General features: G+C 46.2%; 3 protein-coding genes across 4 annotated transcripts; 2 read left to right on the top strand and 1 right to left on the bottom strand.

Moving 5' to 3' along the window:
* Window positions 1-9,108: 9,108 nt before the first annotated feature.
* LOC144140836 (iripin-1-like) lies at window positions 9,109-18,023 on the top strand. The gene is made up of 3 exons (XM_077672344.1): window positions 9,109-9,302; window positions 12,964-13,862; window positions 17,639-18,023. The coding sequence occupies exons 2-3, from the start codon at window positions 12,976-12,978 to the stop codon at window positions 17,946-17,948; spliced, it is 1,197 nt and encodes a 398-aa protein (XP_077528470.1). The 5' UTR covers window positions 9,109-9,302; window positions 12,964-12,975; the 3' UTR covers window positions 17,949-18,023.
* Window positions 18,024-39,102: 21,079 nt separating this feature from the next.
* On the top strand, window positions 39,103-52,009 carry LOC144140835 (iripin-2-like). Of its 2 annotated transcripts, XM_077672342.1 has the most exons (4): window positions 39,125-39,261; window positions 39,827-39,923; window positions 45,849-46,747; window positions 51,623-52,009. In XM_077672342.1, the coding sequence occupies exons 2-4, from the start codon at window positions 39,858-39,860 to the stop codon at window positions 51,927-51,929; spliced, it is 1,272 nt and encodes a 423-aa protein (XP_077528468.1). In that variant the 5' UTR covers window positions 39,125-39,261; window positions 39,827-39,857; the 3' UTR covers window positions 51,930-52,009. The 2 variants fall into 2 exon arrangements, with proteins under 2 accessions (XP_077528469.1, XP_077528468.1); XM_077672343.1 differs by lacking the exon at window positions 39,827-39,923 and having other exon boundaries at window positions 39,103-39,261.
* A 27,783-nt stretch (window positions 52,010-79,792) lies between these two features.
* LOC144140838 (iripin-1-like) lies at window positions 79,793-88,658 on the bottom strand. The gene is made up of 3 exons (XM_077672345.1): window positions 88,500-88,658; window positions 84,943-85,838; window positions 79,793-82,261 (listed from the first exon to the last, which is right to left on the bottom strand). The coding sequence occupies exons 2-3, from the start codon at window positions 85,824-85,826 to the stop codon at window positions 81,952-81,954; spliced, it is 1,194 nt and encodes a 397-aa protein (XP_077528471.1). The 5' UTR covers window positions 85,827-85,838; window positions 88,500-88,658; the 3' UTR covers window positions 79,793-81,951.
* Between the last annotated feature and the right edge of the window lie 55,521 nt (window positions 88,659-144,179).

The following is a 144,179-nucleotide window of genomic DNA, read 5'->3' on the forward strand; positions in this document are numbered from 1 at the left end:
TTACTGTATATCCAGTTATATAACGCGATTATCAACAATGAACTCCGGGAAGCGGTTTCTTGGCTGTTTAATTCAAAAAACGATCATCTGTCATAAGAGCCTACGCATTGGGCAAAGCATTCGCTGTAGTGACTCGTTCAGTGTTTATTTATTTATTTATTTATTGGTACCCTCATGGTAATACATTACAGAGGGGAGTGGGTTTAAGGGGGACAAAAGCATGAAAACGGGCAGGTATTTAAAAAAATTACCAAGCTGGCTCGAGCAATGTAGAAGAAAATACTTAACATATTTCTACAGACACACAATCAGAGAATAGCGGCCCATCGGATTTTCTCCGCGAGCGTAAATCAGTTAAACTGAGCTAAACAACGAATACAATGCAAACATTCACGTTTCGGCCATCCATCTAAGTGCCTACCGCCCAGTTGCCGCACCTGAGTGTCTGTTTGCCATACACTTTCCCCACGGATTCGACATGGACTATTAAAAGAGCCTCAAGACCAACTTCAGGGCTGTTTTTCTGAGCGAGATGCTCGGCAACAGGGACCTTCTGGGCGTGATGAGAGACACAGAGGCCCCCTGTCGTGCGTCGTTTAGCAGGCTGTGTTCAAGGTTGAGGAATAAAGAATACACGCAGCCGCTACCAGCAATGTTACGAGAAATAAAAACATGGGCATCAAACTCCCGGCAGCTAAATTGACCACCCTCTCCACTTCTTCATTCGAAATCAAATTACGGACGAAATGTCTTTCACCCGACAAGCCAAGAAGTTCTGATTCGAATCACTGTTTTTGTCGTGAATGGTTAACAAATGGTTCACATAGAATATTTATCTTCAATAAAAGGGTGAATTTGTAAAATAATACCGATAAACAGAAGCAAGACATCTGTCCATTTTATTAAGCTGCAATGTAATAAAGAGCACAGGGAGATTTGTGCTAATAAAAGATGAAACCTATTGCCTGGATGGCGTGTACTTGCAGTTCCAGAACACCGATACCATTAGAGAATAAATAAGCATAAGCAGCGCACACGACCAGGAAAGGATAAATACGTATAAAAAATTATTCTGGCTGTAATATATTTCTTGACGCAATTTGTACTATGACCTTTGAGGGAATTGTTGCTGTCCCTAAATCAAAGTAGGTCGAATCCGATGTGGCCGTAATGGTAAGCCTAGATGTCCAACCTACGATAGTTGGTCTTCAGAATAGTAAACCGCCAGTCAGTTCCAGGGCTTAAATCGCCGCGCTGGCTCAGTAGCTATCCGGCATTGTGCTGCTGGGTGGAAATACGAGGGTTTGATAACGCGCTCGGTGTCTTCTTTCTGCGTGGAGGGAAAACAGGAAACTCTCGCGGTGTCGCGATTCAAGTCGCACATTAAAAAGCCCAAAATGGGTAAATTTATTCCGCAGCGCTTTACAACTGCGTTCCTCATAGCTTCGGTGAGGTGAACCCCATAATTTGTTTTAAATTCAACGCTTGGTCTACCACGTGTTTAAGCTTGCGACAAGTATCCACTACCGGCACACGTTTGAATTTAACATAGAAAATAATTGATTGATTTATTGTAGGGTTTAACGCACCGACGCAACGCAGGCGAGGAGGCGCGCCGTAGTAGAGGGCTCCGGGTTCATTTTTTCCCCTGGGGATCTTTAACGTGCGCAAAAGTCTCGTACACACGGGGGTTTTTGCATTTCATGGGAATAACATAAGAAATAACCTTGCCGATAATATGAAACTGCGCAGGGTAAATTTCTTCGCTATGTTTGAGAGATAGACGTGTTCCTGCAGTACGAGTTTAGTAAAAAAAAGCACAATGTGAAAAAGGCCAACAAATGTAACAAATAATCGTCAGTTCTTTAAGAGGGGCAAAAAGATGCAGTGAGCGTACAAAGAACACGCTTGATATTAAACTACGGGTTTATTCAACGCCAACCCCTTTCCCCCTAGAAACCAATAATAAATTAGCCACCGGGTTATAAACCTTCCCTGCTATAATTTTTGCCCCGCCTCGCCGCCCAGCACTCCTATGGCACAGGATGTTTTATTCGGCTTTTGCTTATTGTTACCCCGCCGGCTGTGAAGTCGCAGTGTCTAACAAACGATTGATAGCTGCCTTTTCTGTTGACCTGGGATGATTGTGTACTTCGGCCGCGTTTGTGCGTCAGTGGCAGTTTGCGGAGCTGTCTTAATATGCCCGCAAAGCATGGATCTGTGTCTTTTTTCCAGTGTGCAGAGCGGCCACACTGTCTCTATTATTATTCATGCTTATTTTTCTGCTTCTAAGTTGTCTTACACCCGCCCCCTATGAGCGTGCTTCCTGAGATCTGGGAAGTTGCGAAAGGGTGTTTAGTTTATCTACACATTGCTTTTTCTGAAAAAATACCGTTGGGCTTGTCCCTTTTCCCTTACTTGTTGGGTTTAAACCTACAAACGCCTCAGTGGAACAGCTTGTGTCCAACCTGGTTTTATTTTTTTAATGGGAAAACTGAATAGCTGGAGGAATAACCGCTGTTTGGCATCCAAAGCACCTCTACGAAAGGCGTCAACGTGCCTTCATAAAGGCGCTTGAGTTAACCTTGGGCAACGAAATGACGGATATTTGAAATTCGATATATTATATGCCGACTGATACAGCACTATATGCAAACGAACACTTTAAGTTAGGGTTCTAGTTTAATTGCGAGGAAACTCTGTAACATGTCAATGCGAAGGAAGAAAAACTGTCAGTTTAGTACTTCACTTGCCTAGTTATGACGATATCGAGAGATATATGGCGGACGAGGAGATGTAAGAATGTTGTTTTTATCCGATTTCTCGTGCTAATGGGCGCAGTTTTGTTGTTAGCCACTTTCGTTCTACAAAAGCTCTCTTGAATGCCGACCTAACACTAAAGCAGCTCACCGCACACTTCACATCAACACCTAGCACGCGATGCAGCAGTTGCGCAAGAAATAGTGGCTAGTCGCTCAGACTAAAACAAAAGCTTTCGGAGCATCAAAAACAAGACATTTATTCTACCTGAAAGGGCTCCCACGTGAGGGCTTCAAGGACGCGGATAGACATCGAAATAAAACTTTAACTTTTAATTACAACAATAATTATTTCACAAAATTGCAAGCTGCCAGCTGGAAAACTGTTTCAGTTAATTTAAATAAAATGGTAGCATGCAATACCTTACTTTTTATTTTGTTCTTGTGAAGTATCCAGGTATAATTTACGGACCAACCTCCACATGCAAAATAAAAGACGGGCCGGCACGCTCATATTGTTTTATTTCCCCAGGAGTTGGCAATACCTAGAATTGGCTTGAAAACTTGCACTCAACTTAAGAGCGCTATGGTAACGTGGCACTCTCCGCTTATCACGTTAGGAAACGTGGCATCTCGCGCCTGGAGAGGAGCTAATCGGTGTGGACAATCATGTGAAGGCCAAAAAAACGCAACAGAATTCAGAGCTAATACTGAGGCCACAACTTTAAGGTAGGATTCGGCAATCAATGCACAAAAATACAGTTACGTATTTACGTTCATAAGTTCAAAATAGGAAGCAGTTTATTCCTGAATCAAGGGTAAGAAATGTGTGGGAATTTAAAGCTTGTAGTCAAAAGCGGCGGCTACTTGAACATAGCCAACACCCTACCCCGGGCTTTCTATTCTCCTGATTCAAAACTTAAAGCCCAGCAAAGCATGCTGGTCTATGCAACACACCTAACCAAAACTTCGGAAGGTATATATACAGTGAGAAAAGGAAAGGAATCTGTTAGGAGGGGCTTTAGGGGACCCAAGGAATGCTTTAAGAGGCCCCTTTAGAGACAGGAGCGTTTTAGTTTCCGCTGGGCTAGAATTCCTCTGTGGAATTACCGTGTGTAGAGTGCCTGCATTGTGGTTTAATGGCTATAATGGTACATTGTATAAGTGCGTTCAATAACAAGCACCGAATGAAGTGCCGTCCTAACTTGCGTGTTAAGCTTTTCCCTAAAACATTTTGTGCCACTCCCCAAAGTGAATAAGGAAGAACAGCGGTGCTTGCCGCATTTTAAGGAATGGACGACACCGAGCGTGTTTGCATGTAATTTGCATTACAGCACACTTCGTACTTGTTATCTTTGCGAAATCGCGATGGACTGGACATTTATTGCAACGAGGAAGCATGGGGCGGTTCTTTTCGCATCCGTAACAACCCTTGCAATGACTTTAGATGGCAATTTCGGATTAGATTTTTTGCGGTAAAATACGTAATTATGAAACATTGATCCCACTCGGCATACCGGTGTTAGAGTCGGCTTAACGTTTACTTGCAACAAAATTTCGTTTGGGACACTTCTGAATAAAGAGGAGTGAAAACAATTTTCTGTAAGAAATCATCGTAATCGATCTGAACCGGAGCGTGCATTCATTATGGAAGCGCCTGAACAAACCTTCCCCTCATTCACATACCCCAGCCCGTGCACGCACAAAAGAACGGCTGGTGATGGGAGCGTGATTGCACAAAAAAAAATTACACCATCATCCCGTGGGGAACCATGTGGAGAATGCGAAGCATCATGGGGGTTCCGTGTAGGTTCCATTGTGTTGCCGTTATGTTGTTTCATTTATCGGAGCACGAATCGGAACGCAGTGTGAACCCTCATGTAGAGACAGAGAAATGTAGAGAAATGTCGAGACAGCGAAGAGACTGACACCCGCGTTACCTAATGGAACATTTCCTGGTTCTCGCCTTTCTTTATTGCGTGCTCACGCTCCTACCCCGCTGCCCGCCCTCTTCGTCCTCTTCTCGGGTTGAGCTGCAAGGCGCATGGCACAGCTTTCCCGCAGGAAATTGAACATCCTCCTCTAAAGTTTTCAGTTCGTCGTTTCCGTTGACGCTCAGCTTCGCGTGCCTTCGTTGTATCAGTAGCTTCTTGGCGTATTTTGAATGAGTCAAGGAGATAAGCCGCGTTCGTAGCACATGCTCCCGTCTAGCTTCGTAGTGCTTTTTTTTCGTGGGAAGACCGCCACGTACCTCCCGTTGCGGCCAGAGAATCGTGGGATCGAAACCGGGCGCTGCCTAAATATTTCTTTTAAAGGCGATAGTCTTTCTTTGGCTAGCTAAACTCAGAAATTTTGGTCTGTCTGTATGTCTTTCTGTATGTCTTCTGTCTGTCTGTCTGTCTGTCTGTCTGTCTGTCTGTCTGTCTGTGACTCGATTCAGCCACCCGGTCAAAGTGAAACAATGCCTGCGCAATCGTCTTATATCATCATCATCATCACCAGCCTATCTACGCCCACTGCAGGGCAAAGGCCTCTCCCATTATTCTCCAATTGCCTCGGTCCTGTGCCAACTGTGACCAATTTATCCCCGCAAACTTCTTTATCTCATCTGCCCATCTAGCTTTCTGCCGCCCCCTGCAACGCTTGCCTTCTCTAGGGATCCACTCTGTTACCCTTAATGACCAGCGGTTATCTTGCCTTCGCATTACATGTCCTGCCCACGTCCATTTCTTCTTCTTAATTTCTACTAATATGTCTTTAACACCAGTTTGCTCCCTGAACTACTCCGCTCTCTTCCTGTCCCTTAATGTTACACCTATCATTTTCCGCTCCATTGCCCGCTGAGTTGTTCTCAATTTAAGTTGAACCCTCTTAGTGAGCCTCCAAGTTTCTGCCCCGTAGGTGAGTACCGGTAAGATGCAGCTGTCATACACTTTCTTCTTCAGCGACAATGGTAGGCTGCTATTCATTATCTGAGAATGTCTGCCATATGCACCCCACCCCATTCTGATCCTTCTAATTATCTCTGCCTCATGGTTTGGATCTGGGGTCACAACTTGGCCTAAGTAGATATATTCGCTTACCACTTCCACTGCCTCGCCACCTATGTCAAACCGCTGTGCTGTCCCGAGGTTATTGATCATTACTTTCGTTTTCTGCATATTAATTTTCAGTCCCATGGTTCTACTATGTTCGCCCAGTGCGGAAAGCATGCTTTGCAATTCGTCCCCCGAGTTAGTTAGCAAGGCAACGTCATCAGCAAATCTGAGGTTACTGAGGTATTCTCCATTAACCCTTACACCCACCTGTTCCCAATCCAACGTTCTGAATACTTCTTGTAAACATGCTGTGAATAGCATTGGAGAGATTGTGTCTCCTTGTCTGACACCCTTTCTTATAGGTATTTTACTGCTCTCCCTATGGAGGATGATCGTAGCTGTAGACCCATTGTAGATATCCTCTAGTATTGTTACATAATGCTCATCTACCCCCTGGTTCCGTAATGCCTGAATGACTGCTAGGGTTTCGACCGAGTCAAATGCTTTCTCATAATCTATGAAGGCTATATATAGGGGTTCAGTATACTCAGCGCACTTCTCTATCACCTGATTGATCGTGTGAATATGGTCCATTGTTGAATAACCTTTACGGAACCCTGCTTGTTCTTTAGGCTGACTGAAATCTAAGGTTGCAGAAATTCGGTTAGCGATTACCTTGGTAAATACCTTGTAGACGACTGACAGTAAGCTGATCGGCCGGTAATTTTTCAAGTCCTTCATGTCGCCTTTCTTATGAATTAGGATGATGTTCGCGTTCTTCCGAGATTCCGGTACCATTGCGGTCATTAGGCATTGCGTATACAGCTTTGCCAGTTTTTCAAGGACAATTTCTCCGCCATCCTTCAAGAGGTCTGCTGTTATCTGATCCTCACCAGGTGCTTTGCCCCCTTTCATTTCTTTCAAAGCCTTCCTTACTTCTTCGGTCGTTACTGATGGGATGTTTATCTCCTGTGAACTACTGTCGCGTTCGGCATTATCTTGTATGTCCTGGCTACTGTACAGATCCCTATAGAACTCCTCGGCCACTGTGACTATTTTATCCCTATTTGTGATGACATTGCCTTGCTTATCCTTAAGTGCATACATCTGATTTTTCCCCACGCCAAGACGTCTCTTCACTGCTTTCAGGCTACCTCCGTTCTTTACAGCGTATTCGATCCTCTCCATATTATACTTCCGTATGTCAGCTGTCTTACGCTTATTGATTAGCTTGGAGAGCTCCGCTAGTTCTATTCTGTCAGCTGCGGTGGAGATTCTCATGGTTTGCCGTTTCCTGATTAGATCTTTCGTCTCCTGTGAAAGTTTACCAGTATCCTGTCTAGCTATAGTGCCCCTGACTTCTACTGCACACTCCGTAATAATGCGTGTAAGGTTGTCGCTGGCTTCCTGCGTCGTAAACTCGGCTTCCTCGTTAAGAGCGGAATATCGGTTCTGCAGCGCGATCCTGAATTCTTCTACTTTACGTCTTACTGTTAGCTCATTTATCGGCTTCTTTCGTACTAGCTTGTTGCGGTCCCTCCTCAAATCTAGCCTAATTCGGGATCTTACCATACGGTGGTCACTACACCTTACCCTTCCGAGCACTTCCACATCCTGCACGACGCCAGGGTTATCGCATAATATGAAGTCTATTTCATTTTTGTGCTCCCCATTCGGGCTCCTCCAGGTCCACTTCCGACTCTCCCGTTTACAGAAGAAGGTATTCATTATGCGTAGGTTATTCCGTTCTGCAAACTCAACTAGTAGGGCACCCCTGCTATTTCTACAGCCCCGACCATAGTTCCCAACTGCCTTGTCTCCAACCTGATTCTTGCCTACTTTAGCATTGAAGTCCCCCATAACTACGGTATACTGTGTTTTTACTTTAGCCATTGCCTTATATATAGTCCCATCGTTATTTATCTTATCTAATCGTCTTATATAGTCACAGCTAAATCTACCCGTCTAAGTCCAGTGTAATGTTCATACTTGTCAACATTTTTGACGAAGAACAAGACATTACGCAACTATAAGACAACTAACCAACACAGAAGGGATATTTGCAGTGTTCCTTTACAAAAAGTCATGCATGCTTGATTTTTGCGAAATTAAATACCTCATCAACTGCAGAAAAAAAAATTCTCTCCGCCGTCACCTCCAGTCGCCCGCGCCACTATAGCTTCTTGCGCCATTTTAAGAAATCAACCGGCAACAGTTATGAAAGTTTCCACTAGAAAGGTTCCACGTTCTGTTTGCAACGAACGTGGAGTAAGGAAACGCGGTTCTGTAAACGTTGAAGTAGGGCGCCTCGATTCACGCGCGTCTTAGCCGTACGAGAGCATTGGTATTGAGACACCCGGCCTGGGGCAGTGGAACGCGGTAAATTTAAAATGATTTAAACAAAGCTTTGGCGTCTTTACCTTGAGAGGAGCGCAACGCAAGAGGAATAACATGAGAGGGGAACGGGATAGCGAAGGGAGGTATCTACTTGGCAAAAGTCGATAAAGACTATCGTCTTTTGTCGACATTTGCAACGAAACGAGCAGGTACGCGGCCAATTTTTATAGTGGACTGCGCTGACGTCAGCCCAAGAGCTGACGGGGCTGAAGAGACGCGCATGCGCAGTAGAGTGCGGACGGCGGACAACAAGGGAGGGGGAGACACAGCCCCGAGCATGAGATGCTTCGCATCTAAAACGCCATCCAAAACGTCGCTACGAAAGCCTTTCAAGGTGCTGTTGTCTGAACCGCAAAACACCATTCACAATGTGACTCCAGGTGCAGAGGGGTAATTTTAAAGAAGACAACTTTACTAGGCCTCTCAAACGCAATAATTTTGTTTTGTATGTCTTTCTGCCTGTCTGTATCTTTATTCAACCAGTTGACATCCTGCCGAAACGTTGACTGCAGAAAAAAATACGAACCTACATAGAAAAGCCAGCACTTGCGTCCTAGCCGATTGTTGCAATAACAACTTCCCTTGAAGCAACTTTATCAATGACCTTAGAAGACTACACCAACCGTATTCAGCCCTTTCTAGGTCACCAGCCATATGTAAAATCTCAACAGGACAGCACTTCTATTCAGCTTATCAGACACGCAAGGCAAGGCTACGTAGTTCAGGACCTTGGCCATTTATCACTTTGGCGTATCGTGTGAAACCGCAGTTCGTCGCAGTCGGCGCTAGTGGGTCAGGAAAAGGCTGTTTTCTACGTCTTTAGTAACTTGACCAGGCACTGTTTTCGCAGAACGGGACTGGCCGTTCATTTGGCTGCTTCAGAGGGCTCTATTTTAGTTTTGGAGGGAGACCTCGACGAGATAAACAACCTCGATATAGCATGCTTGGCTCTGCAGAAAAGAAGCGACACCATTTGTAACAACTGAGTGCGCAGATCATCGAGAGGTTCAGTTGTAACACAACCTGCTAGAAGAGTGGTGCTAACGACGGTTCCAGAAAAATTGAGGTTCAGGAATTCGGCAGCTCTCATCAGAACACTCTAAAAAAGGTATGACATTCACTGTAGAACTATTGTCGCTAAAGATACCATGCGTCATTTAACACCTTTTGAGCCGTAGCACATGTTAAAAACAAGGGCTTTAATTTTGTGCCGAGTAAAAAAAAAGGATCCAACTTCGTTTAGCGAGGCAACGAAGGTGGGCAGCTAAGGTTTTTAGGTACCTATACTTGAAAAGCGTGGACACGCAGTGGTTAAGAAAGACTAGAAGGCTAACGATGAAATACGGAAAGAACAGTGGGGAATCCAAAACAGCCAAGGAAACCAAAAAAGAGGCAAGGCAGATTGAAACGATTAAATGGAGGGAAAAAATGGAAGCTAAAACGTCGTTAGAGATGTACAGGGCTGAGAAGATGAACATCAAAAAGGAAAATTTCTACAATTCCCAGGGCAGTGCTTTGCTTTCTGAGGCTAGAGCAGGTTGCCTGCGAACTAAGAGTTTTGTGGGGAAGTATTCACAAAATGATGGGGTATGCGTGGTCTGCGGAAAAGAAACAGAAACTATGCGCCACATCGTGTTAGAATGTGAGGGTATCCATCCAAATCTACATGAAGTGAATATGGGGCTTTCAGAAGCCCTAGGATTTAAGGGTATCACAGAGGAAGTTACCTTCAAGGCTGTCGAGGGGACGAAAAGAAGATTAGAATGCTGGTGGACGAAAAGCAGAGAGGGGAATATTGCCTAGGACTGTTACCACATGTAACAGAAAAAAAAAAGTATTTTGTGCCTAATAAGCTTTTTGTGCCTGCCCTAAGCAGCGCTAGTCTTGAACCAAAAGTGTAAAACATATGTATATTAGTCCTTTTTGGTCAGATGACATGTCATAACCCCGATACAAAGGAGATACCAATAAAAATCATCATAATCATCATCATCATCGAGCCAGCTAAACAAATTCAATAAAAAATGTTTTCTAAAATGTTGTTTTCTTAGAATTGTTCAAAGTTTGTATCTTTTTCTAGGTGGGCTAAACCAAGTAAAGCGCCAGAATGAAATGGAAAGATATAAATATGTACGGCATCGTGCACAGAGCAGCCATCTATACGTATTCGCCTGACTGGTGGTAATATTGCAAGAGTAGAATTGTCTGTAACAGCAGTGTTCACTGTGGCATTTGAAAGTTTTATGGGCAACAAAAAGCTGCATATTGGTCAGACTTGATTCACTATATCCGAACCGGGTATTGTTTCAGAGGTCATGGGTCTTTACCGAAACTTACAGAGAATAAACATAACATAGAAGTAGATATTTCATGTTAATTTACACCCTTTTATCATTAAATAAGCGACTTTATCAGCGATGCCTGTATCATAGTCATGAATGCCGGAGATATTTACGAAGAATTACACCTGTTTGTTGACATGAAGATACATAAGATAATGGTAAAGAAAAATGTACGCAGACGTCGTGTGTTTATTGTTTACTGTGGACAAACAGCACGCGAGTTCAGCAGGCAGGTGTTTACCTCAAAGCGAGAAAAGACTGCAAAAGAACGTCTACCTGTGCCTTTTTAAACACCTAAGCATTACAATTTTCATAACAAAACAAGCGGCATCTGGCGTCGGTGTGACCAAGCGATAGGTTCAAAGTATGGACGCGAGAGGGGGAATGATAATTTAGTGTAAAGAAACAAGCTAGGGCAGTTTCTCTTTTAGTTTCAACCGTGGGCCTAAAGAAAGCGACTTTGCAAGCAACCCTTAAATCGCGGCTGACGTGCGGGTTTAGCAAGCTTAAGGTGGACTTAGCGATCACAAAGACCTAGGGTGTCCTAACAAAATCGGTAGGCCTTGAGACAAAACACCTTGGGAAACAATCACTGAACTCTATTTGCGAACACGACAATCTGGGGCCCTATTCCTTGAAAAAGGGACGTCGTTTTGAAACGACGTGGTAGCTCCAGGAAAATCCAGGTGTTCTTGTTCAGGGACGCCGCTTTGAGTGCAGAAGAGGAACTAGATAAGCCAAGAAAACCACTGTAGCAAGAGGCGCAAAGCGACGCCGAAGAACACATGGATTTGCACGGAGGTATCGCGTCGTTTCAAAACAAAGTCCCTTTTTTAGAGAATTGGGCCCCTGGGAACGACGTTTACAAATAGCCTGACAATTCCCAATCCGATGTTCGGATTTTAGGGGCGAAGCTCTACTTGCTCGGGCCCTGTACCGGCCGTGCACAGCACATTGTACACAGCACATTGGTGATGATTGTGGCAGGATCCCCCTAGGGATTGACCAACCAAAAATTGGCCGAAGATATCATAACGTTCAACGCGTTCCTTGCTACCCAGCAAGGAGGATAGGAAGAAGAGGTTGTCGTTCGTCGCCTTCAAGCTCAAGGCTCCTGCTCGGGCCCAGTCCCGTCCCTCGTTGCTGCCATACATGGCGGCATGATGATGATTGTGCCCGGATCCCCCTAGTGATTTTCCAACCAAAGATTGACCGAAGAGGTCAAAACGTTCAACGCGTTCGTTGCTACTCAACAAGGAGGAGAGGAAGAAGAAAATGTTTCGTTCGTCGCCTGCGAGCTGAAGACAGGTACCAGGGGTACGCGATACAAGACGCTCGGCGCAAGGCGACGGCCAAGGTGGCTAAAATGTCACACACCGAATTCGCCAACTTACCCATGGAGATTTTCATCGTCCCAAACAAGCCCTACATAATCACCACAAACATCGACGTTGTCGACGGGCTTGTCAACGGAACAGTGGAAAGCTTTACGTGGCGAGTCTTCATATGATGTGTGGGCGAATGTTTCACAGTTTTAACCATAAGCATTTTAGCTTCACCCCTGTCATCATCATTCACTTCGTGGAGATGGCGGGATATTTTTTATTTGACATCACAAGAATAGCGGTCTATCTAAAAACCGTTGAACCCACACGAGCACGCACGAAAGCACGCTCGCACACACACACACACACGCACACACGCGCACGCACATACGCACACACGCACGCACACACACACACGCACACACACGCACACACACGCACGCACAAAAACACCATTGTGTGGGTGTAGCCAAGATAAATTAGCATTAAAACTGCAACAAACTAAGAAAGTTATTAGAAGCTGCCTTGGTTTGTGTGGTGGGTATTAGAAAGGCATTGTCAACAATTGATTTATCACGCTTCTTGAATTAATTTGATATTTCCTCAGCGTGAAGAAATATTATTTAGCAGCAAACGCCGCGAAAATTTTTATGCAGTTAAAACAAATTTTTTGCCCTCAAAGTATGCTTTTTCGAATGCTTTAAAAAAATCAGAAGGCGTTAGGCCGCAAGTCAGAATTCTTCCGGTGGTGACTTGTGCTTACATGGGGAAACGGAAAACGATCCCCAGACTCGACTTGCGCCTTTCTGTTGGCACTAGATACGTAAAGAACAAATCGCCCAATTTCAACGTTTACGCGTCAAGCTCACTCTATATAACAGAAGAGTGGTAATTAAATACACAGCCTTCCTGGAATATGAATTATTACTTCACCCCTACAGATGCATGTGTCTTAGCTAAGGAATGGGGTGAATGCATCAAAATCATTTGCCTCGACCAACTTTTGTTTGTATTGGTTTTCACTGCCAGTTGTCGCATAACTAAACGTCATTTTTAGTCTAGAACGAAAGTACCAAACTGTAAATTCCATTTTGCTGCGCAGTGCCACACCATCATGCAGCGCATCTCAGTGTTGACCACCATCCTGGCAATTGGACTCATCCAGACGTCCTCGGGCCTGTCAGAGAATGAGCAAAAACTGGTATCAGCGAACAATAACTTCGCCCTCCGCCTTCTCAAGATTCTGCCAAGCTACGGAAATAAGAACGTCTTCTTTTCCCCGTACAGTCTTTCCACCGCTCTGGGAATGGCCTATGCCGGCGCCCGCGGAACGACGCAGAATGAGATGTCTCAGGCACTTGGCTACACACAAGCCGGGCTCGATGATGATGATGTGCTGGAGGCGTTCGCCCACCAAAACAATCGGCTCCAATCCGAATCCGCCAGGGTGGGCATTGACGTAGCGAACAGCGCAGCTTTTCAAGAGGGTTTTCCAATTCTGGAATCGTACTACGCTGCATTGACCCACATCTTTAACGCTCACCTCCTTAAACTTGACTTCGTCCACAAGAGACAGGAGGCGGTTGAAGACATAAACGCGTGGGTGAAGCGAGGAACGCATGACAAGATTGAGACGTTGTTTGAATACCCCATCCGTACCGACACTAAGCTACTCCTTTTGAACGCCATTGTATTTAAGGGCCTTTGGGCAAGTCGGTTTGACCGGGCGCTTACCGAAAAAGGACCCTTCTATAACCGCGGTCAGGACCGCACAGAGGTGGATGTGATGTTCCAGCGACTGAAGACAAACAATACATTCGACGCGACTCTGCAGGCAACTGTAGTGGAGATGCTGTACCGGGGAGATGACTACAGCATGGTCATCGTTTTACCTTCAGAAAGAACTGGCGTGCAATCTCTTAAGCAAAATCTTACCATCGCCAAGCTCGACGCGGTCTTGGCTTCGTTGGCGAACACAAACGTCGCGTTGCACCTTCCAAAGTGAGTAGCTGTTGCAAAGCCACCGTCATTTATAACCGAATTGTGCTTTTAAATTTCTCGGCCTATTTTGTTGGCCGCTAACGGGTTCACGGACTTTATAAAAATAACGCCGCCAGGCTGGTGCAGGCTTTTGTAAAGTTAACTACATAGAACAACTTCCGACGGGCGACTAATAAGAAAATACGACTTCGATACGCTTTGGCAGATAACGCTATCGTTCCTTAAAAAAAAAAAAACGTGTGAAAGTCTCACCCCTCATAGTTCGTTCTCAAACGCAGCAGAGATCAATATGGCAACACCTCAAGAACAAATGTAGTTCTTTTACTTTTGCCATGCGAACTTTGTGCGATCTCAGAAGCACACTTTCGACGATTCTGTTTGAAAACGACAATTTCCTCAATTCGTAGCACTGCAAAACATTTTTATCCGGCTTGTCTAAACTTTCTTTTTGTAGTTATTTACATTTGTGGAGGTAGTTGTTAGCCGAAGTTGCATTAAAAACACCATGCAATCACTCAGTGTTTTCACGTGCAATCTTTACTACCATATGGGTTCTTTAAGAGTATCGAAGTAATAGCAGGGTATCCGTCTTAGTCACTTTATGTGTGGAAGATGCTGTGAGACGGGGATATTTTCTGTCATAGTGCCAATTATTTAAAATAAAAAGCACAAACGAAGTGCTAGGCAATAGATTTTCGTCATGGCACGGGCAGTTTTTTACGTTTCTTTTCTTCCGCTCAGTGTTGCTGAATAAAACAATTTAAACAGCGTGAGAGGAGGCAGCAGTGTTATTACGTTTTCATAGAATTCGTGATAAAGCTCGCGTATTTTCTTTCACCCACGGAATCAAAAGTGTTCGATATCATTTTTATGTACCATACAGAAGAAGAACGGGTTATTAGTTTTAAGTCCCAATTATGTTCCCCTTTCAATAATATGCATTGATGCTTAACCCGGGTCAAGTTAGTAAACAAATTGACAAATATGCAGATTTTAGTGAGTTAGAAATACCAGCTGCATTATTATACACGCAATAGAGTAAAAATGGTGTCGCTATGCTGACGGGTGTAACGTATACCTATGAATACATCATACCAGCGCGTAATTTGACCTCCACCTATTTGGCATGTTACGTGTTGCTTGAGACAAACCGTAAATACAATTTTAGGCAATAAAAAACGATGCATACATCTCGACAAATCAGTCCTATCTGATATATAATATCTTCGGATGAACCCTCTGAGCTTTTTTTGTTTTCTTGGGTACCAAATCTAAACATAAAAAAGCACGCGCCAACACGGATAATGGCAGAACAATTTTAGTAATAATTGCATTGCCAGTTGTTCTGTTTAGAAATTTTGCGGAAAATTGCCCCTATTACGTTTTAAGCCGCATTACGACTTATCTCCAAGAATTCCAAGTCACAAAGTCCGGCAATTTTGTCTAGAAGCCGATAGCAGGTCTAACCCGTTTTTACTTTTTTTTGCAGGTTATGAACAGTTAGCTTGCCGCATGAACGTCGTGCGTGTGGTTTGGAAGAACAAAAATTCTTCTGGTAAATTTGGGTATTTAGAGTTTGTAGTGGTACATTTTTTTTTAGAAAATGGACATGAATGCATAACGGGCCTAGCATACAAAAATTTGTTCAGTTACGTTATTTATCCCTGTAAAGATTTACTCCTCACAAGTTAGTTTTTCAGAGACCACGCGAAACGTTTCCACGTTCCCATTAGTTACCAATGCCGAAAATAAAAGTTTCCTATCCAGCGCGCCAACACTATAATAAGAGATTTCTAAAAAAATATTTCAACTTAACTGCGCCCTTGGGGCTTTATTTTAAAAGGAAAGTGATTGTGCCTTCTTATGCCATGGTAACATTTGGTTTTAAATGTTCACGTTCGTGCGTCCGGCTGTTTTTCAGGGAGTTAATATCACTCGTTAGGTCACTTCTCTGCCTTGGTGATGGAATTGGTTTGTGATTTCGGGTAATTTGTTCTGGTAAAATTGTACGCCAAAAGTTTATTTGTTATAGGTTTGGTAAGTACGTGCACTGAAGAATCCGTAATACTTGCCAAAACTCCATCTGTACCCTGAATGGTTCGGTTCATGCGAAACACAAACAAATTTGCGGGCGTGTAAATTATTCTATCAGCAGCACTTCCGGCTGAGGGGTTAAAGGTCAGTAAGTGGGTCTGTAAATCGGGAGCGTGTTCTTTTACACATTATATTTGTTATTTAAAGCACCGACAGTTTTTCCATTCAGCTTGGTGAAACTGGCCGAATTTGTGGAATGTGAAGCAATTATTTTATTTCTCTGCGCAGCTTGCGAAGTCTTCATGTATACATTAGGTTTAGCACCTGCGCATACCAGACAGTGCCACACGGACCAAGAAGTGTTGGTTAATGTCAAAGCTTGCCAGATAATACTATTTACAACATTTACGGGTGTTATCACTGCCTGCTGGTAAGGTATGGCTATAAATCTGTTACCAAAGCTGCCCGATGCTCATACCTCTTAATGCGAATTTAATTCGCGTTGCATTTGGATTTCGCGAGCCCGAACCAACATGGCTCATGTAAGAACCATTTCAGCAATATTTCTATAGCCAGTTCTGTTTAGAACTTACGCGAAACTATGTGAACACAAATACAGAGAAACAAAATTGGCTCACCAGTAATTACCTCCTTCGCTTCAGATAAACGTCTGCACTCTACATTTTTCAAACATAACGGTGAACGATTACCTATAATATTGTCACGAAGCCAAGGACGACGCAGTTGTCTTGAACGAGAAACAAGTTTATTGGAGGGAACTTGTGCTCCGCTAACAACTCAAAAGAATACAGAGGCGGCGAAGCAGCGGTCAACAAAGTGACTTGCGTCAGCGAGCGTCGCAGAATCGAATAGCCCGGCGTCTGCTCTGCAGGCTTTTTATCTTTCGGCGCGCGTGGTTCTCGAACCGTCGATTCGCATCGAGAACAGTGTAGATCCAAGAAGATTATTCCGGGCGGTTCACGTTAGATCGGAATGCTCTCCCTATCAGAACAGATAACACATGCAGCACAGAAAGAAAGAATGGAACACGCCCTTCCGTTGGCACAGAGATAACACAGCCCGGCGCAGCCGGGTGGTGAAAGCAAAACACAAATAAACAAACCCAATGCATGGTTCGCTGCAATATTATACTAAACTAATTCTACACAAAATAAGTACCAACGTTCTGTCTCCGACAAATCAAAACATCAAAAGAGGCAAACCGGGGAAATCCTAGATAGATGACAGATATTTGTAAGATGATGTACAACGTCAAAACCACCGGGTTTGAAAAACACTTTCTCTGCAAAACATATTTCTACGAAAATAACGTCGTAAAACACAGCGAGCTTTAATAGCAGTGTTTCTCACGCTGAGGGCAGCAAGACACGTTCAGGATGCCGCTTCCCTATACAACAAACTATTGACTGTGTGGCTGCAGTTCTTTATAGGAGAATTCTCGTTTACTGGTTTCAACAAGAGCAACAAGTTGACTGACAGTTTAGCCCCTTTACCTGTTTTTCCTGTGGGTACGTCTATAAAAATATCTGTCCAGCAACTAACATTCGAACAGTACCATTTCGCTTTGCTCAAATAAAATAAAATTTTTGCCGGTACATCGGCAATGCTTGAGAGAAAAACAGCAATTAAGAAGACTAATGAAATGATAAAATAAACGAATACAAGAGTGAGACATGCACATAGGTCTTCGTACAGAGAATAAAATATTAATTTTCTCGTAGGTTTGAACTGGACAAGATAAACTACCCGAAGAACCACTTGAGGAGCCTTGGTCTGCGGAAGATGTTTGCCGGCGCCGATCTATCAGGTGTGACGGGAGGCACTGAGCTAGTCGTGTCTGACGTAGTTCAGCGGGCTGTCCTTAAAGTTGACGAAGAGGGAACAGAAGCGGCAGCCGTTTCTGGGGTTACAGAGGTCAATCGCATGGGTCTAGAACCAGTACACATAAAGATTGACCACCCGTTCCTGTTCTTCATTCGAAACCGCGTTTCGGGTGAAATTTTCTTCGCTGGGCAGGTCAACAACCTTTGAGTGGAATAAACGAAAATACGATGTGAAGAATTTTTTGGATGAGAAGAGTTATCAATAAACATGTTTTTTTCCTTTGCGGTGCAAATTTTTTTGAACGGTTGTGCCTTTTTTAATAAGTTTGGAGAAGCTCCAAAAACCATTGTAGAACACTAAAACAACCCCTTAGGGTGCTGTCAATGTAAAACAATTACTATATAGTTGGAACGGATGCGTTGACGTTTCCTGCGCTCCCTTATTTTACAGCTGCTGTCGATGCAGTCCACGCAAGATACGCAGCACTAATATTATTTGGAAACCCAGTCCCACGCGGAAGTAAGCGCTTTCATTTTCCGCCCGGCAATGACGTGGTCCTTGCGGTAGCGAGTTTCTAGTGGTACGCAAGTGTCCTGTCGTCAACATCCGCTTCTTCTTTTTGCGATGTTCTGTTGGCCAATCACTCAAGTTACCCCTGCATTCTCTCGATTCTGTAGACTGAGTAAATGTCGGAGGCCCACATTTCAGTGTGCTCGACTTATCTTTGTTCTGTGTGTCCAAGGTCACAACCCCTTCGCTAGGGTCACCTATGCTTAGCCACAAGAATCGTCCTCTGGCGGTACAGGAATGCCGTGCGGATATCGCAGTCTAAAAGACCCTGATTTCATTTCCCGCGAGCACAAATTTTCTTATTTTGTTTTACGAAAATCAAATAGTAATGTACACTTAGTTAGAGAAGTAATTTACGTGATTTTCATGTTTGAGAAGTCGGCCATTTCAAGTACCATGCAAAGTTAATTTGGTGTGTAATTCAGGCCCGAATTCTCGCCCTACTTAGCTGAGGGCTTCAGTTTAAACGATATGGCAAATACTCAAGCGTCCGAGGAAGTTCAACATGAAAGGTAAATACTCCAGACTTTTCCACGATTTATATTCACGGTGAAACCGGGAGCTCCCAAATTTCTCACATTCGTGTACATTCCAGCGAAACACACGCGTGTTTCCCAGAGCGAGTTAAAAGTGCAGCTGTGGATAACGGTGCCAAGGCAGCTCTACGGCCCGCCCTATCGTGGAGCGCGCTGTAGCGCCGAATCACAAGTGATCAAAAAATAGTGACGCAGCACGCCGGCTGCCCACAGATGAAGACAAGGAGTGCGCTAGCTGCGAAAGTGGTATGGTTGGCGACTAGGGTATCAAACTTGTGAAAGAAGCGTAGGCAGTGGGGAATGTATAGCCATACGGCATCCTTCATTCATTTCCACATGTGGTAAACACTTTAAGCACAAACCAATGTAAATCCGGCACTGGAACTTGTTGGTCTATGTACCCGAAACTGATCTGCTGAGTACCAGCAATATACAGCTTGACGCTAAAAACGACTCAATAAAAACAAGCGCGCCAATTCACACTACAATTGTAGATGGAAAGAAAAGCTGTAAACGACAACCACAATTGCCCATGCGACGTGACTTGAATTCACACACCTCGCTCTACAAAGAGTGCAACCAACGATTCTGCCAAGGATTTAGCTAGGGAATCCAAGGATTCAGCAGCATAGGCCACGGCCGGGCTAGAGCGGCGGATGCCGCCGCTCTATCCGGGCCGTGCGTCGTTAGGAAGAAAACATAAAGGAGCGTATTTTGAAGTGTAAAGAGGAGTGCGGAACGCGCGGCTTCTGCATGACCTCTCTAACTATCTCACCCTCACTCTTTTTTCCATGTGGCATTAAAAAAGCGCCCTCCGCCTCCCCAGATGCTGAATCAAAACCGGTGTCTGTCTCCCCGTCTCCACGTCTGGGCGTAGCTCAGTCATTCTACTTCCCGTCGGTCTAGCGTTGAGGACGTCTGAATCGTGAGCTCCGGCGGAGCGGCAATGGCGGCTCAGCAGAGCCGCAGACACACGCCTAACAGAAGCGACAGCGAGGATTATCAGGTTATATTGCTACAACTGCTCACCATCCGTATTGTCGCGAATACGTTATTATGGCACGGTGATGTGAACACAAGACCTTTCAAGGTCGTAAACTTCAAAGACGTGCTTGCACGGACTGGTTTGCGCTCCGAGGTTGTCGCCTTGGTAGTCTACAAATAAGTCACGTGTGGGCGATAACAGTCAACAGCGCCGAAGCAACGAAGAGGATGTTGGCAGTCACCAAGCTACAGGTGAAGGGCCGCCGGCGCGTCAGCATTGACCCGTAAGACCAACAGGTACGGCTGAAGCTACATTGGCTGCTACACGGCGTCACCGACGAAGACATTCGTGCCGCCTTCGGGCCGTACCGCAAAGTGGCCGAAGTGAACCGCGGAACGCTGGCTAGGCCAAGGCGTTACAGACAAGGGGTCAATGACGAGGACGGTGCTGCTCAAGCTGAAAACGGTCATCAAGCTGGACGACCTGCCACATCAGATAAAAGTCACGGGAGAGCTCGCCCTAGTGGTGGTGCCGGGCAGGCCTATGCAGTGTCTTCGCTGCAACGGACAGGTCATGTGCGCCGGGAGCCGCGTTGTATCCAGTGCAGACGATTTGGACACCTCGCCGCGCAGTGCGTGCCCTTGTACGCCTTGATGACCGGGCCTGCTAACCCCGAGTTACCTCTCGAGCACTTGATGGACGTCGTCGAAGCAGATGAAGGAGCGGGTGGCAGCGACACTCCGCGAAATACTGCGACGACACCGAGGCAAGCCGCTGCCAAGGAGGAAGAAGGAGACGCTGAGGGCTGAACAATGAGGCGGAGGGCGCAGATAAGAGCGGATAAATGCGGTCGAACGTCGGGGCCTACGGGAAACGTTGGTGGAAGGGGAGAAAACTTGGACGAGGGCACGGCTGTGGATGGTGCTGGTTCAGCCAAGCGTCCCCACATTGAAGAGGGAGAAGAGAAAGACGATGCACTAGACGGGTACATCAGAGAGCCACAAGTAAAAGCGACACAAGGGCGACGGCTATCGTTGAGGCCCAGGCCCACAATCCCACCTGACAGGAACCCTGCGGAAACATCCCCGGACAACGCAGATTGGTTGACAGCGCAGCAGCGGGAGGTAACGCGTATCCCGGCCCGAGACGCGAAAGGTAGGCGCCATGCTCTCGGCCTTAATTTACCTTAAATGGCACAGCACCCTTTACTGAACATTTCTAAGCGTACGGTCAGTGGATTGGGGTGCAAAGGAAGCAAAGTCAAGTGATCTGATGGTTGACTGAGCATGACTTTGGTGTGTTGGATACTCAGGAAACCAAAGTTCAGCAGTAGGCAGAGACCGAGAGAATGGTGCCACCTTTCACGGCCAGATACTATGCGCGTTAGTCATGCAGTCAGTACCTCGGCAGGAAGTGTGCTTTTGGTGCAAAAGCTGCCGGCTTTAGTGCTTCAATCTGTTATGCCTTGTTCCTCTGGAAGATTTGTGGTGCGCGACCTGTCGTTTTGTGTTTATTAGTGTCGTATTATGTGTATGTATGCGGCTAATTTACTCGATGAGCGGGTAAAGTTTTTTGGCGAATGTAGGACTTGCGCTCCGAGGTTGTCGCTCCGAGATTACCTTCCTATCTAATGATAGGAAGGTAATCTCATTAGGGGACTTTAACTGTGTATTAATCGCACGTGATAAGGCCAGTAGCTGGCCTTTAAGGGATGCGAGCATTGAGTTGTTACGTCAGCACAGAGTTGAATTCGGGATGGAGGATATTGGTGAGTATATGATGGGAACCAGACTAGAACAGTACACCCGTTTCCGGGGTAAAAGCCACGACCGTCTACACCGGATATACAAATCTTAAAACTGGTTCCGAGGTTTCCAAACTAACGTTTCCTGCCGATATCCTTTTCTGACCATTGTACGGTTTCGTGTGGGATTAGGTGCACAAAATGGAGTAAAGTTTCGCATTGGACCTGTGAAAGTTAAATTCAAAGCTTTTAAAACACGAATACGCCCCTGGCCTAGTTATGGACAAACATAGCAAAATTGACCAGGACAGCCAAAACACGGTAGCGGAAATGTGGGAACAAACAAAACAAGCAGTCAAAACTAAATCTGTCGAAAGGGCCAGCTGCATATGGTATGCACAAAATGTGAAGGAACCATTGCTCGGAGCTTCGCTGCAAACGTTAACAGCACACGAAAGCAAAACGCCTGGTGTTTACAGGGACGACATGAGACAAAGAAAACAAAAATTAGAAGTAATAGGTGAGTGTCACGCTTCTTACTCGGCACAAAAATGAGGCTCGGGTTGAGGCATTCTATGTCCACACAATATATTTACAAAACAAAACACCAAACGAACGGGTTCATATTGAATGAACACACATATCACACTAAACAAAAAAAAATAGGTACGACCACACACTCTAAAAATCTAATCAAAAAGTCACCATATTACACGAACTGTCTATGCCGAAGTCAAACAAGTCCTACCCTGTAACAGGTGGAAGCCGCTGTGATGCCGATGACGTGGCCTGGTGGGTCGGCTGGCCTACGCGTTGACGCTCGTAGCAGAACGTCGCGATGGCCCGTGGTGGTCGCCATTGGTCTGGATGATCGTGGTGCGGTGCCACGGGTTCCTTGAGCAGCACAGCTCAGCAGGAGGCCAGCAGTGCGAAGCCGCTGATAACCGGTTGTTCCAAGCTTCCCGCTGCTAAACGGTGCGATGCCGTTGGTGCGTTGTGGGGCACGGCCCGACAGGTCGCCGGCGGTGCGACGCCGCCGGTGCGCTTTCACGAAAGGGTGCTTTCAGGGCTCAGGGTGATCAACGCCGGTCCGCCAGCATAACCACCTAGAAGCCCCTATGCTCGACCCCAACTGGCCACCATTCCTCCCAAGGTTGTGGTGGTGGTGGCCCGAAATGTGCCGCATACCCCCTTAGGGGAATTGGCCAAGAAGAGCTATGTTACAATCAATTATGCGAGCCAAAATAATGGAGCAGAATAACGAATTTGTCTAGGTTAATGGGTGAGAGAGAAAAAAACACCAAAAAAAAAGAAAACAACAGAGGGAAGAGTCGGAAAACTATAGTAAAAGTCAGCCTAATCGGAGTATTTTTAACACTGCAGACGAGCTGTCTCCGAAATGAAGGAGTGGATGGCGTTGCACACCTCCTTATGGCATCGACCCAGCCTAGTCCCCCCAAACGACAAAAGCACCGATACAGTCAAAGGCAGTCCAGGAAGTAGCAGGGTAATCTCCAGCAGCCTTCTCCGAAGGTTAGAAAATCGGCGGCAAAAAAGAAAGAAATGCTCTTCGGATTCAATTTCTTGGCAAAAGTGGCACAAGGGGGAGGTTATCAAATCTGCCCTATATTAATACCCATTAAGCGGTGGCACACCACAACGAAAAGAAGTCAGCAATACTTCGCACAAGCGAGTTTGGCATAAACTTCTCTTCCAGCGGTACCTGAGGTGTTCCAGTTCAGGAGAAGTGTTCAGACCATGATCGAAGACATGTTGATTGAACAGGTATTGGCGATAACGTGCCAACAACACGCAAGAAAACGGGAGGATAACCTCGACGACCGGGAAAGCCAAAGCTGTTAAGACCTCGTTCCACACTCCCTACTCCAACTTCGTCGTCCACTTCTTCAGCTCGCATCGTACCCTGTGAGGCTCCCATTTGTGTGTTCATCTAACCTACTCCTCCTCCACCATCACCCTGTGTATATTCTTCATTGGTCCCTTAAAAATCCTTCTCGTCATCCCGTAAACTGATTCTTCTTTTTCTTCGTCTTTTCTTTAATCATCGTCTTCTCGAGCCAATCCCTCTTCGGGTATGGGGTCCTCTTACTTTAGTCACCGGGCCCCACACCTTACCACATGACAACGAGGAACGGTATCGCGGAGCGCTGATGCAAGCAAAAGAACAGGTGATAGCGGGTGAAAGGCCCACCAAGGGAGCTTTGGGGTGGAGAAGGCGTGCGCTAGCCGAAACCGCATAAGTGAGATTAACTGGAATGGTTTTACATCAGACGATACCAACCACATCGAGTGTGTGTTCTTCGAGTACTGTAAGTTGCTTTCCGGGAAGTTGATATGAAAAACTTCAAGAAAGAAATTCATTGCCAATAACACTAAGAGCAGTTCAAAAGGATATTCGCAATTTAAACCCGGGTAAGCCGCCAGCGCCGGATGGCTTAGATGCGGCATTCTATAAAGAATTTCAGAGCTACGGTGCTAACTGCCGTTTTCTAGGAAGTCTCTAATTTGAATGTCCGGCCACATTCTTATGGATCCGCTCACATGATATTGATCCCAAAAACATAGGATGGGAAAAAACTCAAGTTACTTCTAACAGGCCCATTTCACTCGTGAATGTAGATTATAAAATGTTTCTAAAAACTGCCGTCAGTAGGCTCAAGGAAGTTAACTATAAAATAATAGACTCTCATCAAAGCTGCGGTATACAAAGAAGATTCATGTGTACTAACATTCACAAGGCAAGGTAAGTGCTTGATTGTAGCGATGCCCCATAAGTAGGCGTCACTGCTCTTCAGCTTGATCTCCACAAGTCTTTTGATTGTGTGTCACACGAAGCGTGGTTTTGTATACTGGATTATTTCAACGAATGCTCTGGTATTAAAGAAAGGGTGGCTCTGGCGTACCGAAATTGCACTACGAGGTTAGTGGTGAATAGGGAGCCCCCATTGGCGTGCAACGCTCGGCGCGCCAGGTCTGCCCACTCAGCCCACCGCTGTTTTGTATTTACATTGAAGCTTTGTGTTGGCGTATCCTAAAAGATGTAGAGATTCGTGGTTCCGCCTCCTCGAGACTGAAGTGAAACTGCCAGCTTATGCGGAAGACATTACTGTGTTCAGTCAAAACAAGAAGAGTACTTATAGAGTAGTCCACGTCACGAAACAGTTCAGTACCACAACCGATAGGCTGGTGAATTGGGGAAAGTGTCTAGAGTTTTTGCATGGCGGATGGTAATTCACCCCATGTACTTTAGCCAATGTAGGCTGGACGACAACCACAGTTAAGTATCTGGGAGCGCCACTTCTGCTTTATAGAGACATTGGCAAGAAAGGACAGAAGACACTAGTTCGAAAGCGGACAAGTGGGAGGGGACTTATTTATCCACGTTTGGTAGGGCTACCTATGTAATTTGTGCCTAGTATGCAAACTCTCCTATCTTAGGCACGTGTTCAACTGCCCCCTTACGAACGTGCAAAAGTTGAATCGAGTGTTCGCTGTTCTTGTCTGGCCCTCGAACTGGGAGAGGTGTGGTGGTAACAGCCTTTTTAGGCGTGGTAAAGATGGAGGAGTGGGGCTAGCGCATTTATTTGTGGGGCAACTAGTAAATACATTCATTCCTTTTTTTAGAGAGAAGTAAGTTACCTTTTCTACGTTCAGTGCGCCAATAAGGGCTAGACAGGGTGTTCCCCCAGTATGCTATTACGACTGAGTACATGACGGGGGTATTTTGGGATATTTTAAGGAAGTTGTGGCCCGCGTAAAATTTTCAGCCATAATGTTTTCAGAAAAGTTTTTAAGTGCGGTTATGCGGAAAAAATTGTATCATTGACATTGTCGATGATGTGTTCCTTGTGTCCATTTACAGAGCCATGTACTGTGGAAGGCCCGTAACCGATGAGCTTAAGAGGGTAAAAACTACAGATTCAAACAGGGGTCAAGTCTTTTGTGTATAGGTTACATGCAGGAACATTATTAGTGTGAACGTTTATGGAAGAAAGGGGGTTATTTGTACCGTGGGGGACAGATTGTTTTAGCTGTAAATCACCCGAAATGATAGATCATGTATTTGTGCATTGTTGGGAGAGAGTATATTTTTTGGGTCTGTTACAGAGGACATTAAACAAAGAGTTTCCACTTGGTCCTCACGGTATACGTTTCCCGTGAAATAGACAATGAGGACGCAGTTCCCTACGATGTAGTCATGGTACTGGGTCTCCGTATTATATGGCGCTCACGTACAAGCAAGGCACAGTGATGAAGAGCTGCTCCGTGCCATACGACCTTTTCGTGCTGATCGGACTGTTTAGCTTATGGAAGTGTCGCATGCTTCACCGCAATGCGGAGGAACCTCGTGGAGCTAAGTCAAAATAATCTCCGAAGCAACCCGATTACGGTTGACATGCCAAAAAAAATTAGCGTCGTGTTTAACGGCCTAAACACCACCGGAATGCCTTGGATCCTCTGTTTGTAATAAGTTGCAAGAGTGAAGGAAGTATTATCGGCGTCAATTCCTTCATTTTCTCCTGAAACCGGAGGTGAGGTGTCGTCTTTTAGAGGACCATCCTTTTCATCTAAACGTGGTTTCTTCGAGCTCGCAAAATCGTCAGGCATGTCTTTCAAATACTTATTTGAAGAACGAAATGCAAACGCCTGTGGTGTTATGGCGTGATTAAATTGTTCCTTTACATAGTCTCTTCATTAGATTTACCAGTGGCACTCACGCGTTTTGAGTGCTGTCTCCCACCGTAAGGCTCATGCCAATGATCTTGGTTGACCACCGCCGTGGCGAAAGAAAATGCAGAGTTTGGAAGCCTCTCACCTAATGTCTCCTGGTTTTCGGTAGTGATACAGATCTCTTTATTTACAGTGAACGTAGAAAATTTACGGAGACGTAGAATTTTGTACGAAACTGGAAAATTAACACGGAGCAAAAGAATAGCTACGGCACCACCTTCATCTTCCACTTCAACCTCTAGTCATTTATTTATTTATTTATTTATTTAGTTGTTTATTTATTTATTTATTTATTTATTTATTTATTTATTTATTTATTTTCATTTATTTATTTATTTATTTATTTATTTATTTATTTATTTATTTATTTATTTATTTATTTCAGATCACCGAGCCTCATGTTTTCTTTCCTTCATATTGCGTAGCATACTAAGCGATATGGCTCAGCTATCCTCGCTTTTGCCATTAAATGCATTCTCTCTCTCTCTCTCTCTCTCTCTCTCTCTCTCTCTCTCTCTCTCTCTCTCTCTCTCTCTCTCTCTCTCTCTCTCTCTCTCTCTCTCTCAGCTTCTCTTCGTGCCCAGGTTCGATCCCTAGCGGTGCCAGTAGTTTTTATTTTGCATGTTTGGAGTTTCATGTGGCGCACGGCATGACGAAACTGTTGACTGGTAGAGGTAGAAAGCTTTGCTTCAAGGAAGAAGATGAACGTGTTAAGTAGTACACTAACGCCCCAGCGGACCTGTTTCAGTGCGTCGGTGTTGCTTCTACAGCAATGTGTACCTTGAGCGAGTATCTCAGCGGTGCCTGTCAACTTTTGTCGCCAACGAAGGTCCACCTCAAAAGCTACACCAAACACATAAAAGTCACATCAGTAACAACTACTACCACCCCAAGCCACCGCAGTCGTTACGGGCAGAAGATCGCATGGCATACATGTGACTCGCAGACGACAAAGACGCTGTGACCGCAGTAATTGATATATTCACTGCATGCCGTTACACATGGGATGCCATTCTTTGAACTACAATGAATTGGTGTCACATTCACACACGTAGCAGACTGTAGTGTGTATGAATTGTTATTGATATACTGCAGCCCTAAATAAATGCTGCGGCAAAATTGCTAAAATTCAAGAAGGAACTTAAAAGAAGGTTTTACCTAGATGGTTTTCGCGTTTTGCGAACGCTTATGTTGCGCCAAAATGATGCTTGTTGTTGCTGCCAGCATTATTGCAGTTATAAAAACATTATTCTGCCGATCCCGCGCTTCAGTCAGCGACATGTTAAAAAAACTTAGTAATTATTCCCGGATATTCATTATATATTATAATTCCTCGGCAGCCACGCAATGTTCTGAACATTTTTATTGATACATACAGCGCACCTTAAATGTATAGAAGCTTACACATCGCACCACAGTAAACCACAACAGATTTAAAAAATAAACAGTGAACACTGTATACGAATGGCCAATACCCAACCATATACAGGGTGATCAATGTTAAGTCGACAGGTTTTTTAAAAAATGGATGGTTAGATTTACGTGAAGACGACCGGTACAGTGAGGTTATGCGCCCAGGGGAACACACAAATAGAAGAAAATTATTGATTTCGGAGGCTTAATTACCAAAAATTGAATAATTAACTTTGTATTGGCCTCAGTAACCAGGCATGTTTGTATTGGAATGTTAGACGCAATCATGTTTCTGCGCAGTTTCAATTGGCAGAATTCTTCTAGCGCATCCGTAGTCAGAGATATCAAACAGCGAAGTTTAATTGCCGGTCCATGATTACGCATGAAAGACAGCCTGCACCGGAGCAAAGCTCCTCCCTTCTGTGATGTGCCTGCTGTGTACGGTGTTTAGTTCGACAAAGGGGTGGAGGCATAGTAAAAAGTGATAACTGGCATCCATTCATTCTTGGCTGGCGTTACAGCAATCTGCAGTACTCGGAACCGCTATAGAAACACAGAAAAAAAGGGAGGAGCTATACGCCCGTCTTGACTTCTAGCATGCGTAATCATGCCAACGGCAAGTAAACTTCTCCTTTGATATCTCGGACTACGGATGCGCTAGAAGAATTCTGCCAATTGAAACTGCGTAGAAACACGATTGCGTCTAACTTTCCAATGGAAACATAGCTGGTTACTGCAGCCACTAAAAAGTTAATTAAACAATTTTGGTTAGTTAAGCCACCTAAGTCAATAATTACCTCCTAATTATGTGTCGCCCTGTCCACCTAACCTCACTCTAGAGGTGGTCTTCGCATAAATCTAAGCGCATATTTAAAAAAAAAACCTGTCGACTTAACTTTGATAACCCTGTATGTATAAATGAACATCTTTGGAGTTATGCAAAATATAAAAAAGACGGCTCAATAACGGCGTTTCACGTAGACACCATAAGTAACAAAACGACTTTTTAATGCCGGCATTTGTGACGTATGGTTCGTGCGATCTTGGAGGCCCCGGGTTGTTCGACTCGTTAGGAGGGTTGCGTACAGGGAGGGATAATTTAGCTTATTCGTGGTTAGGAATTCAGCAAAAAAGGTCACCCAAACTTTTCAACTGAAGTTCAGGTATCTTGCCCGTAACCATTGTCTAAAAGAGAAATGGGTACGCACAGATTTCGTCAAATACACAGAACGTGCATCTATTGATTACATATCTTTATTGTCGGCAATGAAGTGGTGCGTGCGGTGGATTCAGAAGCAGTATGTCATGCGATTAGGGAACGCCACAACCCCAAGCAACTACCCCCATGAAATATACGCTGCTACTCCTCACAAGCGCATACTTTCGCACTGCCAACTAACCCGCGAAATGTTTCCTCCCCTACATAGCCTTCTCCACTTAAAAGGAGCCATAATTTGTCAGCTCCAAACACTTGTTCCCGCAATACCCTCAGAGACATAATATTTCCTACCAACAGGCACAGCATCGTAATATTTTCCGCACACAACAAACACTGTACTACACAGTGTAAGTATGCTTTAGTACCTCAGATCTCGCTTCCAATCCCAACCATACCCATTTAGGGTGGGGGGTGGCAATGCTAAAAAGATCTGGCCCTTGAAGCTTCGCCACGTGAGTAGGGCGCGAACTTACGAGTGCATACAGGGAGCCCCGGACGACCAGTCGCAACTAACCGGGATAAATAAACTTTATTAACACGAAAGCGTTTTATTCCCGGATACACTAAGATTTTGCTGATGTACCATCCGTCACGAAGGTGACGCCAGTACAACGAAGCAAGCGGCCTGTAAAGGGTGCACCCCTGCAGACAGACAGGATCTTTTTGCTGGGAATCAACCTTTAGTAGTAAAGAGTACGTTATATTTAGGGCTGTTCGTTTTCGGGATTTATATTCTAACACTAAAGTGATTTATGCCGCGATACCTCAACATTTTACTGACGTCATATCCCTCACGGAAATGACGCCAGTGCCCAATTGCCGGAGCGACCCCCAGCAGGACGTCGCTCGCCATGCACAACCACTAGACAGCCGACGACCCGCAAATCATGCGCAACTGGAAATTTCGCTGCACATTTCACTTTCGTGTTTGACTGATTCCTATGACAGAGGAATGGACCACATTTTTTTTCTCACTCTCCCCCCTCTGTATGTCTCTCGGTCACTGATGTTATTTGTACTGCTGTCCACGATCTGCTCAGAGAAAAAGGATGGGAGAGCCGTTTTCGAGTTTATCAAAACGCACATTTATTCTACCCTGAAGCAAACCACACTAAAAACCACAACTACAAAACCACGCCACAACCAATTTTGTAACCGAGCATAATTAATAAATCCCCGTGTCCTCGGTGCGTTCTCCTGAATATCTTATGACTACTTTTCCCAATTGTACGGGCCTATCTAGGTCACTGGCGCTGGCGTGGCGGGGACTTCGCGTTACCTGATGCAATGGCAATCATGTTCGTGGACAAAGCACGGGTAAAGGAAGTTTAAGGGAATTTATTCTTACTCGTGTAAAATGGCACATTGAACTGTAAAGGGTAAACTTCCCTACACGCCAAGAATGTGAAACACTACCTTGTAGAGCCGGTGCCTATTTCCCAGCGGCGAACCTTACGATGACTACAACAAACGTTTCGCTACGATTAGTGGCTGCGAACTCACTGAAGGGATTGCAGGTTTCATGTTTAAGTTTTAAATGCTTGGTTATGGTTTATTGTTTTATGGCTTTATATAGCGTGTTAAAAAGGAGTACAAAAGAGAGGGTATGAAAAAAGAGTAGAATACATAGCTGTAAATGTTAATAAATGTAGGGGAAGTGGTGAATTACAGCTACAGAGGGCTACTTTCCGCAATATACAAATGTCCACTCACCTAATTGTCGCCTGATGTGTACGAAGAGAGAACTAATGCTGCCTTCTGTGCCGTTCTTATGCTTTCCTCTTCTTTTCTTTGGCCCCTTATCTTTCGCTTCTTCAGCTCCACAATTATTACGTCAAATAATTCGTTTTTCTTCGTCTTACGGCCAGAAATACGCCATTAGGAAGACTGGCACACACCACAGGTTCTTCAGAGTTAGTGTTCTTCTCGACTGGTGTACACTTGTTCACCACGTACAACCATGTTCAGGTGTCACATGGCATGTACAAACATACAGAATTCACTATTCCAAATTATAGTTATGTGAATGGGGTACAGCTCGCAAATTGTCCCCTCAAGCATACCATTTCCTGGTCAATCCCTTAAGAGGGTGTGTGTCACGGGGAAAGGAACAACCACGACAACGCTTTTCCACGTTGGCAAACATGCGAGATAGCTTCCAGTGCTCTTGTCGTTTGCGGAGCAAAAGTGGCCCCTGAGATAGAGATGTGTGTCATGCCGTCCACTTCTTCATTTCAGAGACGGCGCGGCTGTCGTGGTAAAACTATTCGGATCACGTTGATTTTTTTGTTTTGTATTCCTACTCCTCTTCCTTTCCTTTTGTCTCTCTGTGTCTCCCTTGAACCTACTCGCTAGTCCTTTCTTCTGCTGCGATATTTTGTCTGACCTAATTGCTTCACATGAAAAGAATCTTCTTGGCCACTCCCCCTGTTCGATGAAAGTTTGCCGACCGGGTACTGCATAACGTCATTATGGTCGAGGCTATGGACGGCATTTGGAAGTCAGCCATCGTCGTAGGTTACGGACACGCGCATGCTAAGCGTTCGTACATCAGCATCAGAGTATGGAAGAGCCAGCCAGAATGGCTACATTTGTTGGAACCAGTCGCAAACCTTAAATAATTCTAAGACTTTTCTGTGAACAGGATGTCGCGCCGCAGTTCCAGAATAGTAGTGTTTTTGTCTATTCATGCTTGCGTTCTGTCAGAATACGGCATTAAAACAGAGTAGATAGTACTCTTGGTAGAGCCCTGGGCCCCTACTGTGCAGACAGTTGTTCGAATCCCATTCCTTAACACGGGTCTTTTACGCTTTATTTACATTTACAGCGGTGGCCATTTTCTTGACCGGAGAACAACAACAACCGCTCTGGTTTTTCGCTGAATACGCCACATAAAGTTTTCGCGCTAACAGAACGCCGCAAAACGCAGTGGCAAAAACAAGTATCATAAAGTAAAGTTCCACAAAACGGCTTTTCGAACTATGCCAACTAAAAAGGAAAGAAAAATAGTTGAACTTACGGCGCTCGAACATGGGGAACGCAAAATGGAATCGTATTAAAAACTTTGAACGCATTCATCATGCGCGGAGGAAGAAGCTACGGGAACACAGTGGGTAACGGTGCAAGACCCGGGCTACAGATAGTCATAGTTTTTTGACGACATTTGCAGCGGCTAAAGTAGGTACGCGAAGAATTTTTTTATGCATCTTGGAATGACTTCGCACCTATTACATTTTCATTGGCTAAAAACAATATGACGACGTGATTTACGTTGTTGTGTTAATAAACAGCATTAGTGCATATCGTCTGCTTTGATTTTATTCAAAGCTCTGAAATTAGTGAAGCGGGGATAGCCCCGACTGCCAAAAAAGCGGTTGGCTTCGTTCTTACCCCACACCATGCTTCGTCAAGTTTAATGCCCTCGGGAGGCCATTGACTGCTTGAAATTTTCCGAAAAAATTCCTGGGGTCGATTGCCGAAAGTTCTTTGGTCTCATTATTAAGACACAGGGTAAAAATAACGCCCATGCATTCCGTACACATTTAACCACGCAGCTGGTTAAGCAGAGGAGCGGTAATGTGTGGCCGTTGTTTTACGCATGAGACGTGGTCTCACCATTCTGAAAAGAAGTGCCATCAGTGTTCCTATTGCCACATCGAAGTTGCGCGACCCGAACCACCAATCCATTCTGCGTGCAGATATCAGTTGAGCAATCCTTCACTCAGTTGATCGTGGCGCCAACCCTCTGTGCGAGACTCTTTTTTGCTCCCTTTGTGTACCGTTCCCGCTCACGAATGTCACCGGTTGCGTGAGTGTAGCAACGTGATCTGAATCCCAGCCAGTCTCTCCGCCCTTGCATATAGTTCCTGTCCAACCTGGTGGTTCCACGCATGCGCACAGGGTTGCACCAGAGGCGTCTTTCTGCGTGCACGAGACGCCAAGATATATTTTCCTTTACTCAGATATTGTTTCTGGTAAAAATATTTTCTGTTTCGTAATATATAAGAATGGAGCAAGGCTAAAAATTTCGTTACTGGAAATGTGTGGATACACAGCGTCTTGAAGAAGCATTGAAACAATACCATGGGCAGCTACCCCGGGTACCATGTGATATGGTTGAATACTCCGACGTCCAGTTAGAGTTCACTTACGAGCGCTTAAAATGTCAGCAGTATAGTGTTTATCATAGGGGGTAAATGTTCAGTTGATGCATTTTGACTACTGCATTTGTTAGAAAAATATTCTGTCTCCAGGTTAAACATAACATTAGCCTGATAAACACAGCAAAATTAATATAAATCCAGCATACCATATTCGCACATATCAATACATGCATGATATCACTCTCCCTGTTGTAAACTTGGGATACTGGCGGCATGCTGTCGTAATTGGATAGCATAACCAAACGCGTATGCGAACACCATGACATCGCCATGCTGCGTCATTAGATTTCCTCTATCCTCTCATTTAAAGCAGCGTAAATTCAGAATAAAATGGCGGAGATTGCAGTAGCGGGGCAAGGCCACCTCCTTTGTCGAAGAGCCGGCAGTTGAATCTCACACCAATTTACGAACTTCCCAAAGAATGTTCTTCATGGTTGCTGGTCCTGATTGTTTTAAAAAGACGGCAGGCTTTCGCATATCTCGTAAAGTGGAACGAGATGGCATGCGCTAGAACCTGCGGCAACCAGCCTCGTGAACTCGGCGTCTGTAGCACGCACTCGGTGTCTGTGCTCCCCACTTCATGAGCGAATGCACGTGAACTGCCCGGAAGTGAGACAGGTGAATTATGTTATTGAGGTAAGAGGACAGAAGCCCTTCAGTGAGACAGGCCAAAAGGTACGGGGTACAAAGGCAGGAGAAATTGCAAAGTTCCCGGTGCCGGTGGTGGGGGTGGTGATTGTTGTTGTATGGGACCAGGGGGGGGGGGGGACGCCTGGTTGGATATGCCGCTAATTGCTCAGCCCAATCTTCTACTAATTAATCTATTTTAGGGTCCTTTCACCACGAGTTAACCAGTTCCGTCTCTTGAAGAAAGCTTAGTAGAAGGCACGACACGTCTCTCCGCTGCATTCAATGACCCCTTGCGAATACGATGTGGTCCAGGGGGTTCTGTGGGGTTCCCAACCTTCTAATTCTTGAGAGCATGGCAGTCCGCTCGAGAGAATGCTCTGGACAACACATCACATAGTGGTGTACATCCCCTATCACTGCTCATGACAAACACAGAGGCAGTAACACGAGGCCCACCTTCAATAGCCATGCTGGAGTCTTCGCTGAGCCCGTCCGGATGCGGTACAGAAATGTTGCCTCCGATATCATAAGTCCCTCCGGTACGCAAGGCTGGTGATAGGGATCTCCCAAGGACTTGAAATGTTCGACGAATGTTCCCCTGAAGTCTTTCCAGTGATCGGCGGAAACCTTAACAGTCGGGGCAAATTGCAGCGCTTTCCTTGCCAACTGATCAGCGGTCTCATTCCCCTTGACGCCAACATGGGGTGGAAACCACTGAAACCGCACACGAAAACCCTTGCGGCGGAGTTCTTGCACAAGCCGTAAGTAACGGTGACAGACCCTTTTTGTGGGTATCCCACGCTAAAAAAGTTGTAGTGCTGCTTTTGAATCAGTCATTACAACTTCCTGAGGTATTCTATGGCATACGTTTCCTCAAAGCAGCGGCGGTGGCAGTGCATTAGAATTCGATGGAGGACACCACATGATCCAGGCGTGCTGCCCAGGAAACCTGCTTATCAGGAATTGCATACGTCGCTGCACTAACCTCTCTTTGCCGATTGACTCAGCCATCCGTACAAATGTGAGGGTGATTGGTATAAGATTTCTCCACGTGTTGAAGAAGCAAAAATGTGGCTGGGCAGCGACCCTGCGCGGCCTACAGGAATAAGATGGCCCCACACCGCTCCTAACTCCTTCTCTCCCCCTCCTTCTCCCGTTTTTGAATAAACGTTTTCCAACTAACCAACCGCTGGCGTATTTGCTTAACTCTTATGTGAAGAACATGTAGCTGACACTGAAGGCTCTCGTAAGACAATGGTGGCGTTGAGATGGGAAGTTCCCCGGGCCACTGATGCCACAATATTCTCAAAGTTCTCTGTTCATGCAAACGATCGCTGTTTAGTGAGGGTCTCATTTTTTACTTTTCGGGAAAACGTAAATAGAGCAGATGGAGCGTATGTGGTGCACTCTAGGGGAGTCGGTAAGACGGCTACACATGAGCACATTTGGTATTCTTATCGAGGGCTCGAGGGTTGTGCCGTACACGACGTATGTATTCGGATGCAGATGTGGGTACCTGCTGAATTTTAAAAGCTTAACACGGTCTCTATCGAACGTGGAACAGAGCCAGATGAGATGAAACAAATTTGGTGTGCCACCGCAACCACAGTAGGGGCAGCGGTAGAGCTCGGATCCTGCAGGGGCTGTGCATTTGTATAAAACTTGAGGAATGTAGGCCGCGTTACTGTAGACTTTTTCGCGAATTTTTCCCGCGACCATGAAAGAGGATGGTGAAAGCCGAGGACTACGTCTGTGGTCGCATTTTGCATACGCTGTCTGCTTAGTTTCTTTAGATGCCGAAGCCGAAGTTACCAATATGACTGGAGAGATGGGGTTGCTGCGGTGGGAACCGCAGGACGTACTTGAAGTTGCTCCCTGGCAGCCGCGTGTGCGAGAAGGTTGCCATTCCGAAGAGCACGCCAGAGAAACCGCCACGAATGGTGGGCAGAGTGTTATCGAACGTCGAGCTGTCCGCCGCAGTGCGCTCGTCATAAGGCGCACGTCCACAAACGTTCGGTATTTGTTCCTCGTATTTTACGCGAACATCTTACCTTGCGCAAGCCCACCCGCAAGCCTAGATGACGGCGCTCTAAACGATGTTTAAAACATTTGTTTCGCAGTGACGTCACGCTTCGACTTGGCTCGTGAGGCTCCGCGGAGCTATAGCTTGCCTAGGCAAGCGGATCGAGGGCGAAGCACCGTACAGCTGCGCCAGGAGTTGCTAGGCAACGCGAGGTAAGGTCAATGCTCCGCGATGTTTTTATGTGCCGAGTACCTTAGGACCGCCCATGTACGTCTGTGTCCATGCGAATAGCATTTGCAATCGCGAAAATTCACACAGGCACCGGCAGGATTAGAGCCTGCGTCTGGTAGACCTACAGCCTTAGTGTCAGTCGTCCTACCCATTGTGCTACGACCGTGAGTTAGTACCCGAGCGTCAAACGGCTGACTTCCTCGCCTGTAACGGTGCGGATACCTCTGGACCTCCCCATGTCCGCCCGCGTCGATCCAAATCAGGCAAAAGTCGATTTGAGCCGTGGATTGCAGTTTGATTTAGGCAATAATCAAGGTGCAACTAACGGCTCAAATCGAATGATGGTCGGGGCGCAAATCGCAAGTCATTCGGTGCTCAACGTGGATGTCATTTCGAGTCTGCCTACTCCACACTCTCGCCATCATCCACGGAGTGGATATGCCGCCATTTTTGTGCAATGGATGGATTACGCTCGCCATAAACAGCTCTGCTGTGAAAAATTTTATCAATAACGAAAATGAGCCTTACTTTTCCAATACGCTTTAATTTTTGTATGTAACTCTTTCTGAAGCTGTTTCATTGTTATGGACAAGAAAAACCAAAGAAATTGCACCAACTGGGCTTACGGTGGGCTGGGCGAACATGTTTTTTTATAAACTCGAAACTATATAATCCCGCCCAATATTAGGTGTGTGCCAGCGAATTGTAAGGAATCGCGTCTCTATTACCACATTTTAAAAGCACCTCTGAAATATCGGGGATTTAAAATGTGACTTCTTTTTTAAAACCATTTTACCTTTTTCTTGTGCGGTTTTGGTTAGCTAAAAAATTTAAGGCAAAGAAAACAAATTGTATGCGGTTGCCCTAGGGACTATTTAAAGAGATGCAATGGCCCAATTAATAAAGACGATAGTCTTTCTTCGGCTACTTAAACCCAGAAATTTTGGTCTGTCTCTCCGTCTGTCTGTCTGTGACTCGATTCATCCACCCGGCCAAAGCAAAACAATGCCTGCGCAATAGTCTTATATAGTCACAGCTAAATGTGCCCGTCTATGTCCTGTGTAATGTTCATACTTGTCAACATTGTGGAAGAAGAACAAGACATTACGCAAATATGAGACAACAAATCAATACAGAAGTGATATTTGCAGTGTTCCCTTATAAAAAAATCAAACATTCTTGACTTTTGCAAAATTAAATACTTCATCAACTGCAGAAAAAGAATTCACTCCGCCGTCGCCTGCTGTCGCCCGCGCCACTATAGCTTCTGGCGCCATTTTAAGAAATCAACCGGCAACAGTTACGCAAGGTTCCACTAGATAGGTTCCACGTTCTGCTTGCAACGCACGTGGAGTAGGGAAACGCGGTTCTATAAACGTTGAAGTAGGGCGCCTCGGTTGACGCGCGTCTTCGCCGTACGGCAGCGTTCTCATCGAGACACCCGGTTTGGAGCAGAGGAACGCGGGAAGTTTAAAATGAATAAAGCGAACCTTTGGCGTCTTTACCTTGGGAGGAGCGCGACGCAAGAGGCACAACATGAGAGGTAAGCGGGAAAGCGAAGGGAGGCATTTACTTCGCAAAAGCCGATAAAGACTGTCGTCTTCTGACGGCATTTGCAACGAAAGGAGCAGATACGCGGCCAATTTTTTGCATCGGCAGCTGTAACGCCGGAGTTTTGAATATTCCCATTTCTTTGTTCTGCACCTTATAAATAGCGAACACCTTATAACACTTTAACTATGTACGTCCTGCTTCAATCTAGCTGATTTGTGTTAGTTGTCGTTTTAGTTCTTGTATACAACTTGGCCTTGATAATATTTACTGTGTCTGATTCCGTCAGCCCTGCACACATACCTGTGTACCCATCCCTGTTTTCGATACTACAGGGTCATGAAATTTTGAATAAATAAATTAACAAACAAATAATAAATAAATAGAATTGATCAAAATAGAAAACTAAAGTAAATAAATATAATAATTAACAGCACAAGGTAAGCGCAGCGGGTTCCTGACCGCACCGACTACTAGTTAGAATATCGTTGGAAATTTGGCCACCACGTTCTAGAACATAACGTTCCCTAAACGCTTTAGGCAAGCAACATTTATGAAAGTTGCAACTATTCTCCTAGAATAAATAACGCAAATATTTTAACGCCTAGAAATGTCGCTAGTAAATTTGATGAAGTGTACCAAGCTTAGTTGGAAAAAAACACGACTTGGAACACAATGTAGCGCAAAAACAGGCTAGGTAGCGCTACATAGCACCGAAACATTTGCTCACAGTTGCCTTTTCTAGGTTGTGCCACACTGCCGGCTATTTACAGAGTGGCAGGATGCTTATTTATTCTTACTGGCAACCGTCTACTGCCTAGATGTCAGTACATGATAAAGCAGCCCAGGAAGCGATGCTCCGCATAGGTAAAACCGCGTGTGCAGTAAAGGAGACATTCTTTACAATATTAGCTGCGCTTTCTAATCTCAGAACTCTCAATTGAAGCTGGTGGCTTCAAAATTGCATAATGCATGCGGTTTTCGTGGGGTGTATATTTTGCTTCTCTCTCTCTCTCTCTCTCTCTCTCTCTCTCTCTCTCTCTCTCTCTCTCTCTCTCTCTCTCTCTCTCTCTCTCTCTCTCTCTCTCTCTCTCTCTCTCTCTCTCTCTCTCTCTCTCTCTCACTCTCTCTCTCTCTCTCTTTACCTGCCCCAATACATTGTCTTTACTAAACGAAAGCAGCTTCTTGTGTACACTGTCTTCCACGTATACCAGTGAAAACCATTATTTGTTTAAAAACTGGGTGCAAACTGTAGAATTAGTGAGTCGAACAGCACATCTTTTGAGAATATTTTCGCTCTAGAAAGGCCTTCGGGGTTCAGGGCTATGAACGCTTATCGCTTTGCTGTCGCCGCTACCAACGGAACTCGTCTGGGTATTTCTGAGCATGTAAGAAATGAACTGCTTCTCCCCCGCTTCTGTAACTTGAACAGTCACTGTTTTTCGAAAAAGACGCACGCTTTTTCTTAATCTCCTGTCGGGGGCCTCTCTCCGTTTCTCAGTCAGACCTCCGCGAGATAAGATGTCTCTATTTAGGACGCCTCTTTCTGCGTAATATTATCTAGACCTTCCCAGGCCGTCACGTGTGCAAATCATCGTGACGTCCGTTTCTTGCATAGCGTCAAAGACGTTTTGGCGTCAACAGTTCCAGACAAATCTAGCTTCTGAAATACTGGGCGCTCTCGCCGGAAAGCCATTAACCAGGTATGTGCAAACTACAAAGTGATTATGGCATAGCCATTATGCATAATTTGCCTGCGTGTTATCCTGCACTGTAGACAGATAATCAAATAAGCATGGTTACATGCCGAATAGAAACATAAAGTGTAAACGTTTTAGCCCCCCTCTTCAAAGGAACAGAGGAGTTGCTAGAAAAGACCAGGATATAGACATTTTCTGAAGTTATTGGACAAGTAAGCGCTTCTTATAATGCGAGAATATAAAACAGTTATTGCTGAAATGTGGAACTTAAATGCCCGCATTCTGTGAGACGCCATGTTATTTTGCCATTGACGTCCTGACGAGTTTGCTTAGCCTCTAATTCGACCTCTCACGGCTGGGGTTGGTATACACGGTTGGTTGTCCATTTACGTATAAACTACATAGATGAAATTTGGATAACTTGTGTCGCGGAAAGGCCCCGCGCTCATTTTTTAGAGTTGTGTTATGGAGCCTGCAGTAACGCCGCCTTCGCTATAACCGCTTATACGACACATGTAGAGTATTACGACTGTGTCCCTTATTCCTTTGCCCCTGCTCATTTTGAAAGGAAACACCAAGGTGCCGCATCAAACGCGAGAATGGAACGTATACGTCGTCGTAGTCCGCAAACACGAAAAACACCAACGCTACCACCGCTGTCAAAGGTAAATAAATAAATGCAAACTCGTTTACGTTCTTCTGGAATTGGAAGCCGGGCAGAAAGAGCACGACACAAGGGCGCTAACCACAGTGGTAACCGACATCCTCGTAGAAACATTGGTGGTGTATCTGCTCCTTTTCCCGTCGACATTTCCCAAATAAATGCGTGCCTTGGCTTTCCTGCTCACCTCTAATGCAATTCCTCTCCCGTCTCGTCGCCCCCACGATTAGACGCCAGAAGCTTCATCAAGTGAATTTTAATTTACCGTGTTCCACTTCCCCAGTCCGGTACCATGTAGGACCTTTCTAGTAGAACCTTTCGTAACTGTTGCCGTTTGATTTTTTAAAATGCGGCAGAAGCTATAAGGGCACGGGCGACAGCAGGCGGCGAAGTGAATTTTTTATGCAGTGGATGTAGTATTTGATTTGCTATCACAAAAATCAAGCAACCACGATTTTTTTACAAGACAGCAAATATCACTTATGTATTTTGTTTTACCTCACATTTGCGTAATGTTTTGTTCTTGTTCAAAAATCATGACACGTATGAACATTCCCCCGGTACATAGCGTTCAGATTTGGCTGTGGGTATATAAACCCATGGCCGCTGGATTGAAACAGGGTTTCCATCGAGCGGCCGTGATAAACCTATTGTGCAACTTCTGTTTCCCTTTGGCCGGGTGGCTGAGTCGAGTTACAGACAGACAGACAGACAATCAGACAGACAGACAGACAGACAGGCCGACAGAAAGACAGATAGACAGTCAGACAGACAGACAGACAGACAGACAGACAGACAGACAGACAGACAGACAGACAGACAGACAGACAGACAGACACAATAAATTTTTGAGTTTAAGTAGCTGAAGAAATACTATCGTCTTTAAAAAGCAAGTAGTAGAGCGAAGCTTTCCACATAAAATTTGCATGTGACTCACGACACGTGAAGAGGGTGTGCTCGCCGTAGAGAGTTCTGTATCTGGGGAACCTGACACGACTATGGCGGTCACTCTGGCTGTCTGACTAACACGAGCCCGAACACGAAAAATAAAAAGCGAAGAAAAAGACTCTCACAAGGTGTTTTAGTAAAAAACACATAATATATTGCCCTCAAGGCACGTAAGCAGTATTACGTTACTGAGATTTGTTCTTCTAATTTTTTGGCACTCCCGCTTTGAGCCTCAGCCAATGATCCTTGAAAATCATCCTAGTCTAAGCATTATTTGTACCCGCCTATTTGGCACTACTGTAAATGAACGCTGAATTTACTCCTCTATGCAATATGCAATAGTACGCCTATTTAACACAAATTTTGAGGTGGAAGGGCGCAACTCCCCCTTTATATTCATCTTAGTCAGCGGCAATCAGCGAGGTATTGCGGTCTCGTATTCTGGCCTCGTCTCAGTTTCGGGAGGCCTACGATTGGTGCCCCACAAAGGGCGAAGTTGACTCATTTTTGATGTCAGAATAAGTGTTTACACTGTATCTAGAAGGTTTACTAAAAAAGTGGCGCATTTTGAAAGATTTCCTGAAATCCTGTTATTTCTTGAGCAGTCCGCTGTTTTTTGTCCAGTCGTCGGCCAGTTTGTTTGTAAAGAACGTCAGAATGTCAACTTGCGTGTTTAATAAATATTATCGCAAAAAACAATAATAGTTCACTTTCCTTCGGTGTTTCTATTGGTTCTGTTAAAGCTGAACGATATAAAGCGGAATGGTCCTAACGAAAAATAGTATAGACGGCACTTTGATGACCTCAAATTTATTTATATATGGTCACCGTACGCTTTCGGATCCCACTACGCTTCCGTTATTGAACACCCAGAGATAGGCATAAACATGGCTGGTTTTCCAGTTGCCGGAGTAGGTATTACTCCAACTCAGGCGTTTAGTAGGAAATATTTCCCATTTCGTGCGCAACTGAGAGTCATAGATAGGTTTTGATTCATCCTCTCAATTTAAGCTATCGTGTTTCTCAAGAACCAGTTGGGCTTGTGCCGAAATGAAAGGGAAAAAAATCTTCCTTGGTTGCGGACTTTTTATGGCTTCGCACACTTCATAACCGAAATCAAGTTGCTCGCAGCGGCGCCGATGAAAGCATAAATATACACACAGCAAGTTTTTAAAAGCACACTAGAACCTACACCGAGGATGGTCAAAATAGTATATTGGCAACGTAGAAAACGAATACACCGGTCTCTGGGGCAGTACCTTCAAAATATTCGCGTAGATAACCAGAAAATGAGGCAATAAATGGCCCAGCAGAGATGACTGAACGGATGTGCCCAGAGTGACCTGACGAACAACGCAATGAGTATAGCGCGCATAAGCTCTCAAAGAAACACATAAAATCTTTGCGCGCTAAATTTCATTAGAAATAAACAATTATAAATGTACAGGTATAATTCAAGCAATGTGGACCTTCGCAAGCTGCCAAGCCGCGGCCCCGGTGGCAGTAGCGAAGTAGCGGTGGCAGTGTGAGCAGGTTCGGCGTGGTCACATGTCTGTTCTCGCCTTGTGTACATCATGGCGGCAAGTAGCGCGTCGGACTTCCACGGATTCGCTCTCCTGTGGACAGTAATGTGCGTCTAATAGAACAAATGAGTTTCTCCCTCATGTAGCACTGTCTCCACCAAAGAAGTTTTGCACCCAGGCCGGTGGCCGAAGCTGTGTGTGCGTTGTGGTGGCGTTCGTTTCGCGATAAAGCTTGACAGAGTGCCCCTGAGAATTGACTTTGCATACTAAGTTAAAGTTAGCCCTAGCGATGATTCAACCCCGCACCGGGTATTTAAAGGAGCCATGAAGAGAAAATGCAACTTCGTCTAACTTGAAAGAACTAGGATTCAGTATCTCACTCAGCTCCATAACAGCCACAAAAGACGTTTTTAACAAAAAATGCTAGAAGTATCGAAAAACATTCAAATTTTGCGCCACAGGGACGTCTTATGGAGAAGAGTGACGTCATACGGGGCAACAATAAAATAATTTTCAGTGCGTTAACCCCACGTTAGCAGTCAATTGATCCGGTCTAAAGAAACTGGATGCCCCATAACAGTGGTCCAGTCATGTGTCTTCGCGACCGGTCAGTTAGCCGGCCGCCAATCACACAAACAAGGTTCTCTGACGTCAGAGAAAAGTTGCGGGAAATTGGCTAGGGAGTCGCCACTGCTTCATTCGTTTTCATTAACATCTCCATTATTTTTTCGAAGATCGCGATGATATTGGTATCATTGTTATTGGGACTAACAAGTCTTTCTAATAAACTCAACTTGTATTTTCTCTTCATGGCTCCTTTATAGTGTGCACGAATTTTTAAAAACCTCTTCGGCTTGCGCCGGTCGATTCATGGGTTCGACCCCGTGAATCGCAAGAGGCTATTTCCTGTTTGTTTCGCGTTTCGCGACTTCATAGCGCATGCCGGGACGATGTGTTTGTTCAAAACCATTTCTTAATTTTGTTGAAGTTCAACAAAGTGTGTATGTCTTCTGATTCAGGCGATTGTGTGCTGTGATGCTTTCACTACTGTGCGTGCTTGAATAAAGGGATACTACTTGTATCACTTATGCACGCTTTTCATTTCATACTAGCTCCAAGGCGTTTACGAGTAGTGGTTTGTGCGCTCGTAACAGCTCTAGGCATAATTTTGGCACTACAGAGCGCCTCATCGCCTGTGTAGTGTCGGGGCGTTAAACCGCCCACTCAATCAAATAGGCACACTTCTGGCCGATGCGCTTCGCGAAACATTCAACAGTTGTCGCAATAGGCTTTACCATATCCGGATAGAAAACCCTGGAAACGTTCTACTAAAACTCACGTCGCGGCGCGGGTCAAAAAATTTAGCGTTGCAAGCTGTTCCAAGTTAAGCAGATGGCGCCACGTTTTTAAGCTAACTGCATCGAAGCGACTACAACCCGACTATCCATAACAAAATGCAAATGCAAAGAGCGCCCCTATCGCCGTTTTCGCCGTGGTGGCGCTGTCGGCTGGACGTTTTGAAGGTGAAATAAAGGGCCACGCGGCACACGCACACTCTTTAACCACCATATTACATCCCGCGTGGCAACAAGATTGACGCGCAGTGACGGAAGTGTTGGGTGGCCAAGTTGTTTTGTCGTGTGCGCCGACTGCGCAACCAGTGGCTCCTGCGGCCGCGTTGTTCCATTCGGTAGGGTTTAGTTTTCCTGCTAGATAACACCGCTGTCTCAATCGCTTCCGGCAACTGTTTACGTCACCCGAAATGTCATGAAATGGCGCGAGGAATAAAAGGCGTTCTTCAATTGGTAATTTCTAGGCAAATGAAGCATTTTTCGCTGCCGAATAAACGCTGAGAAGGCTTCGGGGTCGCTGAACTTTTGTCTGAGCCCAACTTACTGTTTGCCTTCAGTGCCCCTTTAAGCAGTATTGTAGCCATTTAATGATAGAAAGGTATACCAACAATCTATTCAAGCTAAATTACTTCGCCTAGTCTTCTGCCTACACTCTACTTCAGATAACATAATGGCGAAGGCAGGCGGTGGCTGTTACCTCAACCACCTTCCACGATGAATGCGAATGGGAATATATGTCGCCGTCTACTCATTTCAATTCCCTGAGTAGTACCCACCTACATATGTGTGGTCAGGTACTACCCCCCTACAAGAATGCTCATTTGCGATCTGAAAATTGTCCCTAAGGTGCCTACATTCTTTCCTCGTCAAGAAGCTTCAAGCTGTAGCCTGAACAAAAATTATTTGTTTAGCACGCAATATTAAAATTTGCCACCAACAACCGAAGGAGTTGTAATTGCGCCTGCGGGTTTTTCCTGAAGCTCTTCACTGTCGAGTCGATCACTATCAGCATATCGAGGTCCTCTTCACGAAGTAGGTCTTGCAAATAAATCTCACGACGCTCCTCCTCGCACTTCCGGAGTTCATTGTTATGTTTCTGAATGAAGTGAAAAGCATTCCGCTTTTCGTTGTCTGTCTTTCGGACATTGCTCGATTTCCCTGCTCACTACTGACCTACAAAACAATTCCAATCGATACTAATCTTTCACTGAGCGGAGTAAAAAATTCCTCAACTAGCTAGAAATAATTATTTGCTCAAGTAACGCTAATGCTCAAGTAACATCAGCCACCGGGCTTTCGTTCGGACCGCGTACACTTATAAAACGGTCATACTCCTTCGCTTGATTACGGCGTTTGGTACTCCATTACGCTAAATGCGTAAATTCCCTGGGAAGACGAGGTGTTCTGGCCACTGGCGCCTGATTGAAGTACACTTGTTCGGGACGTATAACAATGGGCCGTAGCCCAGCTGTTCTTGGCCGTGCGAAAGCACCATGTCCGTGGCAAGGTGCCCAAAAGCTACCCCGACACGGAGCCGATAGCTCATTATATGAGCTCAATTTCTATGAGCTGATATAAAGTTCATAGAAGTTACTGTTGTCAACTTAGGTTTAGCGGCAGGTACAGAGCAAACGATGCCGTTACTGCTGGCAAATGGGAGTTCCAGGTTCATTTGTAAAGTAAGTCGGATTAACGAATGTGCAACATACGCGGTCGTCCTGAAATACAAAATAAAATACGTCCTCTCAGTGCATTCAAGATAGTGCAAAAAGGACACAAATGCGCCAGAGATAAGATAAACACTACTATCTTTATTTTGTTTTGGTGGCTTAGCCGTGTACAAAATATTACAGCGCGAAGACAAACGAATACTATAAGACAGAACTCTGGACAAGCATCGTCTTGTAATCTTTCTTGTAATTCTCATCTGCCTTTGCACTGTGTGGTGTTCCAAAGGTAAGTACCAACTTTGGTTGGTTGGTGAAACCTTTATTGAGTACCAATTTTCCCAAAAACGTATTTCTGCGCCTAAACATTGTTAGTTTTTTATGTCCAATCAGCTCATTGTGATAGCACTAAACCTTTCCTTTATGTCTTTTGTTGCAGTGCCATTCCACCATGAAGCAAATCTTGGTGTTTGCCACTATCCTGACAGTCGGACTTTTCCAAGCCACCTTCTCCCTCTCGGAGAAGGAACAAAAACTGGTGTCGGCGAACAATGATTTCGCTCTCCGTCTTCTCAAGACACTTCAAAGCGACCAAAATGAAAACGTCCTCTTCTCGCCGTACAGCCTTTCTGCTGCCCTCGGCATGACCTATGCCGGGGCAAGGGGAACCACGCAGCAGGAAATGTCTCAGGCGCTCGGCTACAGACAAGCCGGTCTGAATGACGCTGAAATACAGGAGGCTTTCGCCCACCAAAACAACCGCCTCCAGGCCGAAGCCGCCAGCGTTGGCCTCGAGGTGGCAAACAGTGCCGCGATACAAGAAGATTTCCAAATCCTTGACCCTTACTACGCTACGTTGAACCACAGTTTTAACGCGCATCTTTTCAAGCTAGACTTTTCCCGCAATGGGCGTGAGGCGGTGGACACTATCAACGACTGGGTGAAACAGGCGACGCACGAGAAGATCGAAAAGCTGTTTGACGACCCTCTTGATTCTAGTACGAAGCTAGTCCTGGTGAACGCCATCGTATTCAAGGGACTGTGGGCCAACCAGTTCCGACGCGAGCATACTGAGAAGGGTTTCTTCTACAACGGCCGACAGCTACGCTCAGAGGTAGATATGATGTTCCAGCGAGTGAGGACCAACAATGTGTTTGACGAGAGTCTTCGGGCGCATGTCGTTGAGCTGCTGTACCGTGGAGATGTCTTCACCATGGTAATAGTGCTTCCATCTGAAATAAGTGGCATGGAAGCGCTCAAGCAAGATATAACCATCCAGAAGCTCGATGCGGTCACTGCTTCGTTGAGGAACACAACCATCCGGTTGAAGCTTCCAAAGTGAGTATTTGCTAGTGTATTTTGTTTCAATAACATAACTTATTTTTTAAACATAGGTTATTTATATTATAACCTATATATTATTATAACTTATATAACTTACATATATTTATATATAACCTATATAAAATATAACTAATATATATATAATCTTTGTTTCTACATAAACTTTTTACTTTCTCTTCTCTGCAGTACACTATGTCCCTCATTTGGCAGGTACACTATTGGGGATAATTTTATTAAAACTATGCGCCTAATTGCTGCGTCATTATTACAAAATTCAGCGCAAGAGAAGAGTTTTTCAACCCTGGCAAGAAAAGGTTACACCAAACAAATTTTTCCAATACCAGTTCGTTACCGACAAAACTGTGTAGGCATCAAAAATGTATTTCACAAAAACCATACAAGTCAAGGAGCACATGATTGACAAAATTACCCTTTTTATATAAGCACTTATGGTGTCTGCGTGACCACAGAAGTGTCCCAGCCAGTTACTCAATTGATACTGTCGCTTGGGCCCATATTTAGTACGGAAAAACGCCCACGCCACGTTTCTGGATTTATGATAAAGTGCATTTTAAAGCTTAATAAATTTGGTCATTATCAACAGTTGCAAATTATACTACCCCGCAGCTGATCCTCCAATAATCATGGCAACATCGTGCTGGCGGGGCATCTATTGAGCGTGCACAGCGTCTCACAGAGGTTATTTGAGGCGGGTGCTTTCTTCGAAGAAACACTCACAGGTAAAAACAAGCGAAAGCTAGTTTCTGCAAGGCAAAACTAAAGCTACGTACTGTTGCTTCTTCCACAGTAGAAAATAAGGTAGGAAGATAGGAGAGTAAATTCGGCAAAACACACCTTTTGCTATTTTTAAAAGACAATAAAAGATTGTACTATTTTCAGACAACAAAAAAGAACAAAATTATGTGGGTTTGTTAAGTTTACGAAGTAGCAACAAAAAAGAAGAATCTTTGTTTCGAGTCTCGAAACTGCCTGCTACGACACAACTGCCATTTTTCTTCAGTGCGCGCCGAAGCGGTGCATTCGAATTGGGAGCACTGGTCTAATATGGTTACCTGTGCAGCAATGATTTTTTAGTTCCCAAATTTCGGTAGCAAAGTGTCTATCTCGCATTGAGATTTAGGGCGGGTGCATACGAGCGCGGTAGTTGTTGAGATATTTATTTGAATTAATGCTAAATTTTCTACAGTCTGAAGGCCAACCTACAGTTTCGTTACCGAGAGGTGGCGAGAAGGCCTTATGGAGCAAGGAATGTGACTGAAGTAGTTGAATAAAATTACTATAATTAAAATTCTATAAGCTCTGCTTTTTCCAGATCAGGTATTACATTTAGTCGGGATAATATTCAAACCTATGGTCCCTGCAATGCCATACAAACACGCACGAGAAAAGTCACATCAGCTCATCGGAACTAGTTAGCTGACTAAAAGTCTGCCAGGTGCACGCGTGTTGACCGTAAATTTGCAAACGTGTAATAGGCACAAGTAAAAAATAAAGGAAGCTCACACTAACGCCTAAGACTTTGAAGGTAGCAAAACGCGACCTTCACGATCATCACGACAGTTTAAGCGTTTAAGTCCACGATTGCAGCCGATTTCCTTCTTCTTCGCTTCCGCAAGGACCATTACTCCATCATTGGTGCTATAAGTGTGACCTGCCTTCATTTTTTGGAAGGAATGATATTTGTACATCACCTTGGAGGGACGTGCCATATGACGTGTCTTTCTCGTTCCGAGCAAGTGTTGCCTCAATTACGGCAAAGTGTGGAGTTTTTTTTTTTTCAATTTCTTTAGGTGGGTGTTCGCGCCTTGACAAACATGCACCGGGTACGCTGGGCGGTTCACGAGGGTCACGCACACACGTGCGCTCGGTATTTTCTTGGTATTTTTAACTGTGGGCACCAAATTTAACGATTTGCTGAACACCGCTAGTAAAACGTGCCTACATAAGTACTTTAGGCATGATAATTAGAAAAGTATCCATCGGGGCGGAATTTTCCGGTAAACTCGGCGTGATTTTGTAATGCCGCTTCCCTGGAAAAGTCCCTTGGTTCCAACAGCAAGGCGACGCCATCTCAGAACAAAATTGAATCATAAAAATTGAGTAGCAAGTTTTAGGTACTTGGGCATGTCACTACTTTGAATTTTCAAAATACCATGACTGCGGCCTGCCTTTTCTCTCTGAAGACGAAAACGAGAACTTCCTGCTCCAGCAATCAAATAAAGCAGAAAGGCTCATCTTCGTCTTATTGAAAACTGAGGAAGGAACCGGCGGCATTCCATCCGGCGATGACATATGAGTGGACGGCGTACTACTCTTCGTATTCGTCGTGCTAGTTGCCCTTGGAGAAGACAGGTTCTGCGTCTCTGACTTTGCGATATGATGCCCGCATCTGTCAGCGCACCACACACTACAGGGTACTCGCGTCCCCATCGAAGTATCTCCCACAGAAGGCGTCTTCAAGAACTCCCGTCTTGTGGGGTATGGATTGGTTTTACGATATTCAAACCTGGTATTTAGACACGGGGTGCATCCCGCACCCCATGTGCCCGGGGCCAAGGCGCCGGCGCGGTGGTACATAGTCCAAATTATCCCGGCGTAATCTTAGCCGGTTCGAATCAGGGGCTTATTTATGCGCTGAGTTCTGTAAAGGCTTGAACAGAACAAATCGTACGGTTCGAATTAACCATTATTGTGAAAAATATGAGGTTCCAAGTAACGATCATTCACTGTATAGCCGGGAGAAATGACTTTTCTCTGTTCAGGAGTTCAGGAGAGATGCGCCAGTCGGTAAAAAAATACAAGACAATCCCGTTCTTTCGAAGAAAGCCGGCGGCTCGAAGCGCTGCGTAGGCTCAGACTGCGCATCGAGCAGTTCTTCTCCCAAAATAAAATATCCGCTTTGTGCGTATTTTGCGCGGCTCTTACATGCATTACCATCGCGGACGGGTGATTTGGCAGCACGTCCATTCTTCCTTCTAATTGTAAGTCGCTACACCGATATACTTCACCAACACCTTCAGAGCAGCCTCATTACTCGCCCACTCACGTCCTAATCGACACCAGCGACACATGGCGGATACTCCGAACCCAAACTTACTTCAACACTGCTACCCTTCATCATATATATCCGACTTCATACCCATTCACCCGCTAAATCTGTCCTACTCCCAGTTCGGTGTAGAATCACGTATGGGCATGTGCCGACCACCGGAGTTCTGTCTTCCTCGACGCTCGAGCACTGGGGCTTCTGGATGACCAGTTCTTAGCTTGAGACTCAGGGCTACCTGATCTCCCGGGTTAGAGCATCAGAGGTTGCACGCGGATTTCTGAACTAAGATTTATTTTACTACATTTTTATCGATTCAAATAGATGTTTTTTCAACAACAAACGCTCCATTAGAACTCCAGCCAAAGAAAGCACGCGCTTTTGTAACGATTCTGCATCGTTTCAAAAAGAAAGCCGGCATTTCTCCATCCTAACAGTGTTGTCCTGCCGTTCACTGCTGTTTCTTCGAGAATTAGGACAACTGTGACGTTGTTGACCATAGCACTCTTTGACAAGTGCTTCTCACTTTTGAAGAAGCAAAACCTTAAAAGCGGTTCTTGGCTCCGTACACTATCGAAGATGTTTACCTTCAGCATTTGCCGTTACAGGTTTTGTGTAGTTTATTGTGTTGTTGTTGTATTTTTACCGCGGTGAGCGGCCGCACTAAACTGACTCACAGTTGGTGCGCACTACTTTCTGTGAGCATATATTGGTACACAAGCTAAGGGTGTAAGACACGTGACACGCCATTTTTGGGGGCCACGTATGGATATTTTTACCCAGCTATTTGCTCATGAAGAATGGACAAAAACCCGCACGCAACAGATAAAGTAACAGAGCACTTCTACTCGACTCGCGGCAAGACCAAGTCGCTATCAATTGAAGAGACAAGTTGATATTACCGCATTCTTTATCCCGCCTTGCGGTACAGTCATAGAAGCCCCCTTGCCTCCAATAAAAGTTTTTCTCTTTCTGTAACGCGTAATTAGCTTTAAAGGAGGTAGTCTTACATGGGGTGAATTAATAAAAGAATTTGTCTGTCTGTCTGTCTGTCTGTCTGTCTGTCTGTCTGTCTGTCTGTCTGTCTGTCTGTCTGTCTGTCTGTCTGTCTGTCTGTCTGCCTGTCTGTCTGTCTGTCTGTCTGTCTGTCTGTCTGTCTGTCTGTCTGTCTGTCTGTCTGTCTGTCTGTCTGTCTGTCTGTCCCTCGATTCGTACGTCCGACAAAAGGTTAAAGAATACCTTGCACGAGAAGCTTATAGAGGCAAAACCTTTCGGAATCCCCAAATCTGGAGACATATTTCATACTTGTCAGCATTCCTCAGCAATAAAAAGAACATTGGGAATTTCTGAAGCAAACGTTCAATGCACAACTCGTACTTGCAGTGCTCTTATAGTGGAAAAGAAATTTGCACCTGATAAGTGCGAGAGCAAAAAACAAATAAGCGTTAAAAACTGTATTTCGACCAATAAATACAATTGCGGCTCGCATGAACCTTAACCTCATAGCGGTTTTCCAAGTTCAACCGCAAAAAAATGTTCTAGTATGTGGCACGAGCCGCGGGACGCGGGAAAAGGTAATTGACTTTTGGAACATCCTCCCTGTTCATCGTGAGAGGACGGGAAGGAATGGGAAGAGCGTGAAATTTGGGGGGGGGGGGGGAGAGAAGAGAGGTAGTCACGTGTCAAAGGGTTGAATAGGCTATCTCCTTTCGACGACATTTTAAGAGAAGTGAGCAGATATTCGGTCCATTTTCCTGCACATGCCGTAAATAAAGTAATTTGCAACTGAACCTTTCCCACAGGTTCAAGCTGGAGAAGCAGAACAACCTCAAGAGCAACCTGGCAACCCTTGGCCTGCGCGAGATTTTCGGCAATGCTGACCTTTCGGGCGTCACGGGAGAGAGAGATCTGGAAGTGTCCGACGTAGTTCAGCGGGTGGTCATCACGGTCGACGAAGAGGGAACCGAAGCGGCGGCGGCCACAGGAGTTACAGTCATTCGTACGGGAATCGAACCCCCCGCCGTGAACGTCGACCACCCGTTCCTCTTCTTCATTCGAAACCGAATTACACGGGAAATTTTCTTCGCTGGACAGGTCAACGCACTCTGAGCTGAAAAAGCAAAATCATAGCTTTGCATATTTTAGAAAAGAAGAGTTGAAAATAAAAAAATGAAGTCATGCACTATGTACATACGTATAGTTAACAATCGAAGATTTAATGTCTGGCTGGTGTTTTGCTTTGCCACATTGACTCTGTTCCACCTGCCCCGACTTCGCTCCTGCCTGCCTTGTCCCTTTAGCTAGGCTTCACACAGTAGCTGGTAGTGTGCGCTGCCTGACACGTAGGAGGCTCTTCATCTCATCCTCTCCGTTACTTCTAACTCCTCTCCGACCTTCTTTTTTCGCGCATGCGCACAGTGATGCTCCGGAGTAGTTTTATGCGTACACAGGACGGCCAGATTCTTCCTTTGCATGGTAACATAATGTTTCGCTTTAAAATGCATTTGTCCCCCTCCAACAAACCGGCCAGCTTTCCGGCATTATCGGGAAGCCTCCCAAACTTTTCGGTTTTGTACGATTGTATGAACTCAAGAAACTCCCAAATACGCACCCGTGCTTGGGCAAAGCTTTCTCCCAGTCTGGCCAGCTTGCCGCGAGCTATTTGACAATCGAATCCAATTGTACACCAATAAGCATCTCCTCCTTATTATCAATTTTGAATAACCTAAACCTTCCTCAAAAGCTGGGCAGGTCGACACCCGTTTTCCATTTCAGGACCACTGGGTGCTGCGATTTGCAGGTGCCAGTATTAGTCTCCCCTTTTTACCCGGGGTTGTGTGTTCTAGCTTTCCGATTAAAAATTTGTGGTCTCTCTACCTTACAATATGCATAACCGATGCATTAACAGAGAGGTATGCACACTGCGAGTAAGCAACGTGGGTTCGAGCTTGTTGAGCACCCTCGCGCCACTGAAACGCTGCCGCGCAAACTCAACACTGCCTCTATTGGGAGATGGAGCAGGGGCGACAAAGGAATATGCCCAGAATATGGAGGGAAGACGTTTCTTTTACACCAACGTCCAAGTTACATGGTTTACATTTACGTACCTCCCTTAGGGTGGAAGAAGCAATGGGGAGCCACGCGCAATCTGGCCTGCGCATCGCCGCGCTGGCCAGCTTGGCTCGCAACAGTGATAAAGGCCCTGTCCATTTGCTCACAGGCCCGTCCGGTACGGCATGATCGTCAAGTGTTAGGTTCGGCCTATTGTAAGCGAACGGACAACGGGAGCAACCGGAGGCATGTACTGGCAGCCGGAAGGGCTTGCGGGCGCAACAGTTGTGCGGCGGAACGGTAGAGAATTCGTAACATATCTTCAGCAACCTGTTGAGCGTCTCCTCGAACAGTCCCCCACGCAGGGCGCGCTTTCTGCGTCCCGGCGAAAGGGAGTTCGGGTGCCGATCAATTAGGCCAAGGCCATGAGGATAAGGCGCGACACACATAGATGACTGGTGCATGTGATTCGCATGCGACTGATCGTTACGACTGATCTTTACGACCGGTTTAGGCGTCCTTCGCTGGTTTGGGTAGGCTCACGACTGGCGAATGGTAAGCCTGATGCAGTCGTCCCATCGTTGCGATCATCGTGTGTCCAGAGCCAATGAGAGCCCGATGGTTTCATCGCCGAGAAAGTTTCTTTCAAAGCACCGAGGTGGCTCCAGTGGCAATTCTAAGTATTTTGTGCGGAGCAGCTTTCCGCCGCCGCCGTGGACCCGTGAACTCTCCGCCTGGTAGACGCGTTACGTTGCCAGCGGTACCTACATCATGGACAAGACGAATCATGGGTGCTAAATATTCCCACACCGCTTCTCTGAATATATAAAGAACAATGTGTAACGTAATAGCACTATTCATTTTTACGTCAAGTTGGTGTTTTCTTTTCCGGTTCGCATTTCTCTTGCGCACATCGAAATCGGCCTGAGGGCTCCTAAACAGGTAGGCAACCATGGAGCGAAAAGAGTGGGCAGAGTGATGCCGACGACGCATCGCACGTGCGCATCGGACCACGTGTCTCAAATTCACGCGTCCGAATAATCGTGGCTACCGTCGTAACGATCAGTCGCATGCAAATCGCATGCACCAATCGTCCATGTGTCTCGGCCTTAATTACAAACCGGGGCGGAGAAGGCGTCACGCTGACAGTGCTTTATCGCCGCAACCGTCGTCGCTACTGCCTTCGCCTGAGGTAGGAATTCTATACTTCTGCTTGGATCTACAGAGTGGCGCCGAGACTAGCCGTCATTTTAAGGAAAGAGGGTAAAAAGCGCCCCGCAGTAGTAGAAACCATAAAGTTTTATACTAATATACACTAAGGGAAATCTTGCGTCACTTTCTACGGGAGCCGCGCTTCGGCGAGCGTACCGTCATATACCGGGCAGGCACATTCCTCTTGTCCTTGCCATGGCTCATGAACAAGGTAAAAAGTTGACTCTGGCTGCAAAAACCAACAATATTACTGTAGAAGGTTCATCAAAATTGTTTTGTTATTATAAAATTGAACATCTAGAACGATTAATTCGTATTTTTACTATGCAGAAGCTTCATGCACGATGAACGAGAAAAAAAATGTCACCAATTTTTGTTGATTTTGGCTTCGAGACACAAAAGGAGCCATATGGCTATCTAAGCCAAGTAGGCGAGGAACGCGCTAGCACCAATGGCGTCGCCCATGGCGGCCCGCGACTGCAGCGACCGATATATTAGTATTAAACTCTATGGTACAAACCGAGCGTGAGCGAGGCAGCAGCCGAACGATAGCCGTGGTGCCGATGACGCATGGTACGGTTCCAATGACAGCACCACATTGCCGTTATCTTCAGAGGGCACACATTTTGCAAGACCCAACTGGCCCCCAGTCCCGCTCTTGTCAGAGTAGGGCAGTCCGGCTACGTTCGACTGATGAAGATGGTGCGCAGGGGGTACATGTCGTTGACCACCCCCCAACCCATCTCCTCTCCCACCTGCCCCCGGTCAGCGCAACTGTTCAGGTCCCGGCCAATTTCACGACGCCGGATCACTTTCCACGTCAGCAGATTCCACTGGCTGCGGGCCGTTCACCGCACGAACGAGACAGCACGTGACGCGGGCACACCGGATGAAGCAGAAGCCACTCGAGGAATGCTTGGTTGGGTTGGCTGTTGCCGGTAGACGCACACACCAAACGCACTCACGAACGCCCTCAGAACCAGCGCCAAACAGTTCCCTGGCACCGCGTCAAGGTCCCTCGACACAAGGCTATGTGCCCCTCTCTCTAGCGTCCACCACGCGAGCGTTTTCCAGGAAGAAGACACTGCCCCGTGGGGATTGAATATACGGTCCTCCAAAGTCTGACCTGATCTCTCAACTTTCCACAGTTCACAAAACGGCCTCAAAAACGCCCTGCTCAGATGAACACCGCGATCGTGGACGGCAGAACCCAACACTTCCAAAATTACGCCCATCTTCCCGCTAGGGAACCCTGATGTGATAGGACGCATTGGGTGGTTCAATTGGCGTTTCCATTGGGTTGATTCTCTAAATCGGGTTAAACGTGTTGTCGACTCATATGATGCATTCCATCACATGCGGGTGTTCTCATACGCGGGAAGATGGGCGTAATTTTACTTTAGCGTTTGGAGTGACGCTGGTATTGGATTGTGTCACACCACTCGCTGAAGGGACCGTCGCTTCCATCACGTCTTCATCAGAAGAATCGAGTCAAGCACGCAGTCGTGAAGCAAAGTGACGCGAAGTCGAACGAGAGCGAGCGCTGACTGAACCGCCGCAGCACGCTGCCCGCTTTATAGTCACAGCGCCTGAAGGAGAGGAGACAGCGGAGGAGAGTCGCGCATGCGCGCACTTGCGCGACGGGAGCGGAGCGAAGCGAGCGAAGCGCGCGCACGCAGCTGTTGTTTATGATAATGCGACGGAGTGAGAGTGTTGCGCACAGCTGTCGGAGAGAAGAGTGGAGTAGAGCCGCGCATGCGCAGGTGGCGTGCGGATGCCGCCGACGCCGACGCAGGAGGGACATGCCTCAGAGCAAGAGATGCGCCGCATCTAAAAACAGGTCCATACCCCTCAACCACGTCTGCACGCGGACGCCCGCGGCCGCATTCGGACACTTTCCTCTGGAACAATCTAGCTTCTGATTTTCGCCATTCGCTCTTTGTTCAAGTCTGCGCATGAGTGAAAAAGCAGAATAGAAGGGGCCAGCTGAAGCTAAAAGTGTTCAAAAAGAAAAGAAAAGAAATGTACAAGGCAGTTCATTCTGCATGCTTAGACTAAGAGGGCTGCCGTACCAAATATAGAACGTCAGAACACTTGGAGAAGAAAACAATATATCGTGCAATGAAAAGAAAACAAAAAGAACACCTAACAACTTCACCAAGGCTGGCACCCGAACCGCACCGAACCCACAAACTAAGGGGGGAACATTCGTTTTTTCTACATCCCACGGTACTACGCTCAAAATAATGAGCGGAAAAAATTACTTCAACATTTGCGCACTAAACAATAATACCAGCACTAAACGATAACACAAGCAAATATATTACGAGATACATTATATTCAATACAAGATACATTCTATGCACTCAACAAAGCCTAAATGAAACACAATAATATAATCAAAGCAACGTAACATGGCCGCTGTTGATCCCCAAATGAAAATAGACAACATGCACTTACAGCTTGCTGGTGGGGAGAGAGAGAGTGAGAGAAAAGTTTATTAGGGAACAAAGAAGATGTTGCGATTGTCCTAGGAATGGTGCCCTCCTTCCAGGGCCCATAACTCTTCTGCCCCTCTCCGGGCTCGAAGACTTAAGTCCTTCTGAACCCCAAAATCGGTGCTGGCCAGAGCTTGCTCGCGTAGCGCGACCGTGTTTGTGGTGTTGTTCCCTGAAAGCCATATGATAGGGCGGGCCCATGTTGCATGAAGCCGAAACACCGCAGTGAATGTGCTACCCGCCGCGGTGGCTCAGTGGCTAAGGCGTTGCGCTGCTGAGCACGGGGTCGCGGGTTCGATTCCCGGCCCCGGTGGCCGCTTTTCTGATGGAAGCGAAAAGCAAAAACGCCCGTGTGTACGAGATTTCGGCGCACGTTAAAGATCCCCAGGTGGTCAAAATTAATCCGGAGCCCTCCACTACGGCGCGCCTCTTCGCCTGCGTTGCGTCGGCGCGTTAAACCCTAAAATTAATCAAATCAAGTGAATGTGCTGGGGCGGCCTAGGCAGCCGCGCTGCTATAGACTGAAACAAGTGACGTGAGCACGGGCTGCGATAGCGTCTGCCGTTTAATGTGCCATGATCTTTGAGGTGACCTCTTCGTGAGGTTGTATCGATAAGCCGCCGACAGCAGCCTGTATCACCAGGGGTGCCTCTTCGTTGCCGCGATGAGCCGGTAGGATCTTGGGCCATATCGTCTGCTGGAGGCACCAGGTAAATATAGCCCGGCTTGCACCTCGGGAAGGGTCTTTTCAAGTCGCAAGCGGCTGTCTGCCAAGGACGAGCACTGTCTATTGGTTTCATAATTCCAAGCGGCTCTCCACCACGCACCTACACCGCTCGACAGACATGGCAGAATCGGCAATAGCGAAAAATACCTCGCTTCATGCTGTGCCAGGTGACGGAGCAAGCTCGTTTTTCAAAACCCTTTGAGTCACTTAAATGACCGGAATTGGGTCCGTCATGAGCAGAACGCCGCAGCGCGCACCTCAGACTTTGGGGGTTACCACATTGATTGGGTCAGTTGCCTCATCATGGGTGGCTACGTATTTCAGCACGAGTCCTTCACCATACAGCAGAAATGAGACCCCCGCGGCATCGGCGACACACCCTGCCTTCAGCCCCCGCGCCAGCTATAACACAAGCAACTCATCGGCGCATGCCCGCAGCACTACAACCTACGTCTTGCCGATTCAAATAAATAAAATAAAATAATCCCCCCCCACAAACTCTCAGCTGTCCAGCAGGTCCTAACGGCTCTCGAACGGCAGCACCGGAGAGAAAGCTGCGGGCTGACGCCCTCCCTTCGGGGACAAGGGTGTGCACCCCCGCAGTCAGTAGCGAAAGTGTTGCTTAGTAGAATGCCGCCAGGATCGACGAGTGGCTACGTCCGTGCGTAGTGGAGACATTACGTCTCTTGCTGGCGATCATTAAAGTCTCTTTCACTTCACTTCCCACACACCCTCGCAAATCCGACAACAAAACCGGTCATTCTTCTGGGTGGTTAACAGCTCTTCCTAACTGAATACAACTGCCCTATAACGCCGCATAGCCTACCCCTATTTTCCGACAGCCGAGGCCCGTCCGGTTTCCGGCGGCATGGAGTTTGCAATAAGCGCCTGCCCTCCTCTGCTCTGCGGGGCGCCGGAATCGGCACACCTTTCTCAACTATGGACTTCCTTCCTCCATTTAACGGTGGTGCTAATTTAACCTCCTTCGTGGGCGCTCGCTTTGGCGCCGCGGCTAAGTCACACTTGGACAATGAATCTTGGTGGAAAACGGAGCACGAGATGGCGCGTCCGCTACCACATTCGTGCTCTACCCACAGGGGCCAGTAACAAGCCTAAATCTATAGTGCACTACTTCGGGTGGTGGCTCGGTCCTCTCTCTTTGAATGCCTATACCACCGCTACAGTTGAGGCGCTGTCGCACCGTCGTACTACGCAACGGGGCTGCATCAACGAGGGGTACAGATACACTTTCTCGCGGAGGGGCACTCGATGCGTCCCCGTAGCAGCTACCGCTAGCGCTCAGTAGTCCAGTGGCCAAGCGGTGCATAAGCATCAAAACTCACTCCGATAGCTTACTCAGCTATGATAATAAGTGGTAAAAGGCATATTGTTACGCTGTCTACTCACGGTCCACAAGGTCAAGTGTCCCAAGGAATTGACCAACGAATTTAAGGGAATGTGTTGGCAAGGTAGAGAAAGACGAGGTTGCTAGCGTTCGCGGCTGCAGTCGGACATACTGAGCTACCCCTTGTTGACTTGGCAATAAACCGTCGTTCCCCGCACGTAACAATTGTGGTGAAGCCCATGCCCTCGTGTTGGGTGCCCGTTCTCTGGCCTCTGTACCTCACAATATGCATAACCGATGTACCACCTGAGGAATGTACTTATGCACATTGCGAGGAACCACCATAGGTTCGAGCTATTTTACTCCCATTCCGGCTAATAACCCCGAATGGGAGTAAGTGGCTTGTAGCATATTTCAGTACAAACTCGGTGTTATAAAAACTCCTTCCAATGGGAGTTTCCCCTTACTCCCTTTATTTCCGCAGTTTTTTTCGGGCATATGGGAGTTTCATTTTACTGACACTACAATAGGAGTTTTCAGGCGTACCATTGGGAGTGTATTATTTCCTCCAACTGGGAGTTTTCAAGGGGAGCATTGGAAGCAGTGTTGACCTGCATTGGAGTTTTTTTTTTTGTTTTTGTGCGTTTCGTATAAGCGCTGCAGATGAATTTATTAATGTTTTCGGTAGTTCGTAATGAGCGCACAGGCCGCATTTTCATTTTTTGTTTAGGATTACTCAATTTTTAGTCTTTTTCCGCTTCAAACGTTGAATGGCGAAACGTGACAAGTTTGTTTTCTAAAACAGTCAATTTATTGCATAAAAATAAATAGATACGATAAACGTGTGAACACGTTAATAACACAATACCAACACTGAATCAACAAAACACCTACATCGAGGACACAAGGTATCTTGGTAAGAACTTTATTTACTGCAACACTCCTCAACGAAAAAAATGTAAGCCATTTGCAAACAATGAGGTCAGCATGTCGTCCGTGCGCTGCTCGCTTCCACTTGTCTCCCAAACGCTGACGTTGCCCCGCCTCATGGCACGTTCATCAGCAAGCCACAGTAACACATGCATTATAGGGATAGCAAAACGCTTTAAATCTACGGCAAAAAATACAGAAGCATATTGGGCATCTCACCTGAAAAAAAGATAAACAAACGGCATTGTAAAGATGCTGCACTTGTCGCTGTTGTGTCCAGCTCTCCGTAATATCTGAATGTTTATTTAAAGCTACGCAAAATTGCACTTCCGCTCCGAGACACCGGCGCTCACTAGTTCGTCAAAACGAAGTTATGTGCTGTTCGAAAGGGAGCGCGACCCTTGTGGCGACCAACTTCTCAAAATGCTTCCTTTCTCTCTTTTACTTGCGTGTAGTGTTGTGGGAACGAGCTGCAGGTTTTACCACCCGCACTGCCCCTATCTCCCCTCCTCCAAAGTTAAGGAAAAAATTCGGTCGGAGTGACGCCCACGTCTGCCCCTCAACCCCCTCCTTCAAAAAAAAATAATCAGCCGTCCGTTGACTACACAGACTGCTTCCTGGAATGGCGTTTGCTGGTTATAGTTACACGCGCCTAGCGTACGGAGAGCTCCCACGGGGCCCAGACCTTCTTCCTTTTCAGTGAAAGCAATTAATAGCTGGCGGCACGCAGCAGTCACCCTCGTCGTAGCAGGCGCGGCTGGCTGCACACGTACTTCTCAAGAAAAGCAGCCGCCCTGCGACGTTTGACCGACCAACTTCACCTTCGCCTGCCAATAAGCCATAACCACAGCCTAACAAAAACATCTAACAGCCGTTCACAGTGCGGACAGTGTTCATTCTGCTCGTGTGTGTAAATGAGTGAGTGTTTTGCTCGAGACCCGCGCAAATAGGCATTGCTTTCACACCGTTCGGCCTCCCCAATGACGTTCTGGCCATGGGCTCACCTCCAGTGGCGGAGAATCGCCCATGCAGTGATGTGGGAAACACACTGAGTTTATTTGACACCAGAAGGGGCGCAAGTCTCCCTAAATCCTGGGTACAATAAAAAACCTGAAAATCTTACCTTCAACCACCTCGCAGAAGCGCAACCGCGTTGTTTTTAACGAGCCACTCTCCGTCAGCGATCACTGCATTTAGGCTTCGCGTCGGCTCGCTGGCGAATTCCGTCGGCTCCAAGGTCGGTGACACGGAGGTGACGTCGCAGTAGGTCGCACGTTAGTCTAGGCTGGTGCCACAATGTTCGCAACGAGCTTCGATTGTCGGGAAGCACTTCACATCCATTCGTGCGGCCTCAAGTTCACACCGACAAAACATTTTCGGGGACGCTGGAGCTCACACGTCACCATGTGGCAGCCATTTTGTAAGGAGACGTAGAGGAGAAGAAGGAGATGGTGGAGACGTGGGAGTTTTTAATACTCCCATTAGGAGAAACTTAGTATTCACAGCTAGATACTGCGTTTTGTGAAGAGGTACAATCGTGGTAAATGCACCTATTTACGACGGCTTGTGGCCCCTGGTGTAAACTGGTAGTTTTTACACCATCATACTACCACACGTGGGAGCAGGCGAGCCAGTTAAAAGACGTATTTCAGTCACAAAACGCCCATTCAGGCTAAGTTGTGTTTTGTGTGTACTTTCTTCACCTGAGGCAGAAATACGAAAGGCTTTCTTGGAAGTACACACACGGCTTGGCTAGAGCGGCGGCGTGCGCTGCACGCCAGCGCTCTCGCCCGGCCGTTCTACACAGCGGCACCGAGACGAGCCGGCATTTCGAGGATAGATAGAGGAAAGACCCACGCAACGGTACAAACCTAGCGATCGCGCAACGGCTCGGACGCCACGATCTCCGCAGTGTTGATTTCGGGACGCCACGATTCCCGCAGCGGCTTGTAAGTTATTCTGTATACTATGTGAACCGAAAATATTTTGTACCGCTGCTGAGGGGAAATTTCTGTTTTGTAGATTACGTTACTCACCAAAAAACATTACGTTTTGCGTGGGTGATCATTTCACCATTTTCTGCGGAAATAAGCGCCTCGCCGCTGTAAATTACAATTTGTTGCATAGATGAATGACCGTGCGGCTGCCTTTGTTGTTCACAAGCAATTTTCGCAATTCAGGAACTTACGTTTTAGCGTGCGCTCAATAATAAACAGGCTTTTTTTTCTGAAGAACGTGATGCCTCTGGCGAATAGTTGGTAGTCCCTTGTCGCAAATTCTTCTGGAAACTTGGCTGATGAAATATAGGTCTCAGAGGGGAGAGCAATGACTGGGCGGCGTGGAGATGAATCGGCACTAATTCACCTAGTTTTCTAGTCTCCCAAAAAATCTGAACACAAGCGATCCTCAATATAACAGGATGCAGCAGCCCTGCTGTGGAATTTTGCCTTAAGAAGAAGTACGAATTCATTTGTTTGACAGTTGTATCGGATGCTCGTGGAGACGTTTAGTGTCATTTGGTTATAAACGCGTGCTCTAAGCTTCGTTTTAGGCGAAATGTCTTGGTGCCGCAGTGTGCAAAAAAATGACGCTACGGTTTTTATTGTCGTAACCCTCTGGTACACAAAATGGCGGCGGTTACAACGCATAAATAAAAACACATTTCAATTCGTTTAGAAATAAAATCCCGGCCTTCACAACAGTGCGTTACCGCAGAGTTATACCCCTGCTACACTAGGGTGCAAATGTCATATGAACCAAATGTCATTTGACTCAAATGCCAAGTTGTGCTGCTACACTAGGTTTTCAAATGCCATTTGGCGCAAATGACATTCGAGCCAAATGAGCACCGAGAGACATTGAAGATTTCAAATGCCATTTCCAGCACTCCCGGACGCAGCGTCTTCGATCGGCAATAAAAAATATGATACTTCCGTACGTAAAACAAACAAAATATTGTTGTTTGTGAAACTTTGTTCACTGTTTATTTACTTAAAATACGAAATCAACATATATAATTTTCATACTCTCAAAACCAGTGGGTCAGTTGCAAAAAACACAAACAAAAACAACGCAAGGCAGCCACATTTAGAGTAAAAACTGGTGTCTCTTCTAATTTGATATCATTTTACTGCCTCGGACTGCTCCAAAGTTTCATTGTTGTATTAGTGTACGAAAACGGAACGGGGCAACAACAGCGCCACTACAGCACAGCGAACAGTTGTAAAAGCTTTCAAATGCCATCGAAATTGTAGTGTAGCACGGCGGATTCGGAATGGCATTCGAAGCAACGCATTTGAGTCAAATGACATTTGGTTCAAATGACATTTGGACCCTAGTGTAGCAGGGGTATTATTTGCTCGCGTTTGCGGGTAAGAGACAAGGGTAAGAATAGCGTGAGCCGCGTGATACGTTGACATGAGAACCTTGCTGCAGCTAAGTAAAACAAGCACACATCAGTCACGCAGAACATGGTTCTGGAAAGCTGGGGCGTGTTTCCTGTCAGATGGTGAAATTATTTCGCGCCAAAATGCAAAAAAAAAAGAAGAAATGGAAGCGATAATATTGTAAATTATTTTGCGCCGCATAGCAGCGAAATAAAACCGAAGGAAAGCAAATACAATGAAGAAATAATAAAACCTTCCATAAATACTACCATGTATTCACCTTCATAGCACGTAAGCGAACTTCGGTGCCCCGAACAGATTTTGTAGTGTAGAAGGCGGGCGAGGAGGAGGGGGTCATAAAATTTTTAAAGCAATTTCTAGGCATTATATTCTATGCTGAAAAACGTTTGCAACCAAAAATCACTGCAAGACAACCTCTAAAAAGCTCAAGAACCAATGACGTGCAAATAGCCATAAAACAACAGAAGAAACACGACGCTTCATATGGCGACAGAATTAAAACATTTATTACGGCAAGGTGGAGGCGTTGTCGCAGGAAATATAGCCTCGTTGCTCTTATACTAACGTAGTACCTTGAGGTGCTGAAGTGAGGAAACCGACAAACAGAATTTTAGTTTATGTATCTAGCAACGTCAAACACACAAAAAAATTACAGACACATAAGCCTCAATATAATAACCTCGTGAGACCCGACGAACAACATGCCGCGTGTAGTAGAAGAAAACGTGTACTTAAAGCCATTGGACACAGGAAATTACAATAAAAAAGTTGTATTGATGTAAAATGTGACGTTCGCCTACCATGGTATGTGCAATATATTGCACACCGGGATTCAGTGCACGAAAAAAAAACAATATCACATATTGCGCTTAATAAAAGAAAAGAGTTCTCCAGCTGGAAATTTTAGCTATGAAACTGCTTCAAGCAGTTCCTTGAGGAAGTTAAACAAAAAAATGCGTCACAGCGAGTGCACCGAAACTTCGAGCGTTGTGATCATCCGGGGTTACGGCACCGTGATGGCGACTTTGGTTCAGAAGCTCAGGCATGTGTCTGGCGCCCGCTGTCCTGAAAGAGACAGGAGGCAATGGTGCTATCGTGGTCAAAGAGGAAGCATCGGGGAGGGGTGTTTGTTGTTATTGTTGTTCCTTAACATTATTGGCGCATACCCGATCAGGGGATCGGCCAAACAACAGTCGTGAAACCCAAAGGGATAACTGGTTTAGGTGGATGATTCCAGGAAAATTAGAAAAATTTTGAAGCTTTTGCCTTCTTGTGTTTAAGGAATCGAGTATGGAAATTAGTCAATATTAAAATAAACAACGAAAGGAATGAAATAAATAAATGAATAAAGAAGAAGATGATGAAGAAGAAGAAGGAGGAGGAGGAGCAGCAGGAGGAGGAGGAGGAGGAAGAGGAGAAGATAGAGAAGGAGGATATGGAGGAGGACGAGGAGGACGAGGATGAGGACGAGCAGGAGGAGGAGGAGGGAGAAGAATAATAAAAAATATTCAGTAGAACAGTCGTGTCCTCTTCGTCTTCTGACATGTCGAGATCCGATGTGTCCTGAGAAGCAATGGCTTCAAAAATCGGCACGGCAGTTTTCAGCCGCAGCCCTAGCACAGTCCAGAAAAACCGAAATTGATAACGTTGTATTATAAACCAAAAAAAAGCTCATTTGGTAGCGATAAATATCAATTTACTGCCCGGTCATCGTAACAGTACATACAGCGCACACACCAGAAAATACCTAATACAATGTACCTCGATCCCAGTGTGCAATAAATTGTACACAAAAGATTTCAGCTCGACAACAAACAAAATACACGTTTGCGCGAAATAAAATTGAGTTCTAGATGATCCCTACACATTCAAGAATCCATTCAACAAAAATTTCAAACCATTTCGTAAAGCGGTAAGAAAATACGAGCATCTTACTTGGCCGGGCCGAATAGAACGACTCCATGGGAACAAAGGCCATCTTCAAAATGGCGCGCAAAAAAAACCGCGCAGTCGACTTCTCCCACTCTGCGCTAGGTGGCAGCACATGTCTGTGCAATTCTTTGTACAGGCGGTCTCAGCTTCTACGGCTGTTGGAAAACCGCTACTGCGCTGAGAACGAGTGTGCAATATATTGTACACTGGGTCTCACGAGGATAAACAGCTCTACAAGCCATTTTACTTACGGCCCACTTCTACGGTATTGGAAACACTGACAGTTTAAGAAATACAAGAAACCTACGATACCCAGTTCAAGCATGTTTAAGAAGGTAGCACGGGTAGAATTATCTATTGGAGAAGCACAAATTGCCTATCGGTAAGGGCATCAGGCAAGGAAAAACAATCTCACCGCTACTATTGACCTTCGTAAAAGGCCTAATAGAAACCTAACAGAAACCTTTCAGAACCTAATAGAAAGAACGGGGGTTTTCGGCTTAATAGAGAATAGAATAACCCTTTCATATTAGCAAGGGGCATTAGGCTGTATACGGTAAACTTAGCAGCAGGCTTTAAGATAAGCACAAGGTCGATGGTAATGTTGTAAGGACAGGCAGAGAATCTCCCATTTTAGGTAGGGAACCATATGCTGTGGCAGGTGGATTGTTATCACTGCATTTACCATCCCATCACGGGTGAGCCTAACCGCGAGAAGGAAGCTAAGTTCAATACTGATATGTGCTGAACAGCATTTGGCAAGCATCGCCAATTTAGGGGAAATAAATTGTCGTTATCACTCCAAACACGGGTATATACAAATCGTGTTGTTCCCGTTACGAACAATGGGGGCAATATTGCAGCCTGACTGTGCAAGGTAAAAGAAAAATCAAACCGATCAAAATGTTAAGAAAACAATATCGGGTTGACAACGAGAAAAAAGAAAATAAACTATAGACTAGAGAACAAACACGCACAGGAGTCATCCAAGTTCAAATTATGCAGATAGGTTGGAACGGGGCGGTCATTTAATTGCGTATGATCGACAACAGGCGGGTCATCCGTTGAACGGAGTGGTTACCAATGAATGACAGACGAAATATAAAATGAACAAAGATTTCATGGAGAGACGAACAAACACAGTTCAGGGGCAAAGAATGAACTTGGATAAGTCCCCATAGAAGGAGCTCAATATATTTCCAAAAGGTCTTAGTCTTGCAGCGGAAACTACCCTGATAAGGAATTCCCGGCCGCAGCAGCCGATTTTCTGATGGAGGGAAAAAGCAAAAACACCCACGTGTACGACATTTCAGCGCATGTTAAAGAATCCCAGGTGTTCAAAATTATTCCGAAGCCCTCCATTATAGCGTGCCTCATTGCCTGTGTTGCGTCGGTGCGTTAAACGCTACAACCAATAAAATGAATAAACGTGATAACGATTGTGACGAGAAAAAAGCAATCTTAGAGAGGGCACAACATGGGGTCGAGCGTGTTTGCCGGCGCCAGGTTCAAAGCTCGTACCACGAAGGCGCAATCTTTAAAGCCGTTCCTCGCCATTTCGAAAACATCGCTATTCCAGTGGGTTTCAAGTACCCTCCGCATTGTGCCCGCCCCCACCCGTTATCGTTTACTTTTGCTGCTACCATGCTGATGATGATAGTCCCGGTGCTATAAAATATATTATGAAAAATATTGCGGTGTTTAAGAGCAGTAGCAAAATATGCCACAGTGCAACGACCATCGCCCTACTACCATGTTGTGTTCGTTACAGCAGATTACGTGATAACGGACAGTCTGTACCACTTCTGTATAGAAAAATATATTAGTAGCATTGCGTGTTTGCTGCATTTGCATGTAAGCGTGAGAAAGAAACTGAACTACGAAATTTTACCCTCGCAGTAAATAGAACCGCGCGCACTACACGACTAAATGCAGAGAACACAAGCCGGCTAATTCTACTTCCTGGAGCAAATTCTGGTCATTGTGAATGAACATAAAGCTTACCTGCCGCTAAGTGCAAGCGGTCTTGAGAAGTGGTCTTGAGAAGCGGCAAGCGGTCTTGTCTCCTTTCATATACCCTCAGTTGTCTCTGTGCATGTACAAGGTCATTATCTTTTGTGGAAAACGCGAATTATGTCGTGCTAACATGATTCATGGATTTCATGTAAGGAGTGAACCACTCCCGAGGATGACATAAATTATGTCAATGAACATGTTTTCTCTCTCACTCTTCTGTGGAAGATGTCAACAGAGAAAACAGTGGTTGTAAGTACGGCAAGGAGACCGGTGTCCGCAGGGGCGGTGTGTGTCATCTCGGAGCTCTTCGGCCCTTGCATGCATTTTAGGAGAAGGGTTTTTTCCACATTTAGTGATCTTCGGAACCAAAAATGATGGGTGACGCCTGTACTCGGGGACAATTTTCTGTGGCAATGGCAAGAAAGCTACCACGGGCGAGTGGGGAGGAGAGCGGGGGGGGGGGGGGGGGAAGGAGGGGTGCCCTGCTAATTGCTTTGTGTTACTGGACGAAAAGAGCTGCCGAACAACTTGTTTCGGTTTCAGTATCGGTGTGACAGATAGTCATTTGCTACAGCTCATTTCTTCGCATTAGTTCTGTGCGGAAGTGCGCATAACCACAGCCACCTGGCATGGAGGCTTATTGACAGATGCTTTCATACGCTTCATTTTTCGTAAGCCCAAGCCAATGCTGGGAATGGAGAACTAGGACAGACTGATTAAATTATATCATGGACGATGCGGTCCCACCATCTATCGTCCAAACAAGACGCGAATTTTGTCAGCGATGCAGTTGTGAGGTAAAGCACTAATATGTAAACTCTTCTGGAGCTGAAAACTGGGCAGCACAACGAACATCTGTGGCATGTTTACGTAAGGGGGCTGTATAAAAAGAGCGGCGCGCGTACACTACTACAGGAATTCAAATCTCGTGTGGTTCTCGTCGAGTGCGTTGAAGGGTGAAATTATAGAACCGGTGCACTCTTGTCTTTCCCTAACTAAAGTTAAGGAAAGGCAAGAGAGAAAGACAAACGCCAAACGAAATCGTTTTTCGCTTTCGGGACTTCAGGGTGGGTACCACTTGGAACCTCCGCCTTGAGCCGTGCTACGGCACGCTCGGTTATGCGGGCAACATGGCTAAACGAAAGACATGCGGAAACGGCGAAGATTCCGGAGTGAGCCAGTCTCACGTGGGCGTACATATTGTAGATCACTTGCTTCGTTTGTTCTGACAGCTTTAGGCTCTCAAAGTTCTTGATAATTTTAGGCGGAGCTGCACGGGGAAGTGAAGGTGTTGTGAACGAGGGTGCCATGTTTGTTTTTGCTAGTGGCGACGCTAGTGGCGAAGGGCGCGACAAAATACACCAGACAATTTTTAAAAATGCTCTGTTTCCATATTTTCGCAGAACATTTTGTGCAATTATCAATCCATGGGTAACAATTATTAATTATTTATTATTGAACTGCTTAGGTTGCGCCCAGCAAATTATTTTTGTTGAACTGTTCCAACTTGCCAGTGAAAGGGCGTTGTTCAGCTCACTTAGGATTCGCTGCATTGCAGCGCAAAGTTGTTCCCCAGTTTCGAATGTAAGTAATGGTGCGCGTAAAACAATAAAAGCAACGTTCATGCAAATGGAATAAATGGCAGCGGGATCACATGCGTGTTGTAACTTGGGCTTCGGAAAAACTTTTATCGTGTCTGTGGATTAACACAGATCTGGAGCGCGTCAAGGTATTTAGCGTTCACAGAAGGGAAGACACGTACACCAAAACTCAGCGCCGCACCCTGTTCAAGAGCTTCATAGAAAATGGAAACGTCTAGAATTTCTCTTCTCGCCCCGAAACTGTAGGCAGTGTTACTTCAGTACGGTGACTCTTTTTCGAAAAAGCAACTTTTACCTTACCGTCGAATTAACCTGCAAGGCAATGTTCACAGAACGAGCCTAATGGCGGGTTAATTTGCCCGTAAAACTGTCAGACATGATAAAACAAAAAACCAAGGATTGTTTCATCATTTCAACGACAAACCATATACGCTCATTGTGGTTTGTATTGGATCACTCGCGCTCCTAATTATGGAGTAAATACAAGAGTTTCTTCCCTTTGGACTTTTTATGGCCAATATGTTTCAGAACTGGCCATTATTGGGAGACGATAAAACACTGGGCCAGCCCTCTATCCTTCTTTGTTTCGGGGTGCAGTACGTACAGCGTAGTCCAAGCTCGACGAGAAACATTCAAAATATCTTTAAACCGCAGAGCGCTGTATGTAGGACCCTATAGGCTGTTGCGAGCAGCTCTTCCCAAAATGGGAGCAGGTGTGTGGAGCACTATAAAACATCTGCGCCTTTTTCTTTGCGTCATGTTATTTTTGTGATATCTAGTTGCCTACGCAAGCATTCTTCGGCTTCGACAGTTCATACATGTTTTTTCAAATGACCGTTACCACAATTCATTTGCATGTGGTCTCATTGAGAGCGTGGGGTCCCAGGTGTCTAAGTTACTAGTGAGGGATAGTTTACGTCTAGTTAGTCAATCACAACGAACGTAGCAGTTTAACCACATCTATAGATGCTGTGTTTCCAAAGAGTAGCCGTGCCAATAAGTGTATGTTCAACAATACCCAAAGCCTCTATACTCTGTTACGAAGCGGCAGATATCCACGGTTACATATACCCCTCAATCAATCACCCCTTGAATTACGACGTGCCTGGGCATTCACCTGATTAGTCTTCCGTTAGTTAGTTCATCTTTTACATTTTTTTAAACATTTCTCTGTTATTATTTAAGGTTTATGCTTTAGTCTCACTATATATTACTATTATAAATACGGATAATTATACTTTACACGTTAAACCTGGCCAGCCTAATGTGTAGGGGGCAAAACATGGTGTTAAAAACTATTACCAGCAGTCCCTTTCTCAGTACGTAGAGAATACGTCCGACTGATGCCCAAACCGCCAGGTCAGGCCACATGAAATTTAAAGTTCGGCGCTTTCGTGCTTCTGTTTAATGATAGTAGTTCCTAAGATTATACAACGTTCCAACAAGTACTACTCCAAAATATCTAGCTATTTTATCTGTACGTCTAAACACTCAATTATGTATCTGGACGAATTGCAAACTATAGGTGTCAATATCCTTGCCATTAGGTCCATAAAGAAGGATGAACAAAGAGTTGCCATATACTGATCATTTGAAGGAAGTTTCTAATATTGAGGGGTTGTGGCGTGGGATACCACCCATTGTTAAAGTTTCAACATTTATGCCTATAAATACTTCTTCTGGCATGAGGTTTGTACGGCTATATTGAAAAAGGGCGTAGATAAGAGATAAGAGGACACGGGAGGGGGGGGGGAGGCAGCGAGAGGTATTTCTGTGCCAGAACACCCGCCATAATTTTATGAGTGCTGCAGCTTCCCCCTTCCCCGCCTCTTTCCGGCCCTTTCTGCCCATGCAACTTACACACAGCATAAAAGACTGAAATGTAAAACGGGAATAAAAATCGCACCAATCCACCCCGTGAATGTGGTTGGAAAGCAAAGCTGTAAACGGCACCCATAGCGATTACCCTTGCGACGTCACTTACATTCACTCACATTGCTCTACAAATTGCAAAACCAGACAGAAGTGAAATGCACTTAACCACACCATTTATTACTTCAAAGAGATATTCTTGTTAAGGGGAAATCAATGCATGACGCATGAACGGTGTTTGATTGAGTTGTATTAGTGTAGCACAAGAGTGGAAACGTTTTTTATAAAATTAAAGTAAGCTCCAACCCGGTGTTAGACGATGTGTTTTCTCCGTCTGTGCGCCGCGGACGAAGGCGACAAGATTTGCGGCAAAGAAGGCGGAGCAGAAAGAAATACTTCTGTTCAGATTTCTGAACGGCCCAGAGTGCAGCCCTGGGGAGCGATTCCTTCTTCTGTGGGGCCCATATGCAGTCCGCGCGGCCTGTGTTCTGTCCACCCGCTGAAGCTGGGTAGGTAGAGAGGGCCTGGACAGCAGAGTCTCCCATTGCTCTTGTTGAGTAGTTGACGGAAAGAGAGGAGGGTCCTCACGGCTGAAGTCGCACACCCCGATTACGGGGCGGAGTTTTCCTACTTCTGAGCAAAATTTACATTCAGCGTCGTAGCGTTTTCGATACATTAAGTGAAGACGCGTGGGCTGTGGGAAGGAGCCCGGGTTGTATGAGCCGTAGGGTAGTTTGTTGTTCTCTGGAAAGGTCAGGGTAAGGCGAAGGTACGGTCTGTCTCAGAAGCTGATAATGCTGGGTTATCTCCCTGAACGTGGCAAGCGGGTGACTGTCCTCGCGCAGCTCCATAGCACGGGAGGTAAAAGCGCAGGCTTGTTGGGTGAGCGTATTTGTTGCCCTCCATTGAAGTGTGAGGGGGTGTCCAGATGAGCTGATTGGAACCGTTTGGGGAGTGGTTTTTTAGCATGCGCAGTGCAGGTCAGGACACCCAACCCCAATGGTGATACCGCTAGGCTTGCTGGGAATCGATGACTACCCTCCGAACCTCTGGTTGAGCGAGAGCTAAGGTGATGGCGGCCCCTTTTTCTGCCGTCATTTCTTTGGTCCTAAGCGAGGTACACGCAAGAAGGTTGGTTCTGGAGGTAGCCACGATGATGACGTATTGCTGCCCTCGATGCTTGGAGGCGTCTGTGTAGACAACTGCATGAACCCCACCAAGGGTGGTGTTTAGCGCTTCAGCCCGTGCTTGTCCGTGACCCTCGTCATGTGAGGGGTTCATATTTCTCAGCAAAGGGAGCATCTTTAGTTTTAGTCGCCTAGAGTATAGGAATACGTCAAGCGGAGTGACATTCTGGGCTGCGCAGCCAATCTGGTGAAGCATGCGGTTACCCATCGCAGTTCTGAGTCGGACCTTTGGGTTAGAAAGATGGCCTTCTATCAGCTCTTCTACCGTGTTGTGGAGCCCCGTGCTAAGCAGCCTCTGTGTGGACTCACTCATGAGAAGACCAATAGCCTGCTCGACCGCCTTTCTAATCATTATATAAAGCATCTCTATGTCTTCCTTGTCGAGAAGAAGACAGGGAGTTGACATAAGTAAGTCTCGAGGGGACAAAAGCTTCAATTAATCGAAAGGTACCGGGTTCCTTTAGGCCTCGCTTCTTGGTGGCAACTCGCGTGATCATGTGTATGATTTGATTAATGCTGTTTTTGAGGCACTGCAAGGAGAAGTCACTCTTGGTGTTAGCCTCAAGATGTAGGCCAAGAATCTTGATGCTGGGGATTGGAATGATGGCCTGGCCATCAAGGAGTATTTCAGTGTATTCCTTGGTTTGGCGTGAGGGTGGAGGACAAGGAGCTGTGATTGTTTACGTGAACGCTGGAGGCTACAAGCTTTAGCACATTGGCGTACTAGAAGTGAGATGCCATGCATTGGTGTGAGCTTCCTTTAATTTTTGTAACTCTTAGCACATGAGCAAGGTGCGCACAGGGCCGCTAGACGGTTGTGAGTGGTCGCGTGACGCTTTCACGTGGCATTCAGCGGAAACGCAGGGGTAAACCCGTAGATGTGCTTGGTGAGTACACCACCTGTCTTCCCCGTCCTCGCGTGGGCTCGTAGCTAAATCGGTAACACAACGGGCTCTTGCTCTGTTAGTCTATTAGTTCCAGGTTCGATTCCCGGCGGTGCCAGTATATTCTTTTATTTGTTCGCTGGAGTTTTCTGGTGACACCAACGGTCTCGAAAGAACCCTTGTGGGGTGGAGGTAAAAAGCTTTGCTTTAAAATAATAGGATTGTCGGTACGTGGACAGACAGGGTTCCTATTCTGAAAATCGGATGGCGCCACTAAGCTGAAGTTATCGCTCCGTCTCCGCTTGCACGCACTGAACCAGAACGGCGGAGATAAAATGGTAAATTCCGGCAAGGCGGTCTCATTTACGTACGCAAGCCTTGGGACGACGACAGGTAGCAACAACGCCTCTACGTCACCACTATTTGGGTGATCTGAAAGCGCTTGTGTAATTTCGTTCAGCATTCAAATCCCCGTAACAGTCAGAGCCGTCTCGCTGCAAGGTCAACTCTTGATTTTGTCTGAAACGGGGCTGTTTTACTGCCGTTTCGTTGCATACTTTCAATCTCCCGCTATCGTGTGCGTGTAGGCCCGTACGTCGTGAAGCTCGGAAAAGCAAGCCAAGTTGTCACTACGCGATTTTCTCCGAAAAAATGTTATTATGAATATTTTATTGCTAAAGGGTCGTTTTTTAAAGTAGGTTTCATTTTAAGCAGTAGTTTAGAGTGAGAGACGCGGTCGAACGCTATATTGAAATCCAAGAACATTAGGTAAATTTGCCCTTGGCTATCTAGAACTGCTGCCATGTCGTGAACGGTTTCCCGGAGCTGGGTTACGGTCGAAAAGCCTTGCGGGAAGCCATGTTGCCTTGCATCAATTATGGCGTTCTCGTTTAGAATTATAGAAATGTGTTTGAAAATTATGTGCTTCAAGACTTTTGCGCATGCGTAGACTAAAGCTAGTAGCTGTATGATGTGGGGAGAGGCAGATTATTTGTTTTTGGTATGGGAACGATTTTTCCGTACTTCCAATCGGCTGGGAGTTCCGCGCATGGCAGTGATTGAACACCACTAGGCGTACTTACTGCCAAAGACATCCATTCGGAATTCCGTCAGCTCCTGGCGGTGTTTCCTCTGAAATTTCAACATCACCAATAGGCATAATGGGCTCATTGCTATAAAACTGGGGGCTGATACCGTCATCCCACTTGAATACCGAGCAGAAGCACTTGTTAGGCTCATCTGCAATTTCGGCACTTTCAGTTAAAAAGGTATCACAAATACAGAGTTTTGGTGTAGCTATCTTTGTCGGCGATAAGTTTTGCCATAACTTTCCCGGGGAAGACACAAGGAAATTCTTTACGTTATTTTTTGGTAGTATACTATCATATTTTATTTTACCTGCTAGTAATAGACGCAAGCCGAGAAACCTATCGCTAGTAGGAGGAGTTGGGCGTTGCTTGTGTGGTTTAAGTGCCTTTTTTAGCTTCTTTTTGATTCGTACTGTTTCTTTTGTTACCAGAGGATTGCGATTGCGGAGCACTTTTCGGGCCACAGGTACTAAGTTACGGTCACATTTTACAACTTGGAGGTTAAGGAAGTCCCATATTTTAACAATACAGTGTTTAATTTACACATGGCAGAAAATTCAGACAAAGAGCCATCTAGTGTCCAATATATAAATATCACTGCACCCGAAAATACTGGAACCATTCTTTCTCGTTTTTCGGTTGGTGGGGAAATATTCAATAACAACGAGTTATCTAACTGAAGAAGAACTCCCGTAATCATTGAAGTGTGAATGACAAAATTGTGGGCGCCCACAAAAGATGTGAATTTCTCTATTTTTAGAGACGAACTAATTTAATACTAATTTCTTCTGAGGGAAAACGAAACCCCACGAAATGTCAACAATACCACGTGACGGTGCGTCCGCTTACATCATATTGCAGTGCACTCAAACAAGCTGCGCTTATGCTATCCAGAATGGAAGAAAAAAGACAGAAAAAAAGAAATCGCGACCTAGTTTGTGCCTTGTCTGCCACACGCACCCAGCAAAACTTGCTGTTGCTGGTCCCTGCTCGCCATCATCCAGGTGATGCGCTGTCTCTTCAGGCGTGTTACAGGCACAGCACTTACTATCAATCAGCTTATTACAGGGCGCTGGTTCATTATGTGGGTGGGAGCACCCTCACGTGGTATTTTCATATTTAGAGGTGTTTCTTTATGAGTAAGAATAAATGAGTACGCAATTAGGTCGTCGGTTAAAATACCGCAGTTATATCATCTCGTAGGTGCGTTCAAGTGCTAATTGACACTTTATTAATTAGGACAGTACTTCTTGGGTTCCAAAATTAACTACAATAATAAATATACCTAATGAAAAAATAAAAGCCGCTACTCCAAGGTACGGGAATCATTATGTGCTAGGTTGTGCTAGGTCCTAATGCATGATAGCTTGGACACCCTGTATATTCATTCCATTAAAATCCCAGAAATGGCTAGATATGACCCGTAATCTAAAACGTCAAAGAGATCGTCAATGAATATGGTATAGCGTTGGACCCATCTAGAACATCAGAAACAAGCGTCTTGTCGTTGCGCCGACCGACCGACTCACTGCCTCAATGACAGGTTCATCAAGGCACAGTCGAAGCTGCATTGATCCAGAGGCATAAAAAGCTGGAAGTAGATTTGAATTGTGGCGTAGGGCAAACTAGAGGCGGATGTTTAGAGAGTAAAGGAGTAGAATGAACAAATTTTGTTTTAATGAACCCCTAATTATCATGCTTGTCCTTGGAGATGTGGAGCGGGGTTTTTGCTGATCGCTCTGATCGCCGCGTTCACCCGGCCTCCTTCTGTGATCGTTGCACGGAACCGAACTGCTTTGAGACGTTTTCGGTAATAAAGCTAAATCAAAGGCTTAACCAAGCGAAACCCAGACTCAATCAGACTAAGCCAAGCTTTTGCTTTGCGAATCCAAGGTTAGCTGAGTTAAGCCGCAGCAATGTTTTCCCTTTTTCTTTTGGTGAACTATATCAAATAGTGCGCCCAAAGGGCTTAATTATTCCTGTTCATTTTTTTTCTATTCCATGTTATCAAACAAAGACGGTTGAATATTTTTTTTATTTTTTCGGTTGCACGCGCGATATCAACACGTAGAATGCCGCGGAATGCATTAGCACAAGTTTAGCAGCTGTGGATAGTTTTTTGCGGAAGGTATCCGCGTGGGTGCTCGTTCCGCGGACGCCAGCCGGGTGCGTGCTTTCGTTAACCTAGCCAGGTAACGATTCGGCGTTAAAAACATATTTTATCACATCGTCAACCCCACAGAAGGTCTGGACTTCTCCAAATGTGAATCGGCAAAGACTGAGCCAGCGAACCAAGAGAAATACGAAATAACAGCGATGGCAGGCCGAGGAAACAGCCAATGCAGTGGAGCCGAAAAGAACTAAAAAACCAAACAAGCAAGAAACACATTGGCACGAGGAATTGTCGCGCTTGGGCAGGTCGCTATCTACTATGCCGGCCGTGATCCTGACGCATACTGAAAAGGAATATAACCAAAATGGTCTATGGGGTCGTCAACGCTGCTCGAATATAAATAATGAGTAGTGAATAGGGCATGTCTATCACGTTTACTGAAAAGTCAGGGTGAAGTTAGTAATAATTATCATTAAGGAAAAGCTGTTGGCAAAGTCTTCTTTTGTGTAATACGGATCACGGAGGCCTAGCCCGAATAGTCGCTGGAGTGAAAATGAGCATGCGAATCCGCTGACTTTTGACGCAAGCATTGTTCTATTACAATAAAAGCAAAGAACAATGGGACTTACGCGGTTCCGTCCAAAAAAGTTCGGCCAACTTTGCAATTGAGATACGAAGACTGAGGAGACAGCGGAGCCGGTGGTCTTCACTAGTTTATCTTGAATTTTCTTAGATATGCCCATTTGTAAGGCGAAAGGTGGTTAAAAAACTGAGGAAGTTTGCAGGAACTAGCGCAGGGCTTGAACCGCAGCGAATCTGCAGGATTTCTTTCCACGTGACCAGCGAACGACACACCACCACTGCGCTAGCCGGGGACGCTTCACGGCCGACACGCGGCACGCGTTCACGAGCTTTGGCATTCTGTCACTGCTACGCATTTTCTCCCTCGTTGAGGCTTTCGCCGGTTGTTTTTCTTTTTTTTTTCGGTAAAGCCACTGCGCGTTCCTGGGATGGTCCGTTGCCGCCACGAGCCACGCGCTCACGAGAGCTCTGCATTTTATCGTTCCTCAGGGTTTTCTCCACTTTATTATTATTTTTTTTCCTAAGTCCACTGCTCATGCCGGGCACGCCAGAGGGTCACCATAAGGCACACCCTCACTATCGCTCGGAATTTTTTCGCTATTTATGACGTGTAACGCAGCACACACGGCCAGCTACGACAGCTCCCCGGTTAAAGGTGAAACTTGCTCCTGGCGCACTGCAATAAATCAATGTCCACACTCCACCCTACTCAAGTCCAAAATCAATACTACCACAATCGGAAGCCAAAGTCCACTTCAACTCAGCCAGTCCTAAGCTGGTTCCTGCGATACGAACCAACGAAAATTCTGTGCGCCCCAAAAGCGTATTGTAGCGGTGTCCGTGAATTGCAGACTGCGATAGACTGGAGACGTCAGAACACATTTTCTTGGGCTCTTCTGACTCGCTGTTTCACTGTGACATTATCCGGCAGACACTACACCAAGAACTGCCGTTATCTCTGTACGTAAAAATGTTTCTTCCTAACACGTAATGATGAAGGCATGCCACTTGACGTGCTTATGACTTTGATTCTGCGCAGTCTTCGGAAACATTGCAATGCCGAGGAACATGCAGACCCGGATGGACGACAGCGCAAGGGAATACTTTATTGACAGCGTCGCCAATATCATCGATGAAAATGCAGGACGAGCAGTTTATTCGGCTAACAACATGAACGAATTTCTTAACCTGAAGCGTTTTTAACACGCACCACCAGTAGTAGCAGATGAAAGTTTTATAATGATATAGTGGTTGAAGCATACGTGGTTGTTTCGGCGTTTTGTTCAATTTTCAAGACCGGTAATAAAGAAAAAAAATGATAGTGATATCGAATAGACGGCATTTCAATAGCGCGAGGAACCCAGGTTCGATTGCGACAGCGCAAAGCGTTGTTGTCTTGTTAAGGCGCACACTCCAAGCACCTATTTTTGGACGCTCTGTGTCCTAGGAAATTTTCCTCACACTTCGCGGCCTAGGTCTTTCCCCGTGTCCCCTTGGCTTAGCAATATGTCCTGTGAACGATTCGCTCGGACAGAGCTCCAGCTTAAAAAGTTCCGCTGTTTCGATTGCATGGACCAACCATAACATTCCTTTTGTGAACCACCTGGGGCAGGTTGGTCAGCGCAAATTGTGGGCCCAGCTTTTAAAGCAAAGCTTTCTACCTCTACCCCCCAAGGGTTCTTTCGCGACCGTTGGTGTCACCAGAAAACTCGAGCGAACAAATAAAAGAATTTACTGGCACCGCCGGGATTCGAACCTGGAACTAATAGACTAACAAAGCGAGAGCCCATTGTCTTACCGATTTAGCTACGAGCCCACGGGAACACAGGGAAGACAGGTGGTGTACTCCCCAAGTACATCTACGGGTTTACCCCCTGCGTTCTCGCTGAATGCCACGTGAAAGCGTCACGCGACCACTCACTCCCGTCTAGCGGCCCTGTGCACACCTTGCTCATGTGCTAAGGGTTAAAAAATTAAAGGAAATTCACACCCATGCATGGCATTTCATTTCTAGTACGCCAATGTGCTAACACCTGTGGCCTCCAGTGTTCACGTAAAAAGTCACAGCTCCTTGTCGTCCGCCCTCAAATCAAAGAATACATTCAAATACTCCTTGATGGCCAGACCATCACTCCAAGCGCCAGCATCAAAATCCTGGGCCTACATCTTCACGCCAACACTAAGAGTGACGTCTCCTTGCATCGCCTCAAAAACAGCATTAGTCAAATCATACACATCATCAGGCGAGTTGCCACCAAGAAGCGAGGCCTAAAAGAATCCGGTACCTTTCGATTAATTGAAGATTTTGTCCTCTCGAGAGTCACTTACGCCAACCCCCTGTCTCCTTCTCGACAAGGAAGACATAGAGATGCTTTATATAATGATTAGAAAGGTGGTCGAGCAGGCAATTGGTCTTCTCATGAGTGCGTCCACACAGAGGCTGCTTAGCACGGGACTCCACAACACGGTGGAAGAGCTGATAGAAGGCCATCTTTCAAACCAGAAGGTCCGACTCAGAACTGCGGTGGGTAACCGCATGCTTCACCAGATTGGCTGGGCAGCCCAGAATGTCACTCCGCTTGACGTACTCCCAGACGCTTGGCGACTAAAACTAAAGATGCTCCCTGTGCTTAGAAATATGAACCCCTCACATGACGAGGGTCACCGAAAAGCACGGGCTCAAGCACTAAACACCACCCTCGGTGGGGATCACGCAGTTATCTACACAGACGCCTGCAAATATCGAGGGCAGCAATACGCCATCATCGTGGCCACCTCCAGAACCAACCTCCTTGCTTGTACCTCGCTTAGGACCCAAAAAATGACGGCAGCAGAAGAGGCAGCCGTCACTTTGGCTCTCACTCAACCAAGGGTTCGGAGGGTAGTGACCGATTTATAGCAAGCCTACTGGAATTACCAGTCGGGTTGGGTGTCCTGACCGGCACTGCGAGTGCTAAAAAACCACTCCCCAAACGGTTCCATTCAGCTCATCTGGACACCCCCTCACGCTTCAATGGAGGGCAACAAATACGCCCACCCAACAAGCCTGCGCTTTTACCTCCCGTGCTATGGAGCTGCACGAGGACAGTCACCCGCTTGTCACGTTCAGGGAGATAACCCAGCATTATCGCCTTCTGAGACAGACCATACCTTCGCCTTATCTGACCTTTCCAGAGAACAACAAACTACCCTAAGGCTCATACAACCCGGGCTCCTTCCCACAGCCCACGCGTCTTCACTTAATGTATCGAAATCGCTACGTCGCTGAATGTAACTTTTGCTAAGAAGTAGGAACACTCCGCCCCGTAATCGGGGTGTGCGACTTTAGCCCTGAGCACCCTCGTCTCTTTCCGTCAACTACCCAACAAGAGCAATGGGAGATGCTGAGGCCGTTCAGAAATCTGAACAGAAATATTTCTTCCTCCTCCCTCACCTTCTCTGCCGCAAAGCTCGTCGCCTCCGTCCGCGACGCAGATACGGAGAAGTGAGATCTTCTAACACCGGGTTGGAGCTTACTTTATTTTATAAAAAAAAGTTTCCACTCTTGTGCTACACCAATACAACTCAACGAAACACCGTCCATGCATCATGCATTGATTTAACCTTACCAAGAATATGTCTTTGAAGTAGTAAATGGTGTGGTTAAGCACATTTCACTTCTCTCTGGTTTAACTATTTTTAGAGCGATGTGAGTGAATTAAAGTGACGTCGCATGGGTAATCGTTATGGGCGCCGTTTACAGCTTTGCTTTCCAACCACATTCACGGGGTGGATTGGCGCGATTTTTTTGTTGCTGACAGCAAACTTCACATCATTTGCAGAGTAACCTAATCTCAGTTTCACCGCGTCTGATTCATCGAAGCTCTACAGGACCGCGTCATGTTACACGTCATATTATGGAAGCGCAGGACGATGCATAGCTCCGTAACAAACCGTGAAAACAGCCAGCATCATGTTGCCACCACCAAATGAAAGTGTCTCTCTTTGTGAAACGCGAGCGGCGTAACACTTGACCTGTAATTGTATCTCGTGCTTCAACGTGTTTGAGGTGGCATAGCATTGTATCATACCGCTTTTGTGTCTGCATGGTTTCTTTAGGCATTACCGTAAGATTTAGGCATAAAACGCGCCCATGTTTTGTAAAGCGTTTGATTAGGAAGTCGGCGGAGAATAATAGAAGTCAGTTTGAATCAAAGGGCTAACATGTTTCTTTCAGAAAATCCTGATTAAGCGCCGCTCATATTTCCATGTCAAACTTGATTTTTTTTTATGATTAACAAAATCAAATCTCTACTAACCAGCTTTCGTCCACAGTCATACTTCGTCCACTAAATATTGATTTCCCCATAAATTATGCATTTCACGCATTGCTAATGTGTGTTAGAACATCAGGTCATCGTTCTGAACTACCCCTGGTGACTCACTGATGCCGACACGGCAGTTAAAGTCAGTGTATTCCAGTGGTGCGTGTGGTCCAAGATATACAAGGCAGTAAGAAACTTGACTTTGTCGCTGGGAAATATGTAAAATCGCAGAGGCAACCGAACGTGCGTCTCCGGTGCTTGGTCCACGCCAAATGGAAAGGCTGTGCACTACGCTTATTGAAAAGCAGGTTTGGACTACGTCAGGGAAACTCTTGTACAGGACAGAGGCTCGAATATGCATCCCTCATATGGAAGTCGCCGCAAATATATGTGAAGAACGACCCTGAATCCGCTCAAAATCGGACGCCTGATCCTCACTTCAAGGCACAAGCCCGATTATCACAACTCTGTGGGTCCCTTTCTGTTTTTCATAACATTTTTCATTCTTCATTCAATGGAACCCCTTAAATACTCCGCCGCCCCCACCCCTCCGCCCCATACATACACTGTGCACCGCACTGGCCATCCACTTCAAGTGTCCATTATCGGACCAGAACTGTAACTTTTTCCGCCTCTTTTGCCCAGTGCAACCAAATATTGGAATGACCTTTCCTGCTCCATTGTTTCAACCACCTACCCACCAACCATTTTCATAGAAAATATTACAACTCGCCTGTGTTGATAAAGATAATGTGTTAAAATGGTTTGTCTTCCTGCGTGACAACCCTTTATGTAATGCTTATCCTTTATGTAATGCTGCTACCCCCCCTCCCCCGACACACACACACTGGGGTTGCTTTAGAAAATCAAATAAAATGAAATATGTTTGATGTCCGCTTGCAACGGCACCAGAAGCTCGATGCCGAAGGTGAAGAACAGCCGGCTGCTGTCTGTACTTTGTACAAACTAATTTGTTTATACTTTTTCCTCTCCGGGGTATTTATAAGTAGACAGTGGGGGTTTTCAGTCGTGACCATGTCAACCGCGTTCTGTCACGCCGGTTCTTCCACAAAGATGACGTAGCGAATGGCTACGTCATCTGGTATTTGTATATCTGGTAATTGTATCTCTATTGTTATTACTGTTCTTCAAACTACCGCGAATATGAACTATGCATATCTCATGCATCTCCTGATGCCACTGATCTGTGGTTTCATTGAAGCTGAAGCAGGCGCGCATATACTTTTTTTCTGATTTCTTAGATTTCAGCATAAAGGAATCACGCTTTTAAACAAAATAGACATTGCAGGGTAGAGAGAAATGTCTCTATTAAAAACAACGCGCAAGACAAAAAGATCTGATCATCGCTTCGGGGATTCTGTTCAGAGCTTGTTGACCTGTCCAGCGAAGAAAATTTCGCTCGTCCTTCGGTTTCGGATGAAGAAGAGGAACGGGTGGTCCACAACCACTTCAGGGGGTTGGGTCGCCCCACGGGAGATGATCTTAACGCCAGTGGCCGCCGCCGCTTCGGTACCCTCCTCGTCGACCTTGACGAGCGCCCGCTGAACAATGTCAGACACGACCAGATCTTGGTGCCCCGTGATGCCCGAAAGGTCGGCGTTGCCGAATATCTTGCGCACACCGAGGTTCATCAGGTCTTCCTTGAGGTTGTTCTGCTTCTCCAGCTCAAACCTGTAGGAAAATGTACATCTTTTATTGCTTCTTTACGGTTTGCGCATAACATTTCCATTCCTGAAATTTTTCATGCGCAATGAATCGGTCTTTCCCAGGCCAAGAGAAGTGGTGGTGTCGTCAAATAAAACATGCACAAATTGGGGTCTCTTCCAACGACGATTTTCGGCGACGCTGTTCTGCAATATAGTTTATTATGGGTCCTGCCCATGGTGATAGCTAAGATGATTGCCTTGCATGCAATTTGTTTCACTTGATGCGCAATGGTCAAACTTCGGATATGCTTTTGAAAAAGTTCAGTACGTTTTCTGATGTCAATGACTGGCCCACTAATTACTTGGGGGCTTTGCAAACGGCCTCCTGTTGTCAAACATAATCTTTAGGAGTTTGGCTTGGCGTGTCTGCGGCATCTGTCAGAAGCGGAAACTCCTATGATTGCAAACACAAAACAACTGACTGCACCTCAAAGCGCATACACATGAAAATTGGGCGGTAATCGTCTAAGAGTTGCTAGCTAATCTGTGAAATAAACTTGGAGGTATGGGGCGCGAAATAGTAAATAGCGCGGCGTGCCCTGGGGTCTTTAACCTAGGCGCAATTCTAAAAACATGAACGCTTTCGTTTATCGCGCTATTGAAAAAGCGAGCACCACGACAGGTATCGAACCCGTGTTGTATACCCGTTTGTGTAGATTTAGCCGAACAAGAATAATTGTATTTTTGCTGTTGTTTTGAACTGGTAATAATTAAATCAACTTTCTGTCATTCTCCGGATATAAGGCCTATTTTAGGACCTGAAAAGCCAATAAACGTGTTACAGCGTCAACTGGAGGCCTTTTGTTCTGTTTACATGGCGTAGGTGCAAAAAACAACGTAGATGTCTGCTCACTAACTGAAATTTAAAACAGCGGCAAAAACTGGGCAAGAGACAATGAGACACTACGCTAACGCTGCTTATGCATTCGGAGGATCGCATAGACGATGCACGACCGGGTGCACATCAAATGAAGTCTGCGTGATCGCTTTGTCTCCGCTTACAGAACAACAGGGAAAAAGGTGATATAGTGTGGGAAGTTTCATTGTACTACACCTTAGTAAGAACAAAAATAGAAGGAGCAATGCCGTTTTGTAGTATACACTTTGGCACAAGTTTTCGATAGAGGGAACAAAAGGTTGAGCGCTTCTCAGGTCCAGAACGCATTGCACTGTAAATGTAAACGAACACGTCGTTTAAGGGTGAGATATCGCTTCGTCTGTTTGTTGAACGTTTTTGAGAGGGAAGGTAGTGTTATCTTATAGGTAATTTTAAAGCGAAGCTTTTTACCTATACCTCCCAATGCTTCTATCACTACCTTTGTTGTCAACATATTACTCCCGGAAACAAATAAAAAAAAGGGTACTGGTACGGCCAGGAATCCGATCTGGAACAAATACAGAAACGGAGGGACAGCCCGTCGTCTTACCAAATGAGCTACGAGCCCACGTGGAGACGGGGGTGACAGACGGAGCATCCGTCAAGCAGATCTGTGGGCTTGCCCCCTGTGTTCTCGCTGAATGCCAAGTGATGGCGTCACGCGATCTTTAGCGCCACCATGCAGGTGTAGCGGCCGTGTGCACGCCGTGCGCGTGAGCCAGTAATAAAATTAAAGAAAGGTCACGCCAATGCATGGTATCTCACTTTTCCGTCCCTGCCACTGATCTCGTAGCCTCCGTCGACAGCGGTAGAGACCGTGGAGAAGTGAGATCGTCAAATACGGGGTTTGGACTTCCTTTAATTTTATGAAACAAGAGTTTCCACTCATGCGCTTCACGAATTCCACTCAAGGAACTATCATGCATAAATTGTGCACTGTAAGCTTAGCAAAGAATACCTCTTTTAAGTAATAAAGATAAAGGGTGTGGTTTTAAGGCATTTCACTTGTCTCTGGTTTCACTCTTTGTAGAGCCGCGTGTGTGAATTCAAGTGATATCGCATGTGTAATCGTTGTGGGTGTCATTTATAGCTTCGCTTTCCAACCACCTTCGCCGGGTAGATTGGCGCGCATTTTTTTCGCTCTGCTAGTTTGTTGCTAGGCCTTTGGCATGCAAAGTTGTGTACAAGGCAAATTCACTGGCGTCGGCAAAGGGCACGGCGTGTCTGAAGTTTTCTGCAGCCAAATAACTGGCAACACACTGGAGTATTGCAGGAGAATTGAGATGTTAGGACGTGTTGACGGTTCTGCGTCTCCATATTTATTTAAACAGAATATTGGGCTTTAAGTTATCAATGTATGTTGACTTGCGTTGACGGGGTGTACTGCCGTCCTGCTATCGTTGCATCTGGAAGCCTATTCTTATACTTGATTCATAAAATTGCCCACCACATTGCGTTGACTCGTTTCAACGAACTACTGTATTTATGTTCTTTGTTTTTTCTCAAGTGTTCGCTCTTGTAAAATTCCGTGTAGCTATTTGAGCGCGTCTTGGTTTTTTTTGGTTAAATGTTTTCTTGCTGAAGACGCTGCCTGTGTTTCCACTGGCACCTGGTGCCAAAGCCAAGTCAGGCGTCAATTGCGTCGAGTTTTGCCTCGGCACAACGGCCGTATTCTAGACTTTACTGGCAAAATAACCTGAATTTTGATCCAATCGAACCCTTAAAGCTAGAAATGAATACTTAGAGTTTCTGCGAATTAACACACTCACTTGGGAAGATAAAAGTCGATGGTGGTGTTCTTCAACGAAGAAATGACCGCCTCCAGCTTGTCCAAGGTAAGGTCTTGCTTCACCGCTTCCACGCCGTCCCTCTCAAATGGAAGCACGATGACCATGCTGTAGTCCTCCACTTGGTACAGCAACTCAACCACAACGGCCTGAAGATTGCTGTCGAAAGTGTTGTACGTCGGAACTCGCTGGAACATCAAATCCACATCAGTGCGGTCGTTCCCGCCGTTGTAGAATGGACGTTTTGCGGTTAGGTTGCGACTGAACTGGCTCTGCCAGAAACCTTTGAACACGATGGCGTTCACCAGGACCAACTTGGTGTCGGTGTCAAGGGGCTCGTCAAACAGTTTCGGAATCTTCGCATGCGTCTTCTCCTTTACCCACTCGTTGATGGTGTCCACGGCCTGCTCACCGTTACGAGCAAAGTCAAGTTGGAAGAGGCGAGCGTTAAAGTTCTGGGTGAGGTCTTGGAAGTACGTGTGAAGAATTCCGAAACCTTCTTGCACAGCGGCACTGTTTGCCACCTCGAGGCTTTCCTGGGCGTCAGGTGCTTGCAGGCGGTCGTTTTGTTGGGCAAATGCACCGAGGACCTCAGCGTCGTTGAGTCCGGCCGCGGTGTAGCCGAGCTTCGCAGACAGCTCTTCCTGCGTGGTTCCCCGAGCTCCGGCGTAGGTCATGCCGAGGGCTGTGGAAAGGCTGTACGGGGAAAAGAAGACGTTCTCGGTTGCATCGCTAGCCAGCGCCTTGAAAAGACGGAGCGCGAAATCGTTGTTCGCCGACACGAGTTTCTCTTCTTTCTCCGAGAGGCCAAAGCAGAGGTGAAGTACCACTGCCAGAACAGTGGTCAAGGCTACGATTTTCTTCATGGTGGCGTAGAACTGCGGGGTAAAATAAAAGAAATATTTCAATATTTGGGGCATAATCAATCATAGTTGGTGAGAAAGAAATATTTATTTTTTAGTCCAGGTACACAAAGTGAAGTAATCCGGTAGGTACTCCAGACGTAGTCTATTTATTTATTTGCCTATACCTAATACATCGGACGGAATAAGTAGGACTTTTTAACCTAGAGTGCGCTATTTAATGAATTCGCTAATAATTATTCAACTAACATCATTCCCCACATCAGTCACTGAAACGTAAGAATATTGTGCTTATGTAAAGGTTCGTCTTTGTTCTGCTTGCGTAAATCTTAAGTTGAGTCCGAGATTACTTTTCGGTACCGTACTGAGTTTTAGGCTCCATATGGAAAAGTTTCAATGAGAACCTAGTTTCAGCTTGATACAGAAGGTCCCCACTTTTGTAATATCCAGGAGAAGAGACAACACGCCTGCTTAAAATAGCTGGATTGGCAAGAAATTATATGTAGCAATTTCAAATGAATTTGAAATGCCTAGAGAAGAAAACAAAGATAAATTGAGAGTGTTCCATTTCTTGATCGACAGTTGAATGTCTCCAGTATCTTTAGGAGAAAATAAAGCTGCCACTGCGAGGCCTACAAGCAAGAATTAAGCAAACACCCCCCGAATTCGATACTAAAATTACAATGCAGGACAAAAGTATGGCTATTATACATCTCACACAAGGTGACCTCAACTTTAGAAAAAGGACAGATTAAACAGAAAGACAGTAATTCGATACGTGCAAAATATCAGCAGGATTGGTTGCAGAAGAGGAAAAGTGAGGCATTTATGCGCCAAAAACAGCAGTTAGCGTACTCATTACTGTGGAAAAATATTTCGTTGCTCAGTATTTCAAACACCATACCAGGGACATTGTGCGAGACCATTCGCATTTATACCAGCATAGAGACGTCTTCAACGTCGACCTGGAAATATTCGGCACAGTCCAATGGCACTCTGCCGAGTCCAGATCTTACTGGGTACACAGACAACAAATGCTTATCGCAACACGGCACGTATCTGCGCAATACCTAAGCGTGCCACTGGGTTTCAGTCAGAAGAAAGTCCCATGTAACGCACAGTGCACAAGCAGTAATCACTATATATAATATCAGAAGTAAGGGCGGCGTGGTCCCAACATCGCAGTTTTTACAGTCACACTTTTAGAGAGGAAAGGATGTGGGAGCATTTGCTGTCAATGCACCTGTAGAGTTATTTGCGAAGCAAAAGACAATACAGAACCAATTCTCTCGGCCCTGCGCCATGCACTATTGTCAGGCATGTTGTTTTGGGTATATTTTTCATCTGTCGAATGGCGCGCACTACGAGGAAATTTCGGTACAACCGCGATATTTTCTGCGGGCAAAAGCATTTAAAACGTCCTCAAGGATTGCTTACTGGCTCAGGGCTAAACGCACCTTGGTCAGGTCCATTGCGAGATAGTAGCGGGGGGCTGCCTGAACCTTTCCGAACATATACTACACTCATCAGCCAAAGTCCGCAATGGCTCCTGAGTATGGGGCCAAAACCTCCTTGTGGGGGGTTGTAATAGACTCTTGTGAATTCAAGATATTGTGCAATTTATTTCTGGAGAGTTTTTGTAAATATTTCTTTTAAGTTTTCTTACGCACTGAGCGGTAGTAAGACTGATAGCTCAGAGATTTAAAAAAATAATCAGGAGTTTGTTGCTTTTTGGTTGGGTTAGGTGTGAAATGTCCGAGTAACAGCTTTTGGCAGGTGGGAAAGAATAAATCTTCCGGATAGGGGTTTACCTGCTCGAGGAGGTTATGTCAGGAAGGTTCAGCTTGATTGCGAAAGTTGATTGAATGCCGGCGTTGGCGGCGCTGATTTGGTGCTCTTTTGGGGAGAGAATATTGTGAAATTAGCCAACACGGGTGTGCCAGTTTCTTGCAATAAATTGGGTATGTGGTCGAGGGGAGGCGAATAATGCGTAATGGGAGGAACAGTGAAGCATTTGTGACACTGCTGGCTTTCGATGTCAGCCGAAACGCTCTGCAGGAAAGCCAACTTTACAGAGTGAGTTTCACAAAACGGTGATGATAACTAAAGGCTCAAACCTAAAGCAAAATGGCATCTCTTCAACCAAATGGAATGGGAAACTTCGGGGACCACCTCGTAGCCTAAGACCAAAATTGAGGCCGTGGACGGGGCTTTCGAAGAAGTCATGAAGCAAGGTTTCCTGGCCCCCTCATGGAGTCAAAAAGAAGGCCACCATCAAACAAACCAGGAAAAACACACTTGCCGTTGTAGGCATCTTACCTTACACACAGAAAGCTGTATGTCCCAGGCATAAAACCGAACCTAATTTTTTTATTCGTATTGTACAGCGAGGGTATTGCAATACCCTGGAACATATATTTGTTTCTGAGAATGATATTCCATTTCGGCAGCTCTATTCTCAGGCTAAGGAAAAACACGTCAGAGCGTAAACGAGAGTAAATACAGTTTTGATTTGATGATGGTATTCTGTAATTTTTTGCGTAACTGGGTTGGCAATCAAACTCTAACATTTCATGACTATTCCACACGTCACACGTCATGGGGTTTGTGCGAACTTGAAGGAAAATATTGCGGCATAGCTGCAGCCACGATGAATGTCTTGCAGTGCGCACGTACCTGGATAGTAGTCTTCTAACGAGAGCCGCCGGATATCCAGACGTTATCTGAGCCAAAACTTCAATTGAGGCTATGCAACAACTGAACGAGCCGAATCTTTGCGCATCAGTGGCCAGACAGGTCTAGCGGGTGTTACAGGGGGCGACGCCTCCTTTATAGACGCGTTTTATCTCTATAGGATCTGTCTCCGAAACGAAAAGAGGCTCCTGGAAAGGAGCCCCAAGAGCGGGTCACGTCCATGTAGCAAAACAGTGCCTGCTGAAGTTACAAAAAAACTGCAAGGAGCTGACGGTTGCTTACGCGCCAAAAACAACTGTCACGCGCGCGGGTTGTGCAAAAAATGGCAAAGTGATAAAGGGTCAAGGCGCTGAACACCGTACTCGTGCCTACTGCGCCACACAAGCTGAAAAGAAGTGCTGTATTGACGCTTTTGCTCGTAGCACGGATGACCTAGAAACGGCTGAAAAAGTTGGGCTTGGTTTCTTCGTGCGCTGGTTCGTATTTTGGAAAGAAAGGTTTAATAGTAGTGGAACGACGGCACGTAATGATCAGTAACCTGAAAATGTTTTTATCAACCAAGCTCCAAATCGTCCCAATTCCACATATACTGGACATTGTTTCCCATTTAACAGGTAATGGCTTGTGTTTCCGTGTTCAATGACTTCTGGTGGGATGTTTGAGATGGGGTATTTCTCGCCCAGCTTGAAGGCCTTTTGGAGGGAAATGTTGCTCGTGTCCTTCACTCCTAAGCATGGGCACATCACTGGTGGCCAGTCACGCGTGCACAGGTGAAAGGGGGGGGGTGACAGGAGGTTGTGCACACACGCCGCCAGGCTTCATTTTCCAATTGATGCCGTTCGGGCGGTTGTGGGATATATTCGCGTGGGCGACCCACGTCCCGATGCGACCTGGCTACAGTATTCTGTGGTCGATGCAATTTGGGTTGGCTGTTACACCGAAATAAAAATGCCTACCACAGAGGAGGGAAACGAACAGCACCATGTTTGTCCGCTAGAGTAAAACTGCAGTGCTTTCAGGTTTCATTGATACAGTTAACTGAGAAGTATGCGCATTCGCAAATTACAAATTAGCCTGTTCTGTTTTATGCGATTGGTGCGCTGAGCATAGGTTCGGTGGTCGTGCATTTTATAGTAGATAAGGATGGATTTTCTTTAATTGCACGTTTGTGGTACGTTATGAGGACTTTTTCACCTAAAGTTTTTATTACTAGACTGATAAAGACAGAAATGTAGAGATTAAAAATTGCCATGTTAGAATATGATGGTCAATGGTGTCAGGCATCCTAAATATTTGCGTCAATGGTGTCAGGCATCCTAAAATCTTCACCTTTGCACTGGCGAGAGCCGAGATGCAAAGTTTTTCTTAAAGGATTGTCATAGGTCTCAATTGTTTTTTTTTTTATGGTAAATGTTTGGTTTTCAACATAATCACCATTATCCTCATCAGCAGCAGTATTTTCTTTCTCACTAAAAGTGAAAGAAAGAAAAGGTTAGGAGAAGCCCTGACACGACCACACACTGTATCGCTGAATCTGGTCCGCCATTCTCGGAGGTCGCCCAGTTTTGGTTGAATTTCGCTTGCTCGCGCCACGGTCTTCCCTTTGCTATCTCCCCTGTCGTATGCTTCGTCCCCGCCTGCCGACCGTTGGCTACTGGCTTGGCCGCGCAGTGACGTAAGCCGCGGTGGGCCGGCCTTTGGCGCTGTTGCTCCGCCGGTTACCAGTCGCCTCTGATGAGCGTGAAAACCTCACCAGACATCCCCCACTCTTCTCCGAATGCGCCGGTGACAACTGAGGCCCGTCTAAGCCTTCTTTCATCGATGCCAGTGCAAGACGAAGCCCTTCCCAAAACATTTCCGACGGGTCGAATCCCCAGTTTTCGGGACGATTTTTCTCCTACGAATGATCTGAGTCTTCTTCATCGACCTTTTGGTCCTCCCTTGTTTTCTATTACGTGGCAACGCTTAACAACCACTGCATTTAACCATTAACCCAACTGTTGTCCCTCATCCGCAGTTCACTACCTATTGAACCTCATTTCCTCATTTATTTATTATTATTTTTTATTATTTTATGGATCAAATAATTAGGTGTTATAAGAAACTAATAAGTATTATAATTGTTTACTATTTTTTCATTTTAAGCACTCACGTACAGCCATACCCCTTCTCGGTGATGCTGATTGATTGATTCTGGCGTGTAACGCGCCGATGCAACACGCGCGATGCGGCATGCCGTAGTTGAGGTCACCGGAATAATTTTGACCAGTTGGGGATCTTTTAACGTGCACCGAAATCTCGTACACACTGGCGTTTTTGCTTTTCGCATTCATCAGAAAAGCGGCTGCCGTGGCCAGGAATCGAACCCGCGTCCCCGTGCTCTAGGGTGATGCTGTTTGTACATGACGAATATAAGTAAGGTTCGTTTCACCCGACTTTGCCAATATCTGCACCCCGTACAGGTTTCAGTGGATTTGCGTTAAGCACAATTCCTCCCCGAATGCACGTTTTCAAAGTAGCCATCTGTACAATAGTGGGCTGAAGGTCTACCGTTCTCAACCAGTACTTGCTACTAGCAAGCACCACAAACACATCTTCCGAACTCATTGTGTATTGGCCTGACTCGACCGCTCGATACCCTACGCAATGCAGCACTTTCATTGTTCTGCCTAGCTAATGGAAGCCGCGAAGCAGGGAGAACTCTCTCCCAGCTGAGATACGTTGAACGATCAAGCAGGTCTCGAGTGAAACCCGACCTGTTCCGCATGCAGATAATATTGTGCGTAAACCAGGATGTGTAAAAAATCCATGACCAGCATTTCGTGAGTAAAATTACTGCCACCTCCCCTCGCGGGAACCCCTGTGTAGATGCGACGCATAGCGGGTTCCGCTGTTGTTTCCGTTAGGTTGATTCTCCCATCGCGTGAAACGTGCCGTGAACCCCCTGCCGGGGCTATGACGCAACGTGGTGCGGCTATGACGCAACACAATCCAACACAATCCATTTTGATACAATCCAAATCGAATCCAATCCAATCCAATCAAAATCCAATCCAAATCAAATTCAATCCAATCCAATCCAATCCAATCCAATTTAATCCAAGCCAAGCCAAGCCAATCGAACCCAATCAAATGCCCCTCGCGAGAGAGTGTTCGCTATCGGAGAGGAGAGGGGGTCAGCGGCGGAGAGCGCAGCTCGCGTTGCGAGGAGAATGGCTGAGGGGTGTGAACGGACAACGACAACGCCGTATGGAGGGACAAGGGGAGTGAATGAGGTGCCGTCGCATCTAAAATGTTTCATTTCTCAAAAGTAATGAATGCTCTATTGTATCGTCATTACTGATTCATTTCAAAACAAACGCGAAATTTCGAAGAGCATTTGCAAGAAAACTCTGATATTCCCCAGGTTATTACCTTCAAACTAACAACAATTTGAGTGCGTTAAAGTTAAGAAGCCCATGTTAGCTATTTCGCAAATAAACTGACTTTATTGCTTGGTACATAAGCTGAAGTTACCCGAAAAATCTTAAATTTCGGAATGGTCGTCAAAAAAAAATCGCACCTGATTTCTACCCCCACGACTTAAAAAAATGAAACCAGAAAAAGAACAATCATAAATATAAGCATATAAACTTCTAACACCCATGAGATGGAAATAAAAAATGGGCCAAATTAACTCAGTAGAAGTATGCAGAAGTGGAGTGTGAACAAAGGCCAAAATGGTTTTACGAACAAAAATAGCTTGAAGAGGGTGTGCACAGTATGTATGACTTAACACAGACAAGCGTAAAGTTCTCCTCTTGGAGTAGGGCACACAAGAACAGAGAAAAATCGGCACGTGTGAGAGCACCAAAAAGGGCGTATTAAAATATTTATTGTGTCAAAGAGCGCCTAAATAAAACCGTTGTACAACAATGAATTCAATACGATGTAGAAACAGACTGTTAAACACATGTGGCAAACGTCGAAGTGGCGCCCGGCGCAGAGTTCTATCGACGTGAGAGCCCTCATGTAGGGGTAGTGGTCTGCTTGGCACTCCCAGAATAACTGAGCTCACACTGAGCTAACATTAACTGAGCTGGGTAGTTATTTTTGAATGAACGCAGTTTTAAAAAATTCAGGTCACGCCTGAAGCGCGTGATTCGTAGCTCACAAGATTCCAAAGGTCTCCGTGCGGACAATGGCTGAGTGATGAGTAACGACCAAATACCATTATTTTAAAGCGCTTCTGAACCTTTTTAAGTCCAAGGGATACCAAAGGGCTTAAATGATTCCAAGTTAAGCTGGAAAAGTCTAGCTTAGGTAAATTTAGAGTGCGGTAAAGCATGACTTAGCCTGATCACTCAGTGATTTCACTGAACGTTTGGAAGATCACCCCAAGCGAACGGAGGCAATAGTTGGTCAGCTAGCTTACATGCGATTTTAAAAGTAGTTTTACATCCACGAATTTTCCTAGATCTAAACTACAGTAGCAGGTTTTACGATTTCACCGCACACAGAGCACGTAAAATAGAGCCTAAAAGTAAAGTGTGGTATTGGGCTAGTTGGTGATTCATCTTAATAATACAGCGCGACAGAAACAAACACTTAAGCGAGGCACACAGGACGAGCGCTGTCCTGAGTGCCTCGCTTAAGTCTTTGTTTCTGTCGCGCTGTATTACTAAGAGCCTAAAAGTGTTGGCAGTATGGGAAAGAACGACAGTTTTGTAAAGGTTCAACTTAGATGCCATCGCAACAAGCCAAATTACGTTGATGTCATTCTATAGCAGGACGCGATCGTCTGGCGAACAATCCACGCGATCGAACTTGAAATCATCGGCTTACTGAGAGAGAGAACAGTTCCTATAACGAGGGGCACGTCGTAAAAAAAGTGTGAAACATACGAGGGCCAAGCGTCGACCCGTGACATACCACTGAGATTATCGCGAAAGGCAGTGCGGTGGCACCACCATAACAAACACTATTAGACCTGCCGTTTATGTAACTGCGTAGTCAATGGTAAAGCTTATAAAATAGACCGCATGCCTTATTTTCGCGAATAAGTAATTTGCGATGAGCAGCATCAAATGCCTTGCTACAGTCTAAATACACTATATCAACCTATAGTAATGAGAGCACAGAAGGACTGCTGTTCGTTAGAAAACAGGTAAGGTTTAATTTTACTGGCCTTCAGGGCATCAAGTGGTTCGGCCAGTATGAAATCGTGGCCAGAGTAGTGCCAAAAGGTATCGATGTAACGTTTTCGAAGACTTAGGAAAGGGCAGACACAAGGAAAATTGTCCTATATATTTATGGGATCGTGGCCTTTTCGGGATTGTGCAGAAGATGGTGCCTAAGTTTGAGTCTGTTGGAAATTTGTACTCAACAGGTGACAGACATAAGACATTGCTTATCAAAGATGCAAAAACATTACAACAAGCTTTCTCAATGGATCAACTGATGTACCCCCTAGCCTCTTTGAGGGCGGTTCGCGGATCACGCACGCGGAATCATCTTTGGTGATATTACGGAATTGCAATAATGACCCGAGAGACTAGAAACCAAGTTCGCGGCCGCAGTCGCAGGTCGTCGAGTAGCTTGAAGAAAACCGGTGCACTAACAGTTCGCATACGCTTCCAGGATAAGAGACAAGTATATCGCTGCGAAAGAAGGTTTTATTTTTGCGTGAGTGATGTTGTGCGATACTTAATACACAAGAACTCGCAAAGTGTGTTGTAGTAGCAGTTACTGTTTAACATTGGTAGCAAGGTAGGGAGGTGGATACGGAGCTACACACAAAACACAAGTTAGCCTGAATGGGAGTTTCTTGGCTGGAATACGTCTTTTAAACTCCTCACGACAGACGGCCTGCTCCCACGTGTGGTAGTATGATGGTGGAAAAACTGCCAGTTTACACCGGGGGCCACAAGTCGTCGTAAATAAGCGCATTTACCACGGTTGTACCTCTTCACAAAACGCTGTATCTGGCTGTGATTACTGCGTTTGTCCCAATGGGAGTATTAAAAACTCCCACGCCACCTCCATTTCCTTCTCCTCCTCCTTCACCCCTTCCTCATCTACGCGTCCTTACAAAATGGCTGCCAGTTGGTGTCGTGTGTCGTGTGAGCTCCAGCGTCCCCGAAAATTTATTGCCAGTGTGAACTTGCGGCCGCACGAACGGATGTGAAGTGCTTCCCAACAACCGAAGCTCGTTGCGAACAATGTGGAACCAGCCTGGACTGACGTGCGACGGACTGCAACATCGCCTCCGTGTCACCGACCTTCGAGCCGACGGGATACGCCAGCGAGCCGACGCGAGGCCTAAATGCAGTGAACGCTGAGAGTGGCTCGTAAAAACAACGCGGTTGTGCTTCTGCGAGGTGGTTGAAGGTAAGATTTTCACGTTTTTTATTGTACGCAACATTTTGGGAGACTTGTGCCCCTTCTAGCGTCAAATAAACTCAACGTGTTTCCCGCGCCACTGCACGGGCGATTCTCTGCCACTGGAGGTGAGCGTTGTGCGTGAAAGACGGCACCATGCCCGGAACGTCATTGGGGAGGCCGAACAGTGTGAAAGCAATGCGTATTAGCGCGGGTCTCGAGCAGAACACTCACTCATTCACTCTCGCAAGCAGAATGAAAACTGTCCGAACTCTGGACGGCTGTTAGGTGTTTTTATTAGGCTGTGTCTGTGGCTTACTGGCAAGCGAGGGTGAAGTTGGCCGGTCAAACGTCACAGGACTGCCGCTTTTCTTGAGAAGTAGGTGTGGTGCCAGCCGCGCCTGCTACGAGGAGGGTGACTGCCGCGTGCCGCCGGCGATTAATTGCTTTCACTGGAAAGGGAGAACGTCGAGGCCCCGTGGGAGCTCTCCGTACGCTAGGCGCGTGTAACTATAACCAGCAAACGCCATTCGAGGGAGCATTCTGTAGAATCGACAGACGACTGCTTATTATTTTTTTTTTTTTGAAGGGGGGCACGCGCAGGCGTCACACCGACCGAAATTTTTCCGTAACTTTCGGTGAGGGGAGAGAGGGGCAGTGCGGGGGGTAAAACCTGAAGCTCGTTCCCAGAACACTACACGCAAGGAAAAGAGGGAAAGGAAGCATTTTGAGAAGTTGGTCGCCTTTTTGAACAGCAGAACACTTCGTTTTGACGAACTAGTGAGCGCAGGTGTCTCGGACAGAAGTGCAATTTTTCGTAGCTTTAAACAAACATTCAGACATTACGGAAAGTTGGACACAAGAGTGACAAGTTCAGCGTCTTTACAGTGCCGTTTCTTTTCTTTTTTTTCAGGTCAGATGCCCAATATGCTTATGTATTTGTTACCGCAGATTTAAAGCGTTTTGCTATCCCTCTAATGAATGTGCTGCTGTGGCTTCCAGAAGAACGTGCCACGGGGTGCGGCAACGTCAGCGTTTGGGAGGAACGTGCAAGCAAACAGCGCACCGACGACATGCTGACCTCATTGTTTGCAAATTGCTTAAATTTTTTTTGTTGAGAAGTGTTGTAGTAGATAAAGTTCTTACCAAGATACCTTGTGTTCTCGATGTAGGTGTTTTGTTGATTCAGTGTTTTTATTGTCTTATTAACGTGTTCACACGTATATCGTATTCATGTAATTTTTATGCAATAAATTGACTGTGCAGAAAACAAACTTTTCACGTTTCGCCATTCAACGTTTGAAGCGGAAAAAGACTAGAAATTACGTGATCCCCAACGAAAAATAAAAATGCGGCCTGTGCCCTTATTAAGAACTCCCAAATGCAGTAATAAATTCCACTGCAGCGCATATATATGAAGCGCACAAAAACACACACACAAAAAAAAAAAACCTCGAATGCAGGTCAACACTGCTCCCAATGCGCCCCCTGAAAACTCCCAGTTGGAGGAAACAATACACTCCCAATGGTACCCCTGGAAACTCCCATTGTAGTGGCAGTAAAATGAAACTCCCATATGCTACTGAAAAAACTGCCGAAATAATGGGAGTAAGGCGAAACTCCCATTCGAAGGAGTTTTGAAAACTCCGAATTGGTACTGAGTTATGACACAAGCCATTTACTCCCATTCCGGCTTATTTGTGTTCTGTGTGTAGGTTGTTTGGTTTTGTGCTGGGACTGCGCATTCTGCTTGAGCTTTGAAGGTTTTTACACGTACGGGCACTCCTGATATCAACATTCAGCTGAACTCTATCTATGTATACCCAACGATTGTTTAGAGCTAGACGTCACTGGGCGAGCTGCCGGCTCGTCAGACGAAGTTATACGCTGCTCCGCGCTTTACGCCTGTCTTGATTTTACTGAATAATAATCGTAGTGAAGTACGTCGGCCCGAAAAAGAGTTCTTGCGACCATGTAGCCGTTGCTGGTAGCGCGTGTTTTAAAGCAGTTGGCTACCATCGCTGTAGTTCTCGTTGCATCCGAGTCTCCGACAATGAACCCAAAGACAATTTAAAACGTAGAGGCCAAACGAACGAAAAAGGAAACGATAACGTGATATCTCTCTCCCACGCGTTATTCTGTCCTTCGCTTCAGCAATGGAATGTACATGGAGGGTCCTTTTTGCCTTCTTCCAGTGGGTTTCTCGGTCGTCTCGACGACGCAGCCGCGTGGAATGGCCTATCAAGAACGTCTGGGCGGATTCGTGATGAGGCCCAATTACGCCGGCTTGTGGTCAACGTTTTCCAGAGCAGAGCGGTTTAAGATCTTGGTTACGCCATCAATGAACACACAATATACCACGAATATCCTGAGCGCTCGTGAGCGTGCGTCCAGAGAGATCCCCGTGCGGTACCAGGAATATAGTGTAAGGTGGGCTAATGCGACCGCTGTACAAAACTGTAAATTAAGAACTTAGCACTAGATTAATGAAGGAGCATATAATCACAAGCGATTGAGCAGACACCGTTGCCGACAATGGGATTGTTGTCTTCTCCCGACATCCCTCACTCAGCGTTACTAGGGGCAACCACCTGTGCCCTTAAAACCGCCGCAGCGTCAGAACTCTCTCTGACTATGCGTTGCGCACACGGGGGATGACGCCACCAGAGAAGGTCCGGACGTGCGAAGAGAGGTGGCTTATAAGCAAGCAAGCGGCGCTGCCAGGCGAGAATGCAATCACCCAGAAGAACAAAAAGAAAAGGAAGAAGCAGCGCAGGACTTCAACGGTGAGGGAGCGCTTCAGAAAGACTGCTGAGGCGGATAATAAGTATAGTATGACTGCAGAGGGCACTCTACAAATAAAGCCTTTATAAATTTTACTTTGCGTTTAATTTAGTCCTCGGCTGCCGAGCGCTATTTATGTACACAAGGCGTGTGGTTCTCAGCCACCTATATGACGCTCATCGAGTTTAGCCTAGTGAGACGAATACAGCTCGGCTTAGACATCAGGCTTTTACCATTGTAATAATATTAATAATGGTTATTCACACTTCAAAATTGCAGAACATTATCCAGCCCGCATAAGCCACATGGCTTGTGCGCGTCGCTTGGCAGTCACAAAAGGATGTGAATTGGGACACCTTAGTAATGGAAAGCTGAAAGAGCCAAACAATCGCAAGCAAAATATCTCAGCAACTACCGTGCCAAGAAAAAAAAGTAATAAAAAATAAAAGGAAGCAAGAGAGCAACCGAACATTTCAAAACGACAAGGGACCTTTTACCTAAATACATAGAAAAGGCATTTAACACTCAGCCGAACTTAAAATTGTTACAATGGTTTTAGGTACCTCCAAAACAGCACAATGCCTTTATTCAATATCTGAAATAAAAGACAAAAACATTTTTGCCTGCGTCCTATTAATGGCTGGCTCAGTTTTAATTCTGATAAATAAATGTGGGACATAAAAGGCACGGGTTCATTTGTCGTAATAAGTGTACACACATGGCAACAGAAACATTTCAATGTTTCCTAGATGCCTAGCTTTAACATTAGACAAGTGTAAATTGATTCTGATAAATGTGCTTGCGCAAAGCATCCAACATAAATTGCTTTCCTACAGGTAAAACAACAAAATGTTTCATAACCTCCTTAATTGGTTCAGCATGGTACTTTGTAATATGAGCGAGGTTGTAGGCAATTTTATGAAGGAAGGTGTTCAGAATATTGAGTGTATAAGGTGATGTAAGACCGTATATTGTATTTACGTATTTGATAGTGGGCTCTCCTAAACTTTTATATACCATTTTCTTGAACGAAGTGTCAATAATAGAACGCCGCGCATACAAGGAAGCGCACACTGCTCTGAGACGTTTGGCAACGTATTCAATGTAAAGGCTCCAATTAGGTGTGTCGTCCAAATATAACCCCAAGTATTTTAGGTTATGCTGAAGTGTTAGTACAGAACAAGAACAGTTATAGCATTTTCTGCCATGTTGGTGTAATAGGTAAGCTACCTGATACGACTGGTAAGGACGGTGGAGGCAAGTAAGATGTGTCTTCGATTTATTGATATCGATATAATTATCTGTCAGCCAGTCTAAAATGGTAGAAATATCTCTCTGAAAGACACGCGCACCATCATTGTAAACTGTTCAAGGGAGAACTACGGCAGTATCATCGGCATACGTATAGACATGGGATTAAAGGGAAATACTGACCATATCATTAACATAAATATGAAATAACAGCTTCCCGAGGTTTGACCATTGGGGTTCCTCTATTTTCATATGAGCCGGCTTACCATAACAATTCCCTACCCAGATGCGTTGAAGACGTCCAGAAAAGTAATCTTTAAAAAGGCAAGATAAGGACCACTAAAAGCAAAATCATTAAATTTATTAACAATTATAAAGTGGTCTATTGTGTCAAATCGTTTTGCCAGTGTACAAAAATTGCTATCATGACAATTTTTTAACAATTTCACTACATAAACGGACATTAAATTCTTCAAGCAGATGAATAGTAGTTAACCCACTGCGAAACACAAACTGATGAGAGCTGAAGAGCTCGAATTTTTACCAAAAGAAATTAATTTTGTTTTAAACTGTCTTCCAAGTACGCAAGCCAAAGATCTCCGAATGGTGCCGATAATTTCCGTAATTTTTTCTTCAAGCCTTTTTTAATAGGTGCCGTATCACCGTAGTCTTCATCCCTCACGGTATTCTACCAATTCTGAAGGTTTCAATAATGATATAAAGTAGTAATAAATTAACAGCACTGAAAATGCACACAAGATAACGTAGTTGTATTCCATCCAAGCCAGGAGACTTGGTAATGGGCATGCTTCGCATGGCCTGCCATAAGTCAAACTCGGTCGCCATTGGTAAATAAGCAGAATTACAGCATGATGAAGACTCTAGAACAGATACAGGCTCTAGGTTATTTTGATACAGTTTTTGAACAACTCGTGAAAACTGACCCCTAAAGTTAGCAGCTAATACCTGTGGAGTTTGGCCGGGGAAAGCTTCCTCAATAACTTTATCAATATTAGCCTTTCGCGTTCTGCCGATTATATTGTTCACCAGGTTACAGGTTTGCTTTCAGTTCTTTCTACAGTGCGAAAATTCGGTAATTTATATTTCTTTTTTCAAGTCCTATTTTTGCACAAAGTATATTTCTTTTTTTGTTTAAATTCCTCTTTCGCCAGTAAATTAGTTGGGTTTCTTTGACATTTTCTAAAAAGTTCGCTCTTTACGTGAGAGACAGCAATTATATAATTGTCAATGCAAGAACTTCCGCATTTCCACGTTTAAGTTTTAACTTGGTCATTGAAACTTGATCAATTCCAAATAATACTTCGATCTTTCGTGCTTCCTGTTTTTGCGAAGACACCTTGTTTCAGTGTAGGTGAGCGTATTTATCGGCGCAGTTTTTTCTTCCACGGCCACTCTTTTTCGCCTATTATCATACAAACCAACCCAAGAAGCATTCCTAAGTAACTGAAGTGGGAAGTGGGGACTGCCGGTTAAGACATATATTTTGCACAAATGCACCTGCAGTTTTTTTTGCGCTAAATAACAGAGACATGGAGCAGTGCCACCGGTTTCGGGAGTTTTGAACGGTTCTGGTATATATAAAACTCTTCTTCTACTATACTCTTAACATACGGCCAGAACGTTGAATCGAGCAAGAAGTGGGTATCTTTTCGAAGCGTCGGTGAGGGTAAGGAATGATGGGTGACGGCGGTGGCTAACTATAGTGACCGCTAATGAGCTACGACGACAGGCCGGGCCCATAAAGGGCTCCGTAATTTACAATGCCGGCTTCACGGGACGCCGTTACAGAACACTGGTCGCAGATAACGCTATCCGGACACTGAACTGCGCTGCTCCTGTAAGGTACACTATATGAGCGCCCTTATATTTCTTTATTTACTTTTTGCACTTTTACAACGTATGCAATGGCGTTCTAGCTAACATGGCTGCAGACGTGTACTTTTTTTTTACTCAGTAGTGTCGGTAGTGCTGCCGCTTTTTGAACATATTTTCTAAGTAGCATAGCAACGCTAACTTCTGAAAAGAAATACCGCTAAGCAGTGTTATTAAGCGGTGTTTGGCCCCAATTATGGCGCATGCTTTCTTCACGAGAAGAGACAGCGTCATTGAGTTCATTAGGACCGGTCTACCACTTTAGCACACGTAGCTATTGATGACAGGTGACTTCAACTTTCCTTCATTACTTGAAACATTGCTGGAGCCAGGCACAGCCAGAAATTGAATCAGCTTTCCTTCATGAATTACGTATATCATTATGCACGCAGCCTTCTCCCAGGCTCTCAAGTCCACTTCCTTTTTTAGTAGCCGGTTATCTGTCCATCGACGATGTAACCTTGGCGCGGTCCTAGCGGTGCTAGATGGCATCGCTGATTTGCGGTAGGACGCACACGTCCTCTTGTGGCATTTCGTATCTACGGGTTGTCAACGAAAATCAGTAATGAATCTTTTCATATTTCGAAGCACCTCACGGAATGCCCACGAGCGTTTTCGGCATGCTCTGGAGCTTGATACTCAATAGCTTCGCGTTTGAGTGAAGACATGCTGAAAGGTGAGTGTCGAATACGTCAAGCGGCGTCTTCAGCCGTATTTCGAAGCTTTTCAACAAGTGTCTTGCGTAACTTTGAATTTTGCGAAAAAATAATGTGGTGGCCTAGCCAACCACTTATCGTCTGGCTCTGTGGGGATGTTAGCGATTTCAAGTCATAGAAGGGCTTTGAGAGAGTCACGTGACCTGCCATCATCTTCAGAAAAAATGACTTATTTCATTTAGGTAACGTTCTGATAATTACCGGTAACGTTGCAGAACGTAAAACCTTGAAATTGTCATCGCATCGTAGACGGAGCGTATTGCAACAGTGACAGAATATACAAAGAAAACTTGTTTATTTATACAGTAAGAGCCGTGTCCGTAATCAGAGTGAATATAACGATGTCTTCTAGGTATCTTAGTTCTATCATGTAAGAACTGTAGGTTTGCGAAGTTAGATTATAAGCAGTGTGCTGTATTTTGAACTTGCTATGGAGGCGGGTAATATATTTTGCAGTTGATATAGGTATGAAAATATGTAATATTGCCTCAATTGTACGTAGCTCACGCTTGTCAATATGGATACGTTTAGTTTCGTTTTTCTCGGATGCTTTTTAGGAAATCTCAGCAATGCGCGTTGACGTTATCCTCAACCTAAAATTTCTATAAACGCCTTCAAGTTAAATAAAGGGTTTAACGAAATCATTTTCCTATTTTTGCCGACTTTGTTAGCTTCTGCTTTGTCCAGTAATCTAAAAATATTGTATTTATAGCGAAATGAATTGTAATGCCATTTTGTATGCTTCACTCTTAAGCTTTAAGGATAGCTGGTCACATCATTGAACTTGTACACTTGCTGCAGCTGTTGCCATGGCATATCAAAGTTCATAACACCCTAGTTTTTGCTAGTTCAACAGTGCCCTATTTTTTCTCACCATCTAGATGTTGCCGCGAAAAAGGCTGGTTTTGTCGGTAGCTGTCTGTAGCTGTCTGTAGACTCTAGGCTGTCTGTAGAATCGGTAGCTGTCTGCGTTTTCCATGTACACCATCAGCCATGTGCCTGAATCCTGCAATGTGCTGTTCTCATAAACCAACAGTTCAGCATTGCACTTGGGAATTGTTCAATCTTTAGCTATTTGTTAACTCACCCAGTTTTCGGACTTGATAACCGAAACACACATTATTTGTGCTCATTTGCCCAGTCTGAACCTATTTCGAGACCCACCAGGCCTGCTGTATCGTTGCTTGCTAAATCAATGCTATGAAATATTGTGATGTGCTCATTTCTGCTTCCGTATTCCCACGCGCCAATGCAAATTGACAAGGACGTCGAGGATACGAAAACCGAATTCCGTGTCAATCAGAACCGGACGCTACGACATTTTAGGTCGTATCGATATGCCAAAAATAGAGCACTGGAAATGGCCGATCAAATAGCTCGCAAACTCATGTTTGGAGCTCTGCTGACCGCAACAGATATACAAAGTTCATGCCGTAAAATAAAATTTGCATGAAATGACTGACTCTGAAAACCTAAAGGCAGAAATGTAAATACCGATGCGTTATCAATGACGCTCAAGGTGTGCAGCTGTTCATTTAAAGTCAAGGCTAGATTGCACACAACCTTTTTAATGTGCCACGTTCCTTCTGCCCATTACCAACCGAGACTTAATGAAATGATTCTTCATTACAGTGCACAAATGATGGAACAAAGGGGACACGACATGACCAGCTGCGACCTGACCAGAACACGACGTCGTTCTTCTACCCAGATTTCTGGCCCGTATGCAAAGGACGGAACGTTCTTACGTGGCGTCAAAGGGAAAGGATGTTCCTGGGGCTTATCTTTAGCAAGCCATCATCCTCATCCAGGGAGGCAAGGATTTCTCTATATATTCTAACCTCATCTTATCTAATCGACTCTGCACCATTGATAAGATGTGGGTTCAACCTTAACGATCGAATTCGTCGAAGGGGCAAGGTTGCAGGAAGCATAAGTGGACACCGACGCATAGCACTAGGGGACCCAATGATAACGATGAAGCTGCAGTGGATGATACGTTCAGATTGCTCGAGCGATCATGCCCGCTTGTAAATTGATGGCATCGCATATCTGGACTCTCTCAATGACTTCCGCTCCGTCGTCTCGCCAAGACCTTCCAAAGTAATTACAGCCCGGCAATGAGAACCTGCCATCTACTGCTTACAATTTGTGCGTGGTGCGTCCCCTGGAGCTATGTGCATTGTGCAATTTTGTATCCCGTACACGAACACCCTAAAACGTACCTTGTTGACGCGGCTAACACCACCAGGACTGAGGCCTCCAGACAACACGCGGTGCGATTTCTCATTGATCCACTAATTGCGCAATGGTGCCACACTAGGATCATGATATTTTGGATTGGAATGTCCTGCCCTCCGCATCACGCGTCATTTCCTGTCAGCAACCGGAAATCGCAATGACCGATGTGGAGAATTCCAGAATTTTGGAAGAGCAACAGACTATGCACCTCATAGCCATTGTCTATAGCGTTTTGTACAGGACGTCAGAACTACACGCATGAAGATTTTAAAAAGAGCAATGAAGTAACCCATTAAAACCTAGTGCATAATGTTTCGTGTGCAGTAGACTAGCGGCCATAGATTTTTTGGTTAATGAGATTTACTTTATTAAATGTAATGAGTTATTCTGCTCGAAAAGTACTGTCCTAATCATTAAAGTGTCAATGAGGCACTTGTAGGTACCGACGGGAGGCATCCGACTACGGCATTTTCTACGACGCAATAATTTCGTACACATTTATATTGGCTAATAAAGAAACGCAGCTAGATATAAAAATACCAAGCGATGACGCTCACGGCCGCATCCCAAACCAACGCCTTTGAACGGGCTCCCTCTGACTTTGCCGAAATGAAATAAAGACTAAGGAAAGAAGAAATTGCTACTGCGTTTGTGCCTTATCCGCCACACGCGCCCCGCCAAAGTAGCTGTTGCTGCTCCTTCCATGCCATTATCAAGGTGATGCGCTGTCATTGCGGGAGCATGGCAAGCTAAGCAGCAGCTTTTAATGTGGGCATTTGGGGGCCCTCGTTTATGATTCGGGGTAAGCGCCTTCCATGGCATTTTTTATACATGGTGGGGTTTAACTGTCAGTCACAAGAAAAGCGCAGACAGTTAGTACGTCTGTGATAATATTGAAGTTAGGCCCTTCGTTGGTACCTACAAGCGCCCCATGGACGCTTTAATCATTTGGGACAGTGCTTCTAGAGTTGGACCATTAATTGCAATTGGTTAATAAATACCTTAAACGGAAAAAAATACTGGCTCCTCCACTTCTATGGAACCAACACGCACTAGGGATTCCATAGTTGGGCCACCCTGTGTACCTACCATGAGGTGATACTTACTGCTCTTCCCACGCACACCTGTCACGATGCCATACTCATAGTTCCATCGGAACTTTTAACTTCAAAACTAAGGCGTTTTTCCTGCGTGTTTTGTCTGATTCAGACGTGGCTATACGACGCTCACGACTTCAAATGACTCTTCCCGACCTAAATCTGTCCCCGAAAGCACCACTGTAACTTTTCTAGTCTATTGTACAACTCTTTCCTTCAATCTCTTGTGCACGGTCTTCCCCGTTTCCTGGCCTCCCGATTCTCAACAGTCACTTCTCAGACTTACGGCGACCATGAGCAAAAATCCTACAAAAAGCGAAATAAAACTGTCCCTTCAACACCTGGTGAAACACACGGACTAATGTGACCACCTTTCTACTAAGCTAAGTACAGATACGATGCGCTTCCACGGATGTGACACGCATCGTCGCATTAGGATGTAGATGGCACGAATGTATATTACAGGTGCGCGGCACTGGATGTCAAACCAATGCCTCGCATAGATTATGTACTCGACTGCTTACAAGGCGTTTAATATTTATCGAGCGTGCACCTCCGACCTCGCTATTGGCAGATCCCTGCGCTAGAAACTGACAAAAAACGGCGTTTGAGCTTCAGTCAGGCTTTACGAAGTTAACGTAATGCTATCTGGGTTGGCTGCATTTGTTTCAATCGTATCAAGACGAATAGTTCGTTGGGTTTGTGGTATCAAGAATACGACTTTAGGCTCCGCATCTCGACGAAGACTCACTTTCACGGAGCCCGCTAATGCAGTCTTCGGGAGGCATGGTTTCACCTTTCCATGAACCCTTTTAGATGCGGAGCATCTTATAGTCTGGGCATGTCCCGCGTCGGCGTCCGCACTCACACTGCGCATGCGCAACTCTCCTGTTTCCCTCTCTCCCACAGCTGCGCGATACTCCCGCCACTTCTTCTCTCGTACGAGCGGCGTGCACTTCGCTTTCGCTTCTCCCGCGTTCTCGCTTCTGCTTTCGCGGCGCTTGCGCATGTCTCCTCCTCTCGTCTCCTCTCCGTCAACCTTAAATGTAAATCGGGTAGCGCGCTGCGCGCGTTAAGTTGAGCGCTTGATGGGGTTGACTCCACTTCACTCCGTTCTTCCGATGAAGTGGGATGGAAGCAACCGTTGTGTTCGTAGTCGAATTTGGGGGAAATGTAGGTGAACCCCGCGATGCCCCGCATCTACACAGCGTTCCCTTCGGGAAAATGGGGCTAATTTTTTTGCTTATAGCCCCCATTTCCGCGAATCGGTTGCTCATCGACGGCCCGACAGCTACCGCCGAGAAAGATCCGATCCCACCACTGGTTGGGGGAAGTCCCGCCTACAATGCCATCTGCAGAACTTTAAGCTGGTTGATGACGCTGTGAAACGTATCAAAAAGGTGCTGCATGAATTCCAATTGTACCTTATACCCTTCGTACACGCACCTTGCGAGCGTTTCAGGATGACGAAACAGAGCCCTCTGGGCTTCCTCACGTGTTTCCTGGGAGCTAGAGGGTATTCAATACATGGAGCGAATATGCGACGGAAAGACGACGAACAACGCTCGGCGGCGGCGAAAAAACGTCGTATAACAGCGATCTATCAGGGTCAGAAACGTTCGTCGGCGTGAAGCAGCGGCGAGCGTCAAAACGAAGGAACCAAGAGGGTTTTCCGATCCCCCCCCCCATGACTACGGCGTGTACGGGCCGCTGCAGACGGCCGCTTTGGAAGTGTTTGATAAGCGTACGCTTGTCCCGTGCATTCTGCAGTTAAAAAAAACAACGGGTTGTAAATCTTCGATCCATTGAAGAAAATGGTGTTGCAAGAAGTGAAGCCTGCGCTTTTCCGATAGCTCAAGCCCCAACCGCAACATGGTCCCGACCCAACTAACGTGGCTTCTGTCGCCAAGATAAGCATGTACGATTGCTGTTATAAGGTAAATAACGACAATCCGGCTGCATAACTTGCTTTAACAGAAGAAAGGGCCCGTCTGCCATATCAGCGTGGGAGGAACAGGCGATATTACTGCAGGGGCCTCTCAAAAGCAGCAAAAAGTAGACACAACCACTCGTAAGTATTCACAGCCTGGCTTGACATGCGGTATTTTAACAAAAACAAAACGTGTAAAACAAAGCAAAACAAGTCAAAACAAACAAAACAAGTCAGTGCCTTTCAACTCTGTGAGGAAGGATGACCAACAAAGCTGTGAAGCCGAGCCTCAACTGAGCGACGATATGCTTTGGCCGGGTCGTAGTCCAAGGGGTGCACGAAGTAATGCACACTTGTTTTTAATTTGCGATTGAGCAGACTTCCTGGTTAATTACCTGAACGAAACTTTGAAGTACTGGAGTTTTATTCCTGGTGAAAAACATGAGGTTTTCCGTTTCCCTCCCGTAGAATCCCATATATTGACAGCATACGAGAATTCCGCAATATTTACAAGTTCGCTAAGAACTATATAATTTTTAAAAGTAAATGAAATTCAGCGTAACGCAGGAGTCGTAATAGCGGCTAATTGTCGCACAATTTGTTGCAATAAAACAAAAGTTAGAGCTACTTTCTATAATCATACTCCCTACGTAGATGAACGTGCTTTACTAGGCAACACTTAATGCGGGAAAGCCATCTCACAAACACCAGGTTTACAATGATTTCGTTAAAGTCGGCTTTGCTTGTCAACACAAATGCATTGCTGGGAAGACATTTGTTTAGGAGAAATACAAGACGGTCTATATTACACTATTAGGACCCTAGGGCGTTTTTTTTATTTTTATGAGTTTTTTTTTCATACGTTGAAATTATCGCGCCCTGATTTGCGATTCCGGAGACGATCTGCTGGAACCCAGCCACCGACAGCTTTGCTGTAAAAGGCGTTTTGAATCAGAAACACAACTGGACAAAACTGCTGCTGGATGAGTTAGCGGGAACAACTGGTGTCAAAAACAATGCAAGCAGTGAACTATAATAAGCAGAAACCGCCCTCTGACAAAAATTGCAACGCCACTGGTACACATGTCATCTTATATAACTATGTATACTAACAATGGATGTGAGTGAACATAACTCTGCTGAGTTTCGCTGCTTTATTTTTTTATGCACACGCTGCACTGAGCACTACTGCGCCCATTTAGCAGTGCAAGAAGCCTGATAGCCCCATTAAGTGTATTATAAAATGTAATGCACAGGTTAACGACGTTTATTTGTAGTTTTCTAGTTCCTTGAAATAAATAGAAAAGGCAATAAAAACAAGAAACTGGATGAATTGTTTGTTACTTTCCGGTTTGCAGAAAAACATCTAGGGTTTTTCAGGAGTTTTACATTTTTGCGTGCAAGGTTTGACTTTTTTCTTTTATATCTAACAGCGTCCCACACTGAACCTAGTAAGCCTCTTAACTGCCCCCCAAAATTGTGTATAAGGGAAATATATAACGGGAAATCAATACGACAAAGAAATATTACGCGTTAGCACTTACGTTGTGTTTATTCTTGTGCCATTTTTGTTTTTCTGCTTTGACGTTTTGGCCGTCACTATTTAAACTAACCATACCTCACAACCGCCAATTTGAGAAGAAACCATGGATAGCATGCAGTGCATTTACTTGCTCCGGAGAAATGTTGCCGCCTATTTGTCACGCTGTAATGATGCGGCCGATGTGGCAAAATTTTGAAAAGAACAAACTGGAAGGATATTTTGAGCGTCAGCAGATCACAGAAAAACTCCTAAACATATTTCAGCATGAGAAGCAACACAAAAAAAGTGGCTCCAATCCACGCTGTGAAGGTGGCTGGAAAGCAAAGCTTTAACGACACCCACAACAATTTCCCATTCCACGTCACTTGAATTCACACACGTGGCTCTACATAGAGTGAAACCATAGATTCTGCCAGCCGTTACCTAGGATTCGCCGGGGCGTCGTCCCGAACGCAGCAGCAGCGTCGCCACTGCCGGGATAGAGCGGCGGACGCCGCCGCTGTATCCCTGCCGTGAGTAGGGACAAAGTAAACATAGAGGAGCATCTTTAGAAGGGTTAGAGAGCCGAACCTAGCCATCCTGATGTGCTAGCTTGGGGCTACACCACGGCGCGACACAAGCGCAGACACCGAAATAATCCGGCATGTGAGCTTAGTGATTCCCATTCATACCGATTTAAAGTATAGTTTAGTAAGTTTGAGAATTGCGAAAAAGCTGGGGGGGACCTTTTATAATCGCTATTTATCAGAACTAGTTGCTACTTTCGCCTTTTGCAATACCACCTAAAACGCAACCGAATAGGTATTCACTAATTTAGACAGCGCAGTCCCATTCATGGCAAGCATTGCGCCAAAGGTGGCGTTTTTCTAGCGGCCAGATCTCTGCATGCGGTTTGTACATTTTGTTTTCCCGCCCTGTAAACCAACCCTTAACGCATCTTTGCCGTACGACCCCATAATTCCATCAGGTGCGGGTTACCCTGGAGGTGCTGTTGAACAAGTTAATCAAGCCGTGCGCAGGCACCGTGCAACGGACGCGAACCTAAACCAAAAGAGTTTAAAACAACCGTCGCTAAAGCAGACGAAATTTTGCTGCGGGTGCCATCTCACCCTAGGCCCTAAAACTTCTTATGCAAAATCCACCCACCACCCAAGTAGAAGTGATCTGGACTCCTGCCCACACTGGGCTTGGAGGCAATGAGGCGGCTCATGCAACGGCCCGAGCGCTCACCTCCCGGACATACCCCAGCCCCACTGCTTCCCACGGAGCCAGGTCAGCTCGTGACCGCCTCTTAGGCTACCACGACATCACCATGTATTACCGCCTCTCTCGCCTCCGATACCCCCCGCCCACCCTTCCCTAAGCTACACGGAAGAACGACTCTGGAGATTCCTACAAACAGAATCTTTACCGAACAGAGCTCTCCTTCACCGTATACACCCCTCCCTATTCTCCTCTCCAAACTGCACATCATGCGGCGCGAAGGCCACTGTGCAGCACCACATGTGGGCCGGTCCCGACGACCCCCTACCCCCAATCACCACCACGGAGCTATGGCAGGCGGCGCTGCGCGGTTCTGACCTGAAGGGACAGAGCAGCCAAGGTCGCTGAGCAGCTGCGGCTGCTGGCCACCCGCCCCGCCTAACAGGGCCAGATTTTAATAAAGTGTTTCTCTCTCTCTCTCTCTCACTAAAGTAGACGACAAAGCCGTACCGCCGTCGCCGCCGCCAGCGCGGAGCACTTCCGCGCGAGGAACGCTGGGTAAATACGCCGCGCCATCTCTAGTGTGCTCCGTGTGTAAACCCTCCGCCCGCTCCACCTCTTGCCGCCACCGCCTCCAACGCGTTGGGAGTTTGTCCGCACGCCACGAAAGAACCGTTTGCTGGTAGAGCTAGAAAGCTTTGCTTAAAAAAGAAGCGTACAGGAGCACGTATTTGCGGCATGAGCCGCGGCGTGAAAGTTTTTATCGGGAAGCGCTCGAGAGCTGACAGGCGGCCTGTAGTGACTCCGCCGCCAGGCAAGCCGAGCCCTCAAGATGGGTGGGCTCCAGAATTGCGGACCTTTGCGGGTAGTCTTTGGCCGAGAAATCCAGTCCAGAAATCTCGCCCGCAGCTCCCGTGGGGGCGTGACCCACGGATCAAGTTCCCCTGCGTCCTGTTCCCATCGCCAGTCACGTGCTGGGCTATCGTAACCTGGGTCCCGCTTCCTGGATGCTCCTTTCGCCCCTCGCCCACAAAATTCTCTGCTCCCACCCCCCTCCTGAACGCGCCATCTCCCTTTTGTGGACTCCTGGCCATATGGGCTTTGGCGGCGCGGAGAAAACACACGAGGCAGCCGGAGCTTTGGTATACACCGGACCCCTCAGCAGAGCCCCCTCCTCGCTTCACATTCCCCTCCTCACCTAGGGCCACTGCTCAACTTCCGCGAAGTCACTCTCCATCACAGGCTTCCACGCACCACCCTTACACCCCCTCGCCCCTCGTTATCCGCAGTTGAATCATCCCCCTGGAGACAGATTCAAACCCATTCCCTACCCACTCGATCCATCCTCACCCACATATCGCCATCCCTCTTTCCCGCCCCCGCTTGTCCACGCTGCGGGGACTACGAAGACACCCCCCACACCATCTGGCACTGCCCCGCCCTGCTTCCTCTTCCCCTAACCAACACCCCCGACTCCTGGCTGTCTGCCCTCGCGCGCTCGGACGCCCAGTCCCAGTGCGCCCTGGTCGACAGGGCTCGGGCCTATAAAGCTGCGCTTCCGCGGCTCGACCGTCCGTACTAAGCCTGGCCAGGAATAAAACGTGTTTCTCTCTCTCTCTCTCTCTCTCTCTCTCTCCTGCTGGGGAGACCTGCGAGTATACATCCTCGTGGAAAACACGCAAGGAAATCGACGCGGCGCTTCAAAGAATGCCACCGGCGGCAAATGGCGACTCACACCGTACTACGTTCTGTTTTCGTCGTATTATCTCGTATTTCCCGCACCTTCCTTGTGCCACAATAACGCTCCGTCCATTGTTTGTCTTGTAAAACGGGAGCCTTACAAACGAGATCCTGGGCAATATTCATTTTTAAATATTTCCCTCTCCTCAAGGTTTCCCTCATGGCTAGTATAGGTCGCTCAAAGATTGCATGTCGGAATGCCCTCAAGATCCTTTCGATACAATCAATTGCAGCGACGAGTGTGAGGAGGCGCCGGGTAGCTCAAACTTGGCCACCCTGGAGCTCTTGGTTCAACGAGCTGCTTTATTCGCCACTAGCCTTGAGGCCGCCCCGTCTCCTTACCCATCTGTTAGATTTTCACTGTTTCCCTCTCTTGTCTGTCTCTCTTTCTGTGTTTCTAATACAAACCCGCTCGTGTGTTTGTTAAAACGCAAATTTCTCTCCCACGATTTAAATCTAAGTAGCAACACGGCCCACCCTTTCGCAATCATGGCCGAGCCCTCCAGGATTGCGTCCGTTTTCACGAGTAAAGATTGCATATGTGTGGTCACATGCACAACTACAACTTAGCATGGATATTGAGAAGCTGACAGCTTCCGGAATGCAGTTGGAACTTTCATTCAATGGGTGCCGCACATCAGATAGAATAAGCCGGCACTGCAGAGGGCCGACCGAGCAGGAGAACGCAATGCGAAGTGGGATGCGGACTAAGGAGGGAAAAAACCACCTTGATCAGAGGCTTCGGCTGCAGGCAGGCGCGATAAGTCGAACGTCGGGGACGGATAACAGTGTGGCTTGCTCGGAAATGCCCACTGTTAATGCCCATCAGCTTTTGCCCTTGTACGGCGAGAGACGCGATGCAAAGTTGAAAACGTTATATACGAATTTGTAACTTTTGAACTGGTGGCTACTGGACAGCCCTGGTCGCAAAAAATTTGGCCACAGCCGTTTGAGTGTGTTTCAGCATATAGGCGTTAGGGTAACAGGTAGGCTGACCGTCGATGAAGCAGGAGACTACGAGAAAGGGATAAGGGCCCTGCTTCGGGGGGGGGGGGGGGGGGGGGCAAAAATACAAAATAGCGCTCCAAGCAGTAGAGACTCATAATTGAGGCATATTATGTTCACTTAATGAGGCGCGAAGTAAACTTCAGGCTTGTTTGAGGAAGCACATCAGCGCGTATCGTACAGAAGCAACGCTTTTTAATTAGAAAAAAAAAACAGTTGGTGGGATTTTTGTGACAATAAGGTAAGTGTTCTTCAACCTGGTGTCTCGCGATCAGTTCGATCGCTCAAAAAGGGAATTGAAAAATTGCCTTTGAATCGGTGTGGAAGAGCGAGAGGCAGGTAAAATCATCAGTGGACGCAGCTACAGAAGGGAAAATGTGCTACGTTGCAGCTGTGACAGTATACTAGTCGTACGAGAACGTATGCCCAGGTTTAAGCAAATCTACCGCAACTTGTTGATCTATACAGCAGCGGCAATTTTCTCAACTGGACAACTACAGCAAAAACAATGCCTGTTTCCGCAGAATGGGAAACTTTAGGCTTTACCTTAAAGACGCGTTATTGCTCAAAAAACTACAGTGAACCCAACATTTTATGTGGAACACCGGTGCAGCTACTCTCGGCTTGGCTACACACTGAACAGCTTTTGTATTGTTTTACAGACTTAGGGTCGCGTAGTGTTCTATCCCTCATTTGAAACTCGTGGTTCTTCGTTTTCCGTAATTACTGCATTCTGAAAGGGAACTTTTGGGATTTGAACGCCTCGCAGCTTTACTTAGGCTGTTGGTAAAGCCGTAACACAGAACGATGGGGTATTTTGCCCTTTCTCCAACGTTCTTCAAGAAATTCATACGCGGGTGTTTTCCCTTTTTGTTTCCAACTGAAATAAACTCTCGTCTTTCAGCTCCACGATACGATGCTAAAGCAACTGAGCCACCGCAGCGGCTTTATTTATATCGTTTGTATTGCTACGTATGTGCACGCCTAGGGGTTCATACTTTTTTGTAACTCGGCACAATCAAGTAGCGGAAACATTTTCACATGAGAATTAAGTCATCTGCGCCTGGCTATTATAGAGTGCGCGTAATATATACTGACATGTGCTTCCAATATATAGTTCATAATAATGCATCGATAATAATGCACACTAGTTTCCGGCAATATCTGGAAATATGTCCGCAACCCTCAAGTGCACTGCAGTTACCAATTTTGGGTTTTAGAATAAAGTGAGTAATATTTGTTTTCCAAACCTCCAGACGCGTTCTTTGAATGTTTGCACAATCTTCGCAGAGTGAATACCATTTCTTTACTGTCAACCATTGTTGCTTCGCACTCATACCCTGTAATCACTTCGTGTTATACAGGTTGTTTTAAATTCCCTGTGTTAGTTTCAGATACACATGCTGCAGCGCTTGTGGTATTTCAGGTTCTTCATTTGGAGAGATTTTTATTCTAAAACCACCATATATCCCTTTCGGGTAAGATTCTTGTTTGAGTCTTTTTTTCATGTTAGGTGTTTATTTTAATTGAGCTCACTTCGGACTCCGACACAATGACTTCACTTCCTATCAATGCCTGGTTGGAGGGTTGCCCGTGAACGGCATGCCGTGTTTGATTCAATTGCGTGACTTATACACTGGTGATGTCTGCAAGATTTCTGTGTTGACCTGCGTGGTCCCTTAACAAATTAAGCGATAGCAGGGCACCAAAATGCGGTTGATAGGGCGCTTTGATACAAGTTCTTTCGCGAGGGACGATTCTGACGTTGCGAAAAAAGGCATGTCGTTCAGTGTTTGTCGCGCTCTTTTTTGCTATTATCTAAATGCTAGCCTTATATTCTGCTTCCCTGGATGGGTAGTGTCGGATGGTCACCGCTGCTTCATGAAAAGAAACAACCAGCACATTCAGTTAGCGGCACGCCGCTGGTGCGCGCCACACCGCGAATTGCAGGCCTACTTAGGCGTCCCTACTGTTCGCATCTGGAACAGTGTACCGCGGTAGGCAGTGCTATACGGCGCCGTCGCAAGAGGGCATGTAAAATGCGGGTGGCTGCGGCGGAGTTCGAGTATGTATTTGGTTGTGCCGTTGCGTTTTTCAGCGTAGGGATGAGATTTTCAAGCATTTTAAAAGATCCATCAATTGAATTTAAGAGTCTTTTTTGCATCAAAAACTTCGCAATAACGTCGATGTGTGCGCTAATGTGCTTAGGGGTACATTTAAACGAAGACTGCTGCACTACCAACTGTATTTGCTCCGCCTACCGTAAAACATTTTTTTCCGAGTCCTAACCTATGTAGAGAAATATTGCTTCGGAAGTGTCCAGATATACCGTGCAACAAGACTGCGGCTGCGTCTCGTGCACACCCTTCAAACTTCGCGGCGGTTTGTCCAGCAGGGAATGTTGGTGTAGTTACGTTACGACGATGACTTCTGGGTGTGCGCAAGAGCTTTTATGTTGTGAACTGTTCAAACACTTACTCTAATTCTCCGCGACCAAGGATGTTTTATTTATTTTTACGTTGTTTATTCGTTCATGACCGGCAAAACCAACAGATACGCAGAGGTTATTTCCCCCGTGGTTGTGCCGACTTACCTTTGAGAATTGACGTGAGAAAGCGGCTGCAAAGGCACACGTGTCTCTTCATCCGCCTGTGTAACCTTAAAACGTTAAGTCCCGGTTTAATTTACATTACCACTGCGGAATCCCCACGTTGCCACCGAATGGACACAATAGCAACTACGTTGAAAAGAAACAGCCAAGAATCCAGCACAGCAGCAACACAAAGCCATGATGTCACCAAGGCCATGTAGAGTAAAGATGGCTTATATACTAGAATAACTTCTTGATGGGCTAGTTGGTGAATAGTTGCCAGGAGTTGTTGCGCAAAACAAAATTAGTGCCTTTTCACTCTGTGAGAGCGGATGACCGGCGTAGCTCCACGCCCTCCACGAAGTGCACAAAACAAAAAACGTTTGTAATTTTCGACGGGGCATACTTCATAGGTAATGCCATGAAAGAAATTTTGAAAGACCCGAGCTTTATCCTAGCGGACAAACCTAGAGCTCTCCCGCCTCACCCCCCTCTCCCCCCCCCCCCCCCCCGCGTCGTAGGCATCTTACTGTTTGTGTTACACGCCAACCCAATACAATTTCCCAATGAGGAAACCGGAGGGGTTGTGTTTGGCTTTTTGACGGCTACGTTTAAACCTCGCGCCAACACAACGCTCATTAGATAGGTCATCAGTAACGGCATAAAAGCATAAAGGCTACGTTTAGCGGCAGTAACCGTTAACGGCAGTAGCCGTTTAACGACAGTAATGGCAGTAGCATAACGGCTACGTTTAAACCTCGCGCCAACACAACGCTCATTAGATAGGTCATCAGTAACGGTATAAAACCTATAGCTGCGCGTAACGCCCCCCCGCTCTCTCTCTCTCTCCACTCCCAACCCGTGCACGCATAAACAAGCAACCGGTCATGAGCGGGGGCTTACAGTGAAAGACACTGCTGAAAATGTCGCTTTGAAAGCCCTTAAAGCTGAACAAGGAATGTTGCCCACAAGGGCGTTCTATTTGGGCAAGTTGCTGTTCATACGGGGGGTATTTGTAGCTATATACTCTAGCATGTGTACCTTAAGGCGACAACTCGTGGCGGCAACGTCTTTCCGTTATTTTTTGCGCCCTTTCACGCTTGTGTTGGGGCCGGCGCTTCTTCAGTTTCCGTTCTTCTTCCTCCAAGCGAAAGAGATGCGTCCGTCTCGTAGCGAGTTAACACCTCGAAGGCCTTGATCTTTATCCAGCGGACACACACGTGGTTGTCCCTTTCGCGGCCCAGACATGAGCATCGTATTGCCTGTGCAATACACCAAGCCACACCCAAACCACTCGATTGGGGAGGTAAGCTGACAGGGCGCATTCAGCCATGAAACTGCCACATTTAAATCTCAAACCACCACAACGGGTATGTCATCGGTATCAGCATTAAGCCCCGCTGTGCGTGCATGCCGCCCTCCTTTAACCCCCAACCCGTGCACGCCTAAACCGGCAACGGGGGATAGTCACGTTATTATGCGTGAAATACACTGGCGAATGGAGGGAGAAAGACCTTATATGCGGCCATATTAAGATTTACTATTATTGTTCCCCCAGAAGAGCAATGGTCAACGAGGGCCACCGACGCGACAATGTCGCTCGGAATGGCTTTCGATCTACAGAAGAACCATGTGCTCACGCCGGCGTTCAGACGGGCCTTTCAACCTCCAGGGACCCGCAGCTAGTAGAAGTGAATTTGAGACGGCAACGGTCGCGGCTACATTCTCGGCGATGGTGGTGGCGGTGGCTTTCGGGCGCTTTTAGAGCCAATCGTGCTGCTATTGATTCTCGGCAACCATATGATAACGGTGCTACGGCCTCTGTCAGCCGACTGCGCGACTTGTGAAGGAGGAATCGGTGGTGGCGTTGGAAATGAACGTTGTGATAACCGTTCTGAAAGAGGGGCCAGCGAAGGCGTGTAGGAGGCCCGGAGTGGCGCCCAGTAAATCGATTTCACCGGAAGGACAACTAAGTGGGGGTGTGAGACAAATACTGCTTCGCAGTAAAAACACGGACGATTAAACAGAGTAGACGAGACAGGTCCCAGGTAATAGCGTAACAAATTAGCGAAACGAAACAGCCACACGAAACAGCGCCTGTCTCGTCTACTCTGTTTCATCGTCCTTGTGTTTTTTTTTTGTTGCGCTTCAAATCATGGCGTGGATACATGTCGCAGAGAAAACTCGTATTGCTTATGCTGTGAAAGCCGATGCCATGATCTAAACTCCCGCGACTCTTTCATTACCCGTGCTAGCAAAAGATCACGTACTGAAACGGTCCAGTTCTTTCAAGCTATATTACTTTAGGAGTGGATAAAAAACCCCCAATACGATGCTTGAGTCAACAACCCACAGTAAACAATCCACAGTAATCAATCCAATAATCATTCCAATAAAGCTTTATTGATTGATTCTAGAGCCTAGCCCGCAGACGCAACGCAGGCGATAAGGCGTGCGGTAGTGCCGCTCCGGTATAATTTTGACCACTTGGGTATCTTTAACCTGCGCCGCAATCTCGTACACACGGGCGTTTTTGCTTTTAGCCTCCATCGGAAAAGCGGCCGCCGCGGCCGGGAATCGAACCCAGGACCTCGTGCTCAGCAGCGAAACGCCTTAGCCACTGAGCCACCGCGGCGGGTTATATAAAGCTTTGTTTTGTTGCATTGTTTGTGTGTGTAGGGTGAGAGCAATGCGCATGCAGCTGGAAACTCATTGCCTAACCAAGTTTTCATAAAAAGGTGCAAATGAAAATATTGTACGTAATAACATGTATGTTGAATTGTATGTTTACCCATTTTCACTGTAACAAAAATGCAGTTTTAATAAAATGTCATCTTTGATGGTCACTTTTCAACCCCTACACTATTTCCATTGGAAATTGGCACGTTTTACTTCCAGCCAAAGCCAGTTCGTTTATACTTGCAAAAAAGCACTTTAAATACTCCCCAGCAGGATACTCAGCATGGTGTTTCTATTTAGTAAGTTTGAATAAATCAGGCGTTTGTATCGATTCGAACGTTGAGGTCGAAGATCTTGTTCTGTTTCGACGACTCTGCCGAACACTCAATTGATTAGCAGTCACAGTAACTGCCCGTACGAAGCCGCCCGAAGGAAACACAACTTCATAAAAACAGCCAGACGCCCATCTACTTTTGTGAGCTCTGTTACCGAATACACCGTGATGGATTGTTTTCTATTAGAATCCTCAGAGCCTATGGCGAACATTCCGGTGATATGGGTCAATTTGGTCCACAGAATATCCTGCAACAGAGCAGAAACATTTGAAAAATTAAACAACTAAAATAAAAGCTTTCAAATGTGCATAATCATTATACTGCTCTAAAACAAACATTGCGCGGCTAGAATAATTGCTGAACGTAATTACCAGAAAAATCCCGTGCTATCTGCACTAACGTGGAACCTGGAGAGGGGCGAAACATGCAGTGTATAAGTGTACTCGGCGTGCCTTGGCGTATTTGCCAGCGGAGATAAAACAGAGGGAAGGGGGGGTACAGGTATACATGCAGCTTTGCTGTAAAAGTCTCTTGTCTTTGAAGCACGGATTTCTCTCGTGAAGCGTAAACAAGTGTCCGGTTGTTTTTTAGCACGCGTTACAAAGAGCTCTAGCGCGATGTGTAAACTAATGTCCTGGTGTTTTTTATTAATTCGCGTTACGTCCTAGCGCGAGACGTGAGCATGTTTCCCGGTGTTTTATTCACGTGACTACGACGATGACGATTACGACGACGTCGACAGGAGACGCCAAAAGCGCCAGCCGCTAAAGGGCGTCTCCCTAAAACAGGTTTTAACACGAAAGTGTTTTATTCCCGGATAAACAAATATTTCCCTGGCGTCATATCCGTAAGGGAAGTGACGCCAGTACAACGCCGCAAGCGGCCTGCAAAGGGTGCACCCGTGCACACAGGGCATTCTTTCGGAAAAGCAACCTTCAGTACTAGAAGTACGTTATACACTCTAAATTTTTTCACGCATAGTAAGCGTGAAACACGCTCCTTTGCGTCGTAAACTTCGTTTTGAGCACCACGTGACTATAAATACGCGTAGTTTTCTTCGATATAACCGTGAAGCGGGTTGTGAAAACCCACATTCGCTTTCTTTTACGCGTGATGCAAGATTGCATGCGTGTAAACTGAAAGGGTGTAACGGGGCTACAAATGGGGAATTAAAAAACTTCCTTAAATCCAGGAATTTCCTACACTGAGGTTTACTACATCCAGGCTTAACTGTAACATAATTGTCCCACCTCCAACGAAGACTTGGTTGGGCGCAGACACTTCCTGCAGAACGTGAAGCACTTCATCAAGCATTCCTCATAGACGATGTACTTCCTTGATGACCTAGAGAGCCCATCGCTGTGACTGCAAAACAAATTCTTCATTAACCTCACGAGGCAAAACACACAAAACACGCGCGCGCGCGCGCGCCCGCACACGCACGCGCACACACACACACACACACACACACACACACACACACACACACACACACACGCACGCACGCACGCACGCACGCACGCACGCACGCACACACACACGCACGCGCACGCACACGCACACTCACACACACACACACACACACACACACACACACACACACACACACACACACACACACACACACACACACACACACACACACACACACACACACACACACACACACACACACACACACACACACACACACACACACACACACACACACACACACACACACACACACACACACACACACACACACACACACATTCTAAGCCACCAGATATTGTTTTGATTCTTTCCGCAGCAGTTTTCCTGTTGGACGCAAAAAATGCTGTGCGTCAAGATTTTGGCGTACAATAGAATCTCGAAACGGAAATCGCTTAAACGAAATTGCCGCTAAAACGGAACAGTAGCCTGTAAGTTGGTTGGTTTTGTATTCAGATAACGTAAAGATACTCCCGGTAATCGGAACTAAATTTTCGACTTCACGGTGTAAACGGAACCAGAATTGGAACTTCTTGTGATACCCATTGGCATGAGAACGACATTTTTTACAGTTCCGGCTCTTTCGTGCTTGTTTTTGTTTTTATTCCTCCGTATTTTTTTTTCTCGTTGGGCTCATAAGCCTCGTCTTGTAAGTGGTTAGCCGTGTTAGAGCAACGAATGAAACATCGCAGTTCTTGTTCCAGTCGTTCGGTCTCGATTTAAGACGCCGAGGTTACAGGGCTCAACTCCTTCCTCCTGGTTCGTGCCATCGTGGTGCTATTCGCACTTCATTACCGCGTTGCCGTCTTCGAAATTCGGTGGCTTGCAAGCACTGGAGAGGTTGAGGCCTCTAGCCTCCGTGAATATGCAGTTGCAAGGACTCAAACAAAAATAATTGATGCATTTTATAGTGCACAGCAACTCATTGTTGCCAAATGAACTTTGTGAATGCTGTGCCTATGCCTCTTGTAGGTTTTTTGCTTTCTAAAAAACATTCACGTGCATTCACCTTCTAGTGGTTAGAGTTCCATGAAATGCCATTACGACTGCGTAGCCACATAAATGTTCACCTTTGCACATCTCTCTCAATAAACGGAACTCCTGTTAAACGGAACTAATTTTTTCGGTCCCTTGAAGTTCCGTTGATCGAGAGTCTACTGTATGTTGAGGGCTTCCAGGTGGCACAAATCAAAACCTAGCCCTCCGCTGCAGTGGGCTCATACTGCACATGTAAAACTCCCCTTCAAAAAACAAAAATTCAGCGGGGTTTTTAACAGCCTTCATCTAAAATTACAAAAGTGACGGATCATATGGCCTGTTGTAACCTTTACATTTACTTCTTTTGGAAAAGTTTACCTGTTGACTTTCTTCTAAACCAAGAAACCAAGCAGACAAGGCTTATTATGAAAGACATGAGGAAGGTTTCGGTCAGGCACCATTATGGCAGACAACACACGAGCGAGCAACATGTAATGTTACAGGTTTTTTCATCATAGGTAGATATTTGCCCAACAATGCACTGGAAACTGCAAAGGTAACCAACATTAAAAAAATAGCTAACATCTTAAACTGGAGGACTGTCCAAACTGTTTAAAATTAGTAAACAGAAATTTAAAAGGCACTAACACCGTTGACATTTCGAGTGCAGGGTCGTAAGTCTCACCTGCAGGATCATCTCTGAATGGAATGGACGTGTCCATTGGTTCCAGATCCAGGTGCTCTGGCACACTAGGACACGGCGTTGAGCAGAGCCGTTGATGCATGTGCTCATGCAGCAAGACATCGGGGAGCTCCAAATCAGTTTGGCACCCTAGAAGCAAGATCAGGTTATTACTGGTGAGAGCTTGCACTGAACTGTGTGAGCAACTTCGTGCTCATCTAATCAAAGGAGTGAAAAAAAGTTACTACGAAGGAAAAGAAGCAATGAAAAAGTAATTATTACGCTGTACAAAAATGCCTTTATAGTGTTAGTGTTGGAGGAAAATTTGTGAAAAATTGGTTTCGCTAAACACGCGTTTCAATTCGGTACAAATGAGCTTTTTCTCCAGTAAAGGGAACGCACCGGCATCTTCGGTTGCGGGACCTCCTTCTTGCACACCAATTGAACGGGTTGTAGGCCTGCGGTTCACCTGCGTGCTTTTCATGGCTACGTGTGCGTGGGCCTGCGTTTGTGCATCCACGTGGCCGACTCTGGGTGGGGTCCATGCCTCGTTGGCTGGACTGGCAGCAGATGATGCAGGTGCAATGGCTGAATGTAAAGGCAAGAAATGAACTATATCAAGCAATTGGGGTACAATGGCTTGCACTTCAATGATGAATGGTCAAGGATTGCTTGCTTTGGCACACCTGGTGCTTCGGTCAAAAGACCTGGAGAAGGCTCTTACACGCAATCATCTCATACACGAAACACATTCAGTGCAGGGTACAACATCCATAAGGTTTCCTCAGGAGAGAGAGGAGGAGAAGAAGGAGGTTGGAGGAAGGGGTCACTTCACTGCGTGCCAGAATGCAGATGAAAGGTGCTCATTATTATTATTATCATTGATACAATTATAAAATAAAGTTAATATTTTTATGCTACTTATTTCCAGAGGGTTAGAAACTTACATTACAATGGTTTTTACAATATCTTTTGGCTATTAAAATTTCTTGGTGTACAAAAATTTGTGCACAAGTTTCCCACGGTAAGGTTTTGTAACTTTCATTCATTCATGGCCAATGTAAAGACAATGAATAAAACATATGATTGAATGAAATGTCCTTCTACCCAAATGTGGATGCCTAGACGTCTCACACTGAATTTTTTCTCCTGAGACAAGCGCTTCCAGCTACAGACAGCTCAGTGACCGTTTCTGTATGATAACCCAGCAAAAAATTGCTGTCTCTCTGCTTCACTGTCTCACAACTACAAACATTCCCCTGCAGCAAGCAGCGTTTGCCTAAAGCACACGCCTGTCACTGCCACTACCAACAAGCAATTTAGCTGTCACTTGCAGTCCGTATTTCTATACGTAAAAGCGCGACAAATTAACCAAACAAATTAGAGGTGTGCTGTTTATATAGTTTGTCCTTGGGTTTGAAAGCGCCACTCAACTGGTCTAAATAGAGCACCGCAACAAGCAGGTTATTTACCGAGACTGAAGAGCGAGCTCATAACGTGCATTTTTTTTTTCTCGTAGGTCTAAAGCACTGTATACCGGGAGGTGCATTACTTTGTACAGAAAGCAGCTTAGCGTGTTTCAAACAAACCGCCGGAGCACACGGTAGCACAGCGATATTCCGAGCTCGCGAAACAAGCGCTATCACAGACCTTCGCTCGCCGGTGCAATGGCGACGTCGGCGCTGTCGATAGCTCGTGCGCCGCTTTCTGCTGCTGCATCATCCTGCATTATACGATAGGAATGCAGGCGAATAGGCCAAGCGCTGCGTCAGAAATGTATACACCGTGTGACATAAACAATAGGCGTACGAACCTGTCGCTTACGACGCTTGGGCGTCGCTGCTGCGCTCTCAGCCACAGGTGCGCCGGGAAGAATGGTTGGCAGTGACCCGGGAAAGATCCAGGCGCGACCTTTTGAAAGCCTAAACCTCGCCAGGTATTCCGGGTTCTCACTGTAGCACTCGGTTGAAAACTGGAGCGAACACAATTCGCTGCTCTTCTTCGCAACCCACTCAGGGCGACCACTGCGGCGCACGAATTCTACCCATTTATCACGCACAACCTCGTCGCGAGGAAATGCTAAAAAAGAAACTCCACTTCCCGTTTTCGATGGGCAGTTCTTCACTGAACACCAATGCATCGTGCACTGCTCACAGCACTGCTCACGGAACGAAATAGAAGGCTCGGAACTTGCTTCATGCGACTGCATTGCGATCCGCCGGTTGCTGTTACGTGACGTCACGGATTTGGGAATCTCGCGATGACGTCACCGGCTTTCGCTCTCCTGAGTTCATGTCACGAGATGTCGATTTCGGTGGAAGTCGAAATAAGAGAGGTCTCGCGGGGGCTACATTTACCATTAAATTAAAATATGTTCCACTCTACACACGCTGTTCATACTTTACGCATGACGTCGTGGCAGCTAAAGGAAGTGAATGGTACAATAATATCAGGCACAAAAATTGGTGTCAGTGGTCCTTTAAGCTTACAACTGCAGCGTACTTCCATGAGTGTGAGTAGTTACAGGATAAAAATCTTATATGCCATAACATCGTCCAACGCCACAACAAGATACACTCGCATCAAGATAAGCGTATAAAACGGATTCACTGCGCTTCTTCTTTACTGAAAATGGTTGTAACATGAACACTAGGAGCACCGGCCTGTATAACTTTATCCCCATGGTTGTAATTTTCTGATGATTTATATGTATTTTATCTAAGCTTCGATTTTTAGCGTCAGGGACAGGCTTCTTATAACAATAATATACAAAAACTAGTAAAATCACGTTTAGAAGCCTTGTGGAATGAGCATTGAAGAGTCTTCCCAATGCCCTAAAACAACGTTCTAAGCCAGCCCGTTGCAATGCCAAAAAGTAGGTGTAATTACATTGTAAAACTGGTTTTTAGGTCGCCTCGTCCTTGGCTCTCGCTCTACACAGCCGTGTCCCAAAACATACCTGGTGTACTCTTCAGGGGGAGTAACCCTCAGCGGTACTTTCAAAGCAGAGCACTCCAAGTCATCAACGCATCGGATTTGCTTCTGCATGAATGACTGCGTGGGAGAGCTACGAATGGCTTTACGTAGTTCAGGGCGAACTACTTAAAGGGAACACACTATAACGAAGGACGTGCAATACAGCAACACAGAAAACCTGGAAATTAATAATGCTTGATAACGACGCGGCTACCTGGACTAAGGTGGCCGCCCATCTGCTCTAAATCTGTAAAATAAACGTTTGTTCCTCCTTGATACCAACGCGCTCCAAGCTATTTCTGAGCAACTTATGATTGCACCCCGCGAGTGTTTCTTATGTGATGGGGAGAATGCATTGACACATTCGCGTGAAGAGACCTCGCGGGAGTGATCCTATGTTTTGCTTCATAAAATGAGTATGGAGGATGTGACCTTAAATAGGTTTTTCCAGGACCATCTTTACTTTTATCATGGCCATGGCGTATGCAGAACTTTGCTTCTTTGGAGATTAACGCGGAGAAAACCCCGCTAAAGGGAGATTGACCGAATAAGTGAAGGAGATAAAAAAAATTACACCGTCTCCCCGAAGGGAACTATGTGGTGATGCAAAGCATCGTAACTGACGCTCATGGACGGAATCTTGCCCGACGTCAACGAGTCCTTGCACGTCGCGCACACCGCGTACTCGCCGTAGTCGTTGCCCTCGCCGAACTCTCGTGAAAGAACCTGGATGGCGTTAGTGCGTTGACGATCGTTCTGGATGCTGCTGATGCGTGTCAGATTGTTATTGAACCAGAGTCTGTCGCACACCTTGCAGCTGTGTCCAAAGGTCCGGTTCAGGAACTCGCTCTTGAAGCGTTCGTCGGAGCCGACCGTCGCGCACGCGGCCGCTTTCGCGGCGCGTTCGCTTTGACGAGCGGCATCCGGATCCGCTTGGCGACGTTGGCGTGCCGAAGCGGCTTCGCTTTCTCGCAGTGTGGGATCCGCTGCTCGACGCTGGCGTTTCGAAGTGGCTTCACTTTCTCGAAGTTTGGCATCCGCTACTCGACGTCGACGTTTCGAAGCGGCTCGTCCATTCAGTTCATCGGACAAGCCGCAACTGAAGGAGCGGTGCGTGGAGAGGAGGAGAGGAGCAGCAGTGCGCGGGCTATCGCACAGCTGGGGGGGGGGGGAGAGGGAGAGCAGGAGAGCGGCGTTATCGCACAGCTGGTGGAGAGAGGGGAGAGGTGCGGACGGACGCCGACGGACATAGCCCCGAGTAAGAGATGCTTTGCATCTAAAAGAAATAAAGAAACACTAACTGGAGTGGAAGAAATTACGTACTAAATTGGATACTTGAACATGTTGTGATGACGGCAAATACCCATTTGATTGTTTAATACTTTTTAGTAATAATTAAGTAAATTGCTAATTGGCTGATTGGCGTAAAATATGTCAACAAATCTGCGTACTGCGGGAGCGTAGCTTCTGATATGAGGAAAATATCGTCCAAGTTAGCGGACTGAGCGTCCTGCTCAGTACCACCCGAAAATTCCGAAGCTCGGCCATTTCGCTTAAAACAGCGGCTCCTCTACACAGCATTGAACGAAAGCGTACGGGACGCATTAAAAAAATTTCAAAAAAATCTATGAACGTCGGTTTCCCATCACGCTGTTACTAGTCACATGGTCCTGATTCACATCAGCTGGCCATTCCGTTTAATTTTCTTTTTCTCACTCAGCAAGAAGTAACTTAAAAATACGCATGTGATTGGTGCGCACAGTGTTATGCGTATTTTTAAGTTTAAGTTACGCAGTGCGGGGGGAGGCAGTTAGGAGGGATGAAAGACTAGAGAGGAGAAAGAGGGTGGTAAAAGTGAAGAAAAGGTAGGAAAAGGAAAAACTGGGGCCTCTACGCAAAACTACGTGGAGCAGCAGCAGAAGCAACGGCGCGGACAGCATTCTGCTGTCTACAGCCGCTTGGTTAGTCCGGCGGCTTGCAGGTAGCCCAGGAGGAGACGGAACACATCGCGGTCGGGAAGAGGAGGTCTTCCAGGTGCTGGTTGGGCAGTCAAAGACGCTAGAAAGAAGTCTGGAGCACTCCTCGCTGTGCTGTAAACTGTGGTCAGGAGCAGATCAGGTGCTCCAGCGTCTCAAGCTCGGGACAGTGGGCACACGGGGAGGGAGGCGCAGCGGCCTCGGCGGTACAGCCGGGCTGCCACGTCAAAGCAGTTGAGGCGCATCCGAAGCAGCAGGCTGTGCACGTCCCTGCTCAGACGTCCCAGGAGGACATCGAGGGGCCTGGGCAATCACCACTCGGCGGTCTGAATGACTTGTCAGGGCCACTGGGGTCAGCTGCTGGCGTATGGCGTCAAATGCTGTGACATCCAGGGAGACGGGCTATCCGGTTGGTGGGCACCCTTGGGCAGGGCATCGGCCTTATCGTTCCCCGTAATGCACATGTGGGACGGCAGCCACTGCAGCCGCACGTTGCATCCGCCAGAGACCACTGCGTGAAACTTGGCAGCCAGTGACAGCTCGACATGCCCGATGGAGCGGGACGGCTGATCTGCTGCCCCCAGTCACAGGAGAGCTGGCTAGGAGTCCATCAGGACCATGGCCACGCTGTCCTGTCCTGCCCGTTCGAGCTGCATGTCCGGGGCCAGGCGTAGGCCAGCCAGCTCCACGGTGGTCGACGACGCAGGGAAGTGCCGGAGCAGTGCAGGCGGCTGCCGCGTTTCCCGTGCGGGGCAGCACCGAGCCGTCCGTGAAGACGTGAAGGCAGCCGCTGGCATCGTCGTGCAGCAGAGCAGCCACCTCCTGGTAGATGGCCGCGTGCGGGATGGTGCGCTTGCTGTGCACCGCGGGAAGCTGTAGGGCCTCCCCCATGCCAGGCGGAAGCGGCTTCAGACGGGGCCGTTGTGGAACCACGATGTTTTCGTAGTAGATCTGGAGTGCCCACAGCTCAATGGGCCATGTGGCCGAATTTGTGTAGGTGGCCGCGACGGGAGAATACGTGGGGAGGCCCAGACAGAGCCGAATGGCCCGGCGCTGGTCCAGCTCCCGCTCCCCCACCGGCGGCGCTCGAAGTTTACTTGGGCTAGTGCATACAGCGCGGCCGACGAGGCCATGCTGTTGATGATGCGCAGCGCCACGTGGTGGCAGCAGCCGTTGCCAGGAGCCAGCAGCTGCCGCACTCCGTGCAGCACCCCAGCAACGAGCTTATGGATGTCCCGCATGGCTGGAATCCTTTCAGCCGGCAGTCCACCAGCAGGCCCAGGTACGTTACTTGAAGGCGCCATGGGAGGGGCTGGCCGTTCAAGATGAGCGGCGGCGATGACCGGCGGCCACTCTCCGTTTGGGGGTGAGGGGGGCACGGGGAGGAGCATAAGGGCTTGGGTCTTGAACTCCAAGAGCAGCAGTCTACGGCTCGCCAGGAAAGCCGCCACACCGAGTCCAACGCCTCCTGCAGGCTTGCCCTCACGTGCCTGTTCATCCGGGTGGTCCCGTGCTTCCAAATGGAGATGTCGTGCGCGTAGACTGCTATCCCCACTGGGTACAGGAGCCCAGTGGGGATGCAGTCCGGAAGCGGTGGCAGCACCAGGTTGAAAAGAAATGGGCTCAGCACGCCCCCCAGGGGCACCCCAGAGCGGACGCCCCGTGGACTGCTGGTGGCTCGGCCGACCTTCGTGACAGACTGCTAACAGTATTAGTGATATAACATTATCAGTACAAAATAACATGAATATACATCGTTACAGTAAAAGCTGTTTGTTTCGAACTTCAATAATTCGAATTGTGCTATTTGTTCCGGTCAAGAGCCATAAAAGGTTATTATAAAAAAGCCGGTTTATTCCAACGCACATAGGTTTCGTCGCGGATAGTTTGGACTACGCGCCACGGGGTCCTCGGCTTGTTGCTGTGTCAACGGACAAAGAAACGCACTAGCGGCCAACACACAAGGCTGCGTAGCCTCCAGGATGGAGCGAAGAGCGGAGAAAAAAAGTAAATTCGGGTATAACATAAATATAACGCCCCGGTAAACGTTTTGTATCGACTATTTTTTGTGGAATGCCTGGATGTGGCCGCGAGCGCAGGGGTTTATGGTGGCCTGACAGATGGGACATCAGTAGAACACACTGTTGGGCACGTTGGTGCATATTTGGTAAAACCTAAAGCGCGATTTCACATCGTCCTTGTTAAATGACCCTCTAAGGTATGCCATACACGACACCGTTTCCCCGGTAATATGAGTAGTACCTGTCGCTTCCAGTGATGACGGTAGAGGGTAGAGTCGTCCTCCTCTACCTTCCGGGAGAAGGTAGAGGAGGACGACTAATCGCCAGTGAGGCTGTCGGCTCGGAAGTCTTGCCGAGATGGAATGCCACAATTCCTAAGTTTTAAAAAAAGCGAGAAGCGGCTTTCCATTACATTAGCTCGTTCGTCACCCCATGAGGTACATAAGAAAGCTGCAAACAGACGGTCTTTTCAAGCGTCAAATTTAGGACACACCCTTCTTCTTTCCAACCCTAATGTACTGTTTCTAATCGTGGCTTTCAATGATTCTAACTTTCAATACTGCGAACTGAAACGGCGTCCCCATGCCTTCTATATAAACAATGTTTTATTGCATCACTTAGAACACATGCATCACAATACTAAGGCATGGTTCACAGATGCACTTAATGTTGTTGAGGCACTAGCCCACGTATATATAACAAACTTACTCAGGAACGCAGCTCGAATAGGGGGAATTATGACAGCTACTGTCTATCTTTTCTATCACGATTTCACCTGGTCCAAGGGACTTCCTTAATAACGCCAACAGCTTCGACCACGTCCCCGCTTGATAACTTCTGCAACTTCTGGACAGTGCTGACATGTTTTTTTTCACAGCGTATTCACCACTGGTAGGGGATACCAAGCATTATCTTATCGAAGCTAGTTCCATGGCGCTCACCCTCGCAATGAGAAGTGCCGACTCCGATAGCAGCGAGCTAAAAATGTAATAGTGATACGTGCAATTGCATGCGCAGATAATGGAAGTGGAAAAAGTTCATTGTGTTTATAATTCAATGATGCTGGCTGAAGGCAGATGTTTCTGAAGAGAACAATTAAATGCTCGTCGACAGTAAGTTACATTCAAGCTATAATTACACCTCCTATACGTTGGCTGCCTTTTCGAAGTGGTTTTAGGGTTGTTCTGCATAACTCCCCTGGTTTTGTGGGATATCGAGGGCAATGCTCTCAAAAAACGACAGGAAACTAGTCACACAAATATAAATGCATAGTAATAGGACGTTGCTGGTGTCTCCCTGCCCAACACACCATTACTTAGGGCCGACAGGTCGTGATCGTCGTAGTCGTAATGTACTTTGGGTGCTTGCAATCTGTTAAGCTTTCAAAAGCTTCGACAGAAGGAAAAATAATAAACTCCTTACCGCTTCTGTTTCTGTAACCATCCATGTTATTTCAAGGGATGAACGAGGAGGCACATGTATATGTGCTTTAATCCGGACAGTGGCGGTTTCTGCAATTTCCTGTGCACTGTCTTTACGGTTGACCCAGTTTTGTAGACTGCTTATAGATAATTGAATCATGGTAGCAACACCTAAACGAAATTCGTCCTGCGTAGTGAATTCAGCGCCCTCCCGTTAAAAGTAGTTGCTCTCTTTGTATGCTGAAAATGGCGTTCGATAGCCAATGTTTTGTTAGTCGGGCTTTTGTTATTGTTAATGGTTACTCCATACGCTTTTATATTCGTTGTTTTAGTGTTTTCTGGCTGGCCATAAGAAATAGCCTCTTGAGAAAAATCTATTTTCACCCTGAAAGAAACAAGGCACAAATTGTGAATTGTGATTGTAGTTCATCACCGCCATAGAGAAGTAATACTGTTACTTTGTGATTCAAAACAAAAGCTTTGTGATTCTGCCAACCTAGCAATCATTTGATGAATTGGATCAGGTCTGGAAGGATACTGTAACAGTAACTGCGGTGCAAACACTCCTTACAAAACACCAAAAAGCGCATTATGCGTTATACCAAACTGTTGAGGTCAGATATATTCTTTGGGGAATATAAAATGCCTACGTCATGAAAACTTCGCAATTTCGCAAATCTAATGTTATCCCCATAATTGTAAAAGTTGAACTGTAACTGCGCTTTTTTTCCCAGAAATGAAGACGTTGGTTAGTGACGAACTGCGGCACAGATAAAATAGTTTTAGATGCCTACGGCACGCAAAATTGTACCCGAAAAAATGGCTCAGACTGCACTAGTGCAGCAAGGCTGCAAAAGCAGCAGACATGGCAGCAACTTTCCCTTCGTCGGGGACATGGCTGCAGATTTGGCAGTAAAGAATTATAATAATTAAATTACTGTCTGCTGTAATGGGTATGTAATGAATTACTCTTCCGTGTTTGCAATTTAGTAATGTAGTAAATTATTTCAGGACATTAATTTCATTGAAATTGTTCATTACTTTCCCAATTGCTTTTGACTGCGATATAGCCTGTCCGCTTTTCTTACAGCATAAAAACTTCACCAAGAAAAAATTACGCCGTGATCCCGTGGGGGGAACCCTGAGGAAGATACGAAGCAGCCGGGGAGTTGGTAGGTGTGTAAGTAGAGTTGAAGTAAGTAGTGTGAGTGGAGTCTGTGTGTGGTGGTAGAGTAAGGAGACGCGTGGGTATGGCACTAATCCTAGCACCAGCGTAAGAGAACCGGCGAAGACTGGGGTTGGAAGCAGACTGAACGGCGCTCAGCGCATGTGCACACCTGGTATATACGGCTGGTCGGAGGAGAATGGAAGAGAGACGCGCATGCGCAGTGGAGTAGCGCGCAGCGCGTGTGCGCACCTGGCTTATACGGCTGTGAGGAGGAGAGGAAAGCGTGCTGGTCTCGTGGCAGCCGAGGAAGACACCGGCAACACTGTCGCTCCAGGAGCCATTAAAGGGTAAGGCACCCCCGGGCATTCAGCAAGCCCAGCATGCGTAGTGGAGGCGTGGACGGCGCAACAACAACAACAAGGGAGGGAAATAGCACCGAAAATGAGATGCTTCGCATCTAAAATTGACCAAGTAGAGTTGCAATGCACAGACAGTCTCTGGGCATTGAAACTCTACGAACGCAAAGGAAACAATGGTCCGATGAGAGCTCTGGCGCTTTCTCCTGCCTGTTCGTTATATTTTCATGCGTTTCGAGATTTCCGTGCCCACAGTAAGTCAGGTTAAAGCAAAAAAGAGCAGATTGTGCTTAACGCATTTTGTACAAAGGTATCTTTTTACCGTGGAAAGAGACACTGTGTCGTACAAACGGCGACACTTTTCTGATGTCCACTTTAAATCACAGCTCCTTCTGAGATATAATAAAGATATTTAACATATGAACGTATAGCACTGGGAATAAACTTTGCATAAGTTGGTGTATAAACAAATATTTTTAACATTGCAGTTTATATGTATATGACTGTAAATAAAGTGTATATGATATGGTAGTCTATAAGTGATAATTTTTGTTGAAGTAATTTCGAAGTTACATGATTACTTTTGAAAAGCAATAGTGATGTAATGACATTACTTTTGGCTACCTGTAATTTCTACTGTAATTTATTTACACAATAAAAAATTCCAGGAAAGTAAAGTGTAATGTAATTTTTTACTTTTTGGGAGTAATTTTGCCACCTCTGCATGACTGTTACAACTCACATAGCTTTCCGAACTTGCCGATGAAATTTCTCCATGACTGGCAGGCCAGGATTATTTCGTCCGCCGTCTCTCACATCTATCCCATAATGGGCCGCCTTATCACGCGGTAGAAGTCCCGGCAACCGTCCTCCGGAACTCGACGTGTGCAGCGCGAACGCGGTGTCTGTGCGCCCCACTCCAGACGCGAACGAAAGTAAAGTGGCGACTTGAAGAGCACACGAGAAATGACGCCATGAACGCTGGACAGAGTGTTCTGAAAAGTCAAGCTAGCCGACACCGGGTGCTTCAATCGAGGCGCACGTCACGTGGGCTCGGTCTTTTTTCTTGGTATTTTTATGGTAATGGTTTAGGGACCGGGCGGCCGTTGTATGGCACCACGTCGCTTCAGCGAACAACGACGCACGTGGCAAACAGTTCGTCAGTGAAATGCCGGCGGCGTTCAGGGCAGCGTAGTTCTGCGAGACTTTCTCTCGTTACGCTGCGGTGTGGCTTCCAAAGCGTAGATGACCACAATGACTTTTTTATATGGGTAAATCTTGAAAGTAAATGCAACCATTACGAGGCATGTCAAGGGTATGATTTGCGCCCATACTCAGTAATTACAAAAGGCAGACGGCGTTCGATACGCCAAGCGGGAAGTGAAGCTGGAAAGCAAGTTCGTTGCTTTGTGCAAATTTTTCATGCCTGCGTGCAATTTGGTGCAACGAGGAATATATTACAGCTGATTGCTCCTGCAAAGCCGGTGTGCAGCTGATACAAACGTGGCGGCACTGGCCTTTACCAATTGATGGCGACACGACGTCGTGCACGAGGGAAAGACAGGTTCAGGGCTGCCTTATGGGATTTACCTGAAAACAAAACCTCTGATAAACGGCGCTACGTAACTCTAATAATTACGGTAGAAATATGTTTAATTTCACTGAAATAAGTTTACTAGAGCCATCGCGCACTGTTTACAGAATATATACCGCATGACAATAGAACGTGATTGCCTGTCGCGGAAAATCATTGATTTATGCCGTTAATAAGACTTGCAATGATTGCTTGATAGTTGGGTATTAGTTTTTTTAGAAAACAATTACTGTCAGGCTGAAGGACGGGAGACCGGAGGGTGCCAAAAACCTGCTCTCCGTTTCACAACTGAATGCTGCGGTCTCGTTTTACGACAAGCTGCCGCGTACGCTTGAAACATCATGCATCCTTCAGCTAACGAGGACGATGGTTTATCGCAAAGCTTTCTCGTCTACGTTTCCTTAGTTGCCTTCAAGATTTAAACTTTGGCTAGTTGAGCTGTGAATTGTACCAGGAAGAGTTTGGTCTTTTGGTCGCAGCGTCTTTAAATCTGACATTCCATTTCGCACGGAGCAAGCTTTTTCGGTTTCATTTTGATAATTTCTCTCTTTATTTTGCACGTCCATGTACCCCTCTCCAAATCCAAACTGCTTAAAACGTGTCGGAAATGTGCCTGTGCTGGAGGACTCGGCCTGATGAACTTCTAATTGCGACAACTAGTCGTGCGCTTTTGGTTTCCTTCACAAGGCATTACAGGATTTTTAGGTACTCGGCAAAGAAAGCTTAGCATTAAAAAGCATGGGCTGACCTTAAGACTCTGCACAGTGTTAACTATCGATGCCAGCCTGTATTTCACGTGTTAAGAAAGGTGCGTTGACAACAGTGGAGTGTTTTGGTCGTGATAGTATGTCATTGGCTGGTGTGGGCACGTGGCGTGGTGGGGGAGAAGGATTCTGTGTATGTATAAGTAGTTACGTCTTTTCGAATAAATCGAGTTGAAAGTCAGCACTAGTCCTGTCCACTTCTTTCCCTGTTCGCGCTGTTCCCCAAGATGCAAGTAGACCAACTCGCCACCCTGCTACAGTGTATTTCACGAAGGTGGAAAGATGGGGAATGGGAATGGTTTGTTGGTCGGGATGTTCGGTGGTTGAAATACCTTGGCTCTCGATAGTCTGACAACTACACACAAGGAAGTTCAGCATCAGCTCTCAGGCCCCAATGCTGTCACTTGTGAAAATGGAGGGCACAAGGCTCACGGTTGCAGAAAGTGTATGCTGCCGCGACGTTTCCTCGGCCACACGGTAATTGAACAGGTACACAAGTGCCTTTCTCTTCAACTCACACGTATCAAGGTATCCCATCGTTAAGGCTGGCGTGGAAGCCATATTCATGCGAACGAGTGAAGATAATTTAAAGTGGTAGGATGAATAGTATCACTAATAGTTTTATTCGTACTTATTCTTACTCATATGTCGCCCATACCGAGCGTTAGAATTAGTCAACAAGTTTACGCAGCCATTAGTGCATGAATAAATGAATACAAATACTAATACCCATTAGTGCAAGAAGCAATGAATACTAATACCTTTATTTGTACTGAGATTGGGTGGAACCAAGCGTAGAGTGCTACAGAACGCGTTAATGTAAATGTAGCCCATACCCAACCTTAGAGCGTCTGATAACTTTATGTAGCCGTATTTGCGCTTTTAAACGCTCCAACACACCTCTCTAGATTTAGTTTCACCGCCCATATCTGTTCACAACACCCGCTAAAGATTTACAACACCGAAGCAAACACGGGTAAAACAATCGCATGCTGTGTAGTCCAATGCTCCGGCTCACTCCTGTAACAAGCCGTGTTCTAGCGCCACCCGTCCAGCTTCTGGTCCCTACCTAAAAGCTTAAACAGTGTAACCGAGTTGACACTGCCGCGATAATGAGCACAAGCTGTCGCTCCTACGTGATCATGACGTCACTCGCCCAGCCTGCATAAACCCATCGTTATCGGCAATAAAGCGTTGTTCGACCCCTGCAGTCTGCTCGTTCACAAACAGCTCTGCTGTAAAACTGACATGACAGAAGCGAAACAATATATACATTTTTTGGTTTTGCAAGTAACCACACGCTTCAGTATCTTTTACAATAAAGTTCAGCGCAAGCTATTTTTATTGTGTAAAATATATTCTCTTATGGTTTAAGAATTATGGTATGGCTTGACAGTTGCGCTGCGTTGGTGATATTGTAGTTCTGTGGACTGAGAACACTCACAAACGCTAACGTGGGAACGCAGTAAGATGATGATGTACCGAAACAATTTTATGTATATATTTTGTTGTCGGTCATGCGATGTACGCAGTAGATGACAAATTCTTCCATGCAACTGCGTCCGCATAAATACCTAAAATTTATTCTTCGTCACACTAAAGCTCTACGCATGGTGTTTAGCATTGTTTTCGTCTGGTATTTTCTGTACCGAAAGAAATCTTTCGAATTGTCACACAATTAAACAATAAACGCTTACACACCACACCATTCAACACTACGTTGTGATGGAAAGTGCAATCGGCGTAGGTTTAGAAAAAAATGTTACCGCTGCGAGCAATAAACGACTAATCATAAATATTTGTCTTCTTTTTAAAGAAAGCTTTCAGTACAATTTAGAAAATGTGAGCGCAGTTTTTAAGTCAAAACGGAAAAAAATTATTCAAGGAAAATATACTTCCTTAAACACGCTATGGTTCTCAACGTTTCAAAGGTTACCAGTCAAGGAAGCAATATATGAACAAAAAGCTTATTTCTGTTTCGTGCTTCATTTCAAATCCTATGAATATCTTGTTCATAGTCCTTTTTGTAGCAACCCCACCTTAGGCATTAGTCGTATATATGTCTGCCTTGAAATGTTCGATCCGCAACGGTATCGGGTATGTTGGCTGCCTATTGTTTTGCCTGTAGTAAAAACCTGCCTCGATCTTCGCTCCGCTTGCTTTCCTTGCATATTTGTTCCTTTTCCTTGCGTAGTCCCCTTAGACTACATCTGCGGGGCACCACGGTTAAACAGCTCCATATGATCTAGAAGCGTCCGAGTCTACCACCGTAGAGACAGCACTGGCATACAGAAACATGCCCAGCTTAGCGATTGCCCCTGAATTAATACCATTATAAGTCTTTTCTGATTTCTTCGTACTTTTTCTTGCGTACTTTTTGGAGAGTAGTGGCCCATCGCCAGTTTTACAGGCCCATACATTACGCATTTAGTGTGAACGGGCTAAGCTACTTTTGGGATTAGTGTGCTCAGAGCACTCATGTCGGTGTTCAGAAGTTGATAACCAAAACTCGTTTCTTCCGAATAACATCGCTTTCTGCGTATTCCTTTTCGACATATTTCTTCTATCTTAGTATTGTTGCGCCCTTCCAGAAGAAGAAGCAAGGTGGCTTCACACAAAAAGGAGGACAGTATTAGGCGATGCGTTTCGCGGGAGGATACGGGAAAAGCGGACAAATGGTGACGGATGCATAGACATGAAGGTTGGTTGCAAAACCGCCCCTGTGTCCATGTCGTCTCCGGTGGTGCGTTTTCAACAGCATGTCATAGAACATTCAATGACACGTGCCCAAACGTAGAACTGGGGCTATGCCTGTGAAGTTTATGCCCATGCGACGCTATGACTGAAATGCTTGACTAACTGGCCTATTTAGGCCTACCTAATTAAACACCTTCCTCTACTTTCCAAATACGCATGCTCTAAATGCTGCTCTAGACCACACTGGGTGCGATAATGACCGCTTATGACAAGCGCAAGTTTGACGCGCTGATGCTACACAGGCGATGAGGCGTGCCGAAGTGGAGGGATCCGGATTAACTTTGACCACTTGGGGATCTTCAGCGCTTACCGAAATCTAGAACGCATGGACATTCTTGCTTTCTGCCTCAATCAGAAAAGCGGCCTACGTGGCCGCAAATCGAACCAGTGTCCTTGTTCTCAGCAGCACAGCGCCGTAGCCACAGAGCTACCGCGGATGGTCTACTACCGCAATTACCGAGCACAAGTTGGTCTACTACCGCAATTACCGAGCACAAGTTACTCCTATGGGCCTAATACTTGTCCGTAATATACGTTGCAAATATAAAGCCAAATATGAGCCAACAAAACATAGACTAGGTTCACCTTTTGTTGTCTGAAGCCATGTCTTGGCGATGCCGAATGAGCTGCCTGTTAGAATCGCATTATCCCATTACCAGGGTTTGCATCCCAAAAGCCACTTTTTCCCTTTTTTCTCCGTCCGGGGCACCTTGAGTAACCTAGGTGACGGTATTGGCGACACCGCGGACCGCCAGCCCTCAACTTAAGCGGTAACCTACCGTGGTGATGTGTTTAAAGGTAAAGGTATAGAAACCACAAACGGTGCCCGTGGGAGCCCCGGTCAAGCTCCGGCGGATGGGCTCTTTGTCTGTCTACCTGGCAGGGAGCTCCAGGACCTCTCTCGGTACCAGGGTAACCTAAGCGAAGAAAGTACCCCCGTCCCCTGCTTTTATACTTTATCATATGGTATTTTGAAACCGACCCCCCAAACGTGAGAGGTCCCTGAAAACGGGCCGCACCGAAGTATTTTCCCCCATTGCCATCCATACCCTTTCCTGAATCAGAAAACTATTCTCGATTTGTTGTTATGGAATCTCGTAATACAGCCCATTCGCTTCCAATGACATCAGTTTTCATGATTGCTAAATATCTTAAAGTCATAATATAAAAATCTTACAAGGCTAAAAAATAAAGAACTGGTGAGGTCCCTGTCGAGGTAAACAACAAGCATCAGGCCATAAAGCTTCTAGCTCAGGCACGAATGGGTGATCTAGACATCAGGGTCGCACCCCACCGAAGCCTCAACAGCTCCAAATGTGTGATCTGTGAGCCAGATCTGCTGAATGAAACAGAAGCAGACCTCCTTGTGCATTGAAGGATCAGGGCGTCACAGCCGTGCGGCGCATCAATATCCGTAGAGACGATAAAGAAACCCCCACGCTGCACATACCCCTGACATTTGACCGCTCGGCACTTCCGCAACATACCAATTAAGCGTTTATCCGCTGCTCCATCCGTCCTTACATCCCGAACCCACGGCGTTGCTTTAAATGCCAGCGGTTCGGGCGTGGTACAAACTCCTGCCGCGGCAAAACAACGTGTGCCTAATGCGCCGCACAGGACCACCCCACTGACAACTGTAAGTCTGCTACCTTCACTTGTGCTAACTGCAGAGGCCCACAAGCGGCTTACTCCAGAAAATGCGAGAAATTTCAACGCAAAAAGAAAGTAATCAACACAAAAGTGACAGAGAACATCTCCTTCCCAGAGGCGCGAAAGAGGTTCGCCTCTTTCCCCCTGGGGAGGTACGCCGACGCAGCTCGCCGGGGGCGGAGCAGCGTCGGGTTTTGACAGGGACACAGTACAGCGAGTCGGAGTTGGTCCCGCTGCCGTCGCCCCTCCACCCTCCCCCTGGGTTGTCTCAGGCAGCCCAACCCGTCGCCACACCGCTTGCTAAATAAGTCAGAAGCGGTTGGCGTGCCAACCGCTTCTGTTGGGACCAGTGCCGTTCTCGCTCCTGCCTCCTCATACTCCACTGCATTGGAGGGTGCCGAGTGGATGGATACCGGGGGCCCCGCATTGGCTCCCACCGCCACCGCGCCGTTCGTGCCGCTTCTGGGGTCCCCGACGCCCTCAAAGGTGGCGGGTTAAACGAAGGGCCCCCGAATGTGGCCCAAGTCCAGGGGGCCAGGTCCATCGGGCACCCCTCTGACATCTGACGAGGAGATGGTTGTCGGGTCGTTCCTGCCTGCAACGCAGCGCACGGAGCGGACTCCTACGTCCAAGCAAACAGAGAGGCCCAAAAACCCCTTCCAAGACCACAAGCTCCGAAAGACGACACAAACACACACACACACACACACACACACACACACACACACACACACACACACACACACACACACACACACACACACACACACACACACACACACACACACACACACACACACACACACACACACACACACACACACACACACACACACACACACACACACACACACACACACACACACACACACACACACACACACACACACACACACACACACACACACACACACACACACACACACACACACACACACACTCCAGTAACCCTAAAATGTAATTAATGGTAAGAGAAAACATCATTCAGTGGAACTGCAGAGGCCTCCTTAAAAATCTTGACAATATGTATGAGATACTTCATGCCAATCGGCCAAGTATCATGTGTCTCCAAGAAACTCATCTCAATTCTAAACAAACAAATTTCTTAAATAGGTACATGGTATTCCGAAAGGACAGGGTTGGCTGCACACACTCTTCGAGTGGTGTGGCCATTGTCGCCGGAAATCATTAGCATGCCACCCTTTCTCTTTAAAGACTGTCCTCGAGGCTCTAGCAATCCGTACGATAATATTTAGTAGTTTGACAACTCTCCTGATTTCGCAATTCTGAGCTCTCATTTCGAGGCACTGGTTTGGGGCTTTTCCGAAATGGACTCCCGAGGTCGCCTAATAGAGAAGTTTCTTACATCCTCTGGAGCATGCCTTTTCAACAACAAAAAAAAACAGCCTACATACCCCAACTTAGGACAAAATACATACTTACATCTTTACTTGGCTATTGGCTCTGGAGTTCTCTTTCCATGTCTTGAGTAGGGTGTGGGCATGGACACATATGGTAGTGACCACTTCCCCACTTCACTAACGTATATAAGTAAAGGACCAAGGAGTCCATCTTCCAATAACAGGTATAAGGAATCAAAACCAAACTGGAGTACATTCACAGAAACACATAAACTACAGAACACAACCATAAAACACCTACACCTGGAGAAAGCAGCCCGCCTCTTCATGGCGCCCGCCCTTGATGCTGCTAGAAAGTCCATTCTTCAGGTGTCCGGTGCCCCGCGCAACCACAGGAGGCCCTGGAGGAACGAGGACTGTAGGCGGTTGCGAGAGGCCCAGAACAAGGCGTGGGGTGTACTTAGCCGGTACCCCACTTCGAATAACCTCAACTCCTTGAAACGGGCAAAAGCACTTCGGAAGCGTGTGCGCCGTGAGGCAAAAAGGGAGAGTTGGCGCACCTTCCTCACATCCATAAATTCATACACCGACACTCACAGTCTGGACACGCATAACAAAACTCAAAGAACCACCGACACACAACCTGCCCCTGGTTAGCACAACAGGGAACACACTCGAAGATCAGGCTAGCACACTCGCACAACACTTTCAACTCGTGTCCAGTTCCGCACATTACACAACCACTTTCCCGAAACATAAATCCGCCGCCGAAAGGAAGCCATGATGTGATAACAACAGGTCAGCAACTTCTTATAACTCTGAGTTCCCGCTTCATGAGCTGAGGGCTGCTCTGAGCTGCTCTAAGCCTTCAGCTTCGGGCCCAGACAACATAACATATACAATGATACAACACCTACACACTCTTGTAACACTCCTTCACCTTAACAACAAAATATGGCTCTCGGGGCACATTCCGAGGTATTAGGGGGAGGCTATAGTGATTGCTTTTCTGAAGGAGGGGAGGGACCCATCCGCTCCCGCAAGTTATCGCCCTATCGCCCTGACAAGCTGCCTGTGCATGCTCCTCGAGAAGATTTTTAACTTGTAGACTTGTAGACTTGTACTTTCTGGAGTACAACGGTCTTCTCGAAAGCTTCCAGGGAGGCTTCAGGTGGGGGGCGATCTACGAATGATCAACTCGTTGCCTTACACTCCTACACCAAGGATGCATGTATACATAAACAGTATTGTATGACCGTATTTTTCGATATTGAAAAAGCGTATGATACTGCATGGCGCAATGGAATTCTTAGCGACCTTGGGTGTTTTGGTTTGTCAGGCAACATGTTAAATACGCTTGCAAGCTACATGTCAGAAAGAACTTTTCGTGTGAGAGTGGGCAATACGCATTCCCGAGTTCACGTCCAGGAAAAGGGTGTGCTTCAAGGGGGTGTTTTGAGCTGCACGCTTTTTATTATAAAAATGAACTCCATTGGGAAAGGCTTGTCACCAACCATTTCTTACACTTTATATGTAGACGACGTTCAATAATCCTTCAAATTCTATAATCTGTCCCTTTGCGAGAGGGAAGCCTAGCTTGTTGTCACCAAACTCGCTGGCTGGGCCGACGGGAATGGATTTAAGCTTAATCCCAACAAGTGTACTTCTGTTGTATTTTCAAGGAGCGCGGAATCCATACTCATCCCGATATTAGCTTAAAGGTGTCTCAATCCCTACCAAAAAGGAACACAAATGTTTAGGCGTGGTGCTTGGTGAAAAACTGACAATCATTCCCAATATAAAACACCTGAACAGAAATGCCGGAAAACCATGAATATCCTGAAGGTCCTCTCGCAGTGCTCCTACGGAGCGGACAAATAAATACTCCTCGGCGTTTTTACCGGCCTTTTTGGCTCACAGTTGGACTACGGGAGTGTCGTCTATGCGTCCGCCTGTAAAACTGCTCTGAAAATGTTGAGCCAGTGCTGCACGTCGGTGTCCGTCTTGCATCTGGAGCGTTCCGGGCGAGTCCCATTGACACCCTTTATGCAGAGTGTGATAGGTGGAGCCTTGAACACCAGCGCGTTCTTACACTTCAACGCTGTATGCTATTACGGCGACTTCTATAAAAAATCAACTGTGTAGTTTTATCATCAACAACATCTCATCCGATCCGTTGTTCGCAGCACGGGCATTGATGAGCAGTCGCTAGTAGCGGTGCACGCTGAGTCCGAGAGAGGGAGAGAGGAGGTCTCCTCAGCGGACGTGGGACTTCTGAGCCCTTGGAGCAAGTTGAAGCGTGCCTCGTCTGGCAACGTCGGTTTGAATCGCGGTGATAGATAGGTGCCAGAGATCTAGTCCCGTCGGAGTTTGCTGCAAGCATGAGTCACTGACAGGAAGGGCCTGCTTGAAAGGCGCACGTAGTGGAGGCTTCGCCGCACAGCCGAAGAGTGTTGAAACGAAGCCCAGCGGCGGCCTGATTGGTAACATTGGCTACCGATCAGCGTCATCATATGGAAATCCATGCAGTACATCCCGAGCCGCATAAGAAGAATGTCCTGTTTATAGCACTCATCAAAGATCAACTTCGAAACACAAACATACTCCAATTATGAACAGCCATTGCAGTGGACTCAAAGACCACAGGTTATGCGCCTGGTGTCATTTGATCGTTACATAACCACCATCTGAGTGATTGCTGTATAAGCATATAGAAAATTGTTGCGATATTTCCAAGCCCTCGAACAACGGATGTTTCAATGCGTGAGGCATTTGTAAACAACAGAGCGACCGGCTTGCGCTTGCTCCTAGGTCTCGCAGAAATGTATGAAAACACAAGGTAGAGAACCTTCTCTGGGTAATGCAGGCTTATAGCTCCATCAGCTTGCAAAATCAGCGATGGCAGCTTCGTTTCATGCATCAGCAATCTTGAGATGGCCTTCTTGTAGCTGGTCAATTTGAGTTCATCGTCAGTCCATTGTCACTCTGATTTTCTTTTATGCAGACTGTTTTGCCAAAGCCCTGCACAGATGTTCAATAAAAAAAGTAGACCCCACCAATCCGAAATTTTTGAAGTTTCCAAAATCAAACGTGTGCATTTAGCTGTATGCTGGTTCTGCTGTTGCTGTATGCTGTAATCTGTCAGGAATATCAACACAGTAGCGGTCGCTACTGAACCAAATGCCTGTTCATTATCCATAATTGTCCAATTGCTATTGGGTTGGCGTCGCCAATTTTTCTATATAGTGAATAATTGTGTATGGCGTGTAGGCGCGCTTCTAAGCTCAAGCCCTCAGAAAGCATCACCTCAGCGTGTTCGTTCGCATGTTTTTTTACTATAGCCCACAGTGGCGTAATAGATAATTGAACAGATAGCTAGGGACAAGCGTTATCTACGTGGCCCGTCCTTTGTGGACCGTCCGCGCATAGTCCGCACGGACGAAGAAGACTCCAGGCAGCGCTTCCAGAGGTGAAGAGTGCAAAGCATTGCCTTGAGACATAAGTCGGGCTTGCTGCTTGGCGCCTGACTGTGACCTTCCTCAGCGTAGGTTCATTAAAATGTCATGCTGCCAAACTTAAAAAACACCACAACAAAAGATCTCAAAATTGTGTCCGTCGAGATCACCTCCAACACTAACGCCATTCAAGCCTTGCGCGTAAGAGCAAGCCGCGCTGATCTTGTAACACGTAAGTGGTGTATTCTCGGATACACCAAGATGTCGCTCAAATAGCGCAGCCGGCCGCTAAGGAGGCGGTATGCGGTTATCAGATAACTACCAAATACTTTCACCTTCATCCCATAGGGGAACCCTGTGTAGTATGCGAAGCAGCCATGGGTCGAGTCAAGTTTCCATTAGTTTTCAGTTCGATCGTGGTGTCGCGAGAGGAAAATGAGGGGAGCGGAGCGCGCGCGCGTTATTTATACCGCGGAGGTACAGTGGCGCCCCCAGTGGAGTATGCCGCGGCTAACGTCACGTCGCTAACGCTAAGCTGCTTCGCATTACCGGTTGGCCAATCCCTATGGGCCTACTGCCACAATCATCATCAGAGATACCTGGCCAGGCATGCGCAGTTGGGGTGTGGTACTCAGGATTCCCCTACGGGAAAATGACGACGGTGGTTGAACGCGAAACTATCACGTGATGGATTCTATGGTTGGCCAATTTATAGGAGAATCCTGCCACAATCATCATCAGCGGTGCCTGGCCAGGCATGCGCAGTGGGTGTGTGAACAGCATACAAACACGACAACGGAGGGAGGGACACATTCCCGAGCATGAGATGCTTCGCATCTAAAATAAACAGAAGCAGAGATGGGCGCAAAATGCACTGACGATTTCTAACCTCCCTAATATGAAATTTGTGCCCACCGCGAGCTCAAGACTTTTCGGTCACAGCGCATTTCTGTTGCGTCTCAGTAAGTGTTCGCGTGATCAGCGAACGTACAGTGGCGTGCACTACACTGCTGCTACCTCGCAGTGCGCCGCCGCCACCAGCCAGCATGTTGCTAATTGTGTTTGAACCTCCCTAGAATATGTCCACCACCACTGTAATCTTCTCTTCCTCACCGCGAGTCATGAAGTTAACTCCCTCTGTGCTACCCTTAAATCCTGGGGCTCCTGGAAGCAGAATATTTATTTTATGTGAATTTGGATGGATATCCTCACATTCTAACACTATGTGCGGCCTAGTTTCTGTTTTCTTTCCGCAGTCCAGCATACCCCATCATTTTGTTAATACTTCTCCAGAACGCTTCTACACCTGCGTAGCCTCAGAAAGCAAAATACGGCTATTTGAAATATTGTAGAAATTTTCCTTTGTGATGTGCAATTTGGCATCTCTGTTTATCTCAAACGACGTTTTAGCTTCCACTTTTTTTCTTTTTTTATTCGTTTCTATCTGCTTTGTTTCTTGTTTGATTGCCTTGGCTGTCGTGGCTTCTCCACACTTCTTCCCGTATTCCATCGTTAGCCTTCTAGACGTCCTTAGCCACAGCTTGTTTAAGCTTTTGATGCACAGGCACAGAAAAACTTTAGCTGCCAGCCTGCTTTGATCCATTACTCTCCCCCCCCCCCTCTCACAACATATTTTACTCTGCGCTTGACGAACTTCAAA

This window comes from Haemaphysalis longicornis, unplaced genomic scaffold, assembly GCF_048455015.1.
Source record: "Haemaphysalis longicornis isolate Haplotype H1 unplaced genomic scaffold, Haemaphysalis longicornis Haplotype H1 scaffold_52, whole genome shotgun sequence".
NCBI lineage: Eukaryota > Metazoa > Arthropoda > Arachnida > Ixodida > Ixodidae > Haemaphysalis > Haemaphysalis longicornis.

What these genes read in the sequence shown, in the direction of transcription:
- LOC144140836 (XM_077672344.1), top strand. Translation starts at nt 12,976, where the DNA reads ATGCAGCGCATCTCAGTGTTGACCACCATCCTGGCAATTGGACTCATC. An exon ending in GTCGCGTTGCACCTTCCAAA is followed by an intron (nt 13,863 to 17,638) that starts GTGAGTAGCTGT and finishes ATTTTCTCGTAG; the next exon opens with GTTTGAACTGGACAAGATAA.
- LOC144140835 (XM_077672342.1), top strand. Translation starts at nt 39,858, where the DNA reads ATGGAACGTATACGTCGTCGTAGTCCGCAAACACGAAAAACACCAACG. An exon ending in CGCTACCACCGCTGTCAAAG is followed by an intron (nt 39,924 to 45,848) that starts GTAAATAAATAA and finishes CTTTTGTTGCAG; the next exon opens with TGCCATTCCACCATGAAGCA. An exon ending in ATCCGGTTGAAGCTTCCAAA is followed by an intron (nt 46,748 to 51,622) that starts GTGAGTATTTGC and finishes CCTTTCCCACAG; the next exon opens with GTTCAAGCTGGAGAAGCAGA.
- LOC144140838 (XM_077672345.1), bottom strand. Translation starts at nt 85,826, where the DNA reads ATGAAGAAAATCGTAGCCTTGACCACTGTTCTGGCAGTGGTACTTCAC. An exon ending in ATCGACTTTTATCTTCCCAA is followed by an intron (nt 82,262 to 84,942) that starts GTGAGTGTGTTA and finishes ATTTTCCTACAG; the next exon opens with GTTTGAGCTGGAGAAGCAGA.